General features: G+C 38.0%; 2 protein-coding genes and 1 long non-coding RNA gene across 5 annotated transcripts; 1 reads left to right on the top strand and 2 right to left on the bottom strand.

Annotated features, from left to right (window-relative positions):
• Positions 1 to 1,939: 1,939 nt before the first annotated feature.
• LOC133223244 (rap1 GTPase-GDP dissociation stimulator 1-like) lies at positions 1,940 to 19,576 on the bottom strand. 2 transcript variants are annotated; one of them, XM_061373781.1, is made up of 11 exons: positions 19,409 to 19,576; positions 19,125 to 19,250; positions 17,243 to 17,371; positions 16,641 to 16,766; positions 15,260 to 15,403; positions 12,129 to 12,263; positions 8,894 to 9,019; positions 5,574 to 5,713; positions 4,554 to 4,680; positions 3,372 to 3,500; positions 1,940 to 2,073 (listed from the first exon to the last, which is right to left on the bottom strand). In XM_061373781.1, the coding sequence occupies exons 2-11, from the start codon at positions 19,243 to 19,245 to the stop codon at positions 1,940 to 1,942; spliced, it is 1,311 nt and encodes a 436-aa protein (XP_061229765.1). In that variant the 5' UTR covers positions 19,246 to 19,250; positions 19,409 to 19,576. The 2 variants fall into 2 exon arrangements, with proteins under 2 accessions (XP_061229765.1, XP_061229764.1); XM_061373780.1 differs by having other exon boundaries at positions 19,125 to 19,434.
• A 35,593-nt stretch (positions 19,577 to 55,169) lies between these two features.
• Positions 55,170 to 120,008, top strand: SH2D4B (SH2 domain containing 4B). The gene is made up of 8 exons (XM_061373779.1): positions 55,170 to 55,365; positions 67,386 to 67,545; positions 68,659 to 68,806; positions 79,053 to 79,197; positions 86,386 to 86,593; positions 88,355 to 88,482; positions 115,954 to 116,174; positions 119,539 to 120,008. The coding sequence occupies exons 1-8, from the start codon at positions 55,182 to 55,184 to the stop codon at positions 119,629 to 119,631; spliced, it is 1,287 nt and encodes a 428-aa protein (XP_061229763.1). The 5' UTR covers positions 55,170 to 55,181; the 3' UTR covers positions 119,632 to 120,008.
• Positions 120,009 to 126,443: 6,435 nt separating this feature from the next.
• On the bottom strand, positions 126,444 to 130,379 carry LOC133223242 (uncharacterized). 2 transcript variants are annotated; one of them, XR_009728500.1, is made up of 4 exons: positions 130,264 to 130,379; positions 129,139 to 129,236; positions 127,868 to 128,037; positions 126,444 to 126,609 (listed from the first exon to the last, which is right to left on the bottom strand). It is a non-coding gene; the product is annotated as an uncharacterized LOC133223242 (long non-coding RNA). The 2 variants fall into 2 exon arrangements; XR_009728501.1 differs by lacking the exon at positions 130,264 to 130,379 and adding an exon at positions 129,581 to 129,954.
• Positions 130,380 to 141,474: the final 11,095 nt, after the last annotated feature.

The following is a 141,474-nucleotide window of genomic DNA, read 5'->3' as shown; positions in this document are numbered from 1 at the left end:
CTGCTGTTATCCACAGTTACCGCTCTTGTGATTTGAGCAGTCTGTGGTTTGTCATATTTGACCAATGTTCCTGAAACTGTTCTTCAGAGTGCAGAAGGGAAGTTACTTACAGGTTTGAAGATGAGACTTACAGAGATAGGTTTGTGACTGCTTGACCATTTTAATGTTTCTTTAATACATTAAAACCTCATCTTAATTTTAATAAAGTGAGAGAAATGTTTAATTAGTAGAGAATGGCTCTGTTGGAAAAACACAATATCTGGAATTAGATACTCTGAAATTTTAGGGCTGGATCATTTCTGGTAAGAATAACTTGAATATGGCTATTTCGTATGTATGTATGTATAGAACTTGTAATAGATCCTAACATATTTCATAGACTTCTGGTTTAGGCATAATCCCATGAAGTTGAGATTGTCTGAAGCTATTTCTTATTTTGATATTGGAAATACTTAAGATGTCCGTATCACTGTGTGCTTTAGACTAGAGGAAAACTGCATGTGGTTCAGCTCTTGTTTTATTGTTCTCCTACTACGTGGTCAAAACCTTCTTGTGTGTTACTCACTAAGTGATTCGTGTGAGGTGGTTTCATGAAATTCCCTTTCTCAAGAGTACTCATGATATGATATTTAGTGAGCTAAATAGTATTAACAAGTTTTTCAAGTAGGGAAGCTTTTGCTTTTACAAAGTTGTAATATTCATGCACAGACCTAAACCATTTATACTCGGATTGTTTGAGAACTTGATGTTTCTTAGATATTCCCTGCTTTATAACAGTTGTTTTAAAGGTCAGTATGTTCCTATTTTTTTCACAATAACTCTTAATGCTGACTAAAAGTCGTTGTACCCTAGCTCTTCAGTAGCTGCCACTAGGAGGTTCTGAATTTAATCTCCTGGGTCTTGGCAATGTGACTGCAACACACTTGCAACTGCTTCAAAAAGTTCCTACAAGGACAAGTTGTGCAGTAGATCCTGTTACCTTTTTTTATCAAGTGACCATTTTTAAATATGAAAGGTTCTGTAAAAATGTTCAGAGACATTTGTTGTACTACAGTTTTTCACTGTCTAGAATTAAACCCAGGTTCCCTTACTGGAGGTACCTCCAGCTGCCTCTAAATCTTCACATGTGCCCACCTGTAATTTCTAGCTAGCTTTAATTTTTATCTTGTCTAACCATTGTATGGACATTGAACTAGTTTCTTGTAACTTTGTTTCTACCGAGTCTCATTCCAGGTTACAATGGCTGCAACTCTGAAATTAGGGCAAGACTGTGACCTCAGATATTTAGGCATGAATATAGCATTTTACTTGCACTAGCAAGTAAAAACTCAGGTGAGCTTTGCAATTGGAAATTGGAGGGGAAGGTAGTTTAAAGTTACAGTTTTGCTGTATTTTTAAGATACTCAGTTAACAGCTGGACTCACAGGTTGATTCACAATGTGCAGAGGTTGAATTTGTGCCAGTTAGCCCTTTGCATTTTTTAAGCTACAGCTCTGATGTAAAACCCCATTGTTTCAGGTTGCATGATACAAGTTTGAGATCTTTTTGTAATGATTTTGAAGTCCGATTGATACAACAAAAAGTTGCAAGTGATATCCTGATTTGATAGAACCAAGCAGCTGAAAAATGTATTGCAGAAGTAGTAGTTGTCTTGATGCTTCTAATGTGATGTGTTTTAAGACTACTTGCCTTATTCCTACTGCTGTGTGTTAGTACCTCAGAGAAGAGCAGCAGTGATGTAAGCATCTGTAGGCCAAATAGATGAACAAATGAGTATTTTTTTCTATTATGTACAGCTTTAAAAGCAGGAGCTGTACCTGGGCTTTAGTACTCTTGGTTATGTGGCAGCATGATGTATGCAAGGTTGGGTTGGCAAAGCTACTGTTTTACTGCGTTTGCCTCAGTGGCAGTGCAGGGTTGCTCTGGGGAAGAAGGGAGGCTAGTGGGGTGTTTCTCCTCTCAAAACCTGTAATGTTGTGACAGCTTCTTTGACTACATTTGCATTGCTGTGACTGCAGAGTTGTTCCAGGGTTTCTTTAATCTTGTCCTCTTCTATTTCATGCCTCAGATCACCTGAATAATGATGAAAAGCTGAGTTTTAGTGACATGCCATGGCATAGTGGCTCCCAACTGTTGTTGTAAGATAAGAGTTTGGGGTATTTACTGTTTAAAATGAGCTGATTTAATTTAAGTAAACTTCTCTCGAGACACTCTTTCAACCATTGAAAGTATTTAACAGGTTAAGATTTTATTTTTTCTTTTCCTCCTGTTTGACTTCCAAGAACTGATTGAACAGAAAAAAGGGCTTTGTTGAAAATATAATACAGGACAAGTTCCAGGGTTTTTTTTTGCCTATATGCTTTTTGTTAGTCTTTTGTATTGGCAAGACTTAATTTTTAATATTAGTTATAATTTAGTCTATAGAGTGCTAAGTATAACCACCTCTGGAAAGAAAAGTCTTAGAGATACATCTGTTGTGTCAGTGCCCTGTGGTAGCAGTGAAGGATGCAAGTACTTATTCCTGTTCCAAAGTCTGTGTGGCTACAGGGAAAAAAAAAATTATACTGCAAAATCCATCTTGTCTGTCAATGCAGAGTGGCTCCAGGATTTGAAAGGCAGTTCCTCTTGTGGCAGATCCTTGCCTTGACCACAATCATTTTCAGCTTACATGATTTATGTATTAAGATGTGAGAAACTGGCATGAGAACTTTGGCTTCCTGGTTTCAAGGTGGTTGTTTTCAATTAATGCCACACATCCAGGATAAGTCTGATCTTGCACAAAGCATTTTAAGTCTTTCCTAGCCATAGAGTGAGAGAAACTGAAATCATATCCTTCATATGTTTAACTAAAAGTTGCTGTGCAAAGGCAGCATTGCTAAAATTGCAGTTTTATCTCTGCTTCTTCTTTGCTGACAGCATAAGAGAATAAATATATGTCTGCGTGTGGAAGATGATGCAGACTCTTTATTTCGTGGAACACAAAAAGGCTGTGGTACATACAGGACCTGGGACTGCCAGACATTTGTGCATGGTGAATTTGGACAAAGATGCCTTTATTTCAAGGCTCTAATTTTACTATTTCAGGACTTGATTATGCCACTGACTCACTGGAATAATGCCTTTTTCTTTTTCTTTCTTTTTTTTTTTTTAATTCAACTGATAGTTTAATCAACTTTTCATACAGAAAGAAGTTGCTCAACTGGGATTTTTGGTGATGAATAAAGGATTAACCTGTTTAATATCCTTTACTACTCACTGACTGCAGCATCGCAAGCAGCACATTTCAGTAACAGAAAACGCTGGTTTTCTGTTACTGGAAACACATCACAAATATCTATCCTTTAATGACAGAAAACTTAAAATTCAATTACCTGAATTAAGAAGACTGCACAGAAGACCCATTGAATTATATTTCACCTCAGGACTTGTATTATCATCTTGTAGAAGTTTATGTAAGCTTTGAACTAGCTGTAATTCCTTAAAAGATTCTTCAAGGGTTTCTGAAAAATAAGCAAGCAAACAGCTGAGCTGTTACCTGAAAAGAAGCTGAGAAGTGAACATGCTTCCTTTTTAAAAATGAAATTCCTAACAAGCTCCATTTCAAATTGGCTGTGTGGGGATGTCTTGGACATCTGTTGTCCCTACTGGAGAATTTCCGTATTATTTTTTGTGTAGCGTTTCTTCACTGCTCTCATTCTGGAAGACAGAACCTATGTACTATAGATTGTATAAAATAACTTCATAATAGATTAAGATTTGCAATGATTGTTGCTACAAATGTGGATTTGCATTACTTGCCCAGTTGAGTTTGAGAGCCTTAATGGTGGACCAAGCAGTAAAATGGGCTCTTTATTGTCTTGTTATAGGAAACTCTAAATTTTCAGTTTATCTTTTGATTTATGTAGGTTTGTGGTGACTGTCTTTATTGTAATAAATTGAGACCCATTTTCAGGTGCAGTCAGCCATATAGGAAAAAGCTGAAAAAGAAGAATACTCAGTCTTGAAAAAGAAGAATACTCAGTCTTTCTGAAAATTAGCTTAGTAAAAATAGGTACATTTTCTCACTTGTTTCATTTGCACCTTCTACAAGGCCCTTTTGTCTATGCTTCTGCTTTGTTTCCTGCATTAGAATGTCTGTTTTCTAAAGATTTTTTCTTTCATTTGGTCTTCATTGACCATTCAAGTCCATAATTTGTCCTTAATTTTGTCTTCATTTAGGCTTTCTCATGTTTTTTTCTCTAGTCTTCATCACCTTTCTGTTTTGTTGTGTAGGCTTCTAGCAGTATACCATGCTACTCACAGGTTGTGCCTGTCCACACAACCTGATCATTTGACTCTAAACAGAAAAAAAAATCTTCAGTCAAATACTGTAGCCTGTTGCTTTTGTCAACTTCTGAATGGCTGACCTTTATTTCATGCTGAAGAGCTACATCTAGACAAGAAACACACTTTTTCTTAACATGTTTCATAGAACTAAGAGCATTATCATGTGGTTTGTTTTTTTTTAATAATTGAGGATCTTGCACAAATAATTGCTTTCAGGAGAAAAGTACCTAAATTGATTGCAGATGCTATTGCCAAGGCATTCAGAGCCTCATTCTGCATGGCAGCATGTTCGCTTGTTGTCATGGAAATCAGATGCTTCACTCCTTGTGCCTCCTGGATGGCTTTGACCACTTCCTGTTACAGCAAAGGTAAAATATCACAACTGGAAATCTGACTTGTGAATAATGTAAAATGAAGAAAGAAATTATATTGCACTCTTCAGCCTCTTAATTGATGGCAATGATTTGCCTGCTGCAATGCAAACCAGTATTCGAAGACTAAAGATTAACGTTGCTTTGGGCACTGATCATTAATGTCTGCCTCAAGCTGGCCCAATTTACTTGGAATATCAATACTTGCAATTGTGTATATGTATATCTATAAGGTAATTTTTATATTTTGTGTTAAGAGGTTTAGTTTGACCTGAAGTTTTTAATTTCAAGCCTGCAGACTAGCAAAGATTAGTTTTACTTTATCAGACCCTTTGCAGATAGTACCTACTTTTTTTGTCGGTACCTCAAATGAAGCATGATTGAGATGCCTGTGTATGATAACATGATTTACAAAAAACAGATCCTGTTCTAGTATGCCAGCAGATACAGGTCATGCCAGATTTATCCATCATTAGGTAGGTAAGTGGGCTCTTTGATGCTCCTGGAGGACTGACATATGGGACACGTCTGAGTGATCTTTGCCATTTCATTTTGAAACTAATACAGAAATAGAAAAGCTTTACCTACTTAACATTTGTCAAGCCTTACTCAAACAAGTTAAAAGTTGACAAGTGACAGTAAAGTAACCATGTTATTCATTTCTGTGCAGTATCTGTGACTGTGGAGAGCATGGTTTTTCTGCTCACCTCCCCATTATTGATATTGAGGCAGATGAGGGTTTTTTACTGTGATTTTTCATGTTTTTAATGATAAAGCTGTATGTGCTGTTTAATACAACCCCCAGCTATATCGACAAGCTTTAAAAATATTTGAGAAGGATAAAATAGATACGTATCAGGTGAGTAGCTCTCGTACTCGGGATCTGTTGTGATGCAAGATCGATGCTAGCAGCCGATTTGCTTCTCCATGAACACCAGTGTGGTCATTAGCACTGCACCACTGCACAAGTCTGTTGAGTAGCATAGGGTCTTGGCCCAAGATTTCAGCTGCATCAGCTGAAGAGAAAAAAACATCATCAGGCGGCATTCAAAATCAAAGTTCTCAGTCTTTCTGTCACAGGCTTGAGCTATCCTTTAAGAGCTGTAACTAAAGCATTGGGTTTTTAAGAAATTTTGGAAGTATTTACCTGAGGAATGACAGTTGTGTTACAGTAACTTTTGGAGGTGAATAACAGAATAAGCTGTTCCAATAAACTTATCCTTTTTAAGAAGCTGTTGAAGCAGGGCTTAAAATGAGCAACTTCCTATCTTTGAAAACAAATGTTCTGCTGCTATCCTGAAATGTTCATGGGCTGTTTCCCATGTAGTTTCTTGCACTTGCTGTTAGAGCCCTGAACAAATGTAATCATGGGCTCTTTAGATCCTGTTCTTGCTGTTTCAGTTCTCTCAGTAATGGTGATAATTACTGTTGGTAGCATGTAGGAAGCCAAGTCTTAGAACAGGATTACAGTATGTCTGTAATTGCATTTCTTAAGACTGTGTTTAACTGCGTATTGGGCATCATCAAAACTTCCCCAAGAGTTTGGAGGAGCCTTTTAATGTGCATTCCCTTGTGTTTCAGGAACCCTCTTGCAAGGCATGCTCAAAGTATTAATCTGTTGGTTGACATTTGGAAAAAAACCTCACTAGATAATTTTTCCCAAGTAGTGGAACTCTAATGATACGCTGTGGCTTAAGGCTTATTGCCACTAAGGAAGACTACTCCCAGAGCTCTTAGAATTTCAGCAGCAAAAGGAACTTTGCTTATGCTCTTTCTTCTTTCATCAGTCAAACCCATGGTTCCACAGGAGTCTTACTGCAGTTTAATAACACATTTTTAAAGTGCTGTGAATCAAATATAACTAACTGGTAGAAAGTCAAATAAGTCAAAATAAGTCAACATGTACCCTTTTCTATTTTGGGGAGGGAGATGAGGAAGGACAGACATGTTTGTTTATTTTTATCCAGTATGCTAAGAAACAATCCAGAGATCAAAATTCCACAAGGAATCTGGGACCTTCTAGCTTAGTTGAACATGTTTGTTTTGAGATGAGCTGCTTGTCATTACACAACCACCTGTGTATTACCTCATGCAACAAGCTTTTGTTTCTAGGTCAGATGTTACACATTAGTCTGAGGAGATCATGGTAATCCAATTTAGTACAGGAAGCAGAAAGTGATGAGAGGGTGGTGAATGGAATCAGTCTAAGAGGTTTGATCAAAGGAAGTGTCTTGACCCAGTTTGACAAGGACTTCCTGACGTCTACCAGCAATAGAGTTCTTTGAAATAAAACCCAATTAGTTATTCTTAACAGGAACAGGCCCTTTTAACTTACAAAACACCAAATTTTAATAATTTGTATGACTAAACTTTCAGTTCAGCTGAAAGTCTTTGGGCTGTTGAAGTGCACAAATTCTTCTGCTCCTCTGAAGCAAAACAATGGAAAATCAGGAGTTAACGTTAACATCTCTTTAGTGTAATGAAGCTGACAGATCTGATTCCTGTTTTCTATAGTTAGAAAGAAACCCACCTCTTCTAGTCTGTAGGCTTCAGCGTGCCCAGTGATTGTCACAGTAGTGAACTTATACTAGATAATGCAATTAACTAATTTAGTGTGGATTTCTTAGTAGATGTGTATTCATAAGAGTTCAAGCTGAGTTAATTAAGGACAGTGGTAACTCATGGGTAAACAGAATAGAAAGTAATTAAAGGTGGGAGAATTATGTGTTCATAGACAGGAATAGGCAAACATTAAATAATCTGACTTCTTGTTTTTTTTCTACTCTATTCTTCAATACCTGTATTGTTTCAGATTCAGATATTGTACCATTTTGTACCAAGTTCTGACTTCATACAAGGGCAGGTAAACAGCATTAAGTTAAAAAAAAGTATGAAATTTAGTGTTTGATAATTTAGATCTGTGTAGTTATGATGGCTCCGTTTTAAAAGCTAAACAGTCTTCATCACCATTCAGATACAACTTTGGAGAAATGATCTTTTAATTACTTTTTTTTTCAAGGCCTGGGAGGAAGAGGGTAAGTTTCTGTGTATCTTGCAGTGTTCATTTCCTACCTTGGTGAAATGTAAGTGAAAGCTTTTTACTGGACTGGAATCTGTGTTTATTAATATGAAGGCTAGACCTAAATTTCTATCATACATACTAGTTTGAAAAAGGATGCAAGTAGCTTGCTATATTGAAGTGATGTCTTCAGTGGTGTAAACGAATATGCAGCATGGAATGTGAGAGAGTGAGATTTTTTTTCTCCTTCCATATAACTAATGAATTTGTAATTGTTCTGTACCTACTGTCAGTTCCTATTGTAAAACAGTCACAACTTTTCTGGTTCTGTTTTGACCTATTGCTATTTGTGCACATCTCAAGGTGTTCTAGGGCAGCTTTTGGTGATAGGAAAGAACACTTACTAAGAAAACTAAACCCCACAACACTTGTTTTTGTCTTATACTCTGGTAAGAAGCTATATAAATGTAAGGATAAATTTAGATACTATAGTATATCTTAACATAATTCTGAAATTGTGCATGTTTCTAAAAATGCAAGTATATGCACAGAGTGAGTATTGTTGTCTTTGCATGCCCACCTCTGTGTAGAAGTGAATGAAGTGCAAGTAAATAATCCCATATTTCAATGTGCAGATTAAATTCAACATTTGAGCCATATCAGGCAGAGAAACCTGGCACCATATGTGTAGAGAGACTGGGTGTAGAAACTCATTTCTCCTGCCTCACTCCACCCCAGCTCCCTTTCATCCTTTTATTATTGTTTTATTATTTTTATTTATTTCATCCTTTTATTATTATTAATAGTTAGTTTTATTATTGATTTGCTTTCCTGTAATTTGGCACTGTAAAGTCTTAGCTTTAATCTTTTCCACTGTACTCATGCCTTGCTAGTATATTTCTGGTGGAAAACATCTTTGAGGCCTTTGCCATTTCTCACTGACTATGCAGATTCTTCCATTTGGTTTCTTTCTTATGTACTTCTGAGGCTCACTGGGACTGTATGGAAGGCTTGCAGCCTTTGGCAATCATCTGTGTTGGAACGTCTCCAGCCTGAGTGGAATTAGGTCAGCAGGACTCTTATAGCCTGTGTTTTCCTTGCCACATTCATTGTCTTGCAGGGAGAGGCGAGAACTGGGGTGGATATTTGACATCAGTAAACATTAGCAATTCCTTACCTTGACCATCTGCTAACATCCGTAGTGTTTCAAGAAGTTTAAACTGCACAGGAGGCATCTCTGACCTTAGAAGTGTCTGAATCCGTTCTGCCACACCTTCTTCCAGCATTTGAACCTTGCTAACAACTAGAAAATGGAAAAATAAAGACAGTGCTGTGAAGCTCAGTAACCACACAAGCATCTGAAAATGTAGATACAATATAACTGGTCTGAATTTTAAGCTGCGTTATGCTCTTACCAAAAAGTCCAGCTTGTTAAGAGTGCTCAGAAACGAGGTCAGGATTACCCAATTGTTCAGGTTTCTCTTGAACTAAAAACTTCTTAGGAATTGCTGTTACAATGTTTTGGTTAGTTTTGATCTGAGCCCTGCCTGGAATGAAGTGCATAAATAGGATAAACACAGCATTGTTGTTTCTCTTCCTTTTTCTAGTTGTAATAGACAATCCATTCACTTGGTCACTCTCGTGAGCAAGCCTTTCCTATGCTTGCACATCTTAACTGGGTGGCAGAAGTGATTTACATAGCCATATTTATTGAAAATTAATTTTCTTTCATTATTTGAGCTCCCTGATCCACTGTTGTTCATGCCTTTGTTTCTGTGCTTTCTTCTCCTTAATTCTTGTGTCTGTTTCCGTGCTTTCTTCTCCTAATTCTTGTGTCTTTGCTCCAGTTATTGCAGTAATCCCTGGTAATAATTAGAAGCTTGTCTGGAAAGAGTCCTAATGCTGCTTAACTGTGTTACCAAAAGCTGATTCCTTCAGAGCAATTTTTTTACCATCTTCACTGTGACTTTTGGGGGGGGGGGACAGGTGGGAAGAGAGCACACATTACACACAGTGAATTTAGGGAGACAACTGTTCTATCCTTTCCTCGTCCTATTGGACAAATTGAGAAGCGGACACTGTTAAGTAACTGTTCTTAATGTCCATGTTTTTCAGTGGCACATTCACTACAGCATAATTACTTTTTACAATTTTTTTTTTATAATCTCCTTGCTCTCCAAGATCATTACTTGAATTGAAGACTTTCCCTGTTCTCATTTGCAAGTGTTGATCCATATTTAATTCATTTTTGGTTTATGATTTCTCTGGATTTGCTCTCAGTCTTTTTGGTGGCTGGTGGGGTTTTGTTGTTGTAGGCTTTTTGTTTTGTGGTGGTTTTTTTTTTGTTGTTGTGGTTTGTTTCGGGGTTGGTTTTGTTTCTTTGTTTGTTTTGCCTCCATGAAGCAGACTATATTATTGGAAGTGGTAAGAGTGTGTGTATTTCCAGAAGTGATTTGTTATTGTGAGGGAAAGTTATGGCATACAAAGAACATTGAGATCTACTGGTACTATGTGTAGCAGGCAGTGACATACGGAATGAAGTTGTAGGTTGCGACCATGTTTTTCTGGAGGCTTAGGTCTTGTAATCTTTGCAAGATCAGCTGTTTGTTCCATCGCTAAGGAACTCCCAAGGAATGCCTGGGCTTGGCATTACAAAAATTGGATGGACCTTGGTATTTGGTGAGGAACATGTTCTGAGTTAGAACATAATTATCTGCTGCTTGTCAAGGGAAACTACATCAACATTGGTGTCTTTCAAATGAGATTAACTGGGATCTTTGCTGCTTATAATCATTCATTCCTATTGTACTTATTGCAGGAGTAATGGGGACTAAGCATGGGACACTCCTATGGTTATGGAAAAAGTCCACCTTTTTATTCTAATAATGATAGTGACATTTTGCCTACTAAATCACCCTCCTAATTTCAGCTGGATGGCTCTCCATGATTTTTCATGGTTCTGTGATTATCTTCTAATAGTTCTGTGTTAGGTTGTAACTGACACAAGGTAGCTGGCATGCATCCTCAAAGTGCTGCATACTCTATTAGCACCAAAAAACAATTTGTCTGCTGATGTGAGTGGTGGTGGAACGTCTCTTCAGAGAAATAAAGTACGCATAAAAGCAGTGAGGGCCTTATGGTCTGAAATATGTTTGCTAAAATACTGGATAGACAGATAATGTCTGGTTGTTATGATCCAGAGAGTGTGATGATATTATAAGCCAAACTAAATAAATTATTTGAGAGCATGTAAAAAATAAGTTGAAAGAAACAGGTGAGGTTCTGAAGACAGCTGTCTGCAAGAAGGAAGTGTGTCAGCTTTAAAAGGAAGTAGGGGAAGCAAAGTAGCAAGTAGTATATTCTGGGGCTCTCACTTGTTCAAAGCAGTGATTATGCCTAAAACTGTTAGACCAAGCATGCTGGCTGGTTTACATAATAAAATTGGCAGACAGCTTCAAAATCTGTTATTTTTACAAGGTATCATTGGTGTCATGCTCTTCTCTGGAGTACTCTATAGCAGTGTAAGGACTGTTGCAGGGTGCTGCTGCACTGTTAAGTCTCTAGGAAAACATTTCTGGCCTGAATTGCAATTTCACATGGAAACAGTAAATTTGAGATAAGAAGCAGCACAATTTCCTGATGGTTGTTAACAAAAGGTTGCAAGTGTAGAATCATAAAACTGAGTTGGAAGGGACCTTCAAAGCTCATCTAGTTCAACCCCCTCCCTCCACCCCACCTCAGTGAGTGGGGAGATTAGATCAGGTTACTCAGAGCACCGTCCAACCTGGCTTTGGATGTTTCCAGAGATAGGGCACCCACCTCCCTGGGCAACTTGTTCCAGTGTTTCACAGCCCCCATGGTATAAAAAAATGTCTTCACTATATCTAAGCTAAATCTAATCTCTTATAATTAAAAAACATTGTTCCTTGCCCTATCACAACAGGCCCTACTAAAAAAGTCTGTCCCCATTTTTCTTGTGCTTCCCCTTAAGTTTGTAATTTTAAAGTGTGTTTGTTACAAAGGCTGAATTCAGAATGAATATTGGCTGTATAGAAGAGGAGCAGATTTATGAAATCGCTGCCAGCTGTGATGCAATAGCTTCACCCCATACTCTGTATTTTAAGCTATAGAACCTGTTCTGCAGTTTTGTCTTGAGCTGCTCTATGTTGTTAATATGAAACTAGCAGCTGGCAATGAGATCACTCTTTATTATGTGTAGACCCTCTATGTAGATAAAAAGTATTGGTGAGTTACTGAAATACACATGTCTCTGCAGGGAGAAAAAAAGGTCAATTGCCCCTCAAAATACAAGGGGCTGAAATTGGTGACTTGGACAGAGCCACACAGATCTCCATTAAATGATCCATCCTTACAAAGAATCACAATAAATCAATTTTCTTCAAACTCTGTACCTGGTATAGCAAGGTTTCGAAGTGCACTGAGTGCAGCGTGTTGAACAGAGATGTCCTCACTCTCTACATGTTTCTCCAAAAGATCCAGAAGCTGGTGTATGACTCCCAGCTGTACCATTCGTACACAGTTGCCATCTGAAGAAAGGCAAAACCAAGCAGTTGAGAGAGGTAAGAAACACAATGGTAGACATTAATTGTGCAATTTGAGAATTCAGGGAGTCTTTACCTTGAGTTTTTTAGTGTCTTGATAAATTTGGGACTATAGTTTTTGCATAGTCTTTTGCATTCTTCAATTGATCTCTCTTTTCCACTATATATGTGGTAGAATACTGGTAGCATTTTCAGTTTCTCCACAGGAGAAATTTAATACTTCAGTTTTGCTGTTCTGCTGGTTTAAGAGACCATTGTGAGACCAGGGATCTTATCCAGCAGTGGTGAGTCTGATTACTAGTTTTGTACTGCTGTTACTCCTTGTATTCAGTCAAATAATTTGTCATTAATCATTGAAAGAACTGGGCTTAGCTTTTATTACCTGTTTTGAGAAACCCACTTTCTGAAATGAGGAGTTGCTCTCCTGTGAAGCTAAGAAAATGTGAGCTGACCTGGAGAGTTCTGATGTGGTGAAAGCAGATTTGTACATTCTGAAGAACTACCATTTTGCTTGGTATATGCTTTGCAATATTTTCTGTATTTATTTGTTACGTATGTCTCCCTCTCTCTTTGAGAACTTGCTCTGCAGAGGTGACAGCCCTTTTGTTATCAGCAGCTACTTAGTTCACCTTAATAGGAAGTGAGGTGTTCTAAAGAGCTAAAGGAAACTCTGCATATTATCATATGCATCCTTCCTGAAGGAAGTATTTTGAAGATGCCCTTTATCAAATATTTTTCTCTATTTTATTCAATACAATTTATTACACCTCAAGAGAAGCATAGTCCTGACACCAGCAGAAGTTTCTTTATTGCTGTGCTGTTGCCTTGTGAATGCTGTTAAAAAGTGTCAAAACACCATATAGGAATACAGTATTCTAGAGGAAGGAAGAAATACAGGGTCTTATAGGAAGACCACATCTTAACCTGCAGTAAACAATTATCCATGGAATTATACAGACTTCATGCAAGTAGAGAGTCTAGCCAGAATTAGCTTTAGGTGCCTCTTGTGGTACTAACTGCATGCCTAAAGTGTACAGACTTCCAATTTTTGTGTGTATACCACTTAAAAATGGCTGTAGCAATTTTAACACCTTTGTTGATTTGAATGTTACTTCCAAGCATACCCCAGTATTTCCAGTAGTAGAAACTCCATTTTGAACCAATGCCTATTATTCCTTTAATCTCTCAGCATTTCAGTTAGTAGCATATTCCCCCCCCCCCCCCCTCGTATTACTACATATGTTAAATAAGAATGTCAACTGCTTATAAAACATAAGTGAATATACTCATGAGAAAACTATCAGTCTGGAAAATAGTTCAGTTTCTACTCACGCAAAAAATCTTTTGGTATCACTTATGCATACATTCTCTAAAGCTGAGTTTTTTGCTTATGATTCCTCAAATCTTCTCTTGCTTGGATCTAATCTTTGGAGATCAGAGTGTATGAGGAAAATTACCTAGTTTTTTTTAAGGACAGGTTCTCTGGAAACAGACCATCTCTTTTGGTCTGACAAAATTCTGAAGTAAAACTATTTTGGTCTTCATGAAGACTAACCTTTATTGAACTTCATTTCTCCCCTCCCCCCATCTCTCCTCCCCACACCTTTCAAACCAAAGAATGGCAGGGCATTATTTTCTCTTGTACTGAAGTGTGAATAGGCAGGACCCATTAGTGTCTGCCTTGCTTTGTATGTCACAGAGGTCCAAATTGGTTCTTTCTTCTGTGGATTTTTGCTTGGATAGCAGCAGAACCTTCAATTTAATGGCTCATATTTGAAATATGATGGAACAGCCACTTCATAGCTGCAAAAGCTGTCTGTCATCTTTTCACTGCCTTGGAAGTTATTTGATGCTGAGATCAGATTTCCATAGTGGGCTTTTTCTCTTAGATTAAAGGCTGTGCATACATCAGTGGCACATACTGAGGCCTGAGAGGGGTTGTTCACTTTTTCCACATGAAACCTGTAAGGGGGTTGTGTGGGAGATGGAGAAGAATGAGTGATGAAGCAAGCCATTCAGCTGAATAAATTGAAGATAGCTAGTTTAAAGGCACCGAAGGTATTTCTGTGGCCTTTGTAGGACTATAATGCACAATGGCTGATTAAGAGCAAGGTGTAAGAGAAGGAAGAAAGGGAGGCTAGAAAAGATGGGGGAGGTGGAAATATGTATGTATGATGGCTTTCTTTAGCTAGAGAAACTTTTTTTTATTTTAACATTCAGACAGATCTGAGGGAATCTTTTATGATAAGCACATGTCAATGAAAATTGTTGGTTTCTTTGGGATCGGGGGTGGTGGGATGCAGTACAAGTCTTCAGTTCTTGATATTTTATTCTTTAATCTGTATTGCTCAAAATGCAACATAGCAGGGCCACTTAAACTAAATTGCTGTTAGGTCTTCAGCCTTTCAGTATTCCTGAAATCAGCTTACAGATTTAGTGAAAAATCTGTGTCAGCAGTATAGTAGTCTGTTCCTAATAGATGCAGAATTTATGTTACAAGAAAGTTCCTTCATTTGTTAATCCAAATGTTTGAAGTATGTACTCAGAATAGTACATCAGGAAATGTGAGTAGTTCAATATCACATGAACTTAATTTGATGATTAGGTTTAGATTTAAAACTGGCACTTCGGGCAGCTATGAAAGTAAGTTTATAGAAGCAGAGTGTGAACTGACAGCCACAGGTACAGCTACAATGGTCTGAAGTTCTTGTGCTTTCATTTGTGTTCTGCACAGGAGCAGCCACTATGGTATTGGATGACTGCAGGCAACACGTATATGCTTGAAGGGTGGCATGACAACGGGAGTGCTATGCTCCTATAATAAATAATGTGGTGCCTGAGAAGAATTCTCCTAAGATTTATGAAACAGGTTGCAGATGTGCCTGTTAACTATGAAAGCAGCAGAGAAGATGGCAAATCCAGGGGATTTTTTTTTCTTTTCTTTGTATCTGGAATGTCGGTATGCCATCTGTTTTCTTTACCTCCAAGAAGCAGAGAGACAATGAGATCTGATGCAGCCTTCACAATACATGTATTTTCAGCTTGTGAACTACCCTGGAGCCTCATCAGGATCTCGGACAGCACCTCTTGCACACCTGCCTCCACCAACTGCACTTTCAGAGCATCTGTAAAGATCACGATAAAAGCACATTGTTGTGGTTTAAACCCAGCCGGCAACCAAGTACCAGGCAGCTGCTCACTCACTTCCCTCCTGCCCTCTCCCCAGGTGGGATGGGAAGGAGAATCAGAAAAATGTGAAACCCAGGGGTTGAGATAAGAACAGCTTAACAATTGCAATTAAGTAAAATACAATGATAATAGAAATAATGCCAACAATAACAATACTGATAAGAGGGAACAGCAATGAAAACGAGACACATGAGACAAATGTGCAACATAAGTGATGCACAATAAAATTGCTCACCACCTGCTGACCAAGACCCAGGCCAACCCAAGCAGTGATCAGGTCCTTCTGGCTAGCTCGGTTTATATACTGGGCATGACATGCTGTGGTCTGGAATACCAGTTTGGCTAGTTTGGGTCAGATGTCCTGTCTCTGCTTCCACCCAGCTTCTTGTGCCCCTCCTCACTGGCAGAGCATGAGAGACTGAAAAGTCCTTGATCAGGATAAGCATTACTTAGCAACAGCTGAAACATTGGTGTGTTATCGGCATTGTTCCTGGACTAAAGCTGAAATACAGCACTGCACCAGCTACTAGGAAGAAAATTAACACTCCCAGCTGAAACCATGGCACAGACTAAAAGCTTCTTAAGGCTTTATTGAAGTGTTTTGGTCTAAGAAGCTAAATCCTTGAACTTCAGCCAGACTCTTTAGGTGCAGTCTCTGTTTTGGTTTTGCATGTAACACATTCTGATGCTAGGATGACACCAATGCAGAATGCTTCTGCATTGATCTTTGACATTTCTTGTCTTGCCAGCCATGAGTTTTCATTTCTTTAAAATATTCATCAGGTGTCTAGATATTTTTAATGGGTTCTTGTTGGTGGTTATTACACCACTGCTTAGAGCAGGCATCATCTATGGTATTTGGTTGTCATTTTTTAAAAGAAAACAATGTCAAGTCTGCTTTCCTGTTACACACCATGGAGTATATGTGTTGGCATCTGCTATCTTGTAGATCCACCAAAGTAGAGTGAAAAGCTACTCCAATCCTTTGGTTGTTGCCTCACCTATTAAGCTTCAAATTCTTTCTCAGGCCAGGATTTCTTATATTCTTGTGGCTTTTTTTCCACTGAAGAAATTGCTGGTTCCATTAGTAGGGTCTCATGGCAAACTCAGAACCCAGAGTTTAAGTACTAGTATCCTTCTCTCCTCTTTCTCCTAAGACGAAAAGAGACTTACCATTTTCTGCAAGTGCTTGCAGGACCTCAAAGATAATTTCTAACCTCTCATGGTTCTCTGCTCTTCTCAGTTGTTTTACCAGCTGTTCAGCAACCTTTGTCTTGCTTAGAGCTTCCTTGGCTGTATCTGTGTATATGATAAAGTCAGGACTTTTAATGCTGCTTTATCTGATTAAATGTTAAAAGTGTATCTCCCTATAATCTGTCAATTTACCACATGAAGTTATGCCCTCTATACTTATTTGTGGGTCAAAAGCTGTCCATTAATTCTGAATTGTTTTTAATGTATAATATATCAGCAATTGCTGGTACTCCAGGAAAGAGTAGTTAATTCTCCAATACAGGTAACTGGCCAGTCCCTGATTAGGTATCAGTAGTATTTAAAAACCAAAACCCCAAAAAAAAACCCCAGACCACCACTCCATTCCCAAATACCCCCCAAAAACAAACCCAAACAAAAACCCCAAACAAACCAAATAAAAATACCCCACAAAATCCCCCAAACAACTCCCAAACCTGCGGGCATTCTTCATTTACAAGGAAAGGCAGTGACAGTATGAAGATTACATTTTGCTCCCAGATAGAAAAAAAAAAATTACTTACCAAGGTCTGCAAGGTTGCATAACGCCAATAGATCAACATGGACAAGTGGTTCACTCTCTGCATAATCGGTTAATACTCGCACTAGTGGTGTGATTACTCCAGCCTTCACCAGCTCTTCCTGAAGTTCCCCTGGTAATAAGAATAGAAGTTACAGGTGATTAAATAGGGACCAATTAAATTGGTAAAAAGGGACCAACTGAGATGCTTTGCAGCAGGATATTCTGGTACGTTCTCGCACTGTCAGAATTTGTGCAGCTTTTGTGCTGGGTGTTCATGCTAATGCATGTGTATGGGAAATGAAGGTTCAGGACAGAATGTTCCTAGACCTCCTGATTCTACTTTGACTAGAGGAATTAAGCCACTGTAAAAGGTATATAAAGACAATTGAATAAGCATCTCTGCTACTAGTGCAGCTTCTAAAGCGAGTTTTGATGGACTATATCTCTTGGTGTGTGTCTGAAAATTGAGGCACAGACAGTTGGCTTATTTCTCTCAGGGAATGGTAATCTCAGCATTATTATTTTATAGCTTCTTTTGTTCTAAAGGTCAGAGAGATGGAAAGGACTGGAAACCCAAGATGAAGCATAGCCTGGTGACAACTCTTCAGGAATCAACAGTGTTCTGACTCATATAGGGAATGTCTATATTTTCATATTAGAATAATGGGTTTCATTTTGTTTATTTTTCTTAACTGTTTTTGTGAAACAGGACACTTTTTCCAATATTTGGGCTATTATACTGCTGAAAGGCAGACTACTTTAATCTTAGAGAATCATTCTCTTCTAGTGATTTGAATGCTGGTTTCCCAGCATGCAGGGAATTTTGGGAGTGTTTGAGTTCAAATTATCTTTGGATGTTTTGTAGGCTGAGTAAGTTTCGCAATCAGGTGTAAATTTATGTTACTGAGGAAAACACTGATAACTGTTTTCTTTCTTTTTGTAGTCATCAAATCTGTGCTGGGCCTGTGTTCTGACACAAGTGAAGTACGTTAATCGTATGGCCATATGCTGCAGTAATGCTGGTGTTTACTAGTTGCATGAGCCTTGCATGTAATCATATGGGGAGGTTTTTTTATTGTCATTCCTTGGCAAATACATGTTAATTTGTAGCGGGTTAGTAGAATCTGTGCCAGATACCTCTCATGCTTGGAATTCATAGAAACAGTGCAGGAAAGCAAACCTATACCTTTCTAGATAAAGCTATGCAGGTCCACACTAGAAAGGTAAGAGAAGGTATGTTAAAGGCAAAGGGAAATGGATAGAAGGTACTGGGGGTGAAAAGTTCCATATTACCTCCAGTATACAATAAATACTTCTGGTCATTCTGGGAATTAAAGATAGAAGAAAAAAATCTTAAAAGGTTTTGGGCTAGTAAATGAAAACGGTTTAATTCATGAGACCAGCAGACTAGTGTACTGGCTTTATGGAAAATCTGGAGCACAAAGATCTTGGAGAATACCATTGATAAATATATCTATTTTTATTTAGAGTATGTTTTTTTCTGACACATTTTTTAAACAAGTGCTTTGCTTTATAGGTGTTATTACTTTGGAAGAAGGCAAAGCAATTCAGGATCTGGGCCCAAAGCCGTTCTGCAAAGTTAAGATCTATATGAGTCTCTGCTACTTTTGTTGTTGCAGAGGAGTTCTGAAAATGAATGTGTCACCTTAAAGTCAGAAGTATAGGGGAAACCCAGAGTTTCAGAGGTGTTTGAGATGTATTCAAACTGGTGTCTGTAAGTTGTGTGAATTGTATATCTAAGTGGAGGCTGAAGTACATTCTGTACTCAGGTCTCCAAATTATTATGAACTGCAGGTTACAATACCTTATAAATTAATGCCTTACAGCTAGGGAAAATGGGATTCTCTCAGGTCAGTACTTACGATTATCATAACAAATGCGGCCAATAGCCCTCCCAACATGAAGCAACATTTCTTGGTCTGTACTTTCCAGCAAAGGTATCAAAGTTGGAACCAAATCTGCTTCAATACATGGTTTCTTCATTTCCTCTGTACAGGTAATGGAGAGGGACTTTTGGTTTTTTGTCATGTTGAAATAAAAATAGTTGCAATTGCAAGACCAATAGCTATGTAACAAAACTCAAGAGTGGAAACATACAGCTAATGTGCTGTAATGCGCCTTGTCGTAAGACTTTAGTTCAACATACCATTCTTGGCTATCTCTGAAAGCACCTGGGCTGCTTTCACTGCACATCGTGGATTGCCCTTCAGGATTTTTGCCAAAGTTATAAAGATCCCACTCTCTCTGAGTAGGCTGAAGGACCTTTGCTCTGTAATGATAAGAGTGTTAATACCTGCAGCAGGTCTGTAACTGGTTTATTTGCATGTTCATTTCCTATACCTTCATAGAGGGTAGCTGTGGGATCCAAGGTTCTGATTTAGCAAGGTACTTAAAGGCTGTCTCAGTCTAAATGTATGAGATCAGTCATCTGCTTGAATTGTAGCTGATGATTCTGCTTCACACAGAATTGAAGCACAAGTGGCAAAGCAAAGAGGAAAGCAGTTTCATCGTCTTTGACTATAAAAGGATGCTTGCATAATGCATGGGAAGTCAGGGATTAAGATTCTATTCCTGAGGTACGGCTTAGAAATAAATTTTGTAGGTAGGCACAACATCTTTTATTAGAGTAGTAATTAGAACAGTCAATTCGCTTAGGTTTTTTTCATCAAAGGTATGGTTTATTGTTCTTAAGGTAGTAAATCATCATCTGCCAGGAGTTTGAGGTAATTGCAGGCCTGTGTTATTTCAGGAGAATGGGCAGAGACCTTAAAGACTTCCTTATAAGGAGTCTGGGAGCTACTTTTGAAATTCCTGGTCTGATAGGGTCATCCCAGTTTAATTCTAGGAGTTCGTAGTAAATAGAATATTAAATTTAGAATATGCCTACAGCTTCAGGTGTTTTAGTGACCAGTAGCTTTTTCTGGTCACAGGTAGATTTGCAAGTATACAAAGAGAAAGCAAAACAACAAAATAGGCTCAGGACAGCTCTAATTGTAGCAGCAATCACTTCTTGCAGCACAGATCATCACAATAAATGAAAACCTTCAGTGAATGCTTTTGAATAGTACAGATGGTTAAATAGCAATCTGAAGTGATACTTAGCTATCTTCAGTAAGAGCCAGGAGAATTCCATTCAGACTTTCAAGGATCTGATCTTCAGCTTCTGTGTCATCTCCACAGAGCTCAAGGTACTGCAGGTGTTGACTCAGGGTTTCTAAACGGAATGGGATAGAAAACTGTGGTGAGCTATTATGGAAAATATTTTGAGCTCTTTATGGTGTTTTTAGTGACAATGGCTGCCCATAAGAGCATCTCCTGAAGGGTCCAGATCTAAATATGCTCATTAAATAACTAGTTTAATCCAAGTGCATGGGGTCAAAGGCTTGGTCCACTTCTCAGACAGCACATAGCTCTTGTGCAGGCATAAACATGCAGAGATAAATTCTATCTGGAAAAAGAAATTAGCATATGATAACTGGCAGTTTGAGGTGACAAGGAAAGAGGAATAATTGGAAAACCCAAATTAAGCCTGCCATTTCTAAATACTTCTTTATCATAAAGATGGTATTTGCAGTTCAACTAGCTATATATCTACTCTGGTAGTGACCAGCAGCAGGCACTTGAAAGAATGGAAGAGCGAAAGAGATACATTAACATACTTCTCCCTCAGTTTCTGGCAACACTGGCCTTTAGAAACATATCTAGTATTTATATCTGTATATTTAATACATTTAGATGGATTTTAATTCCATAAATATAATTACTTATTTAAGATAATTCATACTTTTTTATCTCCACAGCACACTATGCCGTCAAGCTCCACAGTTTCACTGTTGTTAAGAGTAAGGTTTTAATGCTAAGTAAAATACTTAGCTTTAAAATAGCTACCAAAAAGCTCAAAACTAATTGCCTTTGAGTTTATGTAGCAAGAGAATCATTCCTTCCCATGCTTGTTGTGATTAGATGGATTTTTATCATCTCTCCTTTATAATTCTTCTGCTAATTCATCTAATATTTTCTCTACAGAAGCTTTCATAACTTGCTTCAATCTTTTTCCAGGTAACGAGCTAAAATTTGAGAGTCTCTTCAAGGTACAGGTGGACTGGGTTTAAGACCGAGATTGGAATGCTTTGTTTTCTACTCCTTTAATCCTTTGTCTATTTAAGAATGTGTTTTGTGCAGCTATTCAAAATTACTCCATCTTTTCTGGGCAGATGGAGTTCATTTAGACACCACCATTATTCATACATAGGCCATCATCTCCCCATATATGTTCTGCATTTACAGATGCTGAATGTGATGTGTCTCTTTTTCCCAAGTTGTGCAGGCTGATAAGATTTTTCTGACAATCTCTTCAGACAGTTTTAAATTTGAGTACTCTAAATAATCAAAAATCTCTTTACCATTCTTCTATTTCTGGATAACTTATATTAAATGCACAGGTTCTGGCAAAAGTAATCTCTAATAATTATACCTCTCTGTTGTGTAAGCAGTCTTTATTCTGCCCTTCGGTCTTTATCAGATAACCTTCTCTCATATCACAAGATAGCTTAGGTGGCAAACCTTATTGAATGGTTTGTAGAAATCAAAATGCATTGTTAACAGTATCTCCTTTATTCAGCTTCATACCAGCTCCTTAAAAATATGGTTAAAGAGAGGGGTTGAGCATTACTTGTCTGCACAGAAGTCATATAAACTCTCTCCACTTTTATTGCTTCTGTGTTTAGTAATTCTGTGCTTTATTCCAGTCTTACAATTTGCCTATGCAGATATCAGATTTCCATGTCAGTTTCCTGCATTCTTTGTAACTGTTTTTTGTAAAGTCATGCCATTCTTACTGCTTTCCACCATATTAATCCTGCCTTTGATTCAAATGGCATTCTGCGTGTCACAGTTAGTGTGATTTGATGATTCATTTTTTTAATTCCTTATAAACTTTGGGGAGCAACATCCAGTCCTGACAATTGGTTGCCATTTATTTTATTGATTTGTTCTAAATCTGTTGGCCTTTCAGTCTGAAAGTTCCTCCATCTGTTTCCTGAAAACAAAAAAGAGCTGCAGTGATTGAAATGAATATGGGAAATAATGATGGAAAACTGATGGCTGCTAAGAAGTAATGATGGAAATAATGATGGAAAACTGAAGTAGTTAACTTATAGTAGAATATGATGTAAGGTGTTACCAAAACTGTAGTAAAATAGCACTTCTGTTTCACAAACTGTTTCATTGAAAAAGATGTGTCACAAGTCTTGGCGTAGAAATTACTCAGCAAAGGACTAGTAAATAATTTATTTTTGTTGTTTGATGGATTCGCCATTTTCTCTTTCTTTAACGTGTCCCCTAGTTAATGTTTCATTCTGTGGGGGTTTTATTTATTTTTTTTAAATTAGAATCCATGAGTTTGTGCATACAGGAATTTACTTCAGAGGAACCTGAAATGTCTTGAACTGTTCTGAAGAGAGGATGATTTAAACATTGGGGAAGTAGGACAGAAACAGATTTTAATTATGAAAAAATAATTCTTTGGCTTAAAAAATTAAAAGCAGCTAAGAGGAATGATAATATCGGTTTTATGCTTTAAATGAAATGCTATCTAAAGAAAAATGGCTGGATTCATCAGGTTAAAAATCTATATGGAGAAACTTCAATATTTTTTTATTCTGAGTAAGAAACCCAGGCTTGCATGTATTGATGCCTCTTGGAAAGGTTTTGCAGTTGAAAGTAGCTATGTGCTTGTCTTTTTGTGGCCTTCTGAAAATCATGTGCTAAAGGAAACACAGGCATAAAATTCATAGGAGATCAGCATTTGGTTATTTTTCTTTTTTTGATAGATTACTTTGGATTTGTTGCCTTTTTTATTTTATTAAACAGGGATAGAGGTACAGCAAGGATAATTTTATTTGACCCAATTAAAAAAATTAACATTAATCACTGGTTTCCATTTCTGTGTGTTTTTCCTGTCACAATTTGGTGTATGAATGCTTTCATGTGAATGAAGTATATGCAGAATGCAATTCTCTTACCAATAGAAATAAAAAATCACCTGAGCAAGCTTTAATCTTAAACTGGATCTGGAGGGAGTGGGCAGAAGGCTACAACTGCTGATAGAGCAACATAAAACAAATTAGAAGTCTGTGAGAATGAATTAGCTACTGAACTCTGACTTCATCCTTATCAAGACCCCAAATCTGTTGGCATGAAGTGATGCATTTAACTGCTTTTACTCTATATCCTCTTATTAGAGCAATAACAATATTTGCATATACATTTCTGATAGAGTTAGGATACATACAAAGGTGAAAAGGTGACCAGATCTCTGAAGTTGGAGGAAGTTGTTTTACAAATAGAAGGGAACGGTCTATATTACTGGTCATTCATTAGATGGGTATAGTGGTAATTAGAAATTCAGATGTTTTATTGTTTCTCCAAGGAACATATCAATAGAATAACACCATATGCATGATGACAAAGTCCTTGTAAAACATCCCTCTGGTTACAGTCTGTAATGTGAAATTAGTACTATAAAGCAGCAGAATTGACTATTTGACTGAAGAGCTATTTTTATAAGCCTTGCAGAAGAGGTGGTGTTTAACAGTCTTAAAATATTGAATCTTTTTACTCAGAATTTTATCATGTTATATGTGATTTATAAAAAACTGATCATTTAACTAACATGGGACTGATTCCTCAATACTCTAATTGTCTGTAAGTCCATGCATCTGAAGTGGAATTGAAGCAGACACTGTAAAACAGTTATTTTTCATGAAGAGGCAATAATGCATATACAGATTGAGAGGCATATGTAGTTTCAAAAGTTTGGAACTGAAATAGGCCAGAAAAGGATATTTCTGTTTTGTGGAAAATTCTAGGCGGCTGACGTTTTGTTTCCTCCCATGCTGGAACAGAATGTTGACATGGTGGAACTTCAGGCAAAACAGAACAATTTGTTTCACTTCTTTTGCAAATGTGGTTCTTTTCCCCCTGGGGGTCCTGCCTGGCCTGCTGCCTGGCTGGCTGATAGGTGACCTGGAAGGGAGCCAGCCATGCTAGCCAGCTGGTCAGGTAGTGGGAAGTGCCTGCCCACCTGGCTTCTGAGGGAGTTTTAGCTGGATAAATATGTTCTTCAGGAACATTTTTTCGTTCTCTTGAATCAGCATTTTCATCAGAATATTATTGAACACTATGTTGAGCTTTAGTAATTCACGGTAGAAGCAGGGAAAATGTACTCAGGCTCTGGTCTGGAAAGCTTTAATTTTACTTTCTCACTGGTAACCTGAAGGGTATGAATTTAGAACTCTCTGGAGATTGAAGTACAAAAAGCTTCTTCCTGAGCTGAAGGGCTAGGTTATTAATTTGCACATAAATCTGTGTATAAGCTACTCAGAGGCACAGGAACCAGACTTTTCCTGTGGGAGTTGGTTTTTGATCTTCCTAATGAAAGCGGAAACGATAAAGCAGAAAACATGTCACACTTGGAGGCTTCATCTGGTTTTTGCAGTGACAAAAGAGCCACAGTTTGTGAGCTTTTTGGATCCCTTGGACTATTTCTGTGTCAATTCGTAGTGGAGGTTTTGACCTACGAAGTCCTCACTGAGTGAGAAAGAAGGAATTCCGCGCATCTCGGCTCTTCAGTGACTGCTTATGCGGCACCTAAAACAGCAATGCCCTAACTGTTGTTTGGGGGGGGGGGGGGTTGGTGTTAGGTTTGGTTGGGGTTTTTTTTGTTGTTGTTGTTTTGTTGGGTTTTTTTTTTTTTTTTGGTTGGTTGGGATTTCATGATTTTGGGTTTTTTTGTTTTTTTTTGGGGGGAGATTGTTTTGTTTTGTTGGTGTTTTTTTGTGGGGAAGGGTGATCACAGCTCATTTTATGCCCTTTCACATGTGTGTTTTCTCTAGAGCAAATAGATATCCTATCTTGCAATAGCAGATGCCACATTTTGGAATCTGAGCAGTTTGAACTCAGTATGGTTCAATTTGTTTGAGGGCTTGAAACAGCTTAGTCCATTTGAATGCCTAGTATTGCACGTCTACTGCTGCTTCTTCCTTCAGTAATTTCACATACTAAATTTATTCTTCTGCCATTTACCTTTAGTATATTTTAGAAATTATATAAGGAGGACTTTATTATTATTATTAAAGCTGGAAAATAATATGTTTTTCCAGAACATAAAAATATAGTTCTTGTTTACAGTAGAAATCCATTTAACTTAATGTCATGTCTCTGGTAACAGGTGACTAAAGAATAGCAAAAGAAGACAGCAGATATCCTTTCCCTGGAATACTTTCTCAACTTTCAGTAATCGGCTCCTTGGGGATTTTCTTTGCTGGAAGTTTCATCTTGTTTAACTGCACTTAAATTCATGAAAATATGTATTTTGAACTTGTTTGTAGCTTAGCTTCTAGGACATTTTCTAGGGAGAAAACTCATTCTTGTTTTCTCTTGTTGAAGTCATTGTATAATCACTATTATGTAGTGATTAGATAAAGGCTTTCTCTTGGTTCTGATTTTCTGAAAATGTATTGTATTGCCAAAGCACGAAACACAAGGCTCAGTCAAACACATTCATATTCATCTGGCTGCCTGCAAAAGCATGTAGCTCTAAACCTCTGTTTCTCACAGTATTTTTTTTTAATGTATTTCCATGAAATAAGAAAGATAAATCCTGGTCCATGGCACCTCCCATATAAACCTATGGTAACAAATGTGCATGCATGCAAAGTAGAATTATTATAGTAGTGGAAGCAAAGCTCCCTATCTCCTCATCTAGGAATGTGACGTTATATTTACTTCATAGTGAAACATGAAGGTGTAAATTGCAGATAGAGAAATCTAGAAAGGGTGGTAAGTGTACATATGTTAAGAGTAAATAAAGGTCAAATACTCATATTCCTGCTGACTGTGAATGGTGTAGCTATATGATTGTAGTAATTGTGCTGTAACCAAGGAAGCAAAAGCTGCTTCTTTGGACTTTGGTGGCCCTATCAGGGAAGGGAAGAGAAAGGTGTCATTCAATTTAAGGAAAGGTATTTTTTAATTTCTCTAGTGGTGAATTATTATGTTTCATCTTTACAAAGGCATGCAACTGTTTTGGGACTGGAGTGACTTATATCCTTTCCAATGGAACTATCTTATCTTGGTGCATGAAGTAAATTATTGGAGGAAGAGATCTTCCATCTCTTCAAACTTTCAAACCTATGGCAAGAAAATTGTCCTGTAAATCAGATAAGCTATTATATGTGTCTCCATGAAAAGCCACTTTAAGACATATTGAAAAATATTTTGTGTCTTTGTCTTTGCAGTCAAGGGTGATGAGATGCAGGAGAAAAATCATTAGATTAAAGGGAGCTGGACAGAGAATTTAAAACCAATATCCATAAGATAATTATGCTTTTTCTGTGTGCAAGTTACTTCAACCTGACAAGTCCTGTAGTTAACGATCGTGTTGGCATATGTAGCCTTTGTATCTTTCTTGCCACTGCGTCCCTTGGCAACTCTCTTCAAGGAGGTAAGAAGTAGGAATGGATGGCTAGCATAGGTTATCCTTGGACCCATGTCATTCTCTAGGAACTGAAATCTCTCATTACCACTCTCAATGTAAAAATATTTTCCCCACTATTGTCTTCTCCTGGACTAGACTATTAGTAAATACTTTCAATTTTAATGGCCATATATGTAAAGTTTCTGGTCATGTTTTAAAAACACCTGTTGCCAAGAACTGAAAAATAGAAGAAAGGCTGCTGTGTTGTTCACAACAACTAGCCTTTGCCCATTGTTTTTGCAGCCTTTCTACTTTGCATTGGCCCATCCTGAACTCTTTTGAGCACTTTCAGTGCGTATGATACTGTAGGATGCACTATTCAGCGTTTTACTGTTCAAAGACCACGAGAATGCAATGGGTATTGAAAGAGATTTTTTTACTGTGCATAGTTTTAACATGAGCAAAACATAAGTGAGTGAAGAACTTGAAAATGTAAGTAGTTAAAGGAAATGTAGAGCAGTTGCATTATTTGAAGCTTAAGAGTTCCACAATGCAGTGACTGAAATACAAAGCTGTAAGTGCATAAACAAAGGCTTTTTTCTTTCTTGATAGTAAAAGACTTGGCTATGCTTCACATGATTAAAAGATGATATTTTGCAGAAAACTGGTAAATTCAAGCTCATAGGAAGAGTCCCTTGTAAAAGGTGGTAGTGGTATTTCTTGTGGTAACACAAACTAATGTGTTATCACTGGTGAGAAAAATCGCAATTGAGTGTGAAATGGAGATTGACTGGGGGGGAGAAAAGAACTTCTGTTTTCTGGCAAATTTATTCTTGGATAGTTTAATTCCACCAAGGAAGGAATACAAGAAAGATTGTGCGTGAGGAAAGCTAGGTGTAGAAAGCAGATCCTACTGGCCTGTGGCTAATGTTGTGCCCTGTAGAGTCAAGAACAAAACTGTCTGTAGAACCCTGAGTAAAAACAGATAAGAGGAAAAATATGATTATCCTAGGATAACCTAAAACAGGTCATTGAGATAAGTCAGAAAAAAGCTAGCAGAGTTCAGTCAGGGAGAGCATATGTGCTGAAGAGATGACCCATAGCATGAAAAGCTGCTTAACCATATTCTGCTAAACTTACTCATTTTTTGAGGGCTGGACAATAGGAATAAAATTCACTTTATTGTAAAGGAATCAGTGTTATAAACTTGTGTACAAGTATGCACATTTTTATGTGCCTGGTAATTCCTGATACACTTGGTGCTTATGGAATAGGTCTGTTTGACAAACACGAGCTTCATAGGCTAATGCTAAGCTTGAGCTCCCAGATGATCTAATTCCTTATGCAAGGTAAGGGGAACACCAGCTTTCAGGTTGAGAAGTCAGACTTGGGGTAGATAACAACTAATGTACTACACTCAAAACCAGTGAGTAATGCATGTAAAAATTACTTTCTTTCTCCATGAGCAACAGTTTGTGTTTAGGTCATATTCAGGTTTTTCTTTGTAGACAAGAGGTCAACAAACTTGCTGATTTAAATCAAACTTAAGCTTCCATAGTTTAGTTCTAGGAGGTGTTGATTTCACCAAGTATTGTGAAATAGGAGTAAATTGTCTGAGCTGGCAAAGCTACATGCTGACTACAACAATATGAGCGGGTAAGTAATCAGACAAATTGTGACAGCTGGGTATAAACTGACTGACTTCATTTATGGAAATGAATGAAATCCCTCTGTCTTGCTCACTGGAGATCTAGTTTTCTGAATTTTTTATGAGTGATGTTGGTCTCTAAAGGTACCTTTGATCACACAGTTAGTATACTTCTGAAGTAGGTTATCTTTTGTATGATGTGCTTACTATTTGCTCACATTCTGTACTTTTGCAGCACAAAGTGAATTAAAGGAACCCTTCCCTTTGGGCATTATGTGTGTATGGGAAGTAAGCTGTAGTCTCAGCCAAACAGTATTTATTATTCATTTCCCTGGCTCCCTAAATTTAGCTGGGGAGGAAAAACCAATTAGACTCCACAGCAGAGAAAACACTAATTTCCTTTGGCTGACAACTCCTTCAAGGGTTGTTTCAGCCAAGTAAAAGAAGATGTGAAAACATAAGCCTTTGTGCTGATATCAAAGCATCAGTGCAGTCCTCAACTATCCCTGCTAAGCAGTCTGTTGGAGGAGTGTAGGTGGAGTTAAAGACTATAAAGAGTGACAATAAGCTGGTGATGTCCAGACGCCAGCATGTAGTGTCAGAAGAAAAGCTATTGACAGGCAGGTGCTGAAGGTGGAGTGCAGAATGGTGGGCTGGATAGCTAGGAAGAGGTGCTATCTTTGCCCTCAGCTGTCTGCTGCCTCTACAGTAAATCAGAAAAGTCTCATTCCTGGCCAGTGCATGTTATCTGGTTCTCCACCTTGTTGCAAAGCCATCTGGTTGGCTGTAGATGTTTTGATTGGTGTATATGTATGGAGCATGGTGACGCACAACTGAAGTCAAAATGTGTGTCTTCAGTGAAGAGAGCATCATCATGTAGAGAACAAGACCAGCTGCACTGGGAAACCCAGTTACGTGGCATGGCTGATGGAGCAAGGAGGTCTAACAAGGGAACCCAGTAGCGTGAAAGCTATGTGGACAGATAACAAGTAATTAAGCAAACACAACTGTTGGTCTTTTGTGCCTGGACTCCAACTAAATAGGCACAACACAAAGGTCCCACAGTCCAAACTAAAACTAGTGAATTTCAAGTATTTAATAGTTGTTGTCTATGCAAAGAAGCTCATAGGCCTGAGCACTTGTCTGTTCCAGTTTTGTGTGATGAATATTGTGAGGTAGGTGCATCATGTAGATTTTGGAGGCTAGAATGCAAAGCTATGTTACCAGATTTGAAAGGACATTTCTTTCTCCTTTGCTTTCCTGGTATAATGCTTGGAAAAAAAAAACAAAACCACCTGGTATAATGCTAAAAAAAAACAAATGCTAGAAAAAGAAAACCATATTTCTGTAATTCTCCAAAGGACACAGCTTTGTCTAAATTCATCCTCCACCTGCACCTATTTCGACCTTGCTAATTGCTTGTATGACTCCACCCAAGATCTGGAAAAAGATGTTGGGAGAGGGGGCTCTTGACTCTGCACTACTGAGGAAGATGATTGTGTCACATGATCAGTGCAGTTACTGAGATTCCATATTAATCTTGGAAGTTTCTGGAATAAGACTAGTGGGAACTTGTGTAAATGCGTTTTCTGTGGGCACTGTGTGAAGCTTTTGTAGTGCTTGGTATTACAGTGTCAATCCGGCTTGACCTGTTTTGCAGCTTCATAGGGATGAGAAGATTCTTGGAATATAGTCTCAAAGTTGATTGCATAATAGACATACTAGGAATATGTTTTTTCTAATTAGTGTGGGGGGTGTTTGCCTATTTTTATGTGATACAAGGTACCTCATACTGAAAAAAATATCATTTTGAGGTCTGACACACATTTTAAAATTTTTGTCCATAGAAGATGTTAGTGCTTAATGCAAGTAATGTAATGTATGTAATTGCTGTAATGTACGACCTATATTTAGAACTCTGCTTCAAAACTTGAGTTGCTCAGTAGAATCTGCTTATTAGTACATAATTTATCAATACCTACAAAGTGTTACTCTTGTGTTTGTTCCCAGTGGAATAAAAAGGATCAGATTTTAAGGGTATGTTGAAAGGCACAGGTGTCAGTTTGAACAATTTTGAAAATTCAGTTTGACTATGGTAATATGGTTTAGAGCGAGGTGTCCCTGCCCGTGTCAGGGGGGTTGGAACTTGATGATCTTAAGGTCCTTTCCAACCCTAACTATTCTATGATTCTATGTTTGGTTTAATTATGTTAACCTTGCATTACCTTTGCTGTATGAATAGGTTTGAGCTCTGCTGCACAAGTTGGCATTGCCTGGGTACTGAAGAAGTGACACACAGGGAGGACTGGAATGCAGCCTGGGTTTTGCAGAAGACTTGCTTCTGAGATTTCCCAGTAGCTGTTCTCTGCTGCCACTGGGATGATATCAAGCAGTACTGTTTGATATAATCACCCTCTGTTTGAAAGGGAGCAGGCTTATACAGATTGACGTCTTGAGAAAATCCTGGTTGTATTAATGAAATTAATTTAAGAAAGCAGTTGGCACACATTCAGTTGTAAAGCATTTTAGACACAGTTCATGTTTAAAATAGCTCCAGCAAAATCATAGAATCATAGAATGTTTGGGTTGGAAGGAACCTTAAAGAACATCTAGCTCCAACACCCTGCCATTGGCAGGGACACGTTCCAACAGACCAGGTTGTTCAAAGCCCCATCCAGCCTGGCCTTGGACACTGCCAGGGACTGGGCATCCACAGCTTCTCTGTTACAGTGCCTTACCACCCTCACAATAAAGAATTTCTTCCCTTTATCTTCAGATAACACGTCTAATCTAAATCCACCTTCTTCTAGTTTAAAACCATTCCCCTTTGTCCTATCCCTACGTGCCTTTGTAAAACTCCCTATCCAGCTTTCTTGTAGGCCTCATTTAGGCACTGGAAGGCTGCTCTAAGGTCTTCCGAGAGCCTTCTCTTCTGCATGCTGAACAAGTCCAACTCTCTCAGCCTGTCTCTACGGGAAACGTGCTGCAGTCTTCTGACCCTTTGTGGCCCTCCTCTGTACTTTCTCCACCAGGTCCACATCCTTCCTGTGTTGGGATCCCAGAGCTGAACACAGTACTCCAGGTAGGGTGTCATGAGAGCAGAGTAGGGAGGCAGAATCACCTACCTCCTGCTTCTTTTGATGCAGCCCAGTTGGCTTTCTGGGCTGCAAGCATACCTTGCTGGGTCATGTTGAGCTTCTCATCAACCAACAACCCCAAGTATTTCTCAGAACTCCTCTCAATCCAATCTCCATTCAACCTGTAGCTGTGCTTGGGGTTGCCTGACCCAGGTGCAGGACCACTTCACCTTCTTGAACTTCATGAGGTTCACACAGGCCCACCTCTCAAGTGTGTCATTGTTCCTCTGGATGGCATCCCTTCCCTCCAGCATGTCAGCCACACCACACAGCTTGGTGTCACTGGCAAACTTGCTGAGGACTCAATCCCACTGTGTTGCCAACAAAGATGTTAAGCAGCACTGGCTGCAGTACCAACACCTGAAGAACACCACTTGTCACTGGCCTCCACTTGGACATTGAGCAGTTGACCACAATTGTTTGAGTATGACCATCCAGCCACCTAGATAACATGATTAGCTTCTCTCTTGAATATCTTTTCCTGGGCTGAGTGCTGTAGTAAGATTTTCATGCACAAACCTGTGTTTGCATAATGCTATAAAAGCTTTCTAGAGAGTGCCTGGAACTATCAGGTTCAAAAGTCTTTGCAGGTTTTCTCCTTTATCTGTAAGAAATGCTTATGATCATTAAGAATTACCTAAGTCGGTTTTTAAATACCAAAATGCATATCAAAGTGTGGGAAGTGGATTTGTGGAAAGGAAAAAAGGAAACATTTAATAAAGGGGAGAAGGAAGTATCTGTAAGTAAGTCATAAGATTATTTTGCTCTGGTGAGCTTGTGCACTTTGGTCTAAGTACTTTGTAGCTAGTTTTCTTCTATTGTTCTACTTTTCTTGTACAGATAAGTTAAAGAATGATAAAATGATTTTGGTTAAATAGTTTTGGTGTGCTAGATGTTTTAAAAAAATGGGTCAAACAGTGCTGTTTCCAAATACTTATTTCTGGTATTTTTTACTGTCTAAGTTAATTATTATCTAATTTTTACCATTTGTAGGGGTAATTTCTCTTAAATGGGTGTTTACTTTCACTTTCTGGATCTGATGTCTTTGAAGATGTTTCTAGAGGTCTTTTAGTAAAGCTGAGCAGCATCTATCCCCCAGTATTTTTACACTAAACGGGACAGTAATTTAACACTCCAGTCTACAAAGGACCCTAGCAGAATCCCCATACCAGACTGTATATAGGAATATGTAATATACTGTCACTCTGCGTTTTCTGTATCTTTTGTTGTTGTTGCTTGGTTTTGGGGCTTTTGGTTGGTCGGTTTTGTGATTTATTGGGGGGGGGGTTGGGTTTTTTGGGGGGGTGTTTTTGTGTTTGTGGGTTTTGTTTTTTGTTTTTTTTTTTTTTTTAAAAGATTGTTGGTGACCTTGTGATGTAAACAAGTGTTTAGAAGTAAGGAAAGATGGAAACACAGATACTTGAAAAGCTGCTGTGTATGGGCCTTCAGCAGCTGTCCTTCCTCAAGTCCAAAGCACTCCTAGCTGAAATGAGGCTGAGAGTCTTTGAGGAGCTTGCTCAAAAACATGCTTATTTGGACTTTGTCTCCCCTTCTTCAGCCCATGCAGGTCAGGATAGCTTTATTGACTTTGGTGCAGTCTAGATTCTAATTCTACAGAGCAAGTGACTGGATTTCCATTAGTTTCTGGAAAGCAGCAAGCTTTGTTGACTCCAATTTATGTAAGTACATCTGACACAATGCTTTAAAAATCTATAAGGAAAAAAAAAAAGCTTGAATTAAAAGCAGCAGCTGTGGGATTTCCCTATCGTATTGATGTATTAAGGGTATAAAACTGTTGAAGCAAATGGAAAGATGCTGGGGAACGCTGAGAACCACACACAGGAATTTGTAATTTTGTCCAGGCTGGCTTTTAATATTTTTAGTTGTAAGGAAAGTAACACAGCTTACATCTAAATATTGCCTGAATTCTTACATGGTTCTCCATGAATAAGTGCTTCTTTTGAAAAGGGAAGTTTGAAAAATCTGTACTTTAGAAGTGTATGGGGTTTTTTTTCTGTCACTTTGTCTTCTGTCAAGTTTCATACTTGGGGAGCAGAAACAGTGCTGTGTGAACAAATGCATGCTTTAAAAAGCAGGAATCAAAACCTTGGAGCAACAGTCAGCAAATACTGCAAAAGAGTAAGCTTTCTGAACAGGAAAGTAGGACAGGTACACACAAATGATGTAGGATTAGGAGGAGAAAATGCACCACATTCAGTTATCTCCATCTGAATCTCCATAGGAAGTCAGGCCTACAGAAATAATCCTCTGCAGATGGAGCTGGTTTAGCCAGAAGCAATACCTCTGTAGTACTGGTTTAGTCCATCTACATTTTGTGTCCATCTTTCTCACTGCATCACAAGATCACTAACAATCTTTAAAAAAAAAATTAAATTAAATTTTGACCTGCTTTGTTATCAGTGTCCCAAAACTACTGAGATGTTTGTATTCACCTGGGTAATTATTTAATTGACTAAGAAGATAATTAAATGGCTGCTTAGTTGTCATACTCAGAGACAGACTGTTTCACCTTTAAACCCTTTGAGTAATACTAAGATTAGTTCCACTGATGTCATGAAGTCTAATTGTGGAATGAATTACCATCATGTGAATGGAGGTGGAAGGCTGAACTCTTTGATCCAGTTACCTAATACCTTTGAACAATGTGGAGAATAATAGAAATTGAATTCTCAGAGAAGTATTTTAAATCCAGTATGAATGTCATTCTTTTCATAAGGACCGAGTGCTAAGCTAACAGAAGCTAAGGGCCTATGCCCCACTTTCACGTAGGATAAGAATTGAGTCAGAGACACACATTCAAAGCCCAGACCACTTAAATGCAGTTCTAGTCTTTTCAGTAGCACTTGACAAAGTGAAATAAGTATGCAGAAGCATGCGTGAGCAGCTTTGCTTTGATGCATGTTGTACTGTCAATAGAGAATAATGAATTTTAGTTCCCTTCAAAATACTGATGTTCATAATTTTCCAAGGTTTTAAGTTCATTTTTCATTCTGTTGTTAATTTGCTAATGTTTTTTAAACAAACCTTAATTTTCATCTGACTTTAAGTATTGTTTGAAATAGGACACACAAGAATTTCAGGTCACCTATAGTACCGCATGTATCATAGAAATACACTTCCATATTTAAATGATACTAAATTAGTTTTCTATTTCTATCACAGACATTTTCAATTCCTATATGAGAGAAAATTAATCACATATTAGAGATCATATCTTTCTATAGTTAACAAGAGCTTTACTTACCCATAAAAGCTGTAGCTCTCCAGAATGGGGAGAATAAAGAATAACTGATCTGTACCGTGTGCCTTTGTCCTTTCCAGCTAGCTAGCTGTGAATAAGGGGGGCTATTTTATAGCTTTCAAGCTGATGAGCAGCCCACAGCATGCTCACTCTCTTTTCTCCTTTTTCTGTGACCCTGCTTTTCAAATGCATCTAATACTCCATAATTACTTAATCCTCTGCTGCTGCTTGTGTTTCTAGTTCTTAGATGTCATTAACAGAAATGGAAACAGAGTAATTATCATGCTGGGAGAGAACCTTTCAGATCTTCAAAATAATTTATATTGAATTTTTCTCTACTGTCATTCAGAAGTGATATTATTGGATTGTAAGGGTCAGATTTCCGAGACAGGCCAAATCCCTCACTGGCATCTAGGTACACCAGCTGGGTTTATAAAGTGCCTGGCTCCTAGAATTTACTTCCCACCAAACTATATCAGTGCCTGAATCTTAACTGGTGGGTGCTAAGTGCTTGAGAAAGCCTGATCCAAAATCATCTCATTCTGCTTCACAGTCACCTTTCAAGTTTGTGTGGATGAAATTTATGGGAGTATTCTCTTATTTTCTGTAAAGATAACATTACAGCCTGAAGCTGCCATTTCTGGGTTACAATTTCTGATCAAGTAGAATGTTGCTTAAAATATTTTTTTAATTGTTATTAAAAATGTAAAATTGCTATCTTTCAAGCAATAGTTTTATAATGTAATTTTGTTGTTACTGTGATTTTCAGCCCACTTTATTGGAGAGTTGAACCTCTGACAAATAAGAGCCAGTTACAGGATGGCTTATGAGCTATGTGCTATTCAGGATGCATTGCAACCCCCTAGTGTTGCTGCATTATGAGGTAGAGGAAATGCAATCTGCCAATTAATACTATTTAAAGATTGTTCCTGTAAGCAGATTGAGCTTCCCAGTGTGGTGCTGCCTGGTGGTGGTTGTGTATGGTGATGTTTGTGGTAGTAGCAGTGGGCTCCAAGTGTAGCATTCTAAAACCTTCCTGCACTGTGGATCTATAATAGCTGTGGTGGTTATAACACTGGAAGGACTTTACATCACTGACTCAAAGATAAAAATGGTCTGATAATGAGTTTGGAGACTGAGGATCAAATCTTAAGGAGGGTGAGACATTTTACTGACTCTCTTGCTAGATAAATTAAAAGCTCGCCCCTTTTGGGGCGGTGAGCTGAGGGGAGGGTGAGCTGAATGTTTTATGAGGTTTTTTTTTCTTTTCAATCTTTTCAGTGGCACATTTTACGAAGTTTCAAAGGAATTGGAAAATAAAATTTATAAGGTAAAGATTGTTTCATCTTGTAATGGGAAAAATTGCTTATGTTCTAGAGATACTGAAAAAATAGAATATAGTATGTTTGACTGCTTAAAAAAGGCAAAGATCAGTCATGGACTAAGCTGCATGTCACAAAATGGTGACACCTGCCTGCCAGTTCAGGGATTGACAAGATTAAGTGGTTCTTGATCACTTTTGAAAATCAAAGATACTGCTTTTTTGTTGAGGTTAGAGTGCAAACTGAGTCTTAAAAAGGATTTCCACATACTGTCAGCATGAGCAGAGGTTGTGGCATTTCTGAAATGCAAGCAAGAATGTAAGACTTTATGGGCAGACATGGAAAACTGTGAAGCCCCAAAAGAGACAAAATACAAAGTACAGAGAGGATAAGTAGGTGGTGTGTAGTGCAGTAGTAAGTATGCCAGAAGCATTCAACCTCCACAGGGGCCAGTTCCAGTGTCTTTTGAAGTCAATGGGATATTTTTCAAAGGAATACTAGATCAGGTTCATGGATACGTAGAAAATGGTAATAATGACAAGAAAATGACAAACCCAGCTTTCCTTTGTGAAAGACTGAAGACAACCAAGGAAACAAAATGAGGTGTACAGTAAATGGATGAAGACAATAAGAAATCGCATCAGATAAACTCATCTTTAGTGTCATTCATCATCTTGCTGCAGCGAATACTAATGGGAAAACAGAGGTTCATAATATTGCACAAAGCACTGACAAGCAGCCAGGTATGGAAATACTGTGTCAAATGAACTGTGATTTTATATGCAAACTAATCAGTTACAAAGATTATGGAAAAATAAGGCAGTATGGGAATCCAAATTTATGGGACAGCACTGTCAAGCTAAAATGCTCTTTCTGTTTGCATATAATCCTGCAAACCAGTTGTAAGAGGCACTGCGTAAGGTTTTTACCAGCATCAGGTGCTGATTATGCTATGTGCTCTTCAAATGCACAGTGAGCAATTTTTTGTGCTGGGAAAGCTTACAGCCAAACAGCAAAATCAGAAAATACCTCATCAGTAACCTGGTGGAGGGCCAGCGGCAGAGGCAGTGAGGGGAACCCAGCAGTGTTCCTCTAGTGAGGGAGACCCAAGCTCTTCTTTGGTGAAGCATTAACAGGTCAGCACTGCTGAGAGGGGCAATGTGCTTGCATTGGAAACTGACCATGGGCCTGTATACCTTCTGAAATAAAGCTTGGTCATAAGGGGCTTTGCCTATGGGACCTGAGGTATGTTTCTTCTTCCTCTAGCCATGTCCCAGGACAAACAGACATGGAGAAACCATTTTCTCTGCAGATGCCATGAGAAAGCTTCCTTTCAGCAAAATAAATTATCTAGAATAAATGGAGGAGTGTTTCCTTCTTTCTTAATTGATGGATTGATTTAAATTCAGTTAATCTGGTATTCTATAATGTGAGGTATCTCTCATCTGAAGATTAATCTGTTGCTTAAATTTCTTACAAGGTGGAATATGATTTATTTGCAGCTTCCAGTAATCTGGCCTCTATTCAGAAAAAACAAGTGGGTAGTGGATACTTGTGATGTTCTGAGCAGTAAAATACCAGAAAAAGACATATTGGAAAGGATTCTTTAAACTGTGGAATAGACAGTGCTCCTATATATGGTATTGTTTTTCTTCACTGCCTTTGAACGGTACTGAAAAGATACTTTAGTCTGGTTTGCAGGTCTAGTAAGATACATTTATTTTTTGGAAAATCAAAAGAATTTTAGGAAAGGAACTATCATCAGCTTACTTGCTGAGCATGAAATTTCTCTGACTGTGATGAAAATAAACCTAGCAGAACAGAAGGGAAAGTGGAGGAGTTAAAGCAGAGGGTGAGCAGAGCAGAGTATTGCTGGGGCCTGTGGTCGTGCTTCAGCAAACTTGTTTTGGAAAGGAATGGAAATAAGCTGGTCTACACCATCCCATTAAGATCCACAGCAAGTCCCATTTTTCTTCATGGTATTGTGTCATCACATAAGGAGTAGTGCACAACATCACAGTGCTTTGAGAGAGGTGGCTGCAGCTCTCCCAGCATACTGCAGTGCTGATTTAGCTGTGTAGAGACTATTAAAGATTTATTACTCTCTGTAATTCAGATTACTCTGACGTACTTTGATGGGGAATCCATACTGGCAAATACAGTTACTGGGTTTAGAGGTACACTTTTGATTTATTATGAAAATAATAATTTATTTTTATCTGTAAAAACAACAAGTAACTACACTTACCAAAGTTCTGTCCGTGATTTCCTGGAAAGCAGCACAGTCATCTGCTGTGCACTGGATTTACTCTATGTGTACCTGTGCACATCAGAAGTGACCTGAGCATGCCATTTTTCTTGGATTTCTTGATGGTTTAGAATTGGTTTGTAACTTCACCCCTGAATGGGCTTCAGATATCCCCAAATCCAGGACAAATTGTCATTAGGTGTCTCCAACAGTCTGGTCCTAATGTACATGCTGGGGACCCAATTTGTGCATAGTTAGGGGCTATGTCTGGAGTTCTGGCAATTTGGTCAGGGTTGCTTATAGATGTACCTAATGGTTGTTTTCTGAAATTAAGTACAGTATTTCCTGATGGCAACAAAGGACTTATCAATGAGAGTGTGTGAATTGCTGCTGTCACTGCTACCTCTTTTCAAGCAGTTCTTACCAATGCACCTTCAATATTATGAGAAGAATTTGGCCACCAAAGTCTCGCCTTCCTGTTAAAAAGTCCAGGCTTTATGGAATAGAGGGAGTGTGCCATCTGAAAACAAGATGTAAAAAAAGACATCTTTTAGCTAATAATGTGTTAAGTGTGGAAATCTGGATTTACTACCCATGTCAGTCTTTGTTTCCTGTCCCATCGTTACTCCTTGAATAGTAATGGTACTAGCTCAGGGACAGCAGGGTTGCCCTTATTGCTGCATTCATTAAATATCTAGATCCTTCAAGCCTATTAATTTGGCAGTAGTTTTGCCTTTTCTCTCCCTTGCCGAAATTTTACATATGCCATTTTGCTTCCTGTTTTGTGTGTTGCTGATATGATTAACATATGCACCCACAGAGTTTTATGCTTTTTAGTACATAAAAAGATTTTTAGAGTGAAAATATCAAATGAAAGTGGAAAAGCAGCAGATAGCTGTCAGCCTGAATATTTTCAACTGAGGGAAAAAAACATCACCATTATCCTGCCTTTCCCTTAACTCGCATTTCAAAGAAGCTTATCTGGAGTTTTTCAGGGAGGGACAGATGCTCAAAGGAATTTGAGTTTGTGATTCTTGGGGATCAGGAAGAAACTCCCTCTTTTAAGAAAAGGCAGATGAAAAATACCAGTAATTTCAGTCATCATTTTTAAAAGAGGTGCTTCTGGAAGGAAGAGAAATTACTAACGATAGTTTATGATCCTGGTTGAATTTAACTTCAGTCAAGAAGCTTCCATGTGAAGATTCAAGTTGGTGGTAACAATGCAATGCTTTGGTTTCTTGTGTGAGTCACTCTTACTAGGCCCACGTACTAACATTTCTCAGATATGTCAAAACACTGTTCCTAGCCTTGTTTGATGCTGTAGCAGTGCATTGAAAAAAAATGAGATTAGCTGTAATTCATAAACACCATTAGCCTCAAGATGATGGCTGAATTACTGTATGCTGAAGAGTAGCTCTATTCCATGTATACTAGATTAGGATTTACTGTCCTTCACTCTCATAACATTTTAAGGCGTGGAGTTGGGAAAAAAACTGTGGTTTCGGTTCAGTAGGTCATTCACACTCTTGAGTTTCACTGCTAATTTGTTGGTCTTTTACTTTACTGTGATACTATTTCTTGCTTATATATGTTTAGTCTGGTGGTTTAGTACCAGGGCTGCTAGTAGAAGTCCTTAGGTGGCTTGAAAGGCCATTGCATGGTCTCACACATACAGAGCTGCTTCTGACCTGGTGTGTGGCAAAATTGATTTCTTTGCAGCTTTCAAGTTAAAGGGGTTAAAATGGGGTTAATACTTTCCTGGTTTCCCTGGAATATTGAGGTCTTACTAATTAGGTAGTGTATAAACTGACTTGTAGTAAATTAGAAATCTATGTATTGCATTAAGGTGGTAAAACCTACACTATCTTAAGATGCATGCTACTGAGCTCTGCTCAGTGGGACAAGAACTGTGGACTTGTGCAACCAAAGGACAACTATAAATACTAACCAGTACGATCTTTTACCTAGGAGTCCTTTATTATCATGAATACAGGTCAGTTTTCAATTCCTTGATTCAATGTCTGTAGCATATAGCAAAAAGTGAAATTCTAGGTTGTTGTTAGTTTGCTGTGAGAGTTTATTCATATAAAAAAAGGGGAAGAAAATGGAAGAGATGTTAACTTTTCTACAGGTTATCTAGCTTTGTTGAGCACGGGAGATGTTATGTCCTTCCACATAACTCATTTTTAAGTCCTTTTTCCCTCAGGTCATTGGTCAAGAAACTTTCTGAGAGAAAATTAATGAACTTTCTAATTCGTTTTCACAGACTAAGGAATGGTTAAACGTATCAGCGATGACTTGGAAGGTAACTGGGTAAATCCCTTGTTTAAGGGAACTGTTCTGCCACTATGCATTTGCAAAATGTCCTAGGTGTTGTGTGTACCAGACAGATTTTAAATTAGCTATAGATTTTTCATTCTTTCCATCTGGATCAGTAAAAAGATGATTTTCCTCGTAGCATGTTACAATAGCAGCTGGCTATACAACACCAACTTGGTTTCATAAAAGTTTTTTAACGCTTTGAAATTTCATTTTCTCCTACATTGGGAAGATTTTGGCTTCACTTTTATGGTTCCACCACCAGAGCTGTACTGGGGTGTCATCTCATGAACTGAAACCTTTGGATTTCAATTTGGAGACTGTGTGTACATATCCAGCTGGGCTGCTAAAGCTGGTTTGGGAATGGGCAATATGCACTTCTGTTCTGCCTGCTATCTGCTGGGAGTAGGTTTTCAATGAGAACTCATTGAGGTACATTAAAGGCTTCAATATGAGGGCTGGTGCAATGAGAAGGTCTCACTTTCATACTTAGACCTAACCCCAACCACCCTTTCTTAATGAAATGCTTACCGATAAGTCTCTGAAAGACTTTCACAGAACTTATTTTAGTCAAAACCATTCTGATAATCTCTAATTATTTCTATCCATGCATGACAGCATGTATAGCTGTACAAAGAGAAAACTTCCTACAATTATTACATTTATTGCTCAAGGAAAGTGTTTAAAACCAGGCATTAGATAGTTGTTTATGCCTTATCTGTCAGGCTCAGAAAAATATACTTGATTCCAGAATTCAAATACCACTGTAATTAGTAACATCAGTGAAACATCACTATTTTCAATGCCACTTTTAATTACCTATTGTTACATAAATCCTGCTGTTCTTTTTCATTTTATAATGGAGATCAGAGAAACTTCTTCACTGCTGAGATTAATTTTTGTGTCAATTCTTTTCTTAGGCCCTCTGAGTATTTGAGGGTTAGCTTGCTATAATTTTCATAAATACTGGAGTTGCGTTTTTTATTCCTTCAGTTGTACATGATGAGGCTCAAAAGACAAATTCAAAGCCTAGTGAAGAAAATCTCTGTTCCCAACTCTGCCTTGTGAGGCAGTGAATCTTGTTGAGATAATGGAGCAGGCAGGTCCTACAGCTCAGCTGTATAAAAAGTAACCAGAGTCCTTGCTTAGAGATATTGCAGAATCATTCCAGCTGACCTTTGGAGGAATTTAGGAGATACAGACAATCCAACCATACTTGTTTTATTTTCCTGACATGAAATACCGAATTATTTGATAGAAAATTGGCTATTCTTACATAGGTATCTGAAGAATACTAAAGCAGTCCAGTAGCTGCATTGTTCAGGGAAAAGGGCTGGTGCATTATACTTATAGTATTATAAAATTGCTTGGAAATTAAAAAAATTGCATTGTATTCATACAATTTTTTTGGAAGAAAACATGCTATAATTGAAACTACTTGAATGTCTGACTTTGTGGGTCATAGAAGACCCTGTCAAATGCATTGTAAATCCACAAAAAGAGGTGGGGTGTCTTTTGGTGGTATACATTAACTTAAAAAGAGAAAGGCAAAGGACGGATATATGCAAGTATTTATGATGCTCAGAACTGCTAGTATTCTTCGGGGACTGTTATGGATTTTCTTCATCTCATTCCAATTCAGCAATGACAACACATTATTAGACATAAAGCTGTGAGATTGGGGTTTTTTCTTTTACAGTGCAGTTGCATTCATAATTTTTTACAATACTTGTATGATAAAGGGGTACATAAATGCAGAAACATATCTTTATATACAATTTTGGTTATTGAACATTTAGCAAAGACCACAAAATATCTTTGCTTACAGGAAGATCAAGCATCATTAATGGTACAATTTGTTTCATTGAAATACAACAGTTGCAAAATACAGTGATATACCAGTAACAGAGAGCTGCCTTTGTATTCAACCCACTTGCTCATAATGGAGAATAGGCCATAGTTATGTCTAGACGTTTCTGAGTTTCTGGGAGGCAAACGTCATTAAAGTCTGGATATTGATTGCAATTTCAAAATTTCCACCTGTCCAGCACCTGTAGTCCTTAAGCCACAAAGGAATCCTTCTAGAAGAAGAGTTTTTGATTGCAGATCCAGATTAAAATATTAGTTTTGCGATTAAAACCTGGGACTTGACTTTATTAAACCAGGATGTAGTATCTTTATTGGATTTTTAGTTTATAACACTGTTGGCTCTTCCTTTTTCTTTTTTCTTTTTTTTTCTTTTTTTTTTTTAATGCGGCTCTGATTTAAAATTACTTTCTGTATCAGCCGCCTCCATCTTCCTGTAGTTTGTTTTTTTTTTTCCTAAATAGGCTATTTAGTCCTTGTTCTGTGTACTGTATGTCTGTAGTATCACTCCTAGAGAATGCAAATATTGTCCATCTTTATGATGGATTTTATTTGTTTTAATGCAGTATTTTTGTAATGGGAAAACATCAGCTAAAAAAAAAATTGGTTTCTCAGTACTTTTGTAGAATTGTATGAAAAAAGGCTGAAGTAGAAAGGAAGAGAATGTAATAAATTACAGTCTGAAGCGCATAGTCTTCAGTTTAGCTGAGCCAAAGTCTTTGTATAGTCTTGGGGTCTGTGGGAAAGGTTGGAAGCAAGGTTGGGCAGCTCAAATTCCTGTGTCATCTGGAGAGGCTTGTCATAATGCTCTACATACTTTTTCTTGGCCCAAAGGATCCTTGATATGTGCATCTTTTTTCTCTAAATAAGCTACTTGTTCTACAGCATTCTGCTGACACCCTGTAGCTTGCCCTTCAGCTGAGATGTTTGCTTGGTTTTGTGGGCTGCTGTACAGACTGTATAGAGCAACACAATCTGTGGAATGTGGAGTCCTTTGGAAAGTAGCTAAGATGGTTGTATGGTCCCTATGGTTTCCAAGAACTATATCAGGGGTAAAAATTTGGCCTGTATTTCCTTGTTCCCCTGCATATCGCTTAATAGTCCCTTGTACTTACTGGGCTTTTTTTTGTGGGAGGTGCACTGTCTCAGCCTATTTCTTCAGTGACTTACAAAGCTTTTTAATATTACACACTCTAGTTAATCCCATTGATTTCACTGGATTTGACTACACAGTATGAAGTAAAGTGCTTCTTCAGTCTATATTTTCATTAACAACTGGGCCAACAAAGGAAAGAGACTCTGCTGGTGACAAATTTGCAAGAAAATCCAATAAGTTTTAGAGAGGGACAGAAAGCTTGTTTTCATTTCTGTAATAGTTATGGTTATAAGGATTATTAATTTATATGATCAAAGTAAAGACTAAATTATCAGCACAAATGCTGTATTACTCAAGTGCTTTCTGGCAGTTATCATGTTTAAGTGCTAACTTCTGTGTTTGGTGACAACTCCACTTGGGAGCAGTCTGTCTCACTTTATAGATTCATAGTATATAAGCCAGAAGGGACTATTAGATCATCTTAATCATAACACACCATTGAAACTTCATTTGTTCATTTGAAACTAGCATTTGTTCTTAAGGCTGGATATAACAGATTTATGGTCTTTCTGAATTCCATAGGCGATAATGGAGTGGCTTCATGATTGCTGGAGCACTCTAGCACTCAGAAGGGATGGTTAATTTAGTTTAAAAGAATTGTTTGTCATGCCAGTAGAGAGAAATTGAAAACTTCCTGCTAACCTGGGCCATGGGCTTCACACTAGTTTATGGCTAGTCTCATTGTGAGACTAATGATTATCAGTATAATTTAATCAAAGAAGCTGTTTGTATTCATAAAATGTAACCTAGTGGATGACTCAGTTGAAACTCCCAATGGTGTTAACATAAAAATTCTCCCTTGTAGTAAATAAGTCACATTTCACCAGTCAAATCAAAGGAGCCAGGTCATCCTGCATAGTTCAGACCCTGAGCCAGACTGCAGTTTGTTATGCTATGAGAATTTGGAAATTACTAAATTCCCTTATGCCTCACTTTTCTTCCATAAACTTATCTGATCTGTTTGCTTCCTTTCATGAGGAATACATGATCTTTGCTACCTAACAGGTTTAACTAGGGTATAGCAACAGAGTCAAGGGCAACATAAACCCAGCTTTTGTGGAAGGGCCAGCCTTGCAGCTAGTATGCTGAGCTGCACTGTACAGACTATGGTCATAAGATTATGTGCCAGCCTGGCCTGGACAGGATGTTGTGACAAGAGGACTGAAAGAGGACTATGGAAAAAACCCCCAATGAGTTTCTTTGTGGTCTGGAGCAGAATAGCTGGTTAAAGCTTCTGGAGTTCACGGCAGTGTGGGTGGAGGAGACTTCTGAGCTACTTGGTCGTGCAGTTAGGGCAAGTGGTGTGCGGAAGAGAAGACAGGATGCAACTACTTCTGTGGAGTGTAATAAGCAAGCCTTGGTATGAGACATCAGATTACTGAAAATATCACAGGAGCTGAACCAGTGATGTGCTAACAATCTTCAAGAAGCTCTAGTTATTCTAGTTGTAATGGAAATAGATCTGTAGGCAGTTGTGAGTGACATTCAGCTGGAGACTAACCATTACAGGCATGATTATACCCATGACTGGAGCACATTTAGATAACTGAAGTGCAGCAGTTAACTGAGCTCCACTCAATTTCTGAGGACAGCTGACAGCAGGTTCTGTCATTCAATACTTTGCAGAGAATGGAAGAGTTCTGAACTGATGGTGATCCATACAGGTAGCAGTGAGAGAGTAGAAATTGTGCAACAGTAGTAGCATACTCTTTCCTGCCTGGACAGCATGCTTGGGTCCTGATGGTAAGATAAAGAGGCACTTAAGGAATTCTAAAATGAGCACATAAAAATTACCTTGTTTGGAAATTGGAGGTAATACTATTTTTTGAAATCTCAGAATATACCCCTGAGGGCATGTAAGTGACTTTAAATGACTTAGTAAAGGAAAGAAAGACCTAGAACAATAGCCACAACCTGTTTGAATCCATTGTTACTCAAGAACAGCTAGAAAACTTGGCAAATGTATGATAGGTATCTCTTCACACGAACTAGTTTATATAGTATAGTAGCAGTTTTCCCAAAGAAAGAGGTTCTATAGGAAGAAATTCCTCAGTCATCCAAGTACTTTAGTCATTTTGTGGCCACATTGTATGATGTATTTAATATAATGAAATGTGTTACCTTTGCATATGTGGGTCATGGGGATTGTAGAGGGGCTCATCTTCCTGCTGGAAGAGAGGAAATGTGGGATACCGCAGGCACAGTATCGGCCTCTGCAGTGAGAGGAAGGGGGATGAATTTACTTGAGCTGGTCTTTCTCAGGAGGTAGCTACTGACAATGGATACAGGCTCAGTGCAGGAAGCAGCAGTAGAAATCTAAAATGCAGAAGCTCAGGAGAAAGGAGAAAAAGAAAAGTGTGAGGATCTGCCCTGTGTGGCACTGTTGGAAAATAAGGAGGAGGCAACTAATATCTCTGAAGATATGAGTAGAGAGAATGAGGAGAAATAGTGCTGCTCTTACTTCTACTTCCTAAATCTGCCATAAGGGATTGGTAGGGGCACAACCTTATTGTGAAACTTGGATCTTGTCATGATTTCACAAATAGCTTTCAAGAATGTGTTTTCTCTCAGGTGAACAGAGCACAGACGTAAATGTCCAAGCTGCTAAGGCTTGTATTGTGAAATGAGTCAGCAGCCTTAATCCAGGTTTTGTGATTTGAAACTGTGAAGATGATTAGAGTTAAAAAAAAAAAAAAAGAAAAATCAAGTGAGCTTTCTGTCAACGTCCTGAGCCATTCTTTGTCCCACAGTATGTGACAGGAGAGGAGAAGGTCTTAAAGTGGCTATGAATTAAAGGAGAAGGATTTTCAGAATACTTCAGTTACTGCTTTTTAAGTCTTTTGAGCAGCGCCTCAGTATCAAGACATAGAAAGTTCTGAGTATGATCTGCAGCAGAAAATTAAGGGTCTTTGGCAGCAGAGGCTTTGCCACTTTTGGAGGTGGGCAGCAAGTGAAGCTGAAAATGAAAGGGCTTTAAAGAACAATATAAATATAAATAAAGAATCAAGGCAACAAAGCAAACCAAACTCGCAAAACAACCGCACCCAAACAACCAGAAATAAAACCCCATAAAAGAAGTATTCAATTTTGAAGTTGCAATTCAGAATGGCAACTAACTTTGTTTAGCTGGGTTGTTGATCATGTCTTGCAAATAATAGTCCAATATTTAAAAGAAAATCAACCTAGTCTTCATGCAGATGGCGTGCTGCCTTTGTAAATCTGTAAAATATTATTGAGAACAAGGATGATGAGAATAAGAAGAGGCTTAAATGGGCAAAATGCTATGCCCTGGAAGACAATCACTTGCATGATTCCACTAAAGCAAGACAGTTTGTGTATAAAGCCGATGAGTCATTTAAATGATTAAAAATTTTCCTATTGGTGGCCTTCAATTGCAAGTAATCAATTTAGCTGCCATAATGTAGTGTCTAATATGATGTGAAGTTGATATGATATGACTGCTGCATTAAACATAATGCAGCTAAATTGTACCAGGGAGTATATTACCGAAAATTAGGTTTTGCATGATACATTTTGAAGCACTTACAGTTAGATGGAAAAAGGTGAATTTACTGAGCATCTTCATAAGTTAATGCATATCTGAGAGAAGAAATTTGTGTAATTCAGAGCATGATGTCTTGTGGGTAGCTTATTGTAATGAAATTGAAATGTCATTGAAAATGTACCAAATGCTGGAATAATTTCATGTAGCAATTAGGTCATGGAATCCAAAGGTCTCTTGGGCTTTGCCAATACACAAAGTGAATAATTTGGGTAAAGGAAAGTAATAAGTTCCTGCTTGAAGATATGTATCCTGTTATTTTGCAGACATTTGAGTCTTGGATAGGGTGTGTTCTGAGGGGCAGGGGAAGAGAAGACTATACCAGTATTCTTTAGGTAGGTGTATGTACTTGGAGTTTTGTCCTAGGTTAACACTTCTTTATAAAGATCAAATAGAGGTAAATCAATAAAAAGAAAAGGTGTGTAGAGTCTTAAGAAAAGTCGATCACTATGGAGTTGAAAGGCAACCGGTTGTGCTGTGAAGAGTCATGGATGGCCTCCCTCAGCTACGGAGACTTCTGCTGAGAAACAGATGGACTGATGTATTTTGTACTTACATAGCACAAAGCTGAACCGCAGTGTGCAGTGTAAGCACATGCTGCGTTTAATACAGTAAGGTAAAACATCAGGGTCTGACATGAGCAAGGAAATGTAAATAGGAGAGCGGGGCGCAGTGCATTTTGTGTATCGTTTTGAACAAAAAAAAAATTTAATTGGAGACTGTTGCCAGTGGGCCTTTTAATCTATGCTAAGGCTAGATCCCTACAGACACTTAGTGAGCTGTAATTGCTTAAGTAGAGCCTGCTGCCTGCCAACCAAGTACATCCCATTTATGGCTGAGAGTCTGATTACTGTTTTGTAAATAAGATATGCACCAACTGAATTAGACCGCACAATCCAAGTGAGTGGATGGTGGAGTACCAAGACCTCCTAGTTAACTGCAGTGTATGTGTGTTTTGCCTTCTTTTTCTGCCCCTCCTCTGTGAAATATCTCTATGCAGTGCTTGGCTTATGGGACACTAGTTGTTACTTGCAAGCCTATGTACCAAGTTTTCTCAGATTAACTCTCTCAAGGAAGCTTGACCTTTTTTTTTTTTCTTTGGTTTACATTCCTATTTTCCACTCTAAATTATTTTAAAGGTGGATGTTCAATCCTCCATTTGAAAAATTATGATGGGACTTGTCAGCTCTTTGATGTATCTTGCTATTGTGAGCATATTAATAGCAATAAACATCAAATACATAATGTTCTAATTTGGGTTGCATCCATGTCTATTACTATGGAGGCATTAAAACAAGTCTAAACTTAAATCTGACAACCTTGCATTAATCTCAGACCTTTGTAATGAGGGTCATAATTCCAAATATCAAATTTCAACTAGTATCAACTATTTCAAATAGTATCAACTTGAGGAAAAAATTGGAGTGCTGCCCCAAGTCTCTTGACAAATGGTGCTGAACCATTTGAACTGCCTCCAGTGCAACAGTGTGTACAACTGTAGCACAGAACACAAAAGGGTAGACATAAAGTAATCGTTCTGGGTAGGACTGCCATACTGCCAAGCAAAAATGATCACTGATGTAAGGTCTTCTGAAGGGCAAGTAGTGTTGCAGAGTACAGAATTAGCCTTGGGAGAGTGAAGTAATGACAGATCACTGTATTATCTGCAGCTCTGGACTTCAAATACTACTTTCTCTGGGTTAGTTCTGTGCCTACTGTCTGTGCTATCTGTATTTTGGATTGTCTTAATTTCTTTGAGGGGCTGAGAAGCAACAGATCTGAATTTTGAAACAAAAACAAAATAAACTCAATCCAGCTATCTGACGAGACTTCTGCCACTGTAAATGGTGGTTGTACCATTAAAATCCCAAGCTAACATCACTTAATTTACAGCTATGTGACTGACAGTATGATAAGACATCTTTTCTCATTAATAAGTTTGTATCTCTTCAACTGTATTTCATTTAAGCTGAAGTTTAAATCTGTTTAATTCCAATTTTGCTATACAGACCTCAGGTTTGGGTTGGGGGGGGGTGTTTGTTTGCTTGTTTGTTGGGGTTGTTCTTTTTTTTTTTTTTTTGGAGGGGGTTGGTGGTTTTTTATTGTTTGTTTTTTTTTGTTGTTGGTTTCTTTTTGTGTGTGTGTGTGTGGGGTGTTTTGCTTTGGGGTTTTTTTTTGTTGTTGTTGTGTTGTGGGTTTTTTTTTCTGGTTGTTTTTTGTTGCCTTTTTTTAAATTTTATTTTATGGCAGTACGTTGTAGAAATACCAGTATTGAACCAGTACAGAAATGATAACAAATATGCAAAGCCAGTCCATGATCCAAAACACTTCATAGTCTGATTTACTGATACTAGCCCTATATGAAAAAGGAAGATGTGGAAAAACGTACCCTTATTCTTGCTCTACGTGATGCTTTGTAATGGAATAGCAGCTTCAGGAAAATGATCATTCTGATCTAGTTGCAGATTGTGCTGTGGATGTGCCTATTTTAGCCCTTAGAGGGAGCCACAGACTTGACTATGGAAATGGAGGGAAACCGGGCAGGTTTTCATCTGTGAGAGAGGAGGTGGGGAGGGGATGCTTCTCAATTGTTTCTGGATTTTTTCCCTAGTTTTTAATTGACAGCAATATGAAAATTAGACAAAAGGCTGGTTTGTTGTGGTGAATTCCCTAATGTGTTTGCTTTTCTAGTGACAGATCTGTAGGATTTAGAAGGCCTCTAGCAAATGTTAAGTTTACGTTTCCGTTTTCACGTGGTCAGCTCCCTTCCATACTATTCAGTTTCAGATTCTACTGTTGTCCATTTGATGTTGACACAGCAGGATTTAAAACATTCAGATATTGTACACTGCTTACTAAACAATGAAAAATATAAATAAGACACCACAAAATGATTGTTTAAGGCCATAGGATTCATAGTCTGGAAAACTCAGGGAAATGAGGTGGTTTAGCCTGGAAAAAAGGAGGCTTGGGGAGACCTTATTGCTGTACAACTACCTGAAAAGAGGTTGTAGCAGGGTGGGTGTTGGTCTCTTCTGCAAAGTAACAAACTATAGAATGAGAGGAAATGGCCTCAAATTGTTTCAGGGGAGGCATTACCCCTCTTCCTTTCCCTGTAATCTGCAGTTTATAGCAGAATATTTTTATGTAAGTGCCATAGCTAAAGTAGATTATATGGCTGTGTTGTAAAATCCAAATGAAAATGCTGTTCTGATGGCTCAGCATTCACCAGCATTGTAACTGAGCTATTCAGTTCAAGGAACAGAGGGTGTACATGACTGGAGAAAAACGGATTAGAAGGTTTGCAGGCCTTGGCAGATTAAGCACGTCTCCTTTTCTTAAAAATGAAATTAAAATGTTTCTTTTCCTCAGCCTCCCTCCCCCTTCCCCATCAGATGAATCCTAGTGACAGTTCTAAGAACTGATTATCCAGGAAGATACTATAACACAGAATGGGATAGTGTGTCTAGTTCCAGAAGATAATGTTAAAGATTAAAGAAAACTCAAAACTTATATTTTTAAACAGTTCTGAGCTCCTTGAAGAGACTGCTACTAATTACAGCATCGAGTTGTGTGGCAATTATCATGAAGGTATGACAGCCAAGAAAGAACTGCATTAATAGTAATCCTTTATTTTGTGCATAGGCTGCTGAGATGTAATGTCTTTATGTAATGACTTTAGCTTTTCTTTGATTGTTGAACTAGGGGCAGCCAAGGTGGAAGAGTAATGAAGAGGTCATCATCCTTCTAAACTATTCACACTACTTTACTGGAAAGCTGGGAAGATGCTGAATGGCCACAATCAGGAAGCAGACATCCTTACTTCAAATTTCCCTGCTCTTCTGAGTAATCAATTCATCCATACCTTAGGTTTGGTATTTCTTCAAGGTTGCCTTTTGTGTTTTGGACCTCAGATTTTTCCAATTTTTCTGAGAAATCAGGATTGTTCATGATAATTCAGACTATTAATTTGGAATATTTACAGAAAGGTGAACTATAATTAGGATCATTGTCTAGTAGGTTAAAAATCCTGTCTTGGATTTGCATAAGATACTGCTGGAAACATTTCATAACCAGACAGCAGGTTCACTGAGAGAGCCAAGAAAGAAGCAGCCCTTTTATCTTTTTAGCAGGACCGTGTCTTCAATTAAGAGAAAACTCATTTTTGAGTAGACGGACACTTCCTCCCCCTCTGATGGGGTAGGTTTAGAATTGGAAATTCTGTCCTTGGTTATACAAGGATCTGTTATTTTTGGTTTTAGCTATGGTGTTTTCTTTGAATTTTTGATTGTCAGACATCTTTTGTATCAGGAGCTATTAATTGTTACCTGAGGTCATTCTAGAGATTGTCATTCATAGAGGTATTGAGTGTCTACCTTTCTCTTAGTGAAGAAGGTTAGCAGGAAGCAAAGCTGCACAGATGCCTGCCTCTTGTTGGTCATCCTGACGTCCATGTATTACAGGAGTGGGCTGCGAAAACAGCCAACATTTAAAGATCACCAAAGGCTAGATGTGAGGGTATCTTTAACCTTTAAAATGGTGCCTCCCACAGGAAGGCAAACAGTGCAAAAAGAGAATGTTTTTACACAAATATTATTTCATTCTGTGTAAAGGGTCACAGGTAGTTAGGAAGGCTCTTATGTTTGGACCACCAGCTGAGGAAACTGGCTTCTAGAGAAGCTTCATCACAGTGGGGAGGAAAGCACATGAAGAGGCTTGGAAATAAACTGTGATGGAAAAAGAATGAGTGGGGGATTTTTTTCTGCAGTCTGCCTTCTCCATAATGGTTATTACAATGGGGCAGACGACTACATTTTGCGTAGACAGGTTTTTTTATTCCTAGCAGTTAATGTTTGCGGTCATTCTGTTTGTATCAGAGATATCATTTAATTGTTTTCTAATAGTTCTTCAAAAGTATTTCTTCAGAGAGGAGAAATGTGATTATGAAAGGATTTCTGTTAAATGCAGAAGACATCTGAGGTACTGGAGTGGTAGTAATTGTCTGAATTACTATTTGGCACTTCTAAGGGTATATGGAAGGTAGACCTGCTATCAGATTCTTTCATATCCTTGCAAGGTGCTCAGCATATGGATGGATTGGGTTTTGTGAGGTCCTGATGAAGCCAGCAAGCTAGGCCTGGTTTGTGCCAAATATCCTGTTGGCCCAAAAATATTCAAAGTTTGCATTTCTGGAACACTATCCTCTGTTAGTCTTTTCTGGTAAGTGGAACATTGGATTGTTTCTCAAGCGTGCTTAGTATTTAATTAAATCTCTATACCTTTGGAAATCTGTAACTGAGTTATGCCTCTCCTTCCATTCGCTCCATTCCTGAACTGTTGTCAAATCAAATGTTAACTAGTAAGGAAAAGGAAGGGACTGTTTAAAACACTTCTTCCCATTGGTCCTCTTGGATTTTCTAGCTCATAAAGAATCATAGAATGGTTAGGGTTGGAAAGGACCTTGAAAAAGAAGCATAAGTCTTAAACAAAACTTAGCTACGTGTGAAAGCAAAGAGAGAGAATTGATGGAAAAACTGCCACCCATGTGAGATTTTGAGGACCAGATGTTCTGAGGCAGAGTATCTTGGTCAAGAAACTAACAGCAGAAGTAGAAAGATGTGTCTTTCTACTTATGTAGGATATTGTCTTATATCAGATGGAGTATTTCTTTACTTTCCTTACTTCCCCTTTGCATTTTCACAGTTTTCTATTTTGAGGTTGTTGCGATCCAAAGAAGAAAAGCTATGACAGAGGAAATTGATCAGATTCATCACTGTGATTAGATGTCAACACTACCACATCTGCCTTTAAAAACCAACCAAACAAAAAAAATCCCACACAGATTAATTCCACTTGATCATTTGGTTACCATTCTCAAATATTTTTGGTGAATAATCTTCAGGCAGTGGGTGGTTTGTGAAGTATCCATTTCATCTGCTTGCTCTTGCTATTTTTGTTGCATGATCACTCATTGAACATTGCCAGTAGTTGCCTGAAAAATTGTTTGTGTGCTGTCTTGTATCTCTATCCTGATCTATTTCTGCAGCTAAACGCAGTTCGGAAACGATTCTTCTTATTATGCTTAAATGCACATAATACTTGATGAAGAGTTTGTTCTTTGTGCTGTGGTCATTTCTGATCAGGATTTGATTTCTGTTCTGTAGAGTCAAGTAAAATAAAATAAGAAAGATGAAAAATGGGTAGAACAGCAAAACTGCTTGCCCTGAAGCCTTTGCACAGGCGAGTCTTTTTCAATTAGTGCCAAAATGTGGAGCCACAGCTCTAATGTAATTGAATAAAAGCAGAGAAAGAAAGGCCAAACCCCCCAGGCTCTCCCCTTTTATATCTGTCCAAGTGAAATAGAAGAAAGAAGCAGTAACAAAGTCTTTTTTACCCAAGGTTTTTTCTTGCCAAAATGTATTTCTTAAAAATAAAAATAAAAAATCATTTTATTTCAGGAGACAAAATCTGTACATGAGAGAGATCCTGAATTGCAGAACAGCATGCATGTGAACTGAACTCTGTAAAGCCCAAACATAATGGATTATGAAATTCTATTTTATCCGAAGGCATCACTCAAGTATAACCTTTGGATTCATATTTCTAGGTGATACAGTGTCTTCTTTTGAATTTTAGATCTGATGTAGTTTCTGCCTATATTAAGATGATAGTCTTTTGCATACCTCAAAAGAATGTTGCATGAATAGATGCATTAACAGGTCAATTTTTTTGAATATGAGGATCATGGAAGTCACAAAAGAGTTCAACAGATACCCATCTATAAAGCAGGTTTCTTGTGAAGGAGTACAGATCTGCTTCTGCTCTATATTCTTGCATAACATCAAGCAGTGGGATGCAAATGTAAATGTGATCTGTGATCTGTTATGACTTCAGTTTTTGGTGTGTTGTGGTTTTGGTTTGGTGTTTTCTGGCTTTATGGGATTTGTGTGTGTGTGTGGTTTGCTTTTTCATAATGAAGTGGCTGTTCACCCCGGTGTGAAAATAATATTATTTTACTGCTAGAATTTGCTTGAAGAGCAACATTGTAACTTTCTCCAGTCACACAGTTGAAAAGGAATTAACAGCAGGACTGGCATAGTCTGCATGAACTGCTGAGAACTTATTCTTGTTTAATTAATATTCATTTATTATTTATAACATGATAACAAGATTCTTGTGGCTTTTGTTACATCTACTTTTAATTTTAGAGACATTTTAATTAGTTTGCATGACAATATTTGTCAACACCAGGTAAATAGGACCTCTAATATGACCTACTCTGTTTAGACTAGTTACTAGGCTAGGCTGGGAAATAATATGCAAACCCGTTTCTCCTCTCTTACCAGATCAGTTCCCAAAGTGACATAGATATTGTTGGTGTAGGTGATACCTTTAACCATGACATCACTTTAAACCCCTGGGCGACACGTATACCCTTGGGAGTGAATTGCTGCTGAAGGGAAGCGTTTGAGCTGAAAGTCTGAGACTTTCTCTACATTGGATTTGCTTCTGCTCAAGGGAGCTCAGCTGATGGGTTCAGTCAAGAATCCCTTATTTTCACCATCCTGCAGGCAGGAGCACTGAAGTGACTTTTTTTTCCTTTCTCCTGTCCTTTTCATTTTTTCTTTCCTTATCTTTGTCTGTTACTCCCCCCTTCCTTTCACTTGACACCTGTCTCTGCCTTTGGAGGATGCGGTAAGCAGAGAACTCTGCCCCTGTAAGAGACGAGGAGCAGAATATGCCTGCACAAAGAGGGCCACAGCAAGAATCAAACCTCTCCTGGGCAGGCAGGTGTAGGAGAGCTCCGTTGCTGCAGGCTGCTTTCTGAAGTGCTGTCAGCGGGGGTCTTGTCACTCTAGTACTAGAGTGTATAATTGGAAGCAGGTTTCTCTTTTCTGCCTTTTTTTTTTTTTGAGTCATCATGCTGCAGCAAATTTTGCGTGATATGTATATTGACCCTGAGCTCCTGGCAGAGTTGAATGAAGAGCAAAAGCAGATCTTGTTCTACAAAATGAGAGAAGAGCAGCTGAGGCGATGGAAGGAAAGGGAAGAAAAAGCACGAATGGAGGAGGCCATCTTGAGAACGACAGCGAGGCGCAACCAGAGTAAGATTTGTCACCTCCTTCTATACTTAAGAGATGGGGATGGCGGGCATGCAACTGGCTATGGTGCAGCATGCTTCTGGAAGAGATTACAAGGAAGAGTAGCAGCTGTCCCCATAGGCAAAAAGACAGTCTGGTGCAGCAAAAGTACCACATTCCTGCTCCCTGTTCCTCAAGGCTGGCTCTTTCTCCAGGGGAGTAGTTTAGCATGGGAGCAAATGGAATTGTTCTGAAGTGCCTCCTTCAATCAGGAGTCAGTACTCCTATTGTCTTAATGATAACAGAGGTACTACGACCATGTTTGTCCTCCAGTTCGAAGGCACTTTTCTTCACCTACCATTCCCACTAGGCAATCACCTACCATTCCCAAAAGGCAATCTTATCTGTGCTGTTGGGGTTTCTTGACTTTGCATTAAATGTAACCAGGTGGCTGGAGTAGGAGATAAATTCATAAATTTGAGTTTGTTATTAAGGGCTGTTTGCAAATATTATGTGATGTCAGAACAGCCATACCATATGAAACTAAATTTCCAACTGTACTAGTGAACACTCTCCAAAAGATTATGTCTAGGGAATGGGATAATAGTGAGGCAAGCATGTAAAAACAAACTGGCAAACAAAACAACAACCAAAAGAGAGAGAGAGAAAAAAAAACCACCAAAAAAACCTCAACAAAAAATACAAAAGTGTTTTGATGCAATATGTAGTTAAACTATGGAGCTCCTTCCACAGGCTGCTATGGATGCAAAAAAAGGAAGCAAGCAAAATCATGGAAGAAAACACCAAAAAATAACTTCCCAGATGTCATTTCCAAGTGTCTGGTCTTGGGTGCAAATAGTTTGGGATCAATGGAAATACTATTTCCTTGCTCTCTTCTCACAACAAGTGTCTTCCGACTCTCTCCATTCAGAGGATTGCTAGTCTGACTTAAGATAGAAAACATTTTCATCTTGGAAATGTCGGCATAGTAATTCTTTACCCAACAAGGAAATGTCACAGAGATATGTCAAACACTCATTTCCCTGTGAAATGCCAAAGATCTTATCCTGCCTTTAAGTCTATTAAAACTTGAATATTCAAAATTTCTAATAATTTTGGGCAGCTGATTTTACGAAAGCACTCTAGTAGCTCTGCAGTGTTTGAAGCATTGTTCATCTTAACACACCCATAGTAGAAAGCTTAGAGAACCTCAGTGCAAATAAATTATTGGGTTCAGTTGTCAGACTTCTTCAAATATTGAGAGCCCTTGAACCCTACAAAGTGCCCATGAGATACTTATTAAATCAAAGACTATTATAAAACTAGTTTCCAAGACTCTATTGAAGCATTTTGACCTTTATGAAATTACTCTAGAGTAAGATACAATGGTAGCCTTAAAATAAAGGGGGAATGTTCAGACCACCCTGATCGACCTTAATAGGAGTCTAAAAGGTCCACTCACAGATGGCAAGGTGTACACTGGAAAACCTTGTTCTGTTTAATTTCTATTTTCTTAATGTCAGTGTTCATACTATGTATGGTGCTCTCCTAAGAGGAATAGTGTCAAAATAACCTCTCTCCTACATCACAAAAACTTTGTTTATTTTGATTGATTTGTAGATGAGAGGAAATTAAAATTCAGTTCAGCTCCACATACTAAAACAAGATATCTTATATCTTTGAGATAATCTGTATTATGCTCATTCTTTGAGGAAGACAGATGCAGAAAAATATAACTGCAAAATTATTTGTGATGATTTTTCACAGTGTTGGCACCTAGATTTCCATATATAAATTATACAGTAGACATATTCAGCTTCCTACTACAGAGACCATTTTCTGGGTAATTAATTTTCTGATTTATAAAGAACAAGAGAAAGGAGAGCAGCAGACTAACCTATAGATTATATTTGCTCTGACAAAAGTATTCACAAATATACCTGGAGTTAAATTTCACAATATACCATTTCCATTTTACTGTCTTAAATGGCCAGTTTAAGGTATTGCTTAGTTTTGACTTTTGCCCACTGCTAGAAACTTCCTACTTCCTTCATAACTGTACTAAAGAATTGATCTTACTGATTTTTTTGTAGAGAAGTATTTGATTCAGATTTGCAAGTTAGAAATCTGGTTCTGTTGAAAATATATTTTTGACTTCCATGAACTAATGTGGGCCAGTTACAAAAGAAAACTTCCATCTTTTAGGCATGCTGGTCATTAACTATGCAGATTACAGATTTCTGCTTACAGTTCCATAATATGCTTATAAATGGTCTCATAATGGAGCTAGTTTCTTGTTAAAAAGATAAGTCTTACTGTGCAATATTCTTGCCTATATGACTCAAAGGGTAAGAGTAGATGACTGTAGTAATCCTTTCTTAAACGTGATTCTTTTTTCCCCTTCCCTAAAAGGCTTTTGGCATCAACATTTTTGGACCTTCAAGCTGCTTAGTTTTTCGTTTCCATAGATGTATAAGTGAATTTCCATTCTGCCCCTGCTACACAGCATAGAATATAGAGGGTTTTATTCCTGTTTAAAACTAATGGTTACCAGGAATTTCAGGCTACTGCAATTACATGTTCTTTATTCCTTTGAAACGGAGATATTTGAGCAGTTTCACCTGTAAGGTTTTGGTTTTGACCCTCTACTGCATGGCACAGGTTTTATGTTTGGGCTATTTTGTTGAAGCCAAGTGTTACTCTGGCTTTATAGAGATCTTTGTAGCCTGTCATATAGCAGAAAACAGAGGTGAGACTTTAATATCCCTCATGTTGTGCCAAGTTTTTGAAATTTTCTGACAGAATATATACAAATATACAGTTGTATATATTTGTGAATACAACATAATATTTGTATAAAATATTTTTTTTTTTACTAATTGAATCAGAATTATCTTTATAGGATTACCTTTCAAATCCTTCTAGTTTTGTCATAGTTTGAATAGCTATGCATGAAAACTTTGCCCCACTTCTTTGGGATGGGATGAGATAGGATGAGATAGAACAAAAAGAATTAGTGAAAGTGAGCACTTCTCTAATTAAAAATGCTCCAAAAAGTGCCTGGCCTTGATCTGGATTCCCTTTCTGCAATGGGTACAATTCTTCATCACTTCAAAAGCTGACCTGCAATGGTACATGTGAATCCAACAGCAGGAAAAAGGGTGGATTTTTCAAAGCAGCAGTGATTGTGAATCAAATTCTGATTTCCTACATTGACTTGAGGATATGGGATTCTTGTGCAAGGTTTAGATATGTTGTCTTGCAGAAACCACAGTTACAGAACTGGGGAGGAAAAATCTATTAGAATTTGAGCATCATTTGGGTCTTCTGAAAACTGCAGTGTTTAGTGCTTATTCAGGATTTAAAAAGTGTTTTGTACCTTTAATTAAATAATGACTGTGGCTTGTACTGAAGTAGCTTGACAAGTGAGTTGAATTCTTGGAGGTCTATCTTCATTTCATTTACAAATTACTCCTGGGCAGATCTTTCAGGAACATACTTTAATTGTAATAAAACAGGTTGCCTTTTCTTACTGTGCTAAAATCATTAAGGGAAGTCTCCTCAAAATTTAAAAATCCCCTTGGGATTTGCTGAAAGTTGACTGATGGGCAGCTTTGCAATTTACAAAGAAACATACCTATTTGATTAGGCAGGAGCCCTTTAACCACTAGAGTTGAGCTGGGAGTAAGCGAAGGACCCTGCCAATTTGGATTTTGACTTGGATGCAATATCCAGACCTGTCAGCATACCCAAAATAAGATCTCAAAAACAACTGAGCGTTAGGTAGCTGAAGGACAGACATGTGGGAGGGAAGATAATGCTAGGCTGCTACTGCTTATTCTGACATTTATTTATTGTGAACTGCAGCTCATGATGTTCATACATGATCTATTTGTAAACACTCTTGCTTACCTGTCCTTAACAAGAGTAGCTGTGCGAAAATTAGGTAGGCTTATCACAGCACAGCTAGAAAAGAATTTATTCATCTGAATCACATTTGTGCTAGAAAATCACTAGAGAATAGTTGAAGTTATTTGAAAGTATTTCACGTATCACAGGCAGGTGATTGGAGAATAGATCAGTGCACATGTGAAGGCCAGTGAATGCGTGTGTGTTTTGATGTGTGTATGAACAGTGAGGGGCTGTACAAGCAGTGATATTTTTTCTGGTTTTGAATTCAGAAATGTGTTCCTTGTTTATACTAAGGCCTCTCCACATGCTGGTAGTGCTTAGCTATGATTTTATCTCTTATAGAGGTATGCTTCTGGCAGTATTCATTCTCTGTCTCATTGGATGTGAGTTTAATGAGAAACATCAGACTTGAGTGTTTCAGAAAGAGCTCTGTCTTTTGTTTCCAATTTAGGTACAACTGAAAAAGTAACAGGAGAATGTTAGAATAATTTTTATTAGGGGAATAAGCCAACTAATTTGAAGTCATTGGAAAAGTTTTTCAATATAACATTCACAACTTGTATAGCAGCTTGTGATATGGTGCAGCTTTGTTAGTGCTGTATACCCTGGGGCCAGAATTCACCTGCTTGGAGTTCATGCTCAGTGTGGCTGTGTACTGAGATACGGTTAAACAGCAGCTTCTAAACTGTCTTTTCACTTCTCCAAACCTGGGGCTAGAAATAGACCTCCCTCCACCATATGACCTAAATATGTACCAGATGGAACAAATCCAGGGAGCCTTCTCTGCCTTCCTAGGATTTGGATCCATAAATCTGTGCTTCCTCTTATATCCTGCCCTGCAGCTAACTTCTCTGTTCTGCAGAAAAGTGACAGCAGAATTTTGTTGGCTACCTGGGCCTTATTACATTGGATTGATCCTCAACACTCCTGTTGTCTGAACATCTGGCATCAGCTGCTTTCTGAGAGAGGCTATTGGGTTAATTGAGCCACTGGCACAGAGAGCTTTCCTGTGTCACTCTGCAGCATTATGTTCCTCAGCCTGTCTGGCCACAGTGGTGTTAGATGGGCTTTCTTGTACGTACTAGTGCTCTGGTAATGATATGAGGTTGTGACTGTCTGCAAGCTCATGAATACTTGATATGGAAAAAGAGCAGTACTGTAGCCAAGGAGAGAATGGGATTCGCCCTATCTAATTCAATATTTCCTTGCTGATTTTGCTAGTTTTTAGCATAAATGACTAAAATATTCAAGGACAAAGACACTAGGGTTTGATAGCAGGATCTGGAAGACATGGGAAAGTTCAATGGATTCAAGTCAGCAGTGGATTTAGCCAGATGCTGGTTGTTGTTCAGTAATATTCAAGTGCACTTTTATGCTGTGGTGCTAGAAAATCTGCCTGTAGTGGTATAGTTCTCCCTGATTTTCTGATCCTGTGTGCCTGATAAAAGGAGTCAGAGCAAACCTGCCATGCTGCATTAAGTAGTGGAGTCTAGTGCAGAAAGCAGGTTTCTGTTCATTCTGTGGCAGAGAACACTTATCCTTCTGAGTTTCCAAGATATCCTGAAGTAGCCATGCAGACTTGGGTTTTGTTTATTCTCCATCAGTGGGAAAACCTGGATGATTTGTGATAGCTCTGTGTGAGAAACTAAGCCCTGTCCATGATTTTACAGCCTTTGACTGATCGGATGTGTACCTGCATGCTTATACTATGAACAGCGAAACGGTCATCAAAACGGACAGACAAGAGACTACCTTTAGATTTTACGTGGAGTCAAACAATGTCTTGAAGAACAAATTCAGAATGTTATCTCCCATTAGAAAGTGGGAAAATCACAAAATTACTTGTTACAGTGTGCCTTGGCCAGGGAGCCACAAAAATATCTGGCACGTACTAGATAGGGACTGCAGAAATGATATTTTATTTCTGTGTTGTTGGGGTTTTTTTCTTCTTTTTAGGTTTATAATATGCAAATCTGTATCCAGATCTTGCATACATACATACCATGTGCTAATACAAGCCCACATACCTTTGGGTGTTGCATACAGTTATCTTTGCTTCATTTGTTAATTACCATAGTCTTGGGTAATTGTTTCCTCCCTTACTGTTTGCTCTGTTCAGTCACGCTTTCTTTATTTGATCCTGCAGGGGTATATTGCAGCATAATTATTTCCATGGTAACAGGCTGTAATTCCATAAACAGAAGATTGAGTTTGTTATATGATCAGGAAGCAGCTGGAGAGCCATGAAGGCTGATTTTTCAGCAATGCTGAGATCCTGCAGCCCTTATTGATATATTCATATAAATTGGCTGAATTTCTTTCTACCTCTGCAAATCCTCCTGTAAATAAAAAGGCACACAACACAGTGCTAAATCGGAGGCTTTGGAAACTGAAATGTTGGGGGGATGCTGTAGAAGTTCAGAATTTTTCTTTATTTTCTTGTTGTTTTGAAAATTAAAGTGAGTGGGTTTTTTTAATATATTCCTGAAAAAGAGGTGTTCATGGTCCAATCAATATTAGCAGGGGCAGATCACACAACTAATTATAGCAGATCTTCAGTTTATTGTGGGATTATGTTATTTTCCTTACTTTCATCATCACTATCTAGTTATTCTATATGGGTTTTCTAATGGATTTATGGCAGTTAATGTTTGGAAAAGTGCATTCTGTCCTTTTAACAGTATCTCCAAAACATCCACAGTAACTTCCTAGGTTTTCTCCTCAGAAAGAAGTGAAATTATATGTGTGTGTTTGTATTTAAAAAAAAAATAATAAAAAAAATTAAATAAATGTGTGTGTTTGTATTAAAAAAAAAATATAAAGAATTTAAATAAATACTTTACTGGGCAGGCCTAAGGAACTAAAAATAGCCTAAAACTCACAGTCTCATTTTTGTCCTAATCAGTGTGTTTCTAACACATATCCTGAAGCTAATGAAACTGAATGAAACATTATCTATCCTGCAGGCTGTCAGAAGCCAAAAAAATAACTTTTTCAGAAAGCCAAGGGTAAAATCACATGTAAAACATGTTGCAGTGAGACCAAAGTATATCACATATCTAAACTCCAAAAGAACCAAAAAAACCCCCATCCCTACAAACAAACCAAACTCAATCATATGTGGTTTAGCTCTTAATGACAAAAGTAGACCAGACTGATTAGCTTGATTTCAGCAGTGAATGATTTATGTAGCCTGTTTCAAATGCAGAAGAATTTTCTAGCACAGTGAGAGAAAAATAATATTGTCTACAGAGTCAAAGGATATTTGTTTGACTACAAAGCTTTCCAGCAGGTAAGGAAGGAGAGTCAATTTCTGTTGCAGAGATCTGTAGCTTCCAAGCAGGAAAACTAGGGGGGGAAGCCCCACCTCAGAGAAACAAGGCTGTTCATGGAAATAGCAGACTCTTTTGAAAAAGTTCCAGCAGGCTTTGAAGGCAATTCCATATTTCTGCTGTTATAAATCATTGATCTTCTAATTTTTTGAATTTACACTTGACACATCCTGTAATATTCTGTATGATAGAAAGGCAGTCAGGGTTACTTGGTGTGCTCTGTCATTTTGCCAGACTAACTGGGCAGACTGTGGCTAAGTGACAGCACAGCTGGGAGACTTGACACCAAATCAGGCTTCTAATGCTCCTTGGAGTAGTTCCCTTGTAAACACTGGAGATGGATCACAAGTGGGAATTGTTGGGGATGCTGTAACCATTAAAGTGATGCCAAACAAGCTTGGAGGAAGGAAGCTGACTCCAGCAGTATTCCATTTTCTCTGATTACTGTTATTTTTAAAGCACTTTTAATTAGAGGCATGCATGAAAATGAAGCCAGATATAACCCAAACCCACAAGAAACAGCCCAAAAAAACAAACCCTGTAAAACCCCCAAAGCCAGTCTGTGGTTCTACTCTGTCCTGTTTAGCAGGGGCATTGTAAGGCCCAGCTCTCCTTGGTGTAATTATTTGTTTTAAGCCTTAGTCACAATGTAGAAGTCTGAGATGATTGGAATTGGAGCCTGAGTTAGCCTGAGCATCGCATGCATCCAGAATTCCCCCTCCCCTGTGCCTTCACATGCTGTTTTTCTCTCTTTGCCAAGGTGGCTGGCAGTGTTTGTATTTTCTGCCAGCATTCAGCCATGGTAGAAGTGATACCCTGCTTAAACCAGAGACTTCCTGAGGGTAGCACAAAGGGCAAGAGCATCCTGTGGTGCTGTATGCCACAACTCAAGGGTGCACTCCAGCATTGTGTGTGTATATATGAGATTAGTAATGCTGCTGGTACAGACAAGTAATTCTTACAGGCAGGAGCTTTGAGTTTACTATGGCTCTCCAGGGCATTGTTTTACACTTTCATTGCTGCTTTTTCATTGACTGCATAAATACAAACAAATAGAAAACAAGATTTGGTCTTAGTTTTGATTGTGTGTGTTTATATGTGTTGGTTCAGGTTGTAGGTTTCCAAAAAAAGTTTTCACTGTGATCCCTTTGTGCTGCAAATTTGAGATACCTGATTTTGCATTTGTCTGGAGTAAGGAGCAACATACAGAAACAGACTTAGTAGTCTCAAATCAGTACAGATGTAGGTTTAGGGGAACTCCATGAGAAATACTAATTCAGGGAGACGATACAGTTAAAAAGAACTGCAAGAATTAATATTGCCACCTTTGTGGTACTACAGAGTTGTTTTAGGCAAAAAAAAAACATAAAAATTTTATTTTTATATAACCTGTAGAATTCTGCAGCAAATAAATTGTTGGTCTGAACAGTAGAAATGGAAAGACTTGGTAAATTATTCAGTATAGTTTCCTGATAAAACAGTGTTTGTTTTTGGAACATTTTCATTTCTACTCTCCAATCCAGACTAATTTTGACGTCCTAATGGTAATTATGTGCAGCCTGCCACAGTTTCTCCAGGAAAAGTACTTTTGTGGTCAAGGTCAAGACTGGGGCTCAGGAGATTTGATTTTTATTTCCTGACTCTGCATCAGGCCTTATGACTGGGCTCAGAACCCTGCTTCTAAACAGGAAACATGAGGTTCCCATGTCTCTTTCTCACCTGGATTTCAAATTTGCTTAGGCAGGACCTTTGAGATGCATCTTAAAGCAGGAATTATTTTTGTTAGAGTCAGACCTGAGCAGAGAACACTTGTTTTCTAAAAATATTAAGGAAAATAATTTACTGTACTTTCAGCCCAGATCTTGCAATTGATTCCAGTTCAAACATGCATGCCCAGAGTCATTAGATTAGAAAAGTTGACGCAGCCCACTATGAATTTGATTCTGCAGGCTGCAAAGACTTCTTATATGGCAGAAATTTGGGTTTTTTTTACAGTGCCAGGTTTTCTCCTTGTGCTGCATATTTATTTTCCTTCACTCTCATTACTGAATGTTGTTCTGTGCTAAGAAACTCCCAAGTTTTGTGATCAGATTGTACAGTAAAGCTCTTCCCCAACTTCATGAAAAGTGTAGGTTTAAGGGAAGATTTACATGGGAGCCATTTCTTGAAGTATAATATAGGTTGGATATGAAAAACCCTCCTCTTCTAAAGAAAAACCTGAATAAAGGCATATGTGCTCAACTTGAATTGTTTTAAAATCGTACATGTGGAGATCTGTCTGTTTAATGCTGAAACTTCAAATTGCTGGATTGCTTTATACTGCTATTATCTTTCAACTTGATCTATGGGTACATGTACAGTAGTATACTGTACTGTAGCATACAGTAGTTTGTGCTGAACAAACCATAACTTATCATGATGTTTTCAAAAGAGTTTATACATCTACTATCTATAGCTTTAGAAGAGAGATCCATTGTGTTAAAAAAAAGTGTATAATTTCTCAAGATGTGTCTACAAATCAACAGTTTGTTTTATGGGGCTGGGTAGTAACGAATAAGTTGTGTCTCTGAAAAACTTATTAACAACCCTTTGGCAAAGAAAACCTAGAAAGAAGCAAAGATAAAATTTCTCTGCTTACCTAAAAAGTTATTTTTTATCCTTTCCATCTCATAAGATCATAAATGAGCAGAAGTTGTCCCAGAACACTAGCAGTATTTGGTATCTACCAGTTATAAGTTAACATGAGGCATGTTGTTTGCAGTGTTCTATTTAAACTACTAAATAAGGAGGAGCAACTAAGATATTCAAATTCCTCCCAGGTAAGAAGACATGGGCCACTTTTAAAACAAAAGTTGCCATTGGTTATGTGAGATCAGTACTCCTGGGAAATCATTCATACTTCTCAGGATACTTTACCATGAAATGCAGCAGGTGAAAACCTTGCAGGCAAATACTGATATGGCCAATCAGTTCTCAGCAGACACTGTTCAAATGTTATGTTGAAAATGTTGTGCTGACAAGAACACAGAAATATACAGAACACTAACTGTAGTAGAATACATTCACATTTATAACCTGAGACATAATCTGATAGGCTGTGAAAAGAGCAAATGCTTTTGAGAGTTATGAAGGAAAACATTATTAGCTTAGACTTCTACCCTCCCCCCCTTGAAGTCACTACCATTAGGTCAACACTGGGAATTCTTATAAATCACATTTTTTAATTTATACAGAATATTGGCTTTCATTGAGAGATCTGATATTTTCATTGCCTTCAGTTCATATTGTCAACACTTTTGAGTGTGGGTTGGCATTGGCACTGCCTGCTGTCAACAGCCCCACTTCATTCCCTCCTGCAGTTTTCTCTCTTCAGTCCCGGGATGTCAAAAACACTTCATTGATTGTGCATCGGGAAACTTAAGCTGGTTAAATGGATACTGTCCTATTACAGAACAACAGGTAGTTGAAGGTAAGAATAGCTAAGCTGATGCTAACAGAGGATGATGTAGAAAGAGAGGAAGCAGAGACTGGCCATGCAAATAAGACCAGGTTTCTTTTAACTTTTGTGGAAACAATAGAGAGAAACTACTTAGAAAAACAGAAGACTGTCCACTTCTTCATGTTTTCAAATGAGACAATATTCCTTTTAGAAGCTATGTGGTGACACACTATTTCTTAACTTCAATATTTGGATAAGAGGGGGAAATCTAATGAACTGCAATATACAGGAAGTAAAATGAACTGCTGGAACTTTACGGCCTTTTAGCCAACATTCTTTAAGATAAATCCACTGTCCATGGGCAATGGTCTTTATGGTGAAATCTTTAGTGAGGAACAGTTTCAACTAATTTGCAAGAAATAAAACATAAAAATGGATGGATAAGAGGTGTTTCTACCAGTTCCTTTTATGAATCTGTAAAGTGCATAAAATATCTATGAGGTATACATACAAAAGCAGGAGAAAAAAGTCCGAGCCACGCTAAGTCAGGTAATCTGTATGACAATTAAAATATATTTAGGTAAGATCTAACCTTGTGCCCTCTGTAGTCTCCAGAAATCATATGGTTGGCTCTTGGACATGAAGGTAGACCAAATGTAGTCTATTTTTCAACAAGAACTCGGGGTTTTTTTTTGGTTTTTTAAATCACTCTTTACTGTCAGCACAGTAACCATAGATTTTTGCACTGCAGCTTTTTATGAAAATTGAACCAGAAACTTAATCCGTTTCAGTTGCCTACCTGAACAGAAAAGCCTCTGCAGTGTTGAGTGGTGTGCTCTGAGTATGAAAGCTCTCTGAAGCTCCTCCTTCACACAGTGGGAGCAGGAAATTCCTGTCTTGTTTTTGCAGGAGTTCCAAGGAATTCTCTATATGCTCAACACTCGACATTCTCTGTGTCCTGAAGCATTACTAATCACACAATGTCACTGGTTATTGTTGTCTGTCTCTTTTTTCATTCTCTTCATTCATCTCTTACTGAGTGAAGCAAGAAAATGTATTTCTAACAATTAAAAAGGGATTATAATACCTAAATTCTGGGAAACGCATTTCAGAATTACTAATTTCTTTCTTTTGTGGGACAGTGAGTCCTTTAAGATTGTGTTCTGGAGTGGACAGGCCCTTTTTTTCCCCCTAGCATCATAGATTGGTCAGATACGAAAATTTCATCCAAGTTCTGTTTTATTCTGAATTGTAAATTGCAAGCTTAATGTTTCTAAATTGTGGATTTCTCATCTTCTATATCCACATAATATTTTGAGCCAGTATTTGTATTTTTTATTTGTTCTTGGTGGCTGTTGCAGGTAACGGCAAACATGTACAGTGGCTCCATGGGAAGGACGGTGAGGTCTGGGTCTGGGTTATGGGAGAAGCCCCAGGTGACAAGCCATATGAACAGATATCAGAGGAGCTAATAGCAGAGCGAGCCAGGCAACAAGCACAGAAGGAGGCAGAAGAAATATGGTGAGGATTTAAGAATCTGAATTCAGGGTCCACTTGGCATATTGGGAGACATGGCCTTGTAGAAAGGCAGCAGGTAATGGTGGGTAAAACTGGTAAGTATGTTTTGTGAACATTTGCTTTCACTTATTGTGGCAAGTTTTTTGTAGCATGTGAAAAATGTATTTTTATCAAATACTGGAAAACAACAAAGCCCTCTTTCACAAAAAAAGTGAAGCAAACGTTTTTCTTTTGGGGAATTTTCATAAACCATTGACCAGTTTCTAAATAAATAAAAATGAAACAACCTTGTTTTGAGATGATTAAATTAGAAATGTTTGCTTTATAACACATCTATGCCCACAATGGGGATTTGGTACAGTAAATCCTTTCTGAAATTGATTTTATTTGCATATTGCTTGTATTAATTCTTATCCCAGCAGTTAAGAAACTGTGATTACATAAAGTGTTATGCTGGTATTTCCAGCAGGGCCTCTTCCAGCTTTGTGAGAGATTCAGAAGTGTTTTGGTGCTTGACATTGTCAGGAAATAGGCCACCTGCCTACTGCACTTCCTTTTGTAGTGCAACACTGAAAAATGACAGTTTAAATATCAGATTATTCTAATTGTACTTTTAATGTGAGATTCTTCTTGCTTATAGTGATTGCATATTTAAGTAGGGATTAAAAGCTGCAGCCTGTGCTCTGCATTCCTTTTACGTTGTCAGTACTGATAAAAAACCTAGTGTAAGAATTTGGCAGACATTTGTATTGATATTTGAAGGACAATAAATTCCCAATCATACTTTGATACACTGACAGAAAAACACCTGTTTTTCAGCCAGGGAAGGAAGAATACAGGGTATGACTCAAAGATATCCAAGAAGTACTTTAATTTAGAAGGTGCTATTTTAATTAGTCATTTATCAAAAATTAAAAATGTCTGCTTTCTTGATAGTTTCCTCAAATCTGATTTGTGCTATTTCTCTTGTTAAATGTATTTTAATTCCTTCCTTGCATGTTTTCATGAAGTCTTATGCTAAGTATTTGTTGCAGCTGGTGAGAAAATATATATCCTCGATTAAAAAAAAATAACTGGTGTCTTAAATTACTTTTATGTTCAAATCCTTTTCTGAAGGAGACAAAAGGAGGCTGAAATTACAAAGAAATTCCGGGATGCTATGGCTCAAGAAAAAGCCAGAATAGTGGCAGAAAAATGGAAAATAGAAATAGAAGATCGGAAAGCTGCCAAATTGGAGGAGGAAAAAATTCAGGAGGAACTGAAGGTTTGCATAGAGTAATTTAGCATTTTTAATAGTGTTTTTATATAGATTCCAAGTTCTTGTCACCTTCAGTGCATGTTTATTAATAACTTTAAAACCTAGAGTTGTAATTTTTCATCCTGGAATGTACAAATAGCTACATGGTGTTCACCGGAACAGCTGGCTGAGTTATGCAAAAAAATTACATATCTCATTCAAAAGTGTCAGGACAATCAAACTGGTTATTCAGCTCAGACATTAACAGAATTGTTCAGTCAGCTGTGTGGAATGAATCATACTGGAGAAAAATGTACAATTGTGAAATGTCACATTTTAAGTTGGTTTCTTTGGATGTATTTTGTGTATTTTGGCTAGGTTGTTCACATATTTAACTTGAAAATTCTGTCACTGCTTTCTTCAAGAGGTGGATCCTTCTCCTACTCAACATATGGGAAAAGTCCAGTTGGCTTTGCTGGAAGACATTCATTTGCCTGATTTTTATTCATGTCATACTGAAGTTTCTAAGAGCAAAGTTACAGAATTTTACTGTTTGAAATATTTGTTTTCACATTCTCTTGTTGAAAAGAAGATAGCTTCTCTCTCCCTTTTCATATTACTTTATAAAGATAAAAACTTGTTTAAAAATGAAAAAACTAAAATATAATTGGTTTGGAGCGCAGAGAAATTGTCAGCCTTCTGAGTCTTGGATGTGCACACTGGGACTGCACAAGATGGTGAAGCTGGGTTTCCATGGAGAAAGTCTGTAGCAAAATATGACTCCTAGGAGATCTGCATCCAGTAACTTCCATCTACATGCTTCTGCCCTGCTGATGGCTTGTTATGCCATTTTTCCCTTCCTGGCACTGTGATTAAAAGTGCAGAAAGTGCAGATAGACTCCCACCTTGTCCCCCTGTGAAGGGAGAAATGCTGAAAAACTCGGTGTTAAATTTATATATGGTTTGATTACAAACTAGAGTCAGCATGTTATCTGTCATTCTGTGAACTGTGGGCTTGGAATTTGAGGGTTGTTATAGTGATTATAGGGTAGTGCAAAACAAAGGTGCACAATTAATCTGAACTCATAGGAGAGAACAGGGCCTTTGAAATTTGATGTCAGTAAGTAATGAAACTATACTTTTCAAGTGCTTTATTATCGTATGAATAATGAACAGAGCAACTAATTAAAAGCTCTTTTCTCTGCTTGCTGGAAAGCAAAGCCCTCTTGAACAAAGACTGATATTCACTTAATATCTATGCGGCTGATTTACAGTGCACAACCTATGGGTTGACATAGTTTAATAACTAAAAAATATGGTATACTAGTACTACTGGTAAAAATAAGAGGGAGATATAAACCTAAAAGGGGGAAGGAAAACAAAAACAACTAAAGTAACAGTGACACATAATACAATTGCTCACCACTTGCTGACCAATACCCAGCCCGACTAGAGCAGTGATTGGTTCCTTCTGGATAACTCCCCCCAGTTTATATAATTGGCATGACCTGTTGTGGTATGGAATACCCCTTTGGCTAGCTTGGGTCAGGTGTCCTGCCTGCTTCCTTCTGGCTTCTTGTGTTCCTCCTCACTGGCAGGGCATGAGAGACTGAAAAGTCCTTGACCAGAGTAAGCATTACGTAGCAACAACTGAAACATCAGTGTGTTATCAGCATTGTTCTCAGACTAAGACAAAATACAGCATTGCACCAGCTTCTAGGAAGAAAATGAATTCTGTCCCAGCTGAAACCAGAACACCAACATCTTTGGAAACAAGATATTATTTAGTGGTTATCTTTTAAATGCCCCTTTACTGAACGTGCTCCCAGCATTTGCTATATTAATACAACATAGTCTAATTACACTTCAAGGCCTGGGTCTTCATTTAGGTCTATAATTTGAGATCTTTTGTGAGGGAATTGGACTAACATAGCAGAGACCCAAATACACACTTATCCCTGGTACTATAGCACCACAACTTTGCTGCTCAAAAAAGCTGCTGATCTATTACTTGGTCTTGAAAGAGCGGGTTTTTGTACATAGGACTGTAGAAATTATTAAAAACAGCAAAGGCATTTCAAAGACCAGTGAATCTCACAAGCTAATATGGGGAACTTCTCTATCCACTGGCTTATTTAAACTCGGCTTTCCTACTGCTTCACATTTTACTCTTTTTATAACTATTCTTGTGCAGTGGAAGAAGTACATGAAATATTTACAAGCTGAATGAGTATAAAGATACCTAAACAGGGAAATGGGAAGATATGTTTCTGGCATCTACTTCCAACTACAAAAAAATGAATAGAACTAAGGTGTTGGGAAAAAGATGAATTAAATCTACTCATGTATGACTGCAATCATTGAAATCACCAAAAAAATGTACCTTTCATGAATGATTCAGGGTGTGGAATGAGGTGCAGATCAGTTAACAAGCCCACTTTAACAGGTTTAAAATATTTAACACACTGGTAATCATCCTTCTGTGATGACAAAGAGACCATATTTAAAGCAGTTTCAAAAATGGGGTATAAAAACTTTAGTTTCTGCTAATATTTCATTCTCTTGAATGATTTTGACTTGGGAGATCTGGGAGACTGAAACTGTCCTTTCTGCTGATGTGTTTAATTTCTAAACATATTGTATCTCACACACTCCTTTTAAAAGAGATTTTATTCTTCTTGACCTATTGTGGGACTTAGGGCTGTCTGCACTAGATAAATGATATCTCACATATCAAAGTGAATGACGATACCTATTTCCTTTTCCAACACTATTAGAAAAGTATTGCTTTCCTTGGTGTTTCTTAAGCAGAAATGCCTTTAATTTATGATGCTAGAATATAAGTGTTGACTGCTCTATTTTTGCAGTTTAAGGACAGCTATTCTTTTGTGATTCTATTGCAAAAGACAAATAGGAGAGCCAATTACTATCGTTAATCTTTTTGCTAATTTACAAAGGGTATGAGATCACAGGCATAATTTCCTACTGTAATCAGTTGCTGTCACTAGGAATCCTGAACAATGTGCAGAGCTAGGACAAATTCAAGGTACCAATGTCAGCCAGCCAGGCATGGGAGGTATCTTTCATCTACATTTAGAAATACTCTCTCTCAATTTGCTCTTCATGTGGTCTACATAAAGCAAGAGAATGCTAAAGTACTGTCTGTATGACAAGATCAGACACCTGCCCAATTTAATAATATAAGCATGGTTTACAGTAAAACTAGATTGTTACTTGGGAGAGGAAATATTTGTTAACTGAAACTTGCATATGTCAACTTTTATGGGTATTTTTCTTTATGCATCAAAAAATATTTAGTAGGAATTTTAATGAGAGTGGGCACTTAAGAAGAAGTAATCCTTATTCTGTTGATAGGCAACAGCAGAGTAACAGTGCATTATAATTTTCTCCCACAATTTACTTTTTTTTAATGCAAGCTTGTAGGATATAGTATGGTTTGGGTTGGAAGATCATCTAGTTCCAATGTCCCTGCCATGGGCAGGGACACCTTCCATGGAACCAGGTTGCTCAAAGCCTAATCCAACCCGACGTTGAACTTCTTCCTTATATCTAGTCTAAATCTACTTTTTTTCAGTTTAAAGCTACTTCCCCTTGTCCTGTCACTACATGCCCTTGTAAAAAGTCCTCTCCAGATTTCTTGTAGGCCGCATTTAGGCACTGGAAGGCTGCTATAAATTCTTTCTGGAGCTTTCTTTCTCTGGCCTGGACAAGCCGAAATCTCTCGGCCTGTCTTCATAGAAGAGGTGCTCCAGCCCTCTCATCACATCTTTGTGGCCCTCCTCCAGACTTTGTCCACCGTGTTCACAACCTTCTTGTGTTGGGGTCCCGATCTGAGTGCAGTACTCCAGGTGGGGTCTCACAAGAGCAGAGTCCCGTTGTCAAGTCATGTTGGGCTTTTTGTCAACCAACACCCCCAAGTCCTACTCTGACCTGCTCTCAATTCAGTCTCCACTCAGCCTGTAGCTGTGCTTGGGATTGCAGTGATCCAAGTGCAGGACCCTGCAGCAGGCCTTGTTGAACTTCAAGAGGTTTGCACTGGCCCACTTCTCAAGCCTCTCAAGGTCTCTCTTGATGGCATCCCTTCCCTCCAGCGTGTTGACTGTATCACACAGCTTGGTCTCATTAACAAGCTTGCTGTTAGTCACTCAGTCCCACTGTCCATGTTCCTGAAAGGTGTTAAACGGCACTCGTCCCAATGCCAACCCCTGAGGAATGCCACTTATCACTGGTCTCCAACATCAAGCTGTGGAGCACAATGCTTTGAGGGCAACCATCCCACCAATTCCTTATCCACCAAGTAGTCTTTCTATCCAAATCCATGTCTTTCCAGTTTGGAGAGAATGATGTTGTGTGTCAAATGCCTTACAAAAGTCCAGGTAGATGACATCGGTTGCTCTTCCCTTATCCGCAATGCCATGGCCCCATCATAGAAGGCCGCAAAATTTATCAGGCATGATTTGCTCTTAGTGAAGCCATGTTGGCTTTCACTAATCACCTCCTTACTTTCTATGTACCTTAGCATAGTATATAGGAGTATCTGCTCCACAGTCTTACTGGGCACTAAGGTGAGACTGACTGACCTGTAGTTCTCTGGGTCTTTATTTTTCTCCATTTTTAAAAATGGATGTCCCCTTTCCCAGTCAGTAAAGTCACTTAAGTAAGTTCATGACCTTCAATTCCAGTTGGAATTTTAGTGAGTAAATAGAGCTTTTTTTAAGGTGTGGATGTAAGACTTTATGTGTCCTGGATGTTTTAATTCTCATCAAAGATGACAGGTATAGAATCAGCCTTCAGAAAATAATGGAATAATTAATGCTTCAGTTTAGAAAATCTTTAATTTCCTGAGGACAGCCAGTGCTTAATAGAAAGAATACACTTCAGTCCCATTGAGTTGGATGGACTTTCAACACATCTGAGTGGTTTACGGTGCTGAGAAGTGCCATGGAACTGGTTCTTCAGACAATTGCTGCTAGGTGTAGAGTTTAGGCCCCCAGTAAAATATCACTGTCACCACTTGCATTACTGTGGGCTTCTTATGATATATACACTGAGCATTCAGTCCTCATCTGAAAAACAACTCTTCTCTCCAAGTAAACTTCAAGCATTTGAATGGGCCTGTTATCTTTAAGTGCAAATAGGCTGCAGGTTCTTCACTCTATCAAGAAAACACTAAACTCTTTCCCAAGGATAGCGTATTTAGAATCTAGGAATATGAGAACAGCTTCTTGCTGGGGTTTGGCACCCTGTTCAGTCTGAAAATACCTCACTTAAGTTCATTCAATCACAAATACAATAATTCAGTGATACTTCATTTTGTTTTCTTTTATGCAACCACAATTCAGTTCAGAATTTCTTTTTTAACATGCAGTTGTCTCCAGAACCATGTTGGAAGTGAGGCAGTTGTTAGCTGCTGCTGGGAGCCAGGTTGTCAGGTTTTTCTATCTTACTTGTGAGGAACTATGATATTAATTAAAAAAAAAATCTTTTCCCCAGTGGTAATTGTGCTTGCTGCAGCCACTGTCTTCATTCTGGCTTGCTAGTAAAAACTAGCAAAGCTCTGATATTTTCCATGGGTAATCCTCCATGCATAGTTTGCATACAGGGAATTCAAGCTGTGAATTCAAGCCTCAGAGACAAACCTTTAGTAGGTTGTTACTGGATCTATGCAAGTTACACAAGCAGGGTCTGCTTCGCCATGTGCAATAAATCTTAGATCTCTCCCAACCAGGAATAGTCTTTAGCTTTGTTTTCTGCCTCATCTAAAAGAAGGTCTTTGTGAAACAGTATATTGTCACCTCTCTATATGAGCCATAGGTGAATAGCATGTCCTGGAGCATATCCATGACTGAAACAGCTACGTAAAGCATGAATGCATTTTATACATTTGTCTCAGTGCATATACATGCACCATGGAATGATGCAAACCCTGTGTTCCTTTTGAAACACTGGTAGTAGAGAAGAAAATAATGTCTCTGCGACTGCTTCCTTTTCTGATGCAAGTGAGAGAATTTTCTCAGAAAAAGGGTGGGAAGGAGTTAGATATATTTCTGCTGATACTCAATCAACGCTGCGTTGGAAACTGTCAGGTGAGTTTATGGAGAACTGATCTCTGAACTCAGCCTGCTGTGTCAACCTTGCTGAGAGCAGGCTGTCCTGGAACCCAGGATTTCCAGATTTCCTCTTTCAGAGCAGGAAGTCTTAAGGGCTTAGATCTGAAGATGAGTGCTCTCAGCCCTGTGGCAGGTAGCCTGCATGTCTGCCTTGGGTCAGGGGTGGTTCACGCATCAAGCGTTATTTAGAGCGGGCCATAGCAAAGCTATCAAACATTGTGAAGCAGACAGTCACGGTAACAAGTAACAGGTCTGTGGTAAATGTTCAACTGCCGGAGGCTACATAAGATCATTTAGCATGTTCAAATTCTCCAGTGCAGTTAACGCTAGAGAGGATTACTGCTGCCTATTGAACTTTCATAGTGATTTGTTGCAGCGGGTTGGTATTTCTTGGTAATTTGTAACTATATACTGAATTGTCACCTTTCTAATTATTCTGGAAGAGCTGAAAGGGTCATGGCACAAAGTACAATCTCTCAACTGTCAGGCAGAAGGTGTTTTTTTTAGGTTATTGTTGCTCTTCACTCTCAGCTCTGATGTGCAGGGTTGGATTCATGGGGAGAAGCAGATAAACTGGTTGCTCTGTTCTTCCAATGGAGTAAGTGTGGCAAGTTCAGTTATTAATTTAAATACAAGCATATCAGGTTTACTCATACTTCACAAAAGGCTGATTTTTCTTTCCTGTGGCGTATTTACAAGAGTTATTTCTCCTCACACACAAATTAAGGAGTTGTACAATATACTTGCACACGTATCCATGCACTAATTAAAATAAATAGAATTTTATTTTTTCCTTTAATAAGGAGAATTATATGGAATTTTTTGTGACTTCATAATCACGTGTCAGTGTTAAGTTTGCTATTATTGTTGTCTCCTCTTTGACTTAAATCTCCCCCTCCCTTAAGTTTACCTTGTTATTTGAGAGGTTGAACAGAAGACATCTTGATAACCCAGGACTACCCCTGTGTCTCTCTGTCTTCCCAAAAAGATAGCCTAGATGAATTGAATTTTTTTAGATAGTGAAGCTAGGTGAATAAATATTCTTCTCATAAGAAAAAAGAATAGCTCATTGCATAGTTTTTCCAAGAAAGGAATACAGCCTTTTTTTAGCAGCCAAAATATGGAATCCCTAGTTCTCTTAAAAAAAGGTAGTTTTTTGTTTTATTATTCTGAAGAAGCTACTGGGCTTTGAAATCAGTGCTTCCAGAAAGCATTGACTATTCAAAAATAATGAACTGCCCACTAAATTAATCTTTTTAGGACTTAGGGGATAACAATGGGAGTATGATGTTAGAAGTAATCAAAGATATTAGAACAAATTGACTGAAGGACAATACTAGGCTTTTCTTTCTTGGAAATAATAAGTGCAGCCTAATTTATTGTTCATCATGTGTGTTCTGGAGCTATTATTCATTACACTATTAATACCCAATATTTCAGTTTTTTTGATTTGTTGTGTTATAAAGAAGACAAATCCTCTGCTGGTGCAAACTGGTGTAGCTCAGCTGTGTTAAATGGAGAAATATTGATTTAATTTACTTAAGGAAATGGAGAAGTGGTTGAATTCTTTCAAAGGATGGGGCTTTGCGTTTGTTTTGGTTTCCCACTCTGAAGATGGTGTTGCTTGTCACTGCTTGTCATTGCTTACTCCTTTTCAGTCTTTTTGTCACTCTTCCTTAAATGTGCCATTGTGCGATTCATGACCAGAACAACCAGAGTCCTCTTTCCTTCTGTTGCTTCTGGCCCTCACTTTGATTCTAGAGGTTGTAAACAGCAATATTGTTTGCTTTGGAAAGCAGTCTTCTGAAAAGAATTGGAGTTGTCTTCCTCTAATTCCAGATGTTTGGTTAACAACAGATAATGTCTGCAGAGCTAGAGAGAACTGGGGTTGAGAGAGGAGAGAAAAAAGCACCTTTCCTTCCCCATGATCAACAATACCATGGGAAAGGACATGTTTCCCAGACATATATTTCAGACACCTGTTCAACCATTGTGAAAATGTGTATGAGTCTCTCTCAGGGGCACTAAACATTGTTTGGACATTCATATTACTATATGCAGGTTGGCTTTGCTATTTGAGCCCTGGCAGGTGTTAAGATAGGACAGACCACCTTTGAATAAGTTTTCCAATGCATTATAAAACACAAACTATTTACTGCAGGGAAGTGTTAATTTATGTGTATGTTTATTGAATTAAAATACAGCTTTTGGATAGTTCCCACCCTTTCAGCCAAAAGAGGTTGAATTATAACAGCCATTATACATAGCGTGAACTTTCATATAAGTTGCATCTTCAGACACTGAACAGAAAAAACCTACATGTACCAAAAAAAAAAAAAAAAAAAGACATGCAAGTTACTTTTTGCAGGATTATGAGCAACTTCATGCAAGTTCAGTTTTACATCACCTGAACCTACAGACTAAGTTTAGAGAATAATAGAGGTTAGGTTTTGCCTCCACTCATATTTGTAGTATTCACTAAAATAGACCATGTACTGTTTTGGTCATGCTGTGAATCCTGCTGTGGTCACAGTTTGTTTTCAAACTTACAAAAGATGCCCTTCTACAAAGTTCACAGTGCAAATATATGATAAAATAAAAAGGAAGATTAATACATGTGATTTCCTTTTGAGAGCAGGAGCAATCCTATCTGAAAAGAATTTTTAGACTTTACAACATAACATGTCTTAATAAAAAATAAAAAAAGTACTAGTACAAAATCTGTAGCTGAAGATATTTCCTCAAATACACCACCTCAGCTGACTGATGGAATGTGTCAGTGCATTTGATAAATTGTTTTCCAGTTTAAAGTAATCATGGGAGGTTGCTGTTTTTATTGTTGTTTTGGTTTGGATTGGCATTTTGTTTGGTTGTTTTTTTTTTTTGCACTCAGCTCTTGCTGGTCCCACTGCAATGAAACATGAAAATCCCTCTGAAATGGAGAAAAGTTAGGAAAGTGCAAAAATCTGGTGAAATCCCACTTCTGACTTTTAATGAAGAAAAGTTATTTAAGGAAGCCAGAAATATCTCCCCCAGGTCTCCGGATGTAAAACTTAGAGTTTCACTAGTTTTTATTCAACCAGATGTCAGTTGCTTCACACTGGAAGTTTGATAGCATTAACATTTTGCAACAACTCACAATCTACTTTGGACACCCCGTACTTATAGTTTCTGTTGTGTAACTAGGTTAATAGTTCAGGGTGATTTTACTCAGCGACTTATAACAAAATTCCTATCCATAAGTTTGTTACCCAAAAGAGCATAGTGTTGGTTCCATTGTAAAATTAAATACAAAAATGTTCTTTTCATAATTCAAGTTATTTCAATAATATGAATAAGATTTCATGAAGCTTGGTTTTAGCTTTTTGGGGTGGTGTTCAATTGAATAATGAATTAAATCTGCCTCTCTGCTACCTAAGGAATTTGGGTAGCAGATTTTTAGAAAACAGGTATGGATTCTCTTTCTGCACAAATCAAGCTCCTACATTATCAGTAGTATGTTGAAGGCCAGCTGTAGAGGCAATCTGTATCAGATTTTCATCTGGTCTTCTTGGAAGGGAACCTTTTTTGTACATTACCTTTGGCTGCATTTTGCAAAGCAACTAGTGTGTGCTGAAAGATCTGGCTTTTCATCCAGAATGTAATGATCTTAATATTTAGAAAAAGTTATTCTCTGTGTTGATTAGAATGACACATGGTGACAGTCGCTAAATTAAGAACACCAGTAAATCACTTACTGAATTCTATAGATTCTGTAGTTGATGTGTATACTGCTTGAGTGATAGGGATATCTCCAATGTACATGTGGACTTAAAACAAGCATTGCTTGTGGATTGCAGGATAGCAGAGGCTTTGGTGCCACATGACAAAACATGGTTTCCATGTAGACTTCAAGTCTCAGGTACTTATATGTTTCTTATTCCCATTAATACCTGTGCATCTCAAAACATATCTTTATCAGAAATTCCTAAAAGGTAAGAAACTTCTATTATGCCTGTTTTGATATGTGAAGAAACCTAAAGTTAGAAGAGAGTGTGATTTGTCAAAGGGAATGTAGCTACCCTGTGGGAGGAAGCAACTGAAGCAGTGTTCTAACTTTTGGCACATTCTTCCTCACCTCTATTTTACTTCATTTTGCCTAGAAAAGAGAAGAAGAGGAAAGACAAAAAGGTGAAGAACAAATAAAACAACAGGAAGAAATCCGAGCAAAAGAGTTGTATTTGAGCCTCATGCAAGCTCAGCAGCATAGTCAACACAGCGATGATGACCAGGAGTGGGAAGAACAGTGTGAGTAAAATTACCTTCACAGAATTAATGTATTTCAGAAGGCAAATAAAAGGAGACTGGTAGAATGGAAAACAGTGTTGCTGAAAATCTCTTCTACATAGAGCAATGCAAAATGCTGTATTATTTTTCAGGAAAATACCAGCCTGAGCTCACAAACAGAACTTACAGTGAGTTTACCAATTTCACATACCTTTCTGGATGAGAATCGGTGTCAATGTCTTATAGAAATGTTTTCATGTACAGTGACTGAGATCATTAATATTTTGTCTAATGTCATTAATTAACAATTTTGGCTTAATGAGAATTCTGGACACAGTTATTTCACAGCTTGTCCTCAGCTGTCTCTGAAGAGGTAAAATCTGTCTTCATCTGTATTTAAATTATTTCCATATGGCAATGGAGTCAAGATATGATATGAGCACTGACGCTCACTTCATTGCAAAAATTGCAGAACATAATATTTAGATTGTTGCCCTGAAAATGATCATGATGATGATCTCTCTACTAAAGGTGCTGTACCTATCACCATTGTGATTAATTTAAAAATAAATTAGTGATTTTTGAAAGCCTTTAAGGAACAGAACAAATATATTCCTACATATATATGTATACATACATACATACTATAGGTAAGTAAAGGTCCACATTATGAGTAAATAAAACTTAATAGGATATTATGAATACAATGTACACCTATATCCATCTGGATGTCTGTTGTATAGGTGGCTTTAGAAGTAGGAAATCTGTTTACAATGAGAATTATGTATTTTTGTTGGGGGGGGGGAAATATTTTTTATTTCCCACATCTATACTGATTTACTTACTCTGCAGAAAAAGGAAATGTTAACGATTAGAAAGTTTTAGCTAACGTGAGGTTGTTATATTAGTTATATATAACACAAAGGTTCATTAACTAATACTAAATATGGAGATAAATGGAGCTGATAGTATCTGTTGCATGAAATGCCTCATGAAGTAGGAAAAAATATTGCTGTAGTGTTACATATTTCCTGACAGAAGTAAAAGAAATGTTTAAAAAAATGCACTGAGTTTATTTTATGGTTCTAGTCATCAATTTAGGAGCTCCTGAGAACTGATTACTGGAGTCCTATTACCTTGAATTGATGTGAGAGTGAATCATTTTGTACAACGTGAATTAAACCTGTATAAGATGCACTGCTGCCATTTTCCAAGCTCATAGCAGGCTATGCTCATTTTTGATCAATAAAACCTCTGTATATAACACTGTCAATAAAGAAAGGTAATTATTTCCTGGACAATTATCTAAATCCACATGTATGTGTTTATTTGGAAATGAAAACTGTATCTTTCTGTATATTGGGTGTTTAAGAGCAGAATGAGTTGGTGGGAATAAAATAGCCTCTTAGTTTTGTAGAAAACTAGCATCAGCTGGCAACCTAACACAGAGGATGATATTATGTGCTTTAGTATTTTTTTGGTGGTATATAAGGGAAAAATATATTAGCAACCATGTTATTAAAAAAAAGCCCGCCAAACACACACACAAAACCCCAGTCTCCCTTTACACTGAAATTGGCAATAAAACAAAATACCTTAAACATGACTATAATTACATACTGTAACTTATTTTCTTACTCTTGCACTACAGACATAACTGAGGTTTTAAACTGTTGCCTCTGTTTTCTTAAGGAATGGTGGTTATATGGAGACAGAGATCAGAAATGCGTTAGAGGAATTACGGGAGAAGGCAGAGAGAAAAGGAATAAGGTCTGAAAGGTTTTGACCATGATTTCTGTAATGGCATTCTTGATCTGTCAAAACACTTTTGACTGCAGTATATGCTGATGAATATGATCTACCATCAGTATTTTGTCTTGTATAACCTTTGGAGTATTCTGTATGCTCTGAAGGAATTCTATCACTGTCAGTCTTTGTGCCTCAGTACTTACAGACCTGTCTGCTTGTGGTCAAAAGGTGACTGACTGCAGTAATTTCAAGCTGTCTAGCCTGGTCACCAATAATAGTGCTGCCATGGCAAAACAAAAGCTCAGCACCTTCTGGCTGGTGGCACCACAGTTGGGTTTTGCAGCCTACTATAAATTCTGTGCTGCTAGAGTTTATGCTGTTATCAGTAATTGATTTAGCATTAAACTAAGTGCAGACTAATGACTAAAGTGTATCACATCCTTGTTTATCCTCTTACGCTTATCTTAGTGTCTCAATTTATCCCAGTTGGTTTGACAGCTTAGAATTGTGTTCCATTAGCAAATGGGTGTGACAAATTAAGATATGAAGATGCAGTGTTTAGTGCCTCATCTGAAACCAGTTCCTGGCTGGTTTAGACTATGCCATCAGACTGCATTGAGCTTCCTCAGGAATGTTAACATCTTCCATTTCCTTAACAGGAGCCGGAAACCCCATCAGACAGGCAATAACAAATATTAGGAAGTGGGAACATCTGAAATTGCTATGGAACTAGTCCTTCAGGTTCACCAGATTTTTTAGTTCTGATTTCAGTTCCAGATTTCTCCCCTCCCCCCCCTTTTTATGACAATACTTTCATTTTGTCTTCAAATATTCCTTTGGGGCACTGAGAGGAAATTTAGTGAAGTTAGGCAAAGCTGTCTACTTGTCATCTTTTCTAAGCAATAAACAAATGCATGAATGTATAAGAGAATTACAAGCAGATGTAACATTACCATCTTTTGTCTCTACACACCTGCAATGGAAACCATGTTACCCATTAGGAACAAGGCCAGTCTCTGTGTCTTACCTCCTTGAAGGCAGCCCTTCATATTCAACCAGGCTGGGGGTCAGTACTGAAGGGGAAAAGTAGTGCTAGAGCAGCTATTGTGGAGAGCAAATGTAGCTATGATATTGATGACACTACTAATTTATTTAGTAGATGGAATTTAGAATGTGATGAGGATTCATCTCTCCTCATCACATTATCCCTCAGTTGTTTATTGCCAAGGCAATAAGCAACGTGTTGGTAATATTAGCTCCTGTTGCTTGGTTCAGTTTGCTTCTGCTGTTTCCCTGATTATGCCAAATAACAATAAAAGCCCATAGAACCACTGTGTTAATTGAAATACATAATTTTAGTGTTTTTTAATGTACAAAATGACAAATGTAGAATAACTTTAGAAATCGGTACTAAAAGGAAAAAAACAGTGTTGTAAGAGCAATTATACACTTCAATTTCATGTAATAGATATATGTTATGGTGTTTTAGATGGCAATTGTGAGTTAATATGTGAAGTCAAGTATATCGGCTAGCAAATGAGAAGATGAATAGTGGAAAAGACTGAATCAAAGTGTCCACTGTTCAAAGTTGTTATTTTGGTTCTTTTTTTTTTGAAACTGAGAAGGGAGAACTAAGGCTAAGCTTGGATAGAGGAGTGCATATATTCTGACTAGTTTTGGACCTTTCTACAGGCTATTTTGTAGGTTTCTAGAGTATTCAGTAAACAATACTGTATATCACAATCTCCGAGTGTGAAATCAGAAAAAGAATCTGCAAAACATAATATGAAAAACAGTAGTATAAATATTCCTCTGAGTGAATACTGCAAAAGGCATTCTGTTAATGCGCTTAGAACCCCCTACAAACTGCATCAAACAATGAAGTGCTCAGATACAATCTGACCAGCTTTACTCATCTCCAAATCAAAATTATTCCAGTAAAAAAATAAACAGAGTTGACTGACTTTATCTATACTTATGCTTTTCCCAAAGCACCCACTTTTGGTCTCTGTTGGAAGTTGGATTCCAGGCTGACTCATATCTTCTTTTATATTGTTACATTTTTATGTTCTTCTACAAAATATGTCCATGAATTTATTTTTGGCTGAATTTTAAAGGAATTCATGTTTGTTTGGTGCTTATTTTCCACACAAATTCAAATGAGTGAGTTTACTGTCAGGAGCATTTGATAAAGTGCTGAATTTTGAAGTGAGTAGTCCCCAGCTCAGCTATGCATTGACAAGAAAGTGCTCAACCTTAAGTGTGTGCTCACTGAATTTCAGTGGGTCACAGAGTGTGTTATTGAATAGGAATGGGATTATTCACATGCTTTCAGATAAGCAGATTGCTGAACTGGAGCATATCGCAGAGTATTTTTGGGAAGTTATTTTCCAATTAGGAAAGGGGAAAACACCATGTGATTTGTATGCACACTCAGAAAATTTAAAGATTGAATTTTATCTATTAAGTACTCATTTGAATTGCTCATAAACAAGCTTCCAAGAATTATTAACAAGGGTAAAGCCGAAACAAAATAATTTAAAACTGAGGATGAATATTCATAGCACATGGGTTTCTTTCTGCTTTCATATAGCTCTGATTGTAACACTCTTCAAAAGCAAAAAACATTGTACAAAATTGAGAGTTCCTAGTCTTTCACAAATTATGTGATCAAGTTCAGCTGCAGCAAAGCAAATCCTCATCTGTATCAAAGTTTTGGCATTAGAACTTTGCCAGACTGCTAATAGGGATTTCACAATCCTAAGAGAAAAATATAAAAGGAAATCTTGCTTTTTCACTCAAAAGACAACTTAGATTAGCACAGAAGAATAATAGAGTCTCTTAAACTGTTCAAGAAAAACAAGACAAACTCAGTGAGACCTAGAGGATCGTGAAAGGTATTGCACACGCAAGCTGTGTGGTTTCTTTTTTGTTGTTAGAGTATGTTCTACATGACACTGCAGGTCATACAGACATGTCTAAGCTGGCCTTAACTATTTTTTCTAGCAATGATAGCCATATAATCATGACAGCACAAACCTTAGTCTAAATATTTTTACCAGTTTTCCAGGAAGGTTTGATAACTCATTTTTTGCCTGCTCTACTGCAGCCACAGTAATATTGGCACCTAAAACATATGAACAGTTCTCTACAAACTTAAACTGTATAAAGGCATTGCTATATAATTACCCTGCCATCAAGGCAGAAGCATGCTTAATTTTGTAAGTGCTGAAGGAGGATGTACCTGTCATTGGTATCACCAACACCTGAAGAAAAAACTGGTAGTGGAGATGGAAAAACAGGACTGGGCTGAACTGTAGATTTCTGGCAAACTTGACAAGTCAATCAAATTCTTCATTTCATATGATGCTGATATTTAAAAGTTGCAAACTATGCTACCTCTCCCCATTGTTTTGTCATAAGAAATACTAAAATTCAATAGTTTGGGAAAATGTAGTCCAGGTCACTAGCTTCTGATGGTACAGATTTATTAGCTAGTAAAAATACAGTAAGAATGTCTCTTGAAAAGAGCGTCTGTTGCTAGGGAAAGGGGGGCATGAAGACACCTTGCCTTTTTTGCTACCAGGCAGCCTGTGCATCAGTAGAATAGAATCTCAGAAAGCTCCAGGCAGTCTGACCCTGATCTGTGACAACCAGTGGCTGATTTCTAAATGTCTTACCAAGTTGCATTGCACTCATCTTCCTTGCTGTCTCATGTTGTTGCAAATACAAACTCCATATTTAAAGCAGCCATTACTGAGTAGCTTTACAAATGATAAATTGCAGAACTTTTTTTTGTTTTTGTCACTAGTATACTTGAGCCATTGAAGTAGCATATTTAGGTGACGTTATCTACCCTTAAAAATAACAGCCTGTAAGATAAGTGGTGAGACCTGTTACTCAAATTTTATGTGCTGTACAGTTGCTTGGTATTGTGTTTAGCAAAAACTGCTCTGTATGCAGGTAAGTGAAATTGAAATCCTGCCAGTTATATATACAGGAAGAAACTATGACATGCATATTATGCTATGTTGCTAAGCTTTTAGTCCTGTGTATCTTGCTACCTATGATAATATATAACTCTTAGCCTAAAAGTCTTTTTCCCTCATTTAAGGGTTTTATTTCATGTCATTTTGTTTTGAGCGCTTTTATTCCTTGATTCCATGAAGCCTTTTCATGATTTGGACAAATCCATTTATACTTCTGCTTGCTTTAAATCAGGAGTGTAAACCAGCAGCATGCAAACAGCCTAATGAAATGCATCTATCTGGTTTTATATCATGCATTCCTAGTCACAGGTGCAATCACAGCAGAGTAAGAAATAGTCTGTTCACTTTATGAACTGGGCATGATCTAAGCCAGGATAGTCATGGCAGGATTGATAATTGCTACTGGAGGCAATAGCTTGCTGCTTTAATATTTGCTTCACTGGATGTTAAAGGTTTGTTTTGACTGGAATAATTTGCTTGCCTGAAGTTATTTCTATCTCCAAAAAAAATAAATAAATAAAAATCATCAAAATGGGTCTTGAGGCACCAGAAAAGAGCTGATATGATGAATATTTGCAGTACAAGTCTTGGTCCATTTAAGACATACCTTTTTGAAGACTGGATTTTTAGTATGTTAGTTTTAAAATGATGAAGCTTTAGTGAAAGATGGCTGACCTGCAAGGGCCAGAGCAGCAGTCTCATTTCAGGTTATGGAAATGTTTAACTCTCTGGTCAATGCCATTGATAGATGTGTATTAAATCTTCCAGTACAGATTCTGTTTCTTTGTATGCAATTTGAGAGACTCAAATGTGAGACAACCCCATCCATAGCATCAGCATGCCCTTTACAAAGACTATTAACTTCTCCATTGTTACTGAAAATACTTTTCGACTGCAATTTTCAAGACGGAGACTTCTGTGACTTTAAGTACTGTGACAAAGATAGCATAGGCCTTTCAGAAAGAAATCAACAGTAACAACAAAAAGTGTGATCTACATGCTAGTTTTTATCTAACTAAATTTTGAGAATAGCTCCTACAATGCCAGTTATCTGTATAGTTGCAAAGAATTCCATTAAACACTGACTTAAGTGTAATTGGTAGTTAATATTCTTTCTTGAAACATAAAACTTGCTTCACTGCCAGTGGAAAAGATGTCCTGAAGCAGAATTTCTCTTATTACAGCCAAAGCAAGTGTCAGATGTAATTGCAGTATGTAGAGTCTCAGTTATTGCCAGCAGTCATCAGATCATTGATAGCTCAAGTCTGGCATGCTTTTTCTGATGGTGGGCCTGTATCTGAAGCATCAGAGAAGTCATCCAGTTACCCATCTCTTTGATAGTGTGTTGTAATTTGAACATTCTTAATATCACATCATATAAGGAATAAAAGTAGTTCTATTAGGGAAAGAGTAAATGGTTTTTGTATTTCTAAAGCCTCTCCTCCTCACCCTTTCCATTCATTCCACCCAGTGCGTCGCTCCAAAGCTGCAGATGAGGAAAGGAGCCACAAAGCACGCAGGGCTCGGGATGAATACCGACGACAATCCTTGCGTGCCATTCAGAAGGGAAGAGTGGCTGGCTTGAGTAATTTGTTCCAGGGGACAAGCCTGAATAACGATCAGGAGATAAAACTGAACAATAGTGCAAGTTGTTTGCAGCCTCTGTCTGCGCCATCCAGGTTGGTTTGTACACGAGTCACTTACTTAGAAATAATTTTCTGTTGAACTGATCCTTCTCCAAGGTTCTCCAAAATGAAGCTTTTCTTCAGTTTTTGGAAATTCTCAGTCTTGCTCTTTCACTACAACTAGAAAAAGAATGTTTAAAGAAGAATGAAAACAGAGGAATGCTTAATGTAAACTAAATGCCATTAATTTTTCAGACAGATTTCTTAGAGTTCACGCAGAGAGATGGATCCTTCAAAAGCCAGTATTTGATTAGTGTGCAGGGCTGTGATATGGAGAAGTCAAATGGACAAATTCTTAGGCAAGTCAAAGCCTAACACTGCCTGCTGAATCACAGCTCTTTGAAAAATTTTACAGACAGCTGCCATACTCCTAAGTTTCAGGGAGTTCAGGTTTTTATTTCAGGAAAAATCAGGTATCTTTGGACTTTATTATTCTTTCATCTGACTATTTAGGGAGTGCCATGAATTGCAGAGGGGAAGAATCCAAACTGGCAGATGGGTGCTAGACAGTTGACTAATTACTCTTTTCCTGGGAATTGCTTATACAGTAATTTGGCTTCATGTGATGATAAAGGCAATCTGAGCACTGGCAGGATGGTAACATTAAATGCTAAAAAACTACATAAATAACTAAAATAGTCCCAACAACAAACACCCAAGATCAGAAAGGAAAGAGTTCCATTACAATATTTTTTTCTTTACCAGTCATTGTAGCACCAGTGAGAATTGTTTGGAAATACATTGTGCTTTAAGAAGTTCTTTGCTCTACTGTGCTGAGACAGAAACTCTCCTGTAACAGCAGCCAAAACTCCCAGTTTGAGGAGCAGTCAGAATTTCAGTCTTGGAGAGACCAGGATTTTAAAGTTACCACCAAATCAACTTGTCAAAGGAATTATCCTCTCACTTGTTCAAGCTACCTAAAGTCTTATTCAAATTGCAGTAGAAAAAACACTATTAAAAGTGGCAGATTTTGACAAGACAGTCTGTAACTTTGACTTGAAGTTCTGAGCTTGTGAGGTGAGATTATTTACTATGGAGCTTGGTTGTGCTAGATGTGATCCTTTTCAAAAAGGGCATGAAAAAAGCTGAAAAATATTTAGATCATTCTCCAGCTCATGTTCAGTACTACTTATCTGTTTCTAGCCTACACCTATACTACAAAAAACAGGCAATGTTCCTTTTTGTTATCTCTTAAGGCTTCTCTTTGTCTGTCCATGGCTTGATTTTGAAGGCATCAAGAAAAAGAAAGGTTGCTTTAAACACATACTTTAATAGTGAACATACCTAAATGTCTATAATTCAATTTCTCACACCTAACACTGGTAAGGTTGAGCAGGAATAGATGTGTATCTAAAATTTTACTTTGCCAGTGACCTGAGAGGTCAAGGAGGAGATGCACAATATGTTGTTATTTACCAATAGTGTGGGATGGATTTTTTTCCTCGAGGGAATGTGGGTTCGGTGCTATGTCTCTGAAGTTTTCCAGCATGAAGCATAGCTCCTTTAGTTTTTGCCTTGCCTTTTCTTTTAAGCCACTAGAAAATAGTACTCTTTTATGTTTATTTAAAATCTTTCTTTCTTATAATTTCTATATACTTTAGAAAGCTTCCATTCGCTTTTTTCTTACTTGTTTGTCTTTGCCGAGTGTTTTGTAAATACGTAAAAAATAGATTAATATTTCTGTTGTCCCTTGGTTTTACATACTGCGAATTCTCTGTATGACTCTTTTCTGTAATTACTTGCCTTTCAATACAGTAACATCTGGGAGCGTCCTTCTAGACCCTTTTCCCAAGATGTCATCATTCGCTGGTTCAAAGAAGAGCAGATCCCTCGACGTGCAGGGTTTGAGAGGAACACCAACAGGATTGCTCAATGGTTTCATGGTAATACACTGATCCTCCATTTCATTTAAAATAGAGTTGTAAGCATACACTCAGGAAATGAATCCTGCCAGCTTTCATCACAAGAAGGAACGTCTACTTGACATTGTGAAACATGATGCCTGTTAATGTTTGCATCATTCCTAATATTTGCATATGATTTCCCAGTTTTCTTTTTTCTGATTAGGTACACTATTTTGTGATTCATATCACCAAAATTTTGTTGTTCTTTTTTTTTTTTCCCCAGGAATATTTTGGCTAAAATGTATTTGCTGTTTAATAGCAAGCCAAACAGGAGCATTGATGCAGAGTTTTTTATTTTCTTACAAACAACATTTTGTGTTTTTTTTTTTTTTTTCTGAGAAACAAACTGATTAAATTTCATATGTGGACATTTTTCAAAAGGATTTTCAACCATGATCTTTCTGTGTCACCTGTGGTAAATGTTTTTCCTGCTTGTAGGAAGTTCACATCCATATAAATTGGCACAAGTAGTGATGAACATAATTCATGCCTTAAGTTAAGAAGGCATCCGGGCTTGTGCAGTCTAATTTCTGTGGTTTTGGATTAATGTGTTAATCATGGCAAGAACTGAAGAATTAGTGATCTTTCTTTAGTTTCTCAGGTCATGCTGATTGTATCTTAAGAAACTGACTATCCAATGACATTTATGAAAGTGAGCGAAGTACCTCATTTGTCCTCCTCCTGCTCAGAGCACGACAAAGTTAATTAAGATAGATCCCAAACATAAAGTTCAGCCATTTTCTTTGTGGAGATCCACATAAATGAACCTTTTGTACTTATTTGCTGATTGGTTGGTTTAGCTTCTGCAGGCCTGGTAAGATTAATCACAACCTTTAATGAACAACACTCAATGCCTTGTAACTCTTCTGGAGTTGCGCAAATTGAACATCAGGTTGTTACAGATGCAGTAAGCAATGATTTGTAGTGTTATGCACTATGTCATATTTTGTAATGTAGACAAACATTGAGGAAAGAAAAATAAATGAAAAATTCAGAGCAAAACCCAACCAAAACCCTCTTGATTGAATTTGCCTCCAGTCTGGTGAGGTGGGAAGGAGAAGGCAACCGAAACCACTTTTGATCCAGCCAAAAATCTTTTTTTTTCTATTCTTTATTACTTATTCAAGTAAAGATTTTGATGCCTATTGTGTAAGCCTATTTAGGATCTTCTGTGTGTTGTTGTTTTGCATTGTATTCAGGCAACCAGGACATTATATATTTTTGGGGGGGTATGAATAAAATACAGCAGACTATATATGACTTGTGTAAGAAATTGTCAATACAAATGAAAGCCATCATTCAAAGCCCAGAATTACAGCTAACCATGCAACCCAATGTAGCAATTATAAAAATCATCATTTGGTTATGTGGAAGTTTCTGTGGGAAGAACTGCTGCCTAGTATTTAATGTTTTCTAGTGTTATGATGGCAGTTTCTCAAAACCTCAGGCATCTCAAACAGGTATAATCAGGCCTTCACATCCTTGAATTTCTGTATTTTGTTATATTCCAGTTTTGGACCATAAAATGGGAGTATAATATTCTGCCTCACATTAAAGGCCTTCTGAATGCTATACAGTGAGAGATCTATGATAGCCATACCAAAAAATTAGATATTAATTTCTTGTAGAGTTACATGGTTTTGCTAAGGTTAATAGACCTTTGCTTACTTGCTTTGACAGTCAGGTGGTTTAGCTTTTTAGCTAAAGTTTAGCATTAGCTGATTTGCTGTCTTCAAATTGTACTATGGACATAAGATATTTTCTGATTATGAAGAGATGAAGGTCTGAGACAGATGTGCTTAGGTAAAATAACAAAGTCCAAATAATAATGCAAAAATGTCTTTAATCCTATATATTTGGCATATTTCCCACATTAAGTCATCAAACTGATCTGGATTCTGTTTTGAAATGCTTATTGTCTAGGGCATTTTCATGGTATGTGAAGCAGGGAAACCTATGGCACACTTAAAGTACCTGAAGTTTTCCTTTTGTCTTCATTTGAAGCATCAGTACAAAATGTTTCATTTGAAGTAAAGTGGTAAAATATGTAATAAAAAAAATTCGTTTTCAAGTATGTGCATTTCCTTCCTTATTCACAAAATGTTACTTCTTACACCAGTATCAGCTTCAACTTCATCCATATCTGTCTCTTGAAATTATCATCAGTTATCTGAACTCCACTGAGAGATGTTTTTGCTCATTTTGAATAGGCTTTACTGTTTTCTTGATTAAATAGTTAATATGTTAAAGATACAAACTGTTCTGTTCAGCTGAATTTTAGGTGTAATGTTGGCTATGTTTGAGTAATAGATCGTTGCCACCAACTGTGTGACCAGCAGGTCGAAGGAGGTGATCCTGCCCCTTTATTCTGCTCTTGTGAGACCTCACTTGGAGTACTGTGTGCAGTTCTGGTGTCCTCAACATAAAAAGGACATGGAACTGTTGGAACAGGTCCAGAGGAGGGCCACGAGGATGATCAGGGGACTGGAGCACCTCCCATATGAAGATCGGCTAAGAAAGTTGGGGCTGTTCAGCCTGGAGAAGAGAAAACTGTGTGGAGACCTCATAGCAGCCTTCCAGTATCTGAAGGGGGTCTATAGGGATGCTGGGGAGGGACTCTTCATTAGGGACTGTAGTGATAGGACAAGGGGTAATGGGTTCAAACTTAAACAGGGGAAGTTTAGATTGGATATAAGGAGGAAATTCTTTCCTGTTAGGGTGGTGAGGCACTGGAATAGGTTGCCCAAGGAGGTTGTGAATGCTCCATCCCTGGCAGTGTTCAAGGCCAGGTTGGACAAGGCCTTGGGTGATACGGTTTAGAGCGAGGTGTCCCTGCCCATGGGAGGGGATTGGAACTTGATGATCTTAAGGTCCTTACCAACCCTAACTCTTCTATGATTCTATGATTCTAATTGGATCGTTTACCCCTTCAATATAGGATATTTTTTTTAAGTTGCTAAAGAAGAACATTTTATTTTTAAATATCTATTTTTAAGCATTATTCATAACTTAAAAGTGCACATATCCCCTTAGGAAATCATAAAATTAGATGACCCAATGAACCTTTTTTAAAATTACCTATGCTCAGTGGCTACAGTGCAACGGTGCTCAGTTCTCAAACTGCTAAAATAAAGGAGAATCGGAGGAAGCAATTAAGGTGCCTCTGAGGCTATCTTGGGATATAAGAAGATCAGTGTCTATCTTTTGTACAAAACCTAGCTGTTTCTTTTATATTACCTAGCAGTTGCCTTAGGTTTGATTGGAAAGAATTATGCCTTCAGTTTTTGACTATGAAAACTAATTGGTCTAAATTTAGCTAAAGGTAAATTCTGAATTCTTACCTGCTAATTGATGAGTCTGGGTAGATGAATCTAACTTACAAGGGCGTCCTATATTGTATCAAGAGGTATGATTTTTTTGTTTTTAAATCTGAATTAAGAACAGTCTTTGCCAAGATCTCAGTTGCTGGTATGTTTGAAAGCTGGTAAATAATTTGATGTTAAGGATGGGAAGGCTAGAAAGGAAGACATTCTTTGTTTTGGCCAAGTTTATCTTTGAACTGGAATTTTCTTTTCAAAGATCTCTGCAACCCATGTCAAGTAAATGGAAAGTTACCAGCCTTCCCTATATGTTGAAGAGTTTTTCCAAACTCTATCATAGACATTAGCAAATTGAAGTTTTCAGTTTACTGCAGACATAAAACAATGGGAATAGAATTCCATATAGCAACAAGACTAGAGGCCTCTTTCTTCCTGAAGTATTTCACAGAAGGATACTGATAGCTGAAAGAGGTAATAGTTCCATTCGTTTGCTCTGTCTTTCTTTTGTCCTGTTTTACTTGAAATCTGTTTCAGCATTTTTTTCATTCCCACTGGTTTGTCAGATGTTACTTTTGATATTTATATTTTTGTTTTGTTTGTTTGTTTTACTTCAGGTGTTAGACTTTTCACTCTCACATTTTCTGTCCTATATTTGGTTATTTTCCATTCAGAACATAGGACAGGATTGCTGTTTGCAAAGTGGAATTCTGTCTAAGTATTCCCTCAGCTATAGTTGAGACCAATGGGTTATGATTGTTGATTTTATCCACAACGGATCTGTTAGATGTATAGTGATTATAATACAGTATGACAAAATGAGAAGTTTATTCATTGCTGTGAGTAAGGTGGCTCTGTGCATATTTGCTAAGCATCTACTGTAGCACTATCAGATCTCTACTTGCCTTCAGGTTGAAAGGAATGTTCAGAGGCTGATATCATGGATCTGGAAACATGAGGTAGTTGCCCTAAAGGTTGTACCTTTAAACTGTAATTGCAGTAGCATGTTTCCTGTTGTGGAGAACTATTTTATCAAGGGAAATCAGAATGGCAGTGCAGTTACTAGCTAAGGGAGTGGCAAGCTGTGAAGAAACTGATCAGAGTATGCTGAAGGATGGATTGAAAAATGCTGAGAGAAATAGAAACTGAGTGACACCTGAGGTCAGGGGAGGTAGGAAAGACAATTTTTGGTTTAACGGGATTGTGTTGCAAATGTTTATAGATTGTGGTTTAATTTCAGATGGTGAATAGTTTTTAGGAAGAAACTTGTTTTGAGGAGGTTACTCTAGTAGACCTAAATAGTGCCAGTGGTTCTGCAAATCAGATGATCTCAGTAAAGGATTGCAAGCTTAATATTTCTGAGCATCTACTAATTTTGAGTCTTTGAGCAGTAGTGACAACATTAGGCATATTTGGTATAGCTGAATAGTGGGAAATATACCTCATAAAATATAGCTGGTATTGTAGTATTTTTTAAGGGACTCAGAAATGGCAGTGGTTTGGTTTGAAATACATCTAAGACTGAATACAGTTTGCTGCTTTGAACATAAAAGAACACTTTTTCTTCTGCTCTTGAAGAAGAACCTGTCAGTCGTTCAACGGAAGGAAGACGTAAAGCAAGTGTTTTAAACCCAGCCAAGTACACCCTTCTTGATATTAATGATCTATTTTCTAATTCACTGCTTTCTCATTATCTAGCTTTTACTTCTATTTGAGAGAGTGCAGAGATAGATTCTTTGCTTAAGTAAACTGAGCCCCAGGGTCTGCTTATTTTTCCCCTTCTACAGTTGTTGATGAGATACTTTTGGGGGAAAAAGACACAAGATCTGGTTAAAAACCTCCTGAAATAATTGAGAGCTTTTACACTGTCCTCCCCCGGCCTTGAAAGACACATCCAAAAAATAGCTACATGCAAAGTTTTGTATCTAAAACATCCTGTGATTAGGAAACATCTGAAATGGAATCAGAGAATTCCTGACTCAAATGATAAAACCAGCTAAAATAAAAGTTGTCAATTAGTATGTACCTGTTATCTTGCACACATTTGCAGGACAGCTGTGGATCTCCAAGTTATTCAAGTACATGAAGAAGGGGAAGTCTAAGATTAAAATAGTTACAGAAAATAAAGATATATTTTGAACAATAGTCTGGGAAGGATTAAAAAAGACTACTTTCGAGTTGCTAGATTTAGAACAGACTGTGTCTTATTCTGTTTACAATAAAGGTAGATTTCTCTGTTTTGTACTTTGCCAGCCTGTTCTCAAGGAGAAGGCTGGCACAGTTGCGACCAGCAGTTTGAATAACTAAGGCTTTGTGGCTTGTGAGTGCTGCAAGGATATACCAAGGTCGACACAGGAGACAGCTATTGCCACCAGGTTTATTTTGTGTAAAGCAAGTAATGCCACAGTCATTTAGTGTTAATCATCATTCCTAATACGTGTGGATTTCTCAAAAAAAACCACATTGTTAGGAGTGTTACCTTTGTTGGGATACTTAGGAAGAACAGATATGGAACAAATTTGGATGCCAATTACACCCTCATCACATAACCTTACATTAGCGAATGTGTTGAAGCATACTCTTAGCCCTGATTGGGGAGGCATGTGCTGCTGCCACCCCTATTGTCACTATTCTGTCTTTAAACAGAGAACATTGGTTTCCAAGGCTGTTTAGTCCTGTGCTTTCCATCACTGTTAAATTCAGACACAGTGATGAATGATACCCATATCACAGTGGTTGTGGCAGGATGAATGAAAGCCCTCTATTTTATTAGATAAAGGGGTTGCTGAACACTGAAGAGGCAATTCAAGTTGGAAACTCTGTGTCTAGCATTTGAAGGACGGATGATAGGCTCACTCTGGTTTTGCATCATAGCCTTTAAATAGTAATAATTTTGTAATTTTACTTTACTTTGAAATAATTATAAAGCAGTAATATTTATAACCTACACATACAGGTTTTATTGGGGCACTATACATGAACTAGTTTGGCTTTGCAGTTTTATATATATTCCCCATATGGGTGGGTTTACACCCGTATTATTAGAGCCATGATCATCTGTTTATTTCTTGTGAGATGGAATGCTATATATTTCCATCACATATTTCTATCAAACACCTCCTGGATGTTCTGATAGTATTTTTCAAAGATATTGCAATATTTGGAATTATGTGTTTAGATCTTGTGGTAGATTCTGATGTTTAGTTATGGATGTCTCAAGGCAGATCCATAACACAACAAAACCCAAATACTTCCTCAGCTCTAATTCAGTTCTTAGCTTCTTCTTTAATAAATGAGAGATGCGATGCTGTTTTCTGAGAAATATGATATCTTTCATATACTAAGTCATTCCACTTGGGTTATATGATTGTATCAGTCTATCAGTTCTTTGGAAGGCTTCAGAATTGTTTTTCTAGTGCCATTGCAAAAGTGGCACTAGAAATGTCTACACAAACAGGGTATTAGCAAACAAAAGTTTTGGGCTCTTGGCTCCCCTTGGAATGGAGCAAAATATCAAAGTGAGGTAACATGAGCTGTAACATGCTGCAAGGAGAAAGGAAGCGCAAAGAACATCAGGGAAACTGTAGAATGAGGCAATTGAATAATTAATGTAAACAGGCTAATTGCTAATGTGAAATGAGCTTTCTTTTTTCTCTACAATACATTGTCCTTCTTGACTGCTTTTTAACTGGCAGCTATATACTAAAGATTAGGCATGTTCTAAAGACAGAAGTCAGCAGTTTTTCTGAACAAGTATTGCAGACACTAAAAATTAGAGGCAATAAAGAGCATATGACCACAAAGGGGAAACAGTTTTGATAAAGTGTTTCATGGGTACAAACAGATCAGATGCAGTGCCCATATAGTGCACCTCTATTTAAAGTTTATTATTAAAAAAAAAGTAAATCCTTTCAAGTTCAAGTTTGTGCCAGGCAATTCTTTGCATTTGTGAAAAATACGCCCAATGTTTTTCATAGAATTTACTTCCAAGTGAATTTACTAATCCCTTAATCAAAAAATATTTTGCTATTGAAAATCAAATTGCTTTACATTCTGAAGGCTTCTGCCTCTTTATTTAAAATACTTGTCTTCTCCATGTGCTACTATTAGAGCATGACATAGTAAGAAATTATGTTTTCATTTAGTAAGCCATGGTGGTAGCTTAATGTGTTTACCTGTAATTTTAGGTTACAGTTCTGTGTTCTGTCTCCTTATTGAAGTGGGCTGCGTATGAGTGCATTTTTCTGTTACTGCAGCTCCCTCAGTCAGGTTTTTTTACCACATTACATAAAAGTGAGAGGTGTTCCTGAGTGGAAAGCTCTGCTGTTAGCATTTGGAAATGTAGCATCATTTATAAAAAACAAGTGATAGAAAAGCATGAGTTATTTGGAAGAAATTGCAGACTTATTAAAAGTGACTTAAAGTCACTTAAGGTCACTTAAAAGTGACCCAATTTAAATAAAATAAAGAATGTTAGAAAGAGGTAAAGATCCCTGACATCTACAAGTGTTGTTTATACTAAGACTGGAAGAAATGACGATGACTGTTTATGGCGACCAAAGTGCACCCAGCAGGCTTTGCTCATCTGCCTACAGATGAGTTTATGGTACCCTTTTGTATATATTGTAGTCTGTACCATACATGCTGGATCATGCTTTCTCCTTTCAGTGTCAATTGTGTATGTGTTAATGGTTAGTTTATTCATGTACAAGGTGCACTGAAATGTCAGTTGCTACCAGCACAAAACATTCAGCTCATACTGTGTATCTTTAAGTGCTGTATCTGGATGTTACCTGATCGCCCCTTTAGCATACCACAGGTGTCCTATATAGAACCTTGTTAGTTTTGGATGAATTGCTGATATCCTGCTTTTTCTTAGTCCATATCTAACCGTTTATCGCCATGCCTCCAGCTCTTGCTCCTTTGCTTGCACATGTACAATAACATGCTTTCTATTTTACAAGCTTCTGTATTCATCTTATGCTTGACTAAGTTATATTTATTATCTGCAGTATTTTCTGTTTAAAGCACAGCAAGTACTTGCAGACTCAAAGCCAGAAAATTTTACTGGTTTCCCAGCAGATGCTCTTCTTACTGGTCCTTCAGTATTGCCACACAGAATATTGAAACCACAGTACTATTGACCCAGCCTCAAGGCAAAAGACTACAAGTTATGACTTTGACAGCTCCTTTGAAATAATGCTGTTTTCATGTGAAGTAAACACAACTCTCTCAAACAGGGTATCAGCAGGTATGGTGTGTAGTCATGCTGGGGGAAGCATGTGACTGCACAAAATTATGTTGCTGGTTTTGCTCAACTTCGGTTCACCCACTTAGGAGCAGATTGTGCCACTTAAGCTGCTTTCACCACAGGAGAGAAACAGTAGGAGATTATATGAAAATAAAGGGAAAAGATTTCTCTGACTCTGTAGGTGACTAACCTGTATGTGAAACTTCATCATGTGATGCTGGCATGGAGACAGAGTGAGGTGGAGTGTGGGAAACACATTTGACATTGCCCTGCAAAAGATAAGGGAATGACAGCTCCCTTTTTCCCCTCTTGGATTTCAGAAAGGTCATTTATTCCTTCTTCTGGCCTTTCAGTGAATGGGACTGTCAAATCACGAACTCATGAATCTTTTTTAGAGGTAAAACTCCAAAATTGCTATGTAGATTAGCATGTTGGTAGGTATTGGCTCTGACTGGATCACACCCTACCTCTCTATCTGAGGTTAGCATCTGTAATATAATACACAAGAGTTCTTAATCCATGACAGGGAGGACTCAGATATAAATTATAATTCCATGGAAGATTGTGCTGCTGCTGTTAGCACTGCTTCTCACAATTAAACACAGCATGGATCTTTCATGAGTGCATGTGGCTATTGTAATTTCATTCCAGTATGCTTGATGAGAAGAATTTTTGTATTTGAAATAAGCAGCAAACATTTATAGATATTTTAATCCAAGATGCAAGAAAGTAATAGTATAGTCATGGGATAGAGCTCCCTCTTTTATTTTCTCTCTTAGTCATGCTACTGTTTAGAGGGTGGGGACAGAACTTTGAGAGCTAAGATGGTGGTAGCAACAAATGAGTCTACCCACTTGCTGTCTGTGTCCAGATCCCCTTATCATGTAAACTGGAATAGTTCTATTGATGAAATTTAGATTAATTCCAGACTTTGTATTAGACATTAAGTAAAAAAATTCAGTTTGCTTCTGTTTGTAACATTCAGAACCTCAGATGAAGTTGGTCCCTCCATTGAAGCCATTTCTGGTTACTAAGTAGTGGCTTCAAAAACCTAATTCAGATTATTCTGCTGTGAGTTTGAACTAGCTGCTAGCTCACTTAGTTCCAGTGATGGTAGGAAATGAGGCTATTTAATGGCTGGTTTTTAGTGTCTTAACTGAGAACTGGGTCAAACCCCAAAGGATATCAAGAACTGGATCACTGTAAGCGCTGCACGTGGTTATTATACTGCCACTCATTAGGCATGAAGTTTTAGCTATCCCAGTGTTACTCTCATTTGACTTTCAACAGTGCTTCAGTGTCTGGCTTGCTGTATTGAGTGATTAAAGGTAACTTTTTCCCCTGAGGAATAGTACACTAAATCAATATGCAAGAATGTTGCAAGCAGCTTGAAAGCACTGTAATTAACAAAGTTAGTGTAAAGTTCCCAAATCTAGCCAAGTGTCTGAGAAGAAAAATTAGTTATCAATATTATCCCAAGATTTATTTTTCTCTGAGCTGGATAAAGAAGTATAGTTCTTAAGTTCTTACAGAAAAGACCACCATCCATCTGCTTTGTACAAATCTATCAGGAACTCTTATTTTTATTCAAATATAAGAAAATATTCCAGATATATGGAATGATTTGAATTTGTATCCCTTTTAGCAATACAAGTTCTAATGATATTCTAAAACATGCAGAAGGATTTCTTATAAGATCACTGATGTCATTTGGAAGATACTCAAGATTTCAGATTTGACTGCAAATATACCTAAACAATATATGTATTCTTAAACCTTACACAGATGGAATATATGTGAAGCAAAATAATTTTTCTTCAGAAATGAAAGAAGCATGAAAAGCAAAGAGGACAGTATATTTTCTGCTTAGTTATCTGTTTGTAACACCAACTGTAAAATTTGAATTCCAGGGCTCCATGTTAACACTGACATTTATTTTTTTCCTTTTATTAAGTAGGCTCTGCTGACACTGTGATTTACTATTACAGTTGTCATTTAGGTTCATGGAAAATGTATCTTGACAGCTTATTTGATGCCTATGAGATTACAGTATTCTGTGTAAGCTGTATGATGTATGTGCTTTTGAAAACTAATGTATATGTGAATGTATTTGTATACATGTGATGTTTTCCTACGTATTGGATCTGTTATTTTTATTATAAAAATATTATTGCAGAGATAAAAAAATAATTAAAAAATTATTGCAGAGCGGCTGCCTGCTCTAGTAAGCCCCACGGACTATTACCCACTTCTAGGGATCCATGTGGGTGCTGGTGATATTGATAGCAGTAGCCTGGAGAACATAAAGAAGGACTACAGAGCCCTGGGAGAGGTGGTTAGGGGTTCTGGAGCTCAGATCATCTTTTCATCAATTCTCCAGGATACAGAGTAGGACGCTAAAAAGGCTAGGAGGATTGGCCAGGTTAATAAATGGTTAAAAGGGTGGTCCCATACTCAGGGGTTTTGGTATCTTGAACACAGGACCCAAGTTAGTAGGCCAGGTCTACTGGGGGCTGGTGGAGCTGGTCTATTGGTAGGAGGCTTGCCAGACTGGTGAAGGATGCTTTAAACTACATGTGTTGGGGGAGGGGGGCATCATTCCATCCCAACACACCCAGTCAGTTGCCAGCACCTATAATAAATGCTCGGAGCAATGTAGAGATATTCCAGCTGCTCCAGCCAATGAGACAGCTTCATTTGGAGCTCAGCTCAGATGCCTCTCTACAAATGCCCGTAGCATGGGGAACAAACAAGGAATTAGAGATGTGTGCATGTCTATGGGGGTATGATATAATAGGCATCACAGAAACACCGTGGGATGGCTCCTATAACTGGAGTGTTGGAATGGAAGGTTACAGGCTCTTTAGAAAAGATAGGCCTGGCAGATGGGGAGAGGGAGTTGACCTTTATGTTAAGGATAGGCTGGAGAGTATGCAACTCTGTCTGGGACAGGTGAGCAGTCAATAGAGAGTTTGTGGGTCAGGGTCAAAGGGAAAGCAGCAATGGGGGAAATTATTGTGGGGATCTGTCACAGACCGCCTGATTAAGAGGAACCTGTGGATGACGTACCCTACAGACACATAGAAACAGCCTCATGCTCACAGGCCCTCGTTCTCATGGGGGCCTTCAACCACCTTGGTATCAATTGGAGGGACGGTATGGCCTGCACAAGCAATCCAGGAGGTTCCTCGATTGTGTGGAAGACAACTTCCTTCTGCAAGTAATAGAGGAGCCAACAAGGAGAGCTGCCATGCTTGACCTCGTGCTCACCAACAGGGAAGGGCTTGCTGGAAATGTGGTGCTCCAGGGCAGCCTGGGATTCAGCGACCACAAGATGGTCGAATTTGAAATCCTCAGGACAGTGAGAAGAGCGTGCAGCAAGCTCACTGCCCTGGACTTCAAGAGAGCAGACTCTGGCCTCTTCAGGAACCTGGTTAGTAAGGTTCCATGGGGTATAGCCCTAGAGGGCAGGGGGGCCCAACACTGTTGGTTGATATTCAAGGATCACCTGCTACAAGCTCAGGAGTGTTGCATCCCAACCAGAAGAAAGTGCAGGAGGGCCAAGAGACTTCCTTGGATGGATAAGGAGCTGCTGAGGAAAATTTGAAGGAAAAAAGAGGCTCATAAATGGTGGAAGCAAGGACAGGCAGCCTGGGAAGAGTACAGGGATGTTGTGCAGGAAGCTAGGGACCAGGTTAGGGAAGCTAAGGGCCAGTTAGAATTAAACTTGGCTAGGGATGTTAAGGACAACAGGAAGGGATTCTCTAGGTACGTAGTGAATAAAAGACTGACTAGGGACAACGTAGGCCCTCTCCAGAAGCTATTGGGAGAACTAGCTACACTGCATTTGGAAAAGGCTGAGGTTCTGAATGACTTCTTTGCCTCGGTCTTCACTGGCAAAGGCTCTGACCACACCACCCAAGTCTTGGAAGGCAGATGCAGGGCCTGTGACAATGAAAACCTTGGGCCCACTGTAGGAGAGGAACTGGTTCGAGATCATCTTAAAAATCTGAATGTGCACAAGTCCATGGGTCCTGATGAAATCCATCTGTGGGTCCTGAAGGAGCTGGCAAATGAAGTTGCTAAGCCATTGTCCACCATATTTGAGAAATCATGGCAGTCAGGTGAAGTTCCCGATGACTGGAAAAAGGGAAATATAACCCCCATTTTCAAGAAGGGGAAAATGGATGACCTGGGGAATTACAGACCAGTCAGTCTCACCTGTGTGCCTGGCAAAATCTTGGAGCAGATTCTCCTGGAAGGCATGCTAAGGCACATGAGAATCAACAAGGTGCTTGGTGAAAGCCATCATGGCTTCACTAAGGGGAAATCCTGCCTGACCAATTTGGTGGCCTTCTATGATGGGGCTACAGAACTGATGGACAGGGATAGAGCAGTTGATGTCATCTACCTGGACTTGTGCAAAGTGTTCGACACTGTCCCACACAACATCCTTGTCTCTAAGTTGGAGAGACATCAATTTGATGAATGGACCACTCAGTGGATAAAGAACTGGCTGGGTGGCCGCACACAAGGAATTGCGGTCAATGGCTCCATGTCCAGCTGGAGACTAGTGATGAGTGGTGTCCCTTAGGGATCGGTGTTGGGACCGGTCTTGTTTAACGTCTTCGTTGCTGCCATGGACAGTGGGATTGAGTGCGCCCTCAGCAAGTTTGCCGATGACACCAAGCTGTGTGGTTCGGTTGATACGCTGGAGGGAAGGAATGCCATCCAGATGGACCTTGACACGCTTGTGAGGTGTTCCTGCCCATGGTGGGGGGTTGGAACTAGGTCCTTTCCAACCCTAACTATTCTATGATTCTAAAAAAGTGGAAGGGTTGTTTGGTTATTTTTGAGTGTGTGACATATTTTGGTTAATAACCAAGGGTGGGAGGTTTTGATATTTAAAAACAAATGAAGAATACATTGAACTGCTTTTCTTCTAATTCGCAATCAAGAAAGTTATTGTTAAAGCCTCCTGAAAAGTTATTATACCTTATACTCACAAATTATTGTGATGTTTGCAGAGCCAATTACACTATATAATTGCCATTATCAGCTGATACCTACTGAGTGTATTCATGACAGTGTGTCAAATTAGCTGTAAACTGTGGGGCAAATATATAGCAATGGCCTAGGTTCTTCCTGAAATTAATGGTTTCATGCTACGAATGTACAGCAACCCTTAGAAAACATTCCATGGGAAGACAGAAGCTGGAGCTTACTGCACCCTAGTGCCAAAGCTGTTCTGGTCCCTTCCCACCTGAATGAGCCTTGGGCTGGCTTTCTAGGAGTCCATTCAACAGAAATGGACCCCAGAATCAGGAAGTCAACTCTTGTTGCTTACGGAGCTGGAGGTTGAACTAGAGGTTTAATGACCCTTGTTTGGTGCAATGAAGAATGAAAATCTAATTTCCGTATACTCAGATAAAAAGCACATTGAAATAAAAATAGCAGAATATCAATAGGATATCAATAGAAATCAGCATCAATACAAAAAAGGCCAGTGGAAAATATCAGCAACTCTATCAAATTAGGAACTTGTCAGGGGCTGTAATGTGATACTCTGTTTGCTGCCATGTAACTCAATTAACTTCTGAACATTTCAGTGTCCATCTATAGGGCAAATGCTCTTACAGTGAGCCCACTAAATTAGTGAAGTTGTATTCATAATGCATTCCCAGTGTACTGAATGACAAATCAATACTTGCATAAAGCCATTTAAACTAGCAATATACCAGGAAGACTCCTGAAGAAGGCTCTGAGCATTCTAAATGCTCAAACCCATGATCAGCCTAGATATCACATCTTTCTTGTTAACCAGTAGAATTACAAAACCTTTCCCATACAGCTGTGCATTTTGTAGTACGCTATTCAAGATGATTGTTCATACAAGCTTGACATTTGCATAAAACTAAGTATGGATATATGAAGTGATTTGGTTTTCAGTTTACATACAAGCAATTTTTGAATACCTAATAGTCCTTACTCATGTCAAAATCTCACTTCTCTGTTTCACAGTTGTAATTGTGAAACTTCTTTGGTTTTGGTAGATCTGCATATTAATTTGCTGTATTTATTCAGTAGGTATTTATTAAATATTCTTTTTCTTGCAGAGATGCATCATGTAGAAAACAGTTTGGACCCACAGAAGTACCAGTAACATCTGCTAGCCTAAAGACAAATCAGTTGTCTTCCTTTTTCTACCACTAACACGATCACTGCTTTTCAGATATTCTTAAGATGTGCTTTGTTTCAGTACATCCCATTTATTTATTTTTTTAAGTTTTATCCTAAATATGACTATGGTATGTTTCCTGATTGCCTTAAGCTTACTCGATAATTTTGGTTGCTTTATTGCACCCAAATAAAATACATCAACCCTCTAATAAAGACAGTAAGTTCAGTTTCTAAGTCCAAATTTGAAATGTTGGGCTTTATTTTAATTCACAAAAAATGTGGGAAACTTATGTGTGAATTTAAGATATTCTTTAATGTGTTTTGTTTTTGTAATGAAGTAAATAAACTGCTTTTGTGCGAGACATGTCAATGAGCTTTATGGCAATATAGAGAAGGAAAGAATGCCCAAGAATTGCTCCATCCCCCCCCCCCCCGGAATGAATCTGAGAATTTGGCACTGCTAATTTTCTCTGAGTTTTAACTATCAAAAATAGCAGGCTTTTTACAATTTAGCTCATGACTGAATGTGCTGCTTTTCTTTGCTGTATTTTTTTGCATGGGTTTTGGAGATACTCTGATAAACGCAGAAGTACCCATAAAATGTGGTGATATAGATTGGGCTGTTTTGGTTTTGTTTGGGTTTTTTTTTTTTATAGTCAATTTCTGCATCATACAGCCTCCAGTACAATTGACTCATAATTTAAGAATCTTGTTCATTTTGCTGCTTCTCCCTTGGTTTGATGAAATTTGCCTGTAGCTTCCTAATATCTAGTAAATCCAGTGGCTATGCTTCATAGGTACTTACAGCTATGGCAATAATGGCAGAGGAAAACTGCGTTAGGACTTAATGTCAGTGTCTTATTTGTTTTGAAATAAAATCATAGCATATTATAGTTCTCAGTAATTTGTTACTATTATTATTAGAAAGCTTTTTGGCAGACAGTTGTCTTAGTCCAATCTGTGTAGACAGCCTGATTTTTTAATGTTCTGTATTTTCTGTACTCAATTACATGATGCAAAAATTAGTATAACAGATCAAAAACTATCCCAGAATAAGTGACTGCACAATATACAAGGCAAAAGCAAATCGGGCCCTAACTGTTCCGCCAGAGTTTGTTGATTTGTTATATGATATATTCAGTAAAATGTAAATCATAGTCACAGCCTACACATTAGGAATTTCACAGGCACTTAATTAAATCCCATTTTCCTCTAGAAATGGTATATTCATTACAGATCATACAAATGGGGGGGCAATCAGAGTGGGGTTTTTTAATGAACATGTATTATTGTTGTCTGTTCTGTACACCCTTAAATGTGGCCATGTTATGAGAGGAGGGTCTGCATTTGCAAATAAGAATGGTTGTTTGCCTAAGCATTCATATATTCATAATTCAGAAGCATCAAAAATGATTTATATACCAGTACTGTAAGTGGAACCATATATAATTGGTTTCAGCATATTGTGTTTTTCTTATGTCAAGATTTTTTGAGAACTGAAGGAATCTTCTTGCTCCTAAAGAAACATCAGTATATTAAAATGTGCTGGTGCTAAAACAAATATATTATCATTTATTTTTTAAATAGTTCTTATGGGATTGCACGTTTTGTGAAGTATTCCACACTCCAGTCAGAAATGCTTATTTCAGAGCTATTAAATTATGTATGCTGGTTTAAAGGATTGCATCATTTATCTTTCTAGGTAGAACTTTCGTGCTTGACTTGACTGTCTTGTTGAGATTAAACACGTGTTGATTTGCAAGTACAAGCATTTCTTCCGGCACTGGTTTTTAAAGAAAATTGTTGTGGTTAAATGTTCATATATACACTTGAGTGAAGGGAGAAGCAGCAAGCTGATCAAAATCTGACATGTTTTTTTCAAAAGCACTCTTTGAGACTGGCGGTAGTTTTAATGCAATTTTTCATACTTGTCTTCTCCTTGCAGAAAGTGCAAAATGCTAACATTTACACTCACTATGTTAGCAGGTGCGCAAAGGTTTGAGTTCCAAATGCAGCTTGCATGGCAAATCAGAGAACTTGCACTCAAATCTGATTCTAATGCCAATGCTTCCAGCATTTAAAGTGTCCAGCAATTGATGAGTTTGAATTGCAAATAATTTCTAATTTTAAATGACTATTTCTTTAAATTCTTTTTTAAAGGATCCCTTTATTCAAGGAAGAATTCCCTCCAACCTTACAGACTTCTCTCAGTTTCTGTGTGTTCCAAACTGTACCTTCCCACTCTCCATCAGCAACTACCCATCAGCAACTATCCATCAGCCAGTAATGGCCTCTTTGAAAACATGCCTCTGCAGGAATGTCATCCTAGCCAAGGCTAGGGTGCTAGCTATTCTTGCCCTTGGTTCATGTGTTCCCTCTGGAGTGTCACCTGGCATTGTTGCCCCAGAATGGGTTCTACAAAGCCAGGAAAGGTCTACAAAGAGGATATCTTTAATTCTTCATTTGCCTTTTCACAGATATCTAAAGCAAACAAATATCTCACTGTGGGCTTTATTTTGCATTGTGCAGTTGGTTTGTCAAAAGCTCAGCCTTCCATGGTTTTTAATGTCCATGCTGCCCTTAGAAGTATTTCGAAGGAACAAGGACTTATGATGGCTGGACTTACGAGAATATATGTAGATCCCAGGAGGGATTTTGCACTCTTATCCTCTTTCTCACAGATAACTTTCTCATTTTGTTCTTTGATTTAGACCTCGTTTGCATACCAGAAAATTTTCTCTCTATTTGCAAATTCAGCAATATTTGAGGATTTAAATAAGTAACAGGGTGAGTAATGTAAACAAGTGAAGTGGATAAGAAGGCCTTGCAATCGATGCCCACAAGCTAGAATTTCCCTTTCTTTATTCTCTGTTGCTTGCAAGACCAAGACTGACTGAATGCGAATATTTTGTCTGCCTGGAGAAAGGATGGTGAATAGTGGCTGCTAACGTTCTAAAAAACCTGCCATGCTTTTCAGTTTTCACACAAAACACAGTATCAGTGACTATTGTACCAGAACTGATGTGTTTCTCTTTGCCTGGACCATGATCTGAGCTTACATCAGCTACTTTGCTCTACAGTAGGTTATGTATTACACCACTGTACTATTTCTAGCCCTTTCAGGCTGCTTTGGAAGGGTATTTCTGCATGCTTTACTGATTGAGTACATTTTAATGTTTTGGAAGATCCAGTAAGGTTTTAATACCTACTTTGCATGTGTCACATAGTGCATCTATCACAAGAGCTGATTGATAGTCTGTATAGTTGGGTATCTTTTTCACACATAAAAAATAAAAATTCGATCCCATCTGTACTGTAAGAATGGGAATGCATCCTACAGGAATAATATTTGTAACAAAATTCCCTATTTGGATTAGTGTACTGATATTTTCTCAAATCATGTTTGTTTGTTATTTGGAGTTTGCAGACATCCTTACGAGTACGCTTACTTTCCATGCTATTTGCAGGAAATGTCAACTATCTATAACAGCATTTAGGATGCCTCTATAGGCCTGGAAGTGTTTACTGATTTTTTTATTTTATCTTATTTTTAAAGCAATCACTTTCTTATTATCCAGTCATCCTATCAACAAAGTAAAAAACATCATTATCAAGAATATTTGTACTATTTATGTAAGGCATCCTATTTAGGTGCTTGGAACCTCCATGTTGATCTTTCATTGACTTCACTAGACTATAGAAGCTTCCAGTTGTAGTCAGTGAAAACAATACAACATAAAATATTCTTGCCCCTCAATTTATGTCAATTTACTGATCATGCATGGTAAACTACACTCAGAGAAGGTAGTCTGAGAAACCACTGAAAATGGAATGGTTAACTGTTCCATTTTTTAAAATGCTTTTTCAGAAGCTGTTCAGATGATAAGAGAAACCTCAGAAAAATTAAAGGGTACTAACAGAGGCTTCTTGCAGGGATTTCAGGGCAGAAGAGTCCATCTTTATAAAAAAAATATCAAGATATAGATCTCTCAGATAAAAGGTTAAAGGTCTTTTGTGCTACATTTCTCCCCTCATATGTGACAATTAACAATGTACCAAGAGAAGAGACAGTCTGAAATCTTTGTTTTCCTCCTGGCTAATGCAATCTAGGCTGATCTTGAAGGAAAGAAGGAAATCAACACTATGCTTTGAGGAGGCATTAGCAGAAAAATGTATCACTCTATTATACCCGTGGTGTATTCAGACCTATCTTTTTGTGCTGCGCTGCTCGTTAGTGAATATGGTGTAAATATTTTGACAGTGGGTATAAAGGGTTTTTACAGTACTTGATAGTTTGGATATAAAATGAACTTTAAAGGAGACAATTAAGGGGTATATTTTCTGCAGAGTGCATAGGGAATTAACTGTAAGCCACACTAGCAACAATGGATGTAGCACACCTGATTTTCTGTAAACCTGAAGAAAAATACTCATTATAACTGCATTATTCCTTTAGGTAACATTTTCAAAGACACCCAGGGGAGTAAGGCACCCATTTCCTTCAGAATTTCAGGAGGTTTTTAATTCCTTTATGGAATCTCAGCCTTAGGGAATTAAGAAACCTTTTGAGGTCTGATTTTTTTTATTCTTAGAACAGATTTATGCTGACAGAACAGAGAGATTAATACATATTATTAAAAACAAAACAAAACCACAACAGCAACAAAAGCAAACGAAACCCGAAACCCAACAAAATACAAAATACCACCAGAGAGGCCTATATTTTTTTACATATGATGCTTTTCCTTGGTGAATTTCTCCTGTGTATAGAGGATCAAGATAGTACTATGCACCACATAAGTCTTCAAGAAGAGCTTGTTTAGGGCATGGTATATTATCGATATGCCTCATCCTTGCCTGAAGGGATCTCTTGCCACTGGAAGACATTATTCCTCTGGGCCTTTGTTTTCTATATATTTCTGTTTGTAGCCCAGAGGATACTTTCTATGCTGAGCAAGGCCTGCTGGTGAGATAGCTGAAATTCACTGGTGTGATTTTTCCCAATGTGACATGTATCTTAAACGTACCAGAATAGTGACAAAGGAGAGGGATAGTGAAGAATAGGTAATGGACTCCTGCTTACCTTTCAAAAGCACAGATCTCTTATCTTAGGTATGGCATGCTGCATGCTTTGTTCCTGAGCTTGCACAGAAGGGGGTGAATGTGGAACAAAGAAAGACTTCTCCAGACTCTCTAACCAGTGTCACTTCACTTTGCCTGTGCAGCTCTAGGAGGAGGCCAGCCCTGTACTGATCACTGAGTACTCAGATAACCTTATCTGTGACATGGCCACTGTATTTCAAATATGCATTTTACCTGTTGATTTCTAAATGCATCCAAGCTTTGCTTCCCATTGCACTTATGTGCAGACAGGGAGGTTTTAGCTTATTTACTTGTATTTTAGGTTCTGCTTTTTGTAACCTGTTGCATATTTTCTCTCTATTATCAGCACAGAGGCCTATAGTCCCTTAGTAGTATTTATGGATACTGTACTATTTACTCAGACTTAAATCAGACTACCAACCTGCAGCACAGCATGAAATATCTACATTCCTACCTGCTGTAAGAAGGAAAAGCATTTCATAGGAATTCAGCTCTTGGCCTCTTGCTGTGACACTTTTGGCCAGGTTTTGGAAAAAACAAAACCCAACCACAAAACCTCAGTCATTATGCAGCTTTTTTTTTAAGCATGGCCATTTATTTCAATGCCTAAATGGGAACAGAACTCTTTGAAGATCTAGCCCCATGGGAGTTTATCCTGCCTTAAAAGCAGATGATAAATAGCTTCAACAGCTTTGTTTCTGTTACCAGCCGTCTTTGATTTACTCCCTTGCTTTGCTTCGCAGTCTTTAATGCTTCTATTCTGAAATAGCATAGGCAGAGCTATTGTTATCTCTCTGCCATAGCTTTTCTCACACAATGCTATTGATCCTCTCTTTTCATTACTTGTTTTGTTGCACTATCCAAAAAAGTATTGTGACTTAAAGGAAGGAGAGAATGAAACCTTCTTAATAGTGGCACACTGTAAAAGCCTACTCCTGCAAATATTTATGCATGTATTCAATTGTGCATGCTACTCCTTGCTGTAACACCTGGAAAAAAAAGAAGGTGTGACCTAGATATGTACCATTATCCTTTAGCTCTTTCAGTTGCAGATCAGTCCATGAACCACCATAACTGATAGCAGTAATCTGTAAATTACACATGGCATTGGTTTTCTCAGAACATATTCAGGCTAAACATCATAGTTTTGTGAATTAATTGTGCCCTTCCCAATGAACAACCATAAATATGTTCTCAGCTTAAGAGCCCACATATAAACTTGCACCCATGGGAGAAAATTGAAAAAAAGCAGCCTGAGGAAACTATTGCTTTGAGTGATGTAGCGACTGCTTTTCCTTGAGAGCGTAAACTATAGCTGCTCTAGTTCTTGCACTGGAGGGAAGCAATCACTTCATTTTCCATTCTTTAATGCTTTTGATCTTTCTGAGTGGTTGAAGGAGCTGAATTTTTCACCTTCTCCTAGACCAGAGCTGGTTTCTAGTATCATGCATTCAAAGATTCGTTTCTAGCCTTTATTGTCCCACCTTATGGGATCATAGAAAGGTCAGATTTATTCTGTACCTTAGTTCACCAGCTTCAGCTTTCATCTTAGTTTGCGTTTATTCCTCATGTGTATCTTCCTTTGCTATGGACTCTGAAATCTATGACCCCCTCCATTAGGTTCACAGACCAGTGTTCTTACAAGCTGCTTTTGTACTTCCTGACAGTGATTTATGTTAATGCTGGCATGCTATCACAGGCTGTCAGCTCTTCTGAAACCACACTGGCTGCAGTTGGATTAATCCCTTCTGAATTTCTGTTTACATTTCTTATTATTTCTTTCAAAACTGATTGCCTTTAATCCTATTTTGGCCCCAAGTGGGTTGGGTCTTTAATTCCAATTACGTGATTTTTATTATTATAGTGATGTATGCAGAAAAACCTGTAATGTGTTTTCTCCTTCTCAAGCTGGAACGTTTTAATTAAAAGTACCCAAGACAAAAAATCTGCTCAATCCATATTTATTTTCAAGCTTTTATAGCCATTGTCTGAAATTTATTTAAGTTTTTTTGCAAGGTAATCCAACTTTTGATTCTCAAAGTAAGTCATAGAGGAAATTTATTTGGAAGCTTTTTGAATATTTGCTTGTTTATTTTCTTTCGAAAAACATTTTATTCCAAACGGTATAGTTATAGTAGTATGTCTGTCTAGCTTAGTGTATCAGTTCCAAAAGTTGGAAGGGATTGGCTGGTGCTTAGAAACTGATCCTTTTAACCTTTGTGCCATTTTATAACGGTCTTTCAAATTACTACTTAGATCTGCCTGTATAACTGGACAAATATTGTCCTTTACATTATTTGGGAGTTATCTCCTAATTCTTCATAATTCCTTGTATTTACTCATTTATTTATTATTTACACTCACTCTAGGTGTAATGTGTTTGTATGACCTTTAGCATATGAATTATTCACGTAATGATGGCTAGGAATATTTGTATTCACATGGGCTTTGATCTAATTCTGTTGAAAACAGAAGAGATGCTGGTATTGGCTTCTCTGTGTTTTGGATCGTAGTTTTGATTGGTGACCTAAATCGCATGCTTCCCTGGCTAGATGTCTTAAGTTGTATAAACAGGATGAGTCTCTTTCCTCTTTATTGATTACCTGTGTATATTCATAATTATTCAACAAATCAATTTTGTGAAATAGAAGGCTTTTCATAATGGTCGTGAAAACACTTTTGGAATGAATGCTCTCATTGCTATTTATTTATGCCAGCATTTGTGATGCTTTTGCTCCGTAAATAAAGCCTCATGCACTAGAGTGTTTGAGATCAGTCTAATGGAAAAATATGAAAAGAGAAAACATTGACTAAGCAAATAGCTTCTATTGGAGGAGGGTAAATGAATGCTTCTGGGCTGTGTTTGTACCTGCTGTCCCTCCAGTCTTAGTCGACTTCTTGGCATACATAAATGCTCATATCCATGTTAAAAATATAATGATCATTAAAGGCCAAATTATCTTTATGTATTGACATTGCTATTACATGTGGCACATTAGACCACAGGTAGATGACAACAATGGACATAATGTAATTTTATCTGTACAAAAAAAATAACTTTAGACTTCTAATGCATAGCCCTGCCTTGTTGGCAAAGTTTATCAGCTTTTCTAGTTTGAATTCATGCTTGTTATGGCATTCTCTTAGCAAATATTTCTGTATTTCATCTCCTGGGTTTCACTCAAGGATGTAGGCAGGATAATGCTGAGAGAAGAGTGGGAAGCTGAAGTGTCATCTTATAATATTTCAGAATAGCATTTTCTGCTATTGAGGCTGCTGTAAACTTGGAAGGCAGTATCAAGATTTCTTAGCTGTGCCCACTAAGTTTATAATGGACTCTCTAGTTTCCATGTGGGCTTAACATACCCTAAATGTTAGGATGTTCTTTTTCCTTTTTTGGAGCAGTTAATTGAAGATTGGTAGCAGTAAAAACACCATAATTACAACAAAATGTTAAGAATTGACTGTCATCCACAAATTGTCATTACAGGCACTGTATTTAAAAATGAAGATGTTAATGAGGAACATGTCAGTTGATGACGAATGTCCTGTGATTTGAAATAACTGTCTTCCAAAACATTACTTTCTTGCTGAGAATCCAAAATGTTAATATGCGTTATAAAATGAATATTAACATTTAACTTAATATCTTAATGACTTACGTTAATGAACATCGCAAAACTAGAATGGACAGGCAGATGCATACAACATGATGGATGCATACTGTGAATCTTGGAAGGGGGCCTAAAACTCAAACCAACTGATGGGTCTCCATGCTTTTCAGAGGAGCTAGTTACTCCTTTGCTCCTCTCCCAGAGGATTAAAAAAATCCTACTGCCCTTTCACAGTTTGTTATGGACAACAGCAGTTTGTACACTCCGAGAGAAATTGTTTAGCATGACAGGTAGAAGATGTAAGGGAGTTTCAGTGGGGTTACTGCTATCCAAATAGTCAGTATTTGTGTATATGGCCACATGATGAGTTAAAATAATGATACTGATGATAGATTGATTGTGAGGTATTTGTTTGAATGACTGGTTTGCAAAATTGTGCTGACATTACAGGATTACTGCTTTTGTTTAACACAGCATTGCTTTATATCAAGTGAAGATGTTGCCTCTTCCCCCTCCCTTTTTTTTTTTAAGAGATTAGCAAGGATTAGCGAGAGAGGAAAATTAGCTTTCAAAGCATCCATGGTTTCTTTTTTGAGATAATATTTCCAATTAATATCCTAATGAGCACAAATAAGAGCATCAGTGATTCTAAACCTCTTACCAGAGCCCTGGGAAACCAAAGTTTCCTGACTTCAGTTCAAAGTTTTCAATGCTCATGTAGGGCTTTCTCAGATGTTGTGTATTTCCCTACAGCTGTCTCAGGAGTGAACAGTGCCACTCTTTTTCTAGTTGTCTTGAGAGCAGCATACCATTTTCTAAAGGGTGAAGGGAGACTTTCATTGCTGCAAACACCACACACTAAAGCACTGAACCAGAAATAAAATAACTGGGAGGCAGAGAGAGGGAGGAGATGGTAGAGAGAGATGGTTCCTCATGAGCTGTTAACAGAATCAGGAGAGAAAAAGGGAAGAAAACAGCTGGCTGATAATTTATTACACCATTTTAGCAGAAAAGAGAATTAAAGCAGAAAAGAGCATAGCTGTGAGCAATGTAGCATTTCTCATCTACTCAATGATATAAAGTGCCAGAACACAAATAAGATCTGGCAAAGAATATAATCATGTGGAAGCCTGCAGTGGTTTAGTTCTACTGGTGGGAGTTGAAAGCAGGTGAACAGATTGTTTAGCATTGAATTAATTGATGCTAAATGAATTTTGTATTATATGGCTGATAGTGATGGTCATTCTAACCTGAGAAATATCCTAAGAATAATGTTCACCATATAATACAAACCTTCTTTGTTGCAACTCTGTTTTTTTACAAGCCCTTCATTTTTTAAGTGACAAATTGTCTATACCACCTCATTCCCTAGCAGGGCTGCATGACAATTCTGACACTGCTTAGAGAAGGGGTAGGTGTAACAGCACCCAATTCCTATCTCGAAAGTTAACAGCATGGTTTCAATCTAGAATTACAGTATAAATATTGATTATTGGTATTAAGGTGGCATTTGCTGGTAATGGAATTGTTTATCCTTTCCTGTATCATTAAATGCTCTGAGCTTGTTAGTGTGGCTTGTCTACATGTATTTCTAGCAGAGATTTAACAAGGAAGTAGGCATCATAATCACTAATGGAACCTTTCATTGTATATTTAAACTAAGGCAATTTGGGAGAACAGTAGATTAACAGTCTGATTTCAGAATCAATTTTTGTGTAATTCTTGGCACAGGGCACCTAGTATTGGGATCCTAGTGATACAACTTCACATAATATGCTGTATCATATAGATTCATATTAGTACTACCTTTTCATTTGAACAGAGTTCAAAATTTTAAACAATTAATCTTGGAATGCCTCCAATAAAACTGTTTTTAGTCTTGCAAGGTGCAGCAATTGACATTATTGGCTGAGCCATTGCCTGCTGTTTCTAAACAAAAGCTTATGTTTGCATGATTGTTGCCTGTTTTGCATTTCTGGTGCAAAAATGACGCAATATCCTCCAGAAACTTTACCTTATTCAGCAGAGTATATACGTGTATGTTTCGTTTTAATAATTACTGAAGATATTTCAGGAAGGACCTTTGAGCTCCACTGAGATTGAGCCCTTGTTGTGTTCCTCATTGCACCAACTAAAATTGTAAAAGGAATTTACTGTCTCAAAGTAGAAAAAAAAATGAAAGAAAGAGATGCTTTTCTTTGTTTCCTAACATCACAGAGTGCTTGCTTTCAGGACCCAGATCTCAGTTCCCTCCTATGTCTCCCAGAGGCATAATTTTCCTTGTGGGCTTAATTAAAGCACCCCAAACCTCGATTTTTCAGGTAGGTACTTCTTTGTACAAATTGGTAATCCCTGGGATAAGGTTATTATTATGCTACACCAGTGTGGCTTTTCAATACCTGGACTCCATGGAACTCTCACTAGGACATGTGTAAGCTTCTACAGTAACAAGCAGTATTTTATTGTTTCAAGAAAGTTTAGCTTCACAGAGAGTAACTTTGGAACATGCACATGTATTATTTATTGACATTTGTGCCATGTTCGCATTCAGGATGGCCTAATTCAACATCTGTTCCTGATTAAAGTGAGCATCTGGTATTTCACAGATAATTATGAGATGAGCTCACTGTCCTCTAGGCCTACCAGGCAAATTTGAACCCGGGTTTCTAGGTGGATGGACCTGGTTCAGTGCTGGGTGCAATTCTGATCACACCTCTTACATAGAGTGTGATCAGAATAGTGTTTATCTGTTATACCCTGTTTGCAGGCAGAAGCACCAGCAACTTCCGTGTTGCATCCAGGGATCAGGAAGGAAAAGAGAGATGAAGATTCTTCTAACACAGAAGCATAAAATGGGAAAATTCTTGAAAGTTCTGCTCCTGTTAAACTTTTTCTCTTGCTTACTCTGAAAACCTAAATATGTGATCCTTCTTTGCCCTGACAAATGTATTTGTCATACAGTGAAGGAATTAATTCACCTATGAAACAACCACTTGGTGTCCAGGATATGGGGAAAGACTTTGTTCCCTTGTTGATTTGATCAAACTGGTTGAGTTTGTCCAGAGAAATAAGTTGGCTCCTAGAGAAAATTACCACAGGATGATAGTTACATACTGCAAGGAGCCCAAATTAATTTTGTCTTCTCTTGTCCCAGAGCAAGGTGCATAACTCATTATTCATTATGAATTGTAAAGAATTTGTTTGAATTTGTCACTTCTGGTTGACAAATACAATATTCAATATTTCTGTTGCTTTAGCTCATGGCTACAGTTTTTAATTAGAGGAGACTCTTTCTCTGATATTAAGCCTGAAAGGTCCCAGAAGGAAAGGGCTAAGAGCTTTCTTTGTTTCTTGTTTTCCTCTCTGACAATGTTCCCTAGAAATGCAAGCTTGTGAATAAGTAATCTAACATGCGCTTCTCTCTTAGCAGCTGTTAGTTGCAGGATTTTATTTCTTTGTGTTCCAATTTATTTATATGCATCTATGGATGCATATGCATAGGGATGTACAAAAGCAGACAAATACTTTTCTCCTGGCACTTGCTTTATGTTCTTTCTTTAGGACCTATAAAACAGTTATAAGTCAACAAGTCAGATATACGGCAACACAATTGCAAATAGCAGTGTACTGAAAATTCAAATTGCAATGCCAAACCATGCTAGCCTGCTAAATGATCCCATGTACAGAATCTGTTAGTCTGATAGGCCAGTTGCATTTATGCACTTCCTTTGAAAAAGCAGTAAGCAATTCTGAATCAGAGAAGTAAAAAGCATATCCCACCAGACTCCATCAAAACCCTTTTAGTTATCCTTCAGAAATAAATGGCATAAACATTGTCTCCATAGCTCTAACTCCTCCTATAAACATTTCAATCTTGAGAAGTTATGCCATTTGAATGTCACTTCTGCTCTGTATTTGTTGCATGTGATTTACTCTGACTGCTATCTGCATAACCTTAGTTTTTTTGTGTTTTTTTTCTTGCCAGGTATTATCAGCCGCCAGGAGGCAGAAGAGTTGTTGATGAATAAATCTGAAGGAACATTCCTGGTGCGAGTCAGTGAGAAAATCTGGGGCTATGCATTGTCTTATCGCCAGCAAAGTGGGTTCAAACACTTCCTCGTTGATGCTTCGGGGGATTTCTACAGCTTCCTGGGGGTAGATCCAAACCGACATGCAACACTGACAGATCTTATTGATTTTCACAAGGTAACACTTGCTAGGTAGAGATCAATAGCTGAGTGGAACGGATTAATAATTTAGAGAGGAGCCATGTAATTTGAAACCACATTGGAAACCAGTAACAACCATAGTGGAGGAAAGAATGTATGTATATATTCTGCAGTTAGCCTGGCATTTCTAGTAACATTTCTAGTTTGTCTCTTTTGTTGCAATGAATCAGAAGGCTTTTACCATTCAGTCAAATGCTTCAACATGCATTTGTGTCCCTTTCTAAGCAGATTCTTATACAATGTGCGCTCTCCTGGGCTAAAATGGGCTAATAAGGATTGACATAGCTAACATTTGCAGCATCTTTGCTGTGCAAAATTGGATTGGAAATACCATACAAAGGCCTTTCGATGAAATTCAGCATTTTTCCAAACTTTGATGTGATGCACTTTGAATGTGCAAAAGCAAAGGAGTGGGGCCCTGCAGTAAAGACAGGAACGTGGAGGGGTTCTCTTTTGGGGATGTTGCAAAGGTCATTCCATATCACCCAAAACAATCTTGCAAGAGTAGTTTACTACTCATCTTTGACTTTAGAGGGTTTGAATTATTTTGCCTCTGATTTGTGTTTCTTGTTGCCAGACTGTGACTCAGCTTTCTGATAGCGTAGATTGTTTCCATCATATTGCATCTCTCCCAGATGCAGTTTTAATTCTGCTTTTTTCTTAGCCACCCTCAGAATTTCTCTTCATCCTCTCTTTTCTAGGTCTCTTTCCTTTTTTATCTTTTTCTCACTCATTTCAAACTAATTCTGTTGAATTTTTTCTCCTATTTTTCTTCACAGATTTTATTTTTTTAGCATTCAGTCTCACAAACATTAAACAGTGGTTATTTTTCTTTCAATGTTGCTTCTCTTTTAAATCTTTCTTTTATTTCAGCTAGTTTGCAACTTCTCTTGAGTGTTTTAGTGTCCCCTCACAGATCACTATGACATTATATTTCCACAAGTTATATTTCTACATGGGAGGATACTAGGTGTCATATCTGACCAAAAAAATACACCCTCCCCTAATTTGCTGAAATTCTCTCTCAAAGGCTATGTTGGAAGCCAGTCCCCACTCCATCTTCTTCCTTTACCCCGTTTTTATTACTGAGCATGACATTTTATGATACAGAATATCTTTTTGTGCAGTTTGGGTCAAACAGCTGGGCTGTGTCCCCTCACAACTTCTCACTTATTCCCAGCCTACTCCCTGCCAGCAGGGCCTGAGTGGAAAAAAGAGAAAGCCTTGATGCTATGCAGGCACAGATCAGCAATAGCCAAAACGTTAAACGTGTGTTAACCAACACTGTTTTAGCCACAAATTCAAAACATACCACCATACAGACTGATGTGGAGAAAGTTAACTCCATCCCAGACAGACCGAGTACAACTGGAGAGTCTAACCAGAGCCATTCCAGGGAAAGGAAAGCACACATACACCACGCCAAATGCAGACTATCAGGCACTGGATGTAGAAGGTCTGGCTAAAGTACTATTCCATGTACTTCTGGGGACCCGCGATGGTAACAACCAATCCCAGCCATCTCTGTTCCAGCTCTGTTCCCGTATTTTCATCACAGCTCACCCTAGGCACTAGAAACACACCTATTTGCAGACAGTAGCAGAGTATTTGTCAGAATCAGAATGGCTTTTAATTTCTAACATCTAAAGAAAGCGAAAGTTTTCTTAGCTGTCCCCTGACAATAGTTAACAGCTCCCTCTGCAGTAAGCCAATAGGAGAAGCTGGTTCACCTTTAAAGTCCCCACACAATTCTCTTTGAACTGTCTAAGATAATAGCTGTATTAAAACTGGTTTCTTTGGCAATCACTTCAGGAGGTATCTTATCCTGTCTCTTGCATGGTGTTCTTTGAAGCTTTTCTGCCTGCCCTTTCTGGTAGAGTACAATGTCAAGTGTCCCAAAGCCTTTTTGTAACCAGCTACATAATCTTTATGTAAATGGTTGCGCTGCAGGCAAATTTTCTCTTGTAGCTATTGCTGTATTGTTTGGAAAAGTTGCTGCTTCCTCAGGACTATTTTTGGCAAAATTATACTTCCCCACACCAAAAGTTGCATGGGCTCCTCTCTGAGGGTCCTTCTCACCTTCAGTGAAAATAAGCATGGCTGGCATAGCTGGCATAACTATTTTTTTTAGTTGCTTATACTTATTATTAATCTCACACTGCTTCATTTAAAAATAAATAAAAATGAGAAGAGATCACTCAAGGTGACAGATACAAGGAGGTGTCAACCATTAGCTGGAAGAAAATAAATTCTTACAGAGGAGGGTGTAAGTGAGCATTTTCTCTTCTTATTTGCATTTAAATACTGTGTGGAAAGCAGCAATAACATATCCAAAATCATTGTTAGATCTTTGCATTTACTTCCTCATAACCTTCTCGTAAGCACTTAATTTGAGTAGTAACTTTCTGAACTTAGTCTGAGGTAGTGATTGGAATGGAACCACACCTAGGAGCCTTCACATATTCTTCGGAAAGGAGACAGTAAATTTTCCATTAAATTTCAATAGAAACTGGATAAGTTCTGAAAACATTAGATCCATATAGATCCATAAGTTGGATCTAACATTTCAGATGAAGGATTGCTATTTTAGTCAGTATAATTCTGGATTCTGGCTCAATTTGGTGCATCTAGAAATCTTAAACTTTATATATATATATATATATATATATAAAGTGAATTATCATTACTGTAGGAATACGTACAAAGACCAAGTTCTCTACTTTTTCAGTAAGTTTTTCTTTTTTTATCCATGTTGGTAATCAATTACTGAAATGACAGGCTTGCCATGTGGGTATTTAATGAGAATAGGTGCTATTTGTAAAGACTGTCTTTACCCTAGAAAGGTTAATATCTTTCACTTCTCTATAATCAGTCAGAAAGCTGTTACTGTTATGTGGGGGCACTCAACATTGAGCTCTTGCTCAGTCTGCCTGGGGAAGCTTCTTTCATCCCAATGGCTATGGAAGTAGCATAGTAGGACTGGCATATGTCTGTTAATCCTTGAGAATATACTTTGTAGGCATCTGTAGCTGTTTCTTTTAAGTAGTGTAAGAACTTACAGGTAGTACATATCACAGCCTTTCTTGTACACCAACTGCTTGATTTCACTGATACTATCACAAGTTACTACTGGCATGTGTAAGTAAGAGATAAACAAAGCATGAAGAATATGAATAGTTGATAGAATCCCTTTGATGGCCTGTACTTATTTTATCGAGCATTTATTCATAATTGGTTACCAATTACAGTGGAGTGATGGTCTTTGTTCCTATCCATTGCTTTTTTTAGAAGACAGGGAACAGCTTACACCTTTGATATTTTAATTGATTTTGTCTTTCTAGGAAGAAATCATCACATCCTCAGGTGGGGAGCTACTACTGGAGCCATGTGGACAGCAGAAGAATCCACCAGACTACATCCCTTTATTTGAATAACTAATTCAGGACTAACAGGAATGAATTCTGGATAGCTGTAGTAATAGATAACTACAAAAAATAACTGCTGAAAATTAGTCAATGAACTTCCAATGCCACTGGTCTTGTGGCCAAAATGCATCCTCATTAGAAGGCTCAAAATATTTCTGTTTTGTGTCTGAACTATCATTGTTATTCATATTGCTGACATTCTAAATGTGAGAAGTTACTGGCAGATTACAAATGAGGACTATTCCCAGAAATTTTTCAGGGGGTCATGGCCAATTGCTAAATGCTAAGTTCCTATCTTAATTTTCTTTATGTCTGAGACTGAAAAAGCAAAATGCAGCAAGAAGTATGACTGGGAACTACTTATAGAGTATTGAATGAAGTACCAATATTGGTGATTAGATTATTTTTTCAAAAGCAATCTTTGTCAGTTTCTGTTGACAATCTCATTACTTGGCAGTGCACTTTTGATAAGAGAAGCAGTCTTAAAACATCTTTTTGAAGTTTGTAATTGCTTAAGTGTTTAGATGTAGCTGGAAACTTGCCATTGTGCTTTTGAATTCAAACCTACAAATTTCACCACAGCAGAGACAGTATAAGGTCATATACATTTTATTTACATTTTCATGCAGTGCAACAGCCTTGGAAAGAATTTTCTGTGTAGAAAACAGTCAGTTTATTCTGATGAAATTTATTCTAATGAAAGCAGTTTAATTTGGAGCAACAATTCCTCTCATCACAATAGTCAACATGCTCTCCTGAAATTTGTGTCTTAGCACTTCTTGCAATCTGGCTGTCACATGGTATTGATGTAGCCCTGCATTGTTTCACAGGTAAGCTGGATACTACTGAGGCAGACAATTCAGGGAATGGAGTGAAAATGCTGCAAAACTGTCACTGTTACCTTCCTGTGCTCCTTGCTTTGTCCCTGTGCATGGCTATGTAAAATCTGCTGGGTGTTCATTTTAGCTCCAAACGTTCATTTGCAGGGCAATATTCCAAATAACAGGGTTGCAACAGTTTTCTGTGCAACTGATTTGTTTCAAGAGTGAAGTGGGACATGATGGAGGTAGTTGTGAACCTACTGATTAGTCTTATAGCCATGCCTTTAATAAACAGTTTCTCAATACTTTTTCACACGTAATACGTATTTTGAGATGTAAAGTGGACCGATCCATATGTGTTACTGTACCTTCACAGTTAATTTTTTCCTGTAAATCTGTAAACATATAGGAAAGGCACACCATGTGTATTTCCACATGCTACTGCTTTGGGCAGTCCCTGAATTTCTGTGTGGTTCTCTTTCAAATCCCACCATAGACTTCCCTCCTGAAACCCAGGTAAATCCATCTCCACCCACACAGTCATTTCTCTTGAATCACTGTTCCTTTCTATACTTTGTCCAGCCTAGATAGTAAGCTCATCTGGGAAAAGACACTTGTCTTGTATGAGGTGCTTTATAAGCTTGGACATTTAAGGTGCTACAATAATAATAAAAACCTGTGGTAATAATAGCAACATTTTTTTGTAATTAATTCAACAGTTAACCCATATTAAAGTACAGATTTTTGCACACAAACTTCATTGTTGTTCAAGAAAATTTTCTTTCATTAACGTTTTTTGTGTGATTTAATCCATCAGTGTTTGTGATCCATGAAAAGAAAGTTGTAATGAACTTTCCACAGAGACTTAGCTGGAGAGTTTCTGTATTAATCACTTGAGACACTGGCTCAGGAGGTTTTAAATAGTTACTGTTAGCACCTCATAACAAAGCAAATCAGTACCCTGAAAATAAGCAGTGCTTAGTAGCTGGAGCAGGCTATTCTTGGTGCACAGAGCTCAGGTAAGACAGCTGGGCTTTCCATAGGAGGTAGGCTTACAGAGGTAGGAGATTCTTTACCAATGTGTCTGATACCTTAAGAAATAAAATGAATTGGCAGCTAGATAAAGGATCAATATACCCAAGTGGTCTTGAAATTTTTTTAAAGTGTGATCCTTTGCAGGTCACCAGGGGCTGGATTCTAGACATGGAATGCGTTTCTGCAATTCCAAACATAGTAACATTTACGTAGGCCTCTTGTAGGATCTTTTTGCTCCATTAAATAAGAAGCCTTGTGTGTGTGTGACCTGAGATCAGAATACAGCAGGTACAGGGTATATACAGTTGTTGAATCCACCTGCCAGAATGTGGACCTCAGCACAGAGTAATTCTTTTTTGCTTCAAATGTGGTAAAATAATCACAAAGTTGTTTTTTTCCAGTAGAATATTCACTAAGTGCAATCTACCTCCTCCAAACAGCTCCAGGATCTACCAGCTGCTTCCTCTGAGAAACTGGCTCTGTGCTTGCTCCCTCTATATAGGCATCTCAAGAACCACCTCAGTCTCAGGTTATTCACAGCTGCACATATTCCACCACCTACTTCACAGGAGAACGGACAGAGACCATTTAAAGTTAAAAAAGGCATATGTATCCATAGACTTACCTCTGAGGCCAGAGAGCAGTAGATGGCTGCATAGGACTGAGGGTCTAAAAGTGGTACTGAGTAATTAAGGTGGTATTTAGACACCTAGATACCTTTGCAGACTGCTGTTCTGCCTTTATGTACTATAAAAAAGAAAAAAAAAAAAGAGGACATAAAATGTTGCCTTTTCTTTGGAAAAGGTGCTAGGCATGCTAGAAAAGAAGACATGCAATTTCAAAAGGTTTTTGAAGATTACTGCAACACACACAATTCTTAGAGTGTTTACAGACAGGATATTGAACAACTTGTTCCATAAGGAATTCACATTCAGAGACTGATAATAACACAGCTATTTATTTCTGGTGACACACTTCCCAGCAACTGCTTGCATTTTGTTTAGCTTATAAGAAGGCTTGGGAATATTAGCTCTTGAGTTTCTGTCCTCTTGTGATGTAATTAACATCACAACAGCATCCTCATTTTCACTCCAGAGCACATTTCTTACTTTAAATTTTCTGAATGTTTCTGTCTAAATTCCATCCATTTCTCATTCTAGGTTTTAGCTGGCTTTAAAATAAATCCCTTGTAAGTTCCCCTGCAAATGAAATTACTTGGAAAACTGCAATTTCGTCTGAGAGTTTTATTATGCTAATAAATGTCAGAATTCTCAAGTAAAAGAATTGCTTTTTGTTTCCATAGCCCCACAGAAATAATGAAAAATAGCCAGCCAATTCACAGAGTTACAAGGAAAGAAAAACTCAACAATACATAAATAGCAGCAGCAATAAAATACAGTGCAACTTAACTGAAGATAAATTTTGAAGGAAACAAAAGGAGATCATAGCAAGCAGAAGTTAAGAACAGAAGCTTTCCTTGATAGAGACATGCAGCTGCTGTCAATACACTTGAGAGCTGTGGGCGAAGTACAAGCATGCAGATGTTTTCTAAGCCAGCAAATGCTTCTTGTTGCCTTACATAGGAAATAAATGTACTATGAAAAGGTAACCAAATTGTAAAAAACATAGAAGGTAAAGCAGTAAAGGAGTAAATATGGAAAAATAAGAAAATAAAGGGAGAAATGTTCTAATCCCATTGTTTTGAAGGCATTTTGGATTTTTGCTACTCTGGGAGGAAGACTGGGCACCACTACCTTCCTTTCGCTCTGTAAGTCTCCAAGACTTCAGCTTTGAGCTAAATTTACCTTGGAGCTAGACTTTACACTCACAGTCTGTAAGATTTAGGCTGGTCCATACTGCAGCCCTGAATGCTGCATCTGCTTCATGCTGCCTGCCTCTACATTTAGTGCTCTCTGAAGCTGTTCATCACTGTATACAAAATCGTTTTAGTGCTGCAGCTTTATTGTCTGGAATGGCTAGTTTTATTCTATTACACAGTGACCTCCAGGTCTTGCTTTCTGATCTGTTTTTTGTAGTGGTAGCTATTGTTGCGTTGTAAGAAGTGTATGTTATGGATTTTCATTATAAGATTTCCTGTCTATGTTTCTTGTCAATGAGACCACCAGGAATACATGAGAGGCCTATTACAGTAATTCTAGTTCATAAGGAAAAATGCTACAGCAATAAAGGAAACTTTAGACTTTTAAATTAATTGAACTTTTCTTCATACCTGTTTCACAGTAATAAAATACGGCACACAATGTCCCAAGCTTGTTTGCATGTACCTTTGAAAAAAACAGCTCTTGAGGATTTATTCTTGCTTCTTCATAGATCCCCAGATGCATCTTTCTAATTTTGTTTTAATCTGTTATTGTAGATAGGCATCTCCAGTTTAATATTGCTGTCTTCTCTGAAAGAGAACTGTTGTGGTTTAACCCCAGCTGGCAACTAAGTGTCACTCAGCCTCTTGCTTACTACCCCTAGGTTGGGACTGGGGAGAGAACTGGAAGAACAAAAGTGAGAAAATACATGGTTTGAGATAAAGACAGTTTAATGGGTAAAGCAAAAGCTGCACACACATGCAAAGCAAAACAAGGGATTAACTCACAGCTTTGCATCTGCAGGCAGGTGTTCAGCCTTTCCTATGACAGCATTGCTCCATCTCATGTAATGGTTACTGGGGGAGACAAACACTCTCACAGCATTCTTCCCTTTCTCCTTCTTCCCCAGCTTTATATGTTGAACATGATCTGCTCTTATCTGGTCATATGGTCTAGGATACTACTTGAGTTAGTTGGGGTTGTCTGTTCCAGGTGTGTCCCTTCTCAGCTCTTGTGCACCCCCCAGCCTACTATGTAGTGGGGTGGGGTGAGAAGCAGAATAGGCCTTGACACTATGTTATCACTGCTCAGCAATAAGGAAACCATCCCTGTGTTAGCAACTGCACAAATCCAAAATGTAGCCCTGTACTAGCTGCTGTGTAAAAAACAACCTGTACCCAAACAAAACCAGCATAAGAACAAAAACTAAGAAATTGGCAAGCAGTCATGGATGAGATTTTCAAGGCTACTCAAATAATATAATGCCAGCCTATTACCTGTTATAATTACTGTAATGAAATAATTATATAGTATGAGTATTTACATATTGTTTTTTATAAAAGAGTAATACAGGACAACTATTAATTACTAAATCCCTACTGTGCTGAACAAGTACTGAGCAAAAGAAGATAACTCCTGCCTCAAGAAAGACGTATCTAAAACTTTTAGATACAAGAGATTATTTTCAGACTTACTAAGTAGAAATTGTTTCCAAAGACCAGATTCAGAGTGAGAATTTCCACCGGATTTAAATTACTTTGAATCAAATGAATAAAACCTATTTCTTTGCTGAGGTGAGCCAAGATTAATACACTGACTACAGTAAAACAATTCAGTTTTGAACAAACTAGGAATCTACTTCTGCTCATTCTTCTCCTGTATCCCCACAGACCTGAATATAGAACAATAATGGAGTTACACCACATTTCACTGCAGGCTTATTCTTACAGAATGTCACAACACAAACCTGGTCTCAGGTGAAATGTGGTAGCTCATAGTGGGAGAAATTTGTCTCTTCCTTTGTTTACATAATTTACAGGTTGGAGTTTACTCTTCAATGGTTTTCAAGGACTGACTTTATTTTCTGTTTTGTTATGCCTTTGCTTTAAGATTCCTTTTTCCTTTCCCAAGAGGACAGTGCTACTGACCTCTGTAAAGTAATAATGCAGCCCTGAATGGGCTATTGATTGCAGATGAGGTGTTTGCATTTGGCCAGATGTTTGTGTTTCCTGAGATGAATCTTCTGGATACATACTGTCTAATGATAATGATGTGTAATTGATGTTTATAGCTAATTTCTTGCCATGCAAGTGTGTGTGAAATCTTCTCTTCAAATATTTGTTTGCTGCTAGTGGTTAGTCCTGTAGCTTGCATATTTACACTATGACCCATAGCTAATGTGAATTTTCTGCTAGACTGGAGCCTTCAATGAGTTTGTTTCTTCTCTCTTAGAATTTCTTTCAGTACTTTTAAATGAAGATAACATCATTTTATGTTATCTTTATTGAACATCAGTAACTGATTTTTCTTAAGGAGGAGAAATAATTTCAAAAGAGGTTGGACACCTAGTTTGTTCCAAATCGTGTTCATTTGATCTATGTGTAAAGGAAGCACTTATCATGTGAATGTCTTCTTTAAAGTTTAGCTGCCATTACTTCCCTATTCTCAGTTTTAGTAAGAAAGGTATGTGGGAGAAGGTCATACACTCACAAGCAATGGAGAGAATGGAGAGGAGGTAGGACTGTCTTATTTCATGTAATTTTACATGTAAGAGAAGGCAAAGTCTTGAATACAGTATTTCCTAGGATGCAGTGTTTTTCTTGCTTAGCATTCAGAGCATCTAAGGCTGAGACCTATCATCACTACTTTTCCCTTATACGACGGCAACAGGAGGGTATTTATACTGGATGCGAAAAGGGCCCAGATGGAATGGAATGACACATTACAGTGCCCCAGAAATGACACAGTAGTGCAGATCAAGAACATGGTAAAGACATATTTTGTATATAGGTGTGTAGAACTAGGAGTAATTAGAAATTAATGTCTGCTTGAAGTTAATTCTTTTAATTATACAATTGTCATTAATGGTCAATGCATGTGAAGATGTGGCCAATCTTAATGTATTTCCTATTCCACACATTCATGGACCGTAGATTGCCTAAAAGGAAAATCAGAAATACTTGTCTTCAAAAAGAGTTAATAAGCATTACTGTATGATATTTTGGGCAGAGAACTTTAAATTGTATTATGCATAACTATCAGAATATGAGAATGTAGAAGCTAAACACTATTTACTGCATAATTAACTTCTCAACAAACAATAAAGACTATCCCCAGTTATACTCCTGTAGGAAATGCTCTTAATATTGTAGACAGGAAAATGTCATCTCATCTAGGAGTTTAAGCTTAATAATGCACTTAAATATTACACCAAATCATTTCAGAGAGCCATATGCTGAACACTGCACTCCAGTTAGTAAAACTCCAGTTAGTAAGAGTTGCACTTCTACTTGTTCTTGGTTCTCAAACTCCTCTTCTTTTGATAGCCTGATGCTAATGAGAAATACTGGTTTAATAAATAAGTAAGTAATTCAAATCCAGCTTTATGAAAGATGTATTAAGGTATATGTTTCATTATAATTTTTACCATTAACATTTGTCCTTATGGAATCCCAGAAAAAATGGAAGTATCTAAGATATGACTAAATGCATACAGTTTTGGTCTGACTGCTAGACAGTATTTTGTTACCATTTATGTGCTGTAGTCACAGCACACCGTTCATTTTGAATTTTGAATTTCAGCATGCTATGTGCTACATTAGAACCTATCTACATTTTTAAATAACAAAACAGTAAAGAGCAGTGCTGAGCCCTACAACATCCACTGGAGCTCTTAAATTCTCAAAAAATAATATAGATTTTGTTTTGTAAGCATTGCCTGTGAGAATCACTTTTCACTTCCTCCAGAAAGAAACTGAGGTACTCTAAAATCTTTCATTGACACTTTTTAATGGAGAAACATTCTGTTTCCAAAATGCAAACCCTTGTGAAATTGTTTCAATTTTTTAGTGTAAAAAAGATTAGAATTATCTGAAGGCATTTTTAATTGTAGAAAATATGAAAAGTATACTTAAATTTAACATACACTCTCCCCCTCCCCCCATTTTTCATTCAGCCCTAAAAGAAAATACGCTGCACTGGGCTCCAAAGTCAATACAGATATGCAATGGTTTTGACATTTCATTAGGTATCCATTCTCTTCATTAATGCTAGTTTCCTTTTAAAGAAGAATGGAAATACCCAGGGAACAGTTATTCAAAATGTCAAGCCCATTAAATATCCAATTTGATGCTTAAAATAAATTTATGAAGTTATAAATAAAATCCCAAATAATGTTTTCTCAAAAAAAAAAATAAAAATCAAACTAACAAGTGAGTTCAGAAAAAAAGAACTGATGTATCTTGTTCTCAATTTTGAATATTTTGTGTTACATGGTTGGATCCTTACAGCGTGATTTCCATTTATATATTACTAAAAAGTGTAAGTGATGAAAAATAATTAAATGGAATAAATAACATAATGGAAACAAAGTCTGCTATTCCAGTTTCTCTGAAAAAGACTAATTCTATCAATCAACCGTATGGTTATGTGAAAAACTAAGCCTATTCATGAACTTTTGCAGGAAGAAGGATCTAAGTTTTTAAGGTGTCATTGTGACTGACCACAACAGATATCTCTTCCTGCATGAAGGTCTCTGATTAAGAAAGTTCTGACTACAAATTTGAATACCAAATAGAAACATTTGCAAGGACCCAGCTGCATGCAAATGCAAAACATCCCATAGAATAGCCACTGTTATGTAGCAAAAATGAATAGCTTGGCCTCCAGCTGTTCACCTTAGGTTGGACTAGAAACATTGACTTCATCCAAGGTTCCAAGTCACTCTGGTATCAGCTCCTCTGTCAAAGGTCACTGGTTATGTGAGGAGACAAGGAGTCACGAGAAAATGTGAAAACTCTGGAAAACTTGAAATATTTCCATGACAGGAAGAAAAACAACTTCCTCTTCCCCACAGTAGATAGGAGTCAGTTTGCAAAGGAAAAAAAGGAGGCTTTGTGAAACTGTTTTCCTATTGATGAGTAGACATTTAGACAATTTCTTGAAGTCAATGAGAACTAAGTGGGGAATAAGGATTTCACAGTTGGGTCATTTTTTATTCGTTCTATTCTACAGCACTGCACATACAGTTGTGAAGTGCTAACCCATCTGTTCTAGGAAGTTGTTAAAATCCAACGGACTAAAAATACTCTGTCTGCCAAGGAGGCAGTCAGGGTGAGTTGAAAAGGCTTGTGTGCATTTACTTTGAGCCACAACCTGCAGATAAATCAAGAGGCACCAAGGCTTGCTTGCTTTCTTTCTTCCTTTCTTCTTCCTTTCCTTCTTTCTTTCCTCCTTCCTTTCCTTCTTTCCTCCTTCCTTTCCTTCTTTCCTCCTTCCTTTCTTTCCTCCTTCCTTTCCTTCTTTCCTCCTTCCTTTTCCTTTCTTTCCTACTTCCTTTTCCTTTCTTCCTTCCTTTTCCTTCCTTCCTTTTCCTTTCTTCCTTCCTTTTCCTTCCTTCCTTTCCCTTCCTTCCTTCCTTTTCCTTCCTTCCTTTTCCTTCCTTCCTTCCTTCCTTTTCCTTCCTTCCTTTTCCTTCCTTCCTTCCTTCCTTTTCCTTCCTTCCTTTTCCTTCCTTCCTTCCCTCCTTCCTTCCTTCCTTCCTTCCTTTTCCTTCCTTCCTTCCTTCCTTCCTTCCTTCCTTCCTTCATCCCCCAGACCTATTAATAATGAACCAAATTCACAACAGCCAAGGAGAAACCTGCCTCCTGGCTAATACTCTGTAAAACTGTGTCTGCACCTGCCCATGGTGCTAAAGTTCATTTCAAGTTACACTTTAATAATAGATGATCACTTGCCAAATCCCGTTGTAAAGCCTTTTTATCAATGTCTTTAGTGGTTCATTTTGTGTCAACAGCAAATCAATGAATGGAGTGCTCGAGACTGAATTAATGTTGCTTCACCTGTTTCAAGTGAAGTTTTCAAAGACTAGAAGGATAATACTCAGATTTTTTTCTTTGATAACTTTGTTTCTGAGCAATGGTGCCATCCTTGTGATCAGCTGTAACAAAGATTAAACGCATTAATGAACTTAGTCTAACATTAGAAATGTGCTGTGAGAGACAACTGAAAAATGTGGGGCTTGAAGCTGGTAGCTGGATCCTTGTAAATGTAAATGCTGCAGAGATGTAGCAAGGAACACACTTACTCCTAGAATACTATCTGGGGAGTCAGGCAGGATCTAAAACGGCTTAAAACTCTCCAAGGTAATGCAGTAATTAACCATGCAGAGAGAAGTACAACGAGGTCATGAACTGAGTTCCTGTATTTAAAACTGCAGGAGTAGCCTGTATTGTCAGAATAATCCCACAGCACTGCAGGAATAATACCAACCATCGCACCCACCTCAGAACAGCTTGTGAAGTACAAATGTCTTGTTTGTCAACTCAACACAGAAGGGGTACCTGGGCTGCCACTGCTTAAATCCTGCTAGTCTGTATCTATCACAGGTGAAGAAACTTACAATCTTGAGAAGTTTCAGCAACCCTTACATCATCTTGGAGCCACCTGTACAGCAAAGCAATTGAACTGTTTCATTGCCTTGTAGAAATGATTTCTTTGTGATCCTCAAAGCCACGTGAAGTAATTACATGGGATTTCTCATTAATTTTGCTACTATAGATGACTACAAAGTATATGACAAACGAAAATTACTTTTACTCAAGCTTAAATAGCCTAGGAGGAAACACAAACCTTTTCCTGACAGTTTAGCTCCAGGTTTATGCATGCATAGGTAGAGCTGAGGCTGCGTGTTGTCTATCATGGGGCGCACCGGTACAGCAGGGTGGCACTGCTGAGGGCAAGCGGATCACAGGGGCGATCGCAGAGCTGGGCACAGGCTCATTGACGGGGAAGACCTAGTGCGTAAAACGTGAGGGCAGCACCAGCCTGGGGCATGATTCAGGCAAGACGGTTGTTCTGGAGAGTTCCTTAAAGTTAAACCTCCCCACAGATCGCGGCTTTCTGTTGGTTTTTAGATTCCTCCGCGTCTTTTTGAGAACAATTACGGTTTGAATGCTAAAGCTCACCTGCTTGTTGAACGGCCCCGCTCACGCAGCCCGGCTAACGGCCGCCCCTCAGGGGCCCCTCCCCGCCCTCGCGCGGTTTCCAGGTCTCTCAGCTGAAAAGGCCGGGTCGGTTGTGGCTGCCATCCTCTGCCTCCTTCCGTCCTTGCCACCATCGGCCCGGGAGCCCCGCGGCACGTGAAAGGCCGCTTCATTTTGGCCTTTCCCCGATGAGACCGTTAGAGTTAACGCTTGAAATCTATTATTATTTTAGCCATTACGAAAACAAAACAGCGTTTTTGGAAGGGAGAGAAAATAAAGGGATAAGTAAAACAGTGCTTCTTTTGCATTGTGTAAAGTTAATTGAATTGACCTATATTGACCTGAATTTGTCTGGATTGATTGCCAGGTTTTCTTTGTGTCACCAGTTTTGACAGACTTGATTGTCCTCCCAGTGTCTCAGTGAGGCAGCTGCGGGGAAGAACCATGTCCTCTAGCTCACTGTGTGAATTTAGGATGAGGTGCTTTGGCACTATCAAAGTGGCTGAAGGAGCTGGCAGCTACAGAAGCAGTGGAGGAGGATGAGGGCTGGAGCTGTTGTGGCTTAGTTTGCTCATGAGTGCTCCAAAGTGAAGCTTCGGAGGTTGAGGGCTTAGTCTTGTAGGTTTACTGGAGAAGACAAAATCAACAGTAGTTTTCATCTGCCAGAAGCCTCCTATGTACTGAGCCTGAAATGCAGGCCTGATAAAAACTTTTTCCGCGAGCTGATTTCTCTCAGATGATAATTTACAGACTGACACGATAACACAGGCAGCAGGAAATACATGGAGGAATGCTGAACTATTCTGGTTAAAGAACTCTTTAGCTACTGGAGAAGACTCACTCAGTTGTGCTACATGTGGCTGCACAACAGAAATGGGAAGACCATAAGGAAGGAAGCTGCTATATTGCCTCCAAAGGGGAAGGAACCATCTTCTCCAACAACATTAACCTGATGAAGGTGGACTGGAAGGTAAGATGCATTTTTTGTTGTTGTTTGGCTTAACTTCCCAAAATTGCTAGGGTAATGGTACTGGAATGCAGGAAAGATATTGGCTGAGTTTTGAAAGAGGAAACCCCTCAGTGGTTGCTGAGGAGGTTAGTGTTCACTGGCCCATGTGTTAAACCAAGTCTAAAGCTCAAGTTTGACCTAGAAGGAATCTAAAGGAAAAAAAAAATAAAAATTCCAGCATGTTTGTATCTCCATGAGTCACTAAAACAAAATCAAATATTAGTTTAGGATTGAGGTTAGTTACAAAATGCAAATGCTTTCCAGTGTTTCCAGTGAGCGTTGGATCAGATCTGGAATGCAAAAGAAGATAAATCTGCTTTCTCAACTTCACAGTCACAGCTGGCACACACATTTAGAAGGGCAGCTTGTGTTTCCATTAATGGAACTGGTTTTGTTCAACGAAATAAAGTGTATCAGTCTCTGGAAATACAAATTTAAATCTTATCACTAGCAGCTTTCTCGACACAGCACTAAACCCAATTTCATATACAGAAGAGGGAAAACTGTCTGAAGACTTGAAAATGTCAAAATAAGAAATTGCTAAAATAGAATTGTTGTGGTAGAGAAAGTAGAGTGGCAAACAACTATGTTCTGGTTGATTTGACATGCTTTGATACAGTTTATAGACTTTCAAAAAACAGGATTATTTAATACATACTGAAATAATGCTCAGTAATAAAGCTTGAGCATAACAAGAAATAATTGTAAATAGCTACCAAGAATACAGTGATGCCTGTTTTTCACAATGACATTATTCTATCTTGATTTCTTTTTCTAAGGTGATCTCAATATGCATCTTTTTAGTACCGAAGAAGAAGCTAAAGAATATCTAATTGAATTTGCATTTTCTTAAATAGTTCAGATGAAATGTTGATGCTTATTTATTATTTTGTGGATTTTTTCCATGTTAATTTAATTTTCAACAAAATAAGGAGTACAATAGAGAAAATGAAACGTAGACATAGGATATTGTAATTGTGGTTGATTAGAAACAGCAGGTAAAAGATGAAGACTCTCCTGCCTTCATTCTGCACAGCACAACATGAGTTAAAAAGTCACCCATGACATGAAAGAAACTCCTTTTAGCTCACAATGGAAGAACTGTAGAATCACAAAATAATTTAAGGTTTTAGAGTGTCTTTGGAAGTCATGTTTGTACTAAAATTTTAGGATGGCTTCCCTGGATTTATGTGAAGTTTGCTCCATTTTATTTTATTCTTTCAGCATGTGGGATTATTTTATTTTTTATTCTGCAGGACTATAACTAATTTATTGGTATATAACCAATACATTTTCACATCTGTCCTTGTGCATTTCTTTCAGATTTTTATTCTTGGCGCTCATCTTTCAGTAAGGGTTTTGCCTTACGCTCTTTTATTTTATCACAGATTACACCAGAGCTGCTGGAATTCATTGTGTGTGAATAGGGGCACAAGTTCTACTGAAAGAGGCTGAAAAATATTTTACAGAAGCTAGCTGGGCATTCTTGCCATGTTTGCAGTATTAAAACTCATTATATGTATGTAATAGAGGTGTTTGTGGTTGGTCTTGTTTTTTTTTTTTTATTTATTTAAAAATATATTTGATGGATAACAGAGGATTTGTTGAAGGCTTCATTTTAGTGTAGGCAGGTAGAGTTTCTTCTTTAAGCTGTATATTTTACAGTGACTGCTGTTGCAGTTCTGATAAAACGCTGTTGCATATGAGTTCTGTAACAGCTACAGATGTGACTGCAAAAGTGTCTGGCATCTTAGGAGGTAAATAAAAAAAAAAAAGGCAGCCCATTTCTAACCAGAGAATGCAAGGAAGGAATTTGTCACTATTGACAACAGGGAAATAAATATTACAATAGATTTATGTCTACCCAATGAATCTATATTAGCATCTGAGTGATGTCCTGTCTCAGGAAGACTCATAGACCAGTGTTATTAGCTTCCTTGATGGTGATCTTTCCTTTCAGGCAGTGACTCTGTGGTGTGAAATTGACATCTTGTTTATTGTTTTTCTTGTGTTCTTTCACTTCCTAAAGGAACAAGAGTATTATTACATTATACTATGGTAAAAAAAAGAAAAAAGTCTTAGTTGCATGTCCAGATCTAGGCTCCAAAATTCACATTTTGGCACTACAATAGAAGTAGCCAAACTGAAGTCTCAGACATTGTACATAACTTTATATGTACAGTGTATGTGCATCATATTGGAAAAATTGTTTGTATAAATGCAAAATAATAAATTTGGAGCCTGTGTTGAGGTACAGAAGGTGCTACAGTTCTTGTCTATCTATTTAGACACACATTATGGGAGTTCCTCATCAACAGTAATTATAAGACTATAAAGGAGCTATGCTTTCTGGAACATAAACAGTTAATTGTAGCACAGCTCAGCCTATGAGCTGGTTCAGTGTTTCTACTTGATTATTCTTGTTGCTCAGTTTTCCAGGCCCAGGATCTCCTGCTTTTTTTTCAGAGATACAGGTATCTTTCACTTCTTGATTCTTCTAATGTTTGTTTCTTGTTTTTTTTTCCTACGGTCTGGTGTTTGCCAGTAAGTTTAGTCACTTGAGTACACCATTAAAGCGTGCTTGAAGAATTCATTTGGAAACTATGCTAGAATAGTAATTATAGAAAAGTTACTGTAGAAAAGTAGAGGAAAAAAAAACCCCTCAGATAATTTAGTTAAATAAAAGAAATCAATTTCAGGCAAACTGAAGTAGTTCTGGGTTTATGTATAACAATACCATAACTCTTTTGAAATTTAAGAAAAGCTCAGTGTCTCCAGTTCCAGTCTCCCCTTAGGCTCTCCTAAATTCTTGGTTCTTACTAGCTTTGAACTGAGTGATTAAGGAATGCTCTGTTAGTGCCTGCCTAATCCAGAACTCCTGGAAATCCATGCAAGTCTGCTTTTATCTTAGTTTTCCAACTTGTTAAATGTCTCATAGACAAAGATATATAAAGAATGGGAAGTGTCAAAAGAAGACCTTTCTAGGAGTAAATATGATGGACCCTAAAGATGTGAATTCCATGAAACAATTTCAGATGAGAGTCTGAACTTCTGTGTTTCATATAAAAATGGTTGAGCTTTTTGACAACAGCCAATCTCTTAATGAAAATGTTCTTATGTATTTTTGAATCTATCCTGCTGCTTTAGATGGCAAGTCCTTTAATAACTCTTCAGAATATATCGAAATGCTATGCTGTGCTGAAAGCCTACTTTTTTTCCCTTTGGATCCTAGCTTAAAAGTGAATGCTGCACAGTAGGATATCGTTTTGGATTACAGAACAAGAGCTCCAAATGTCAGTGGTAAATAATCAGCAAATCTCTCATTATCAATAAAATGGTCCTGATATTCAGGAAAAAGCCATTCGTTAATACTTCAAATTCATATCCTCACAAACCTTTTATCTTGTAGCAATCCCACCCGCACCAAACAAAATACAGTTTAATACAAGAGGAATCTTTTGTTTTTTTTTCATGCCTAATAAACTCGAGTTAAGGGTTTAGAAACTCCTGCTGGACAAGGGACTTACTTTGATTTTAATAGTGTTTTAAATGAAACTATTTGAAGATGTTTTTAATTCCCCATCTTTCATGACTGTAAAAGATACAAAATCCTTTAATATGTGTTCAGGTACCATTTATTTTCTGAATAACTGTCTATTATTGTTTATGAAACTGTTTTGCTCTGAATAGTAGCTTGAATGTCACTAAATTAATCATGTGCTTAGTTACCTTATTCATTTACACATATGTCTTAAAAGCTCTCTACCTTGCATGAAGTGTAAAAACCACCTCTCTATTGTTACTTGTGTGGAAATTGTAAGTCAATAGGTCTAAAGCCAGTATTTCTGCAATGTAGGTCAGCTGTAAAATTCCCATTGACTTAATTGCCAGAGAAGCTAGACCTGTATGAGAAGCAGAGAAAGTCAGTAAAAAAAACCACTATGTGAAAATGTGTTGATATTTAAGACAAAGTGTGAGCATAGTGGTAGGCATTGGTGTTGGACTGAGAATATCCACTTGTTTAACTGCAGTTTTGGGTGTTCAGTGCCACGTTAATGTACAGTTCATTAAGGTTCTGTAGATTTTTGTGACTGGGAAGATGATTTTGACTTTATGCTTTTGACTTACCTACTGAGGTTTTCTGACTGTTGATTAGGTAGCTGTTTATGGGAAATCCTATTAATGTAAGACAGCCCATCTTACATTAACTTCCATAGGTCATCGACCTGAACTGAGCTGTCCTTGACTGAATGACTCACAAGAGAGAGTCTAAGTATCTGGTGCAAGCTGCTAGCTGTTCAATCATATGTGAAGTATTAGGAGAGCTTCTAAAATATAACTGGTTTTAAAAAAAAAAAGTTTACCAGGAGGTAAGTGGATCTGTAATTTTTTTGCCAAAAGTGTAACAATGAAAGTGATCTTATAAAATCATCTCCTAACTACACCTTAAGTATTGTTTCTTACAAGTAAACACTCAGTAACATGCAAGTTACTGAAAAGTAACTTGCATGTTACTGGGTGTTTACTTTGAAGAGGTCTTCAAATACAGTTGTTTTTGAAAGGAAATGTGTCACAAATTTTTGAATCAAAACTGTCTAAATCTAGATTAGAGAAGAGATTCAGGGCAACCCTGCAGAGAAGGACTTAGGGGTTTTGGTAGGCAAGAAATTGAACATGAGCTGGTAGTGTGTGCTTGCAGCCCAGAAAGCCAAACGTATCCTGGACTGCATCAAAAGGAGCGTGACCAGCAGGTCAAAAGAGGTGATCCTGCCCCTCTACTCTGCTCTCGTGAGACCTCACTTGGAATATTGTGTGCAGTTCTGGTGTCCTCAACATAAAAAAGGACATGAAACTGTTGGAACAAGTCTAGAGGAGGGCCACGAAGATATCAAGGGACTGGAGCACTTCCTGTATGATGACAGGCTGAGAAAGTTGGAGCTGTTCAGCCTAGAGAAGAGAAGGCTGCGTGGAGACCTCATAGCAGCCTTCCAGTATCTGAAGCAGGGCTATAGGGATGCTGGGGATGGACTGTCGTGATAGGACAATGGGTAACAGGTTAAAACTTAAACAGGGGAAGTTTAGTTTGGATATAAGGAAGAAGTTCTTTACTGTAAGGGTGGCAAGGCACTGGAATGGGTTGCCCAAGGAAGCTGTGAGTGCTCCAGTCATGGTGGTGTTGAAGGCTGGGTTGGGCAGAGCCTTGGTTGGCATGGTTTAGTGTGAGGTGTCCCTGCCCATGGCAGGGGGGTTGGAACTAGATGATTTTAAGGTCCTTTCCAGCCCTATCTCTTCTGTGATTCTATGATTCCAGAAATGATCCAGTCTGAGTAGAGCAGTGCCACAAACATCTGTCAAAGTTGTTCTCAAATACCAAAGTATTTCGAAATCAGATTCATGAATAGTACCTAAGTTTCAATCATATGCATTTTTTTTTAATAACATATTCCGTGCTGCTGCTGAAAGTTAGTAGATCTCTGGTTGACTTCAATAAAGCCTGGACTGTCTGCACAGCTTTTTTTTTTTTTGCCAATCTTACGGTTCCTAAAAGTATTTTATGATTCTTTTTCTACTTTCTTTTTCCTTCTAAACTTCCAGTCATGGTCTATAATTGAGCAGTCAGTAATGTTGGCAGTGTATTGCACAGTCGAATTTGAAGCACTTTCTGCTACAAGTACAGGTTAGAAGATTACAGTGGTATGGCTCGTTTAGCACTTAAGCAGAGTTGGAAACAGCTAGGGCTGGACTTATTTAAATAACTCCATGACATAGTGTGCACAATGTAGAAGGGAGAGCTTAAGGTATAAAAAAAGGGGCTCTAAGATTTGATGATCATCACAAGAGCTTCTCTAAGATATACAAGTAAATGCATGTCAAGCTATTTCCATAGTCTATGCCTTGCGTCTCATGACTCTAAAGAACATAATCCTCAAGCTTCAATTAATTTCCTACATAGGGATTTAGATTATTTTCTTCTCTTGACATTGTCTACTCCTCTTGTCATACCAGAGAAAAAATCAGCCCCATTGAGAAGATGAGCACACAATCAGTGCAGATCTTACGTAGTGTTTTGAACCTTCTGAGTGGCTGTGCAGGCGAACTTGGTATACTGGGAAAACTGCAATGGCACCTTGCCATGAACACTCTGTTTCCACAACCTGTAGAACAAGGCAGTTGGATCTGAGCTGGAGACAGAATTGAAAAGAGCATTTGCTATGTGATGGTCTTCATTCCAGTGAAGGTCCATTACAGCAATAAGTTAATGCACAATTTTAAGCCAAACACTAAATATTTTAATACAAAATGTTAGGTGTCAAATGTTTGCTTTGCTAATAGGGTTTTCCCAATGTTACACAAACATTACAATTATTGAGTTTGTAAATTAATTTATTAAAATCAAATTATTGGGTTTGTAAAAAGGCATGCAGTGCTCAGAGAAGGGTAGTTAAAACTTCATCAAAACTGATGTAAAGAGAAGGGCTTTGAAAAACTAATTCCCTCTGAAGTTTGGCATATCTAACTTCTTTCCTTTTCAGACTAGTGCACAGAATCTGAAAATAAGTCTGTAATATTTTCTAAATGTCCTTATTATTATGGATGTTAGCAAACTCTTTGCATATTCCTGCTGCAAGCAGACATGAATATATTCCTTCTGTGCTTAGAGATCTGAAGTCAGTGAGCATAGTGCTGAGTTAAGCTCATAAACGCTGAACTGAGAGAGTATGTATTAGCTCAGCTCTGACACTGGGCATGAATTGTTAAACCCAGTTCATCATTTTTGGTGCTCAGCTTGATGATCATATATAACTCATAATGCTTGAGTCAGGAAACTCCTGGTGGGCCAAAGGTGAAGATGAAGAAAGAGGTTTTGCCAGAGTTGTTCAACTTTCTCTTCCTTTTTTTTTTTTTTTTAAGTGTATCAACATGCTACTTGGTTTTATTCAATGTGCATAATCCAACAGTGATAGTTATTCTGAGTCTTCATTATTATATTTCATGTAAGCCTTCTTCTAAACCAGTTTTCGTGTATGATAGTATTTATTCAAATTTTCAAGAGGTTTAGTCACTGAGACAAGCTTGCTGAATTGGGATTGTCCTGCTCGCAAAATCCCAGTAATTTGGCTACTTACCACATCTTTAAAAACAGTATTTTACCAACTCAGGCTGGCACATAATTTTTTTTCCATGTTTTTAATGTGTATAATAGGAGACTTTTACGTGACTGAAGCATCCCCTTGTAGCTGGCTTTGTTTTGAAAAATACATATATTAGAGTCTTCTTATAAGATAGGGAACCCCTGATGCAATATTCTGCTAAGATTTGACAAAGGTGCATAACTCGTCAAAATACATGATGAGTGTAGTTTTGACAGGCAGGGAGTAAAGTAGGTTGCATTCTGGTTTTGTCTGCATGTTCACAATTAAAACCTTCTCAGGGCTTGGCAGACACAGCTACTTGAAATATTACTGATCACATTAAAATTGGAACAGGCACAAAATCCTCCTTAGCTAGTGTGTCACTAGAAAAGGCCTGGTACTGAAATGCAAGTGACTTCACATTCTCATCACCCTTCTACCTGGGAGCCAAGCAGACATCACACTTTTAAAGTAAGTATTCTAATACCATTTGGCTTGCATGTGGTGTTACGCTTTTGAAATTAAAGCCAGAGGACAAGGCAAAACTTGTTTTATAGAAATAGTGGCCATTTATGAGCTAGGATGGTTGTATATTCTTCCACATAACACACAGGATTGACCATCTTGGCGGACAGCACTCTGCAGTTCATATATTTGTATCTCAGTGTATATTTCAGGCACAGTCTTGGTTGGGAACATACTACAGCCCAACTTTTCAAAAATAATAAGTGGTTTTGCATTGCCTTGTTTTGTTAGAGACATTTTGTGAGGCTTTAGTGCTTTGCAGAACAAATCCTTTCAAACGACTTCAGGTGAAAAATTGAGGCATCTAAACTCATTAGTCATTTTTGAGCAATCTTTTTTTTTCTTCGTTATTTGATAAAATGCTTCTCAACACTTCTTGATTTGAGTTTCTAAGGAAAATTAAGTGTCTGGAATATGGTTATCAACAATAATGCTAAATTGATGGTCTGCATTTTGGTGGATAATTTTAACATACGTTAAATATAGTACACAGATGCAATGCTGTAAGCCAGCCTCATCGAGAGAATAGAGCTTGTGTCTATCTGGCCCACTACCCTCTTTTTTAGAAGATACAGGGATGTGTTGCCAAAATAGTAAATGCTGCCCCTGATCCAATGATGTGTAGAGAAGAGGTTGGTTTTGCAGAAACAGAAATGTGTTTGCCTACAAAGGAGAGGAATGCTAAGAAATGCATCGTCCTTTTTGGCTGCTTCACCCTTAAGTGGATGTGGAGTGATTAGAGGATGACAGCTGCTAGGCCCCTGGTACTCAGGTGAGATGGAAAAGATGATCCTTGTCTCTAAATTGGAGAGACATCAATTTGATAGACGGGACACTTGGTGGATAAAGAATTGGATGGATGGCTGAACACAAAGGGTTGTGGTCAACAGCTCAGTGTCCAGCTGGAAAACAGTAATGAGTGGTGTCCCTCAGGGGACATATAAGGAATGATATAAGGAAGAAGTTCTTTACTGTGAGGGTGGTGAGGCACTGGAATGGGTTGCCCAAGGAAGCTGTGAGTGCTCCTTTCCTGCCGGTGTTCAAGGCCAGGTTGGACAGAGCTTTGAGTGACATGGTTTAGTGTGAGGTGTCCCTGCCCGTGGCAGGGGGGTTGGAATGTGATGTCCTTAAGGTCCTTTCCAGCCCTAACTATTCTATGATACTATGAGTGCTATTTTGTCCCACCAGTCCATTGGTACCTCTATTGGCTGATGTAAATCTAGGACCTCTCCTCATTCTCTCTCCCTTTTGATGGGAGCACGGGGAAAACTTCTGTGCAAGGTAAAAATCCTCAAAGACTCGGCTCGCTCCCTGAAATGTCTGTACGCCAATGCGCGCAGCATGGGAAATAAGCAGGAGGAGCTAGAAACCTGTGTTAAGTCAGGAGATTATGACCTGGTGGCAATTACAGAGACGTGGTGGGACAGCTCACATGACTGGAATATAGTCATGGAGGGCTATGTCCTTTTCAGGAAAGACAGGCCAGCCAGGCGGGGTGGTGGGGTTGCTCTTTATGTGCGAGAGCAGCTACAGTGCGTTGAGTTCTGTCCGGGGACAGATGATGAGCGAGTTGAGAGTCTGTGGGTGAGAATTAAGGGGCAGGCTGGCAGGGGCGATACTGTTGTGGGGGTCTGTTACAGGCCACCAGATCAGGGTGAGGAAGTTGACGAGGCCTTCTATAGGCAGCTGAGAGCAGCCTCACAGTCACAGGCCATGGTCGTCATGGGGGATTTTAACTTCCCTGATGTTTGCTGGAAGGACTACTCGGCAACCCAGCCGCAGTCCAGGAGGTTCCTCCAGTGTATGGATGATAACTTCCTCATGCAAATGGTGGATGAGCCAACCAGGAGAGGTGCGCTGCTGGATCTCATCCTCGCTAACAAGGAGGGTCTGGTTGAAGGAGTGAAGGTTGAGGGCTGCCTTGGTTGCAGCGACCACGAGATGGTAGAATTCAGGATCTTGTGTGGTAGGGTCAGTAGAACAGCAAGTAGAATCGCAACCCTGGACTTTAGCAGGGCAAACGTTGGCCTCTTCAAGCGATTGCTAGGGGAAATCCCATGGGCTAGGCTGCTTGAAGGTAAAGGGGCCCAAGACAGTTGGTTGACGTTCAAGGACTGCTTTTTCCGAGCTCAAGATCAGAGCATCCCGACACGTAGGAAGTCAAGGAAGAGGGTCAGGAGACCTGCGTGGCTAAATAGGGAATTGCTGGGTATGCTAAAGTGGAAGAGGAGAGTTTACAGGTCATGGAAGGAAGGGCTGGCCACTTGGGAAGAATATAAGGCTGCTGCTAGAGGATGTAGGAAAGCTGCTAGGATGACTAAGGCCTCCTTGGAATTAAAGCTGGCGAGAGGGGTCAAGGACAACAGAAAGAGCTTTTTCAAATACATGGCAGGTAAAACTAACACCAGAGGCAATGTAGGCCCGCTGATGAACGGGACGGGTGCCCTGGTGACAGAAGATACAGAGATGGCAGAGTTACTGAATGCCTTCTTTGTCTCTGTCTACTCTGCCGGAGGCAGTCCTGAA

Source organism: Neopsephotus bourkii, unplaced genomic scaffold (genome assembly GCF_033783945.1).
Source record: "Neopsephotus bourkii isolate Nb327-2 ecotype Australia unplaced genomic scaffold, CSIRO-AGI_Nbou_v1 NB_1634, whole genome shotgun sequence".
NCBI lineage: Eukaryota > Metazoa > Chordata > Aves > Psittaciformes > Psittacidae > Neopsephotus > Neopsephotus bourkii.
This window is presented reverse-complemented; position numbering and strand designations above follow the sequence as displayed.

What these genes read in the sequence shown, in the direction of transcription:
- LOC133223244 (XM_061373780.1), bottom strand. Translation starts at nt 19,290, where the DNA reads ATGACAAAAAACCAAAAGTCCCTCTCCATTACCTGTACAGAGGAAATG. An exon ending in TGTCTCTCTGCTTCTTGGAG is followed by an intron (nt 12,264 to 15,259) that starts GTAAAGAAAACA and finishes GCCTTTCTTCAG; the next exon opens with ATGGCAACTGTGTACGAATG. An exon ending in GATGTTAGCAGATGGTCAAG is followed by an intron (nt 5,714 to 8,893) that starts GTAAGGAATTGC and finishes TTTTCTCTTCAG; the next exon opens with CTGATGCAGCTGAAATCTTG.
- SH2D4B (XM_061373779.1), top strand. Translation starts at nt 55,182, where the DNA reads ATGCTGCAGCAAATTTTGCGTGATATGTATATTGACCCTGAGCTCCTG. An exon ending in GATTGCTCAATGGTTTCATG is followed by an intron (nt 88,483 to 115,953) that starts GTAATACACTGA and finishes TTTTCTTGCCAG; the next exon opens with GTATTATCAGCCGCCAGGAG. An exon ending in ATCTTATTGATTTTCACAAG is followed by an intron (nt 116,175 to 119,538) that starts GTAACACTTGCT and finishes TTGTCTTTCTAG; the next exon opens with GAAGAAATCATCACATCCTC.